The 122,609-nt window shown below is 48.6% G+C and overlaps 2 protein-coding genes and 2 long non-coding RNA genes across 7 annotated transcripts; 2 read left to right on the top strand and 2 right to left on the bottom strand.

Moving 5' to 3' along the window:
* Window positions 1-44,176: 44,176 nt before the first annotated feature.
* On the bottom strand, window positions 44,177-46,036 carry LOC121142922. Its single transcript, XR_005880085.1, has 2 exons — window positions 45,839-46,036; window positions 44,177-45,723 (listed from the first exon to the last, which is right to left on the bottom strand). It is a non-coding gene; the product is annotated as an uncharacterized LOC121142922 (long non-coding RNA).
* Window positions 46,037-46,253: 217 nt separating this feature from the next.
* Window positions 46,254-67,569, top strand: Nup50 (nucleoporin 50). 2 transcript variants are annotated; one of them, XM_040754038.1, is made up of 8 exons: window positions 46,254-46,510; window positions 49,704-49,782; window positions 51,776-51,859; window positions 56,873-57,068; window positions 58,198-58,851; window positions 61,416-61,500; window positions 63,142-63,260; window positions 64,324-67,569. In XM_040754038.1, exons 2-8 carry the CDS (start codon window positions 49,714-49,716, stop codon window positions 64,524-64,526), a joined length of 1,410 nt encoding a protein of 469 aa, XP_040609972.1. In that variant the 5' UTR covers window positions 46,254-46,510; window positions 49,704-49,713; the 3' UTR covers window positions 64,527-67,569. The 2 variants fall into 2 exon arrangements, with proteins under 2 accessions (XP_040609972.1, XP_040609973.1); XM_040754039.1 differs by lacking the exon at window positions 46,254-46,510 and adding an exon at window positions 46,695-46,785.
* Window positions 67,570-68,441: 872 nt separating this feature from the next.
* On the bottom strand, window positions 68,442-111,974 carry Kiaa0930 (KIAA0930 ortholog). 3 transcript variants are annotated; one of them, XM_040754040.1, is made up of 11 exons: window positions 111,699-111,974; window positions 108,479-108,517; window positions 84,732-84,883; window positions 79,975-80,097; window positions 79,817-79,894; window positions 79,500-79,601; window positions 77,813-77,953; window positions 77,189-77,383; window positions 74,571-74,733; window positions 73,434-73,592; window positions 68,442-73,101 (listed from the first exon to the last, which is right to left on the bottom strand). In XM_040754040.1, the coding sequence occupies exons 1-11, from the start codon at window positions 111,901-111,903 to the stop codon at window positions 73,061-73,063; spliced, it is 1,398 nt and encodes a 465-aa protein (XP_040609974.1). In that variant the 5' UTR covers window positions 111,904-111,974; the 3' UTR covers window positions 68,442-73,060. The 3 variants fall into 3 exon arrangements, with proteins under 3 accessions (XP_040609974.1, XP_040609975.1, XP_040609976.1); XM_040754041.1 differs by lacking the exon at window positions 108,479-108,517; XM_040754042.1 differs by lacking the exons at window positions 108,479-108,517; window positions 111,699-111,974 and adding an exon at window positions 108,347-108,456.
* Window positions 111,975-112,110: 136 nt separating this feature from the next.
* Window positions 112,111-116,152, top strand: LOC121142923. The gene is made up of 2 exons (XR_005880086.1): window positions 112,111-112,728; window positions 113,742-116,152. It is a non-coding gene; the product is annotated as an uncharacterized LOC121142923 (long non-coding RNA).
* Window positions 116,153-122,609: the final 6,457 nt, after the last annotated feature.

Raw genomic sequence — 122,609 nt, 5'->3', positions numbered from 1 at the left:
AGTCATAAGTCCTACTATACGCTCTCTGGACTCCTTTCATTGTGCTCAACGTCCCTCCTCTGTGTAGTGTCCTCTCCTGCCCATATATCTTTAATGTGTGACCTTTTTTTACTTAGTTCAGGCTAGCTGGATGTGATTGTCACACACCTTTAATTCCAGTACTTGGGAGACAGAGGCAACTGAATCTCTTGAGTTCCAGGTAAGCCGGTCTAAATAGGGAGTTTCAGGTCAGCAGGACTCCATACTGAAACCCTGTGTCAACAAAACCAAACTAAACAACAACATCAAAACACCACGGTAGCTGGTTCTTTCCAGCCTGGTCTCACAGCTGCTTCAGCCCTAAATAAACACATGGATGCTATATTAAGTATAAGCTGTTGGCCGGTAGCTAGGGTTTCTTACTGGCTAGCTCTGTCTTAATTGTTAACCCATAACTACTAATCTATGTATTTCTACATGGCCTTATCTTACCAGAGAACACCTGGTGCATCCTCTCTTCCTTTTCTCTACATGGAGTTCCTTCCTCTCTCCTCTCTCCCCAGCATTCTCCTCTTCTCCTAGCCCCACCTATCTTCCTGCTTCTACTGGCCAATCAGTGTTTTATTCATCAACCTATAAGAGAAACGTATATACAAAAGGACATCTCCCATCACACCACCACCAACAAAAACAAACAAACAAAAAAAACCCATTTGATCACAGCTGACCACAGCACCCAACAGCAGCTTAATTTGTTCCTACTCACGTGAGTGAGTCTCAGCCATCCTCACGCACCCTTCCATCAAGGACAGAGCCAGTACACTGCCGGAGGAACTGCTGGGCTGTCTGATGTAGGCATAGCCAGAGGCAAGAGGAACCTAGCCCCAGGACCCCCTTTCCACATTCTCTGTGGCGTCCACGCCATGAACAAGTCCGAGGTATTGAGAAATGAAAGACAAGACGTCCAACCGTGTGTACTAAGAGAATGTGTCTGCCACCTTTATTACCAGGATAATGCGTATGTGTATTGCTGTGTCTGTATGTCTGCCCGTACGTCTGCCCATGTGTGTGCCATAAGGAGTGAGCAGCCTTATATACAGACTTACAGCACGGTGGAGAAACCCCAAGTGTAAGAGTTCATGTTTTCCTCCTGCTAGCTATTGATGACAGGTGGGCAGGGCCAGGACTGTAAACCAGATCTAGAGAACAGGATGCACCTGTGGCTATCTGCTGACAAGCAATGCACAGAAATCCATGGGGGCTGGGATCCAACAATTCTCCACTCCCTTCTCTGACTTGGTCATCCCTAGAGTTCTTTTGTGGTCCTCTGGAACATGACTCAAGTCCATTCAAACCACAAGCAGAGAATGAGTTCAGTCTGAGGCAGAATCCCATCCTTAACCTCAAGGATCCCACTTCTGCAAGGCACAGATGGTGGGGTCCAAGGGAGAAGTCACAGGAGGCACCTAGAACTCAAGATCTGGCATTTCTCTGAAATCTACAGGGTTTCCATCCAGTAAGGGTTCTGGGTGCCCATCAGGGTAGAGATGTTGATTTGATAATGCACCCTTTGAGGTCCTACAGCAGTGGAAGCCTCTGGCCTGGCTCTGCCAGGCACCGGCACTCCAGTTTGCTCAGCTGTGCAATGTTGCCACAGTTGGACAGCATTTGCCAAGGCCAGCAGAGTCCCCAGTAAGAACAAGGGCAAGGTGCATACAAACAGAACTCGTCTGGAGTTAGCTTTTGTCTGTGCCTTGTGTTGTTTGAACCTATGCCACCTCTGCTGCTTTTAGGGTGGGCCTCACTCTGAACCTACATTGTGTCAATGCTGCTACTTTAGCTTTAAAATCATATGAAGTGGGAGTTTTGCGGCCAGCCACATGTCTTGGTAAATAAGCCATTTGTTTTCAAGTCTGAGGACCTGAGTTTAATTAATGGGACCCACATGGTGAAAGAGAAATGACTCCCACAGGTTATTTTCTGACCTCCATGAGACCCTCCACAAACAAAAAACAGAATGATGTTTTTAGATTGATTTATGTATTTCAGCTGCATTTATGTCTGTGTACAGTATGTGTGCCTGTTTCCTGCAGAGGTCTGAAGAGGTTTCCTGCAGAAGTCAGAAGAGGGCACTGGATCCCCTGGAATTGGGGTGACATGTGGCTGTGAACCACTATATGGGTGCTAGGAACAGAATCCAGGTGCTCTGAAAGAGCAGCCAGTGGTCATAATTGCTGAGCTGTCTCTCTGGAGTTATTTTTTATATAAGAGGCCACCAGTAGGCAGAGGCTTCACAGCTTTTTATGACAATGTAGCTGTCCATAGTCATCTCCATCCTGTGGGTCACCCTTAAGAAACTTTTCCAGATGAACTTGGGTGAGTCAACCTTTGGACTATTGGTTCTGTCCCAGTTTGGGCACAGGTAGTCTTTGCAGGAGACTGCTCTCAGTAACAGTTGCAAGAAAGGATGAAGGTAGAAGAACTCAGCTTAGGACTCAGTTCCAAAGCAGACTTTCCACAACAGTACCGGGTGACTCTGGCCGAATCTTAGTGCCTTTCTGAACCTGGGAGGGGATGATGAGGTTCCATGAGATAGGTGAAATGATGCTTATGGAATACATGGCCCTGCCTGGTACATAGCCCTGCTGAGGCAGAGCTGAGGGAATTAGTGACAGAGTAAAGCTTTTTTAAAGACTTCAAGTGACACAGTACTCTTTATTTTCTACAGCTGTCGCACAGAAAATGTAGAAGTCATTAGTCACAATGGTGCCAAACACCCTTTCCAACCGTGGCACACCAGAAGCAGGTAGCACAGAGGAGCTGTGAGCAGCTTGAGGCTGAAACAGAGCTACAAGCTGGGTTGGGGACTGTGAGACATACACACACACACACACACACACACACACACACACACACACATATACTTATATACACACACAGACAAAGACACAAACATATTTACCCACATGCATATATACACAGAGACAAAGACACACATACATATTTACACATATACACACATATATACCCATACATATGCATATACACACACAGACACACACTGTAACTCAGTGACTCAGCTGGGCATAGTAATGCTGAGAACGTCCCAGAAGGGTGATGACGCTCAGTTCTGAGAATCAACCTACATGCCCCCTTGGATCTCCCTTTGGAGTTCTTCTTTTGGATTTCTGCTCATTGATGTATTCAAAATTTACTTTAAAAAAACTTTATGTGCTTGAGTATCTTGTCAGCATGTATATATGTTCCCCACATATATGACTGGTGTCTGGAGAGGTCAGAAGAGGGTGATGGGTCCCTTGGCACTATTGTCATTGATGGCTGGGTGCATCCTTATGAGTGCTGGGACTGAACCTGGGTCCTCTGCAACAGCAACAAGTGCTTTCAACTGCTGAGCCATCACTTTTGCCCTCAGTCTGATTTTTCGAGACAGGTTCTTGCTGTGTAGCCCAGTTTGGCCTGTGACTCAATTATAGAACCCACACTGGCCTTGATTTTAGACAAGAGCCACCATGCCCTACTCTTGCCCATGTAATTCTTTTGAGATGTGTGTGTGTGTGTGTGTATGCTGCATGCTTATGTATACACAGATACACATATGTGTGCACATGTGCACACATCTGGATGGAGGCCAGATGTTATTCTTTATTTGTTTGTTTGTTTGTTTGTTTTTGAAACAGGGTCTGCCACTGTTCTGGAACTCACCAAATAGGCCATACTGACTGTGCAATGAACCCCAGAGATCTGCCTGTCTCTCCCTTTCTGGTGCTGAGACTACAACACTTGGGCCTTGTTAATGCAGGTTCTAGGAATTGAACTTGAGTCTCAGCGCTTGCAAAGCACAGAACCTTACTAGCTGGGCCACCTCCCTGAGTGGCTGCTGCCCATTGTTAGGATGAGTCTTCCCACTTTAACTAACCCAGTCCAGAAACTCCATCATAGGCATGCCTAGAGGTATGTCTTCTAGGTGCTTCCAAGTCCTGTCAAGTTGACAGTCAAGACTAACCATCATTGACCCAGTGTGGTGGCACAGACCTTTAATCCCAGCACTTGGCAGGTAGAGACAGGTGGATCTCTGAGAATCTGGTCTATATAGTGAGCTCTGGGCCAGCCAGGGCTACATAGCAAACTTGTGTCAATAAACACACACACACACACACACACACACACACACACACAGAGAGAGAGAGACAGACAGAGACAGAGACAGAGACAGACAGAGAGAAAGATCAACTGCCAGTGTCCTTTTGCCATAAAAAGACTTGCAAATATGAGAGTTCTAGGAGACAATAGCAGAAGGGAGGCTAGAGATATAGCTTGATGCTAGAGCGCATGCGCAGTGTGCAGAAGGCCCCCGGATCCAACCCCAGTACCAAAAACAAAACCAACAACGAAAACAGTGGAACGGAAGTGAGGCGCAGAGAGCAGCCAGACTCCCCACTTGCCAGACCTCACTGTTTGAGCAAGATTACACTTGGGATGATAGGTCTTGCAGAGGAGGATGGGAACTTTCCCAAGACTGACAACCACTTTTGAGAATGAGATGTGGCTGAGAGGCTTTGAATTCACAATAAAGCCAGAGGGGAGCAGGAGGTTCAGTGCGTGGCGCTTCCAGTCATGCGTTCCTTAACAAAGGGGACTCGTTCTGAGAGACTCACAGTCAGGCAACTGGTATCACAGACGGTACGTACACAAACTAAGGCGTCTCCTGTGTCACTGGTGACGCACGCAGTCCACGAGCCCTCCATCACTCGTGATCCCTGGGCATGACGGCGAGTGAGTGAACAGGACAAGAACTCTGGGATGTTCTCCCATCTGGATGAGTCACCAATCCCCACAAGACTCCTTACACTCAGTCCACAGGGGCGGAGGAGCCACGGTCTGAGCTGGGCCAAACTGAGAACCCATGAATGTGCAAAGTTACTGTTCCAAAAGGCCTTCAATGTTCTGCACTATTCCGCACTATTTTTTCTACCTACTGACAGCTGTCTAGACATCTTTGTTATCTGTGACTGCAGTGTGTCTAAGAACATGTATAAAAAACATAGTTAATATCTCCTTGGCCTTGGGGTTGGACAGATGGCTTAGCAATTAAGAGCACTGACTGTTTTTCCAGAGGACCCAGGTTCAATTCCCAGCACCCACATGGTAGCTCACAAATGTCTGTAACTCAAGTTCCAAGGGACCTAATACCTTCACGTCAATGCATATAAAGTAAATTTAAATAAATCTCCCTGGCCTGGGGTGTGGCTCAGAGGCAGAACCCTGACCTAACATGCGTGAAACTTTACAACACTCTGGATTTGATCCCCCAGTGTTGAATGTGAATTTTGTTAATAATTTCTTTGTGTACATGTGGATACAAAGGCTAGGGGTCAACCTTGGGGATTGTTCCTCAAACCATTCACCTTGGTTTTGTTTGTTTGTTTGAGACAAGGCCTCTTGCTGAACCTGGAGCTCACCAATGAGCTATATTAACTGTCCAGTGGCCAAGATCTGCCTGTCTCTACTTCCCCAGCACCAGGATTAAAAGTTCACACCACCAAGCCTGTCAACTTGACACAACATAGAATTGCTGGGGAAGAGAGTCTCTATAAAGAACTATCTAGATCAGGTTGGCCCGTGGTCATGTCTGTGAGGGGTTGCCTTGGTTACTTTAATTAATATGAAGAGACCCAAAGCATTGTAGGTGGGCTGTGCAATGATGGATTATAACCTGAAACTGTAAGCCAAGCAAATCCATTCTCCTTAGGCAACAGAAATGAAGCCAAAGCACCCGGGCTCAGTCCAAGCCCCTAGCCTATGCAGTGAGCACCACTGAGCTATCTCTGCAAACCTCACTGTTTCCTGTCTAGACTGCATTTGACAGATAGTATTTGGTATGTAAAGAATTAAATAAGCCTAAACTTAAAATTACTTTCCTTTGTTAATGCTGCTACCACACAATTTAAAATTACCTGCATGGCCATCTCGTCCTTCACCTACTCCTTTGTTGATATTTACATTATGCATGGAGTATGAGTGGACTATCTTCATTCTCTTTATACTATTGATTTCTATTTTATTTGTACAAGAGTCAAAGAATATATTCAATATAGAGCTTTGTTTTAGAAATAAATTAGAAACTCATTGAGATTCGTTTTGTGGACCAGTATATTATATACTTAAAAAATACTCCTATACTTTTTTTAAAGAATTGCTTTATTTGATGTGCATGAGTGCCTGCCTATATGTAAGTCTGTGCACCCTGTGCTTGCAGTACCTGTGTGAGCCAGGTGAGGGCGTCAGTTCTTCTGGACCTGGTGTCAAAGATGGTTGTGAGCTGCTATGTGGGTGCTGAGAGTTGAACCTAGGCTTTCTAGAAGAATAGCCTCTGCTGTTAATCACTGAGCCATCATCTCTCCAGTTCCCTGTATTCTTTCTTTCTCAGTCTCTGTCTCTGTCTCTCTCATTGTTGTTGTTTGTTTGTTTTGAGACAGGGTTTCTCTGTGTATCCATGATTGTCCTTGGAACTCAATGCGGCTTTGGACTCAGAGATCTGCTTGCCTCTGCCTCCTGAGTGCTGGGATTAATGACATGTGGGAGAAAGGCCACTGCAGAGAAATCTTCCAGGGTTCATGTCATAAGAGCTTCCTGGGACTGAAAGTTTCTGAGATGCTGGACTGTTCCCACCCCTCAGAGGAGCAGCAGACAGGCAGCTTGGGGCTGACAATGGCTGCTGTGGGCTCTTCATCTAACGACACTGGCTACACTCCTAACCCTCGTGTGGTGTGGTCCTCCTAGAGAGAGACTACCATTCACAGAGCTGAATCAAGAGTTTGCCACAGAGTCAGATGGTGCCTCTCACAGACATGTGCTGTCCTTTGTTCTCCACCAGGAAGCTGTCCACAGTGTCCTCCTGTCTTCCAGAGAGGGAATGGCCTGACACTCCAGGCCTGCCTCTAGGGAGGCAGCAGGGATGACTGGAGAGAGAGAGCATTGGGTGGGTGCGGAGTTACAGGTTAGACAGAGATGAGGCAAATGCTGGAGAGACCTCAAGACAGTGGGTTTCACTCCCTGGGCCCCAGTGCCCACATCTGTGAAACGGAAGCTAAGTGCATTGAGGGTATAAAGCCACAGCACTCATGCATGGGATCACAGGCAAAATACAGAATGGTCAGTAAGTTCTAATCACAGGGAAACAATAAATGAATTGGTCTGTGTGTGTCTCCAGTATCCCAAGGGATACACATATACAAAAATCATATTTACTGGGTGTAAGATATTCAAGTTTAACTAAACATCCTGTCTCTCTCTCTCTCTCTCTCTCTCTCTCTGTGTGTGTGTGTGTGTGTGTGTGTGTGTGTGTGTCTGTGTGTATGCAAGTACATGCCCATCTGTGTATATGTGTTTAGATGTCAGAGGACAATCTCTGGTGTCCATTCCTCATGACGGCATCCATCTTGGCCTTTGAAACTGGGCTTCTCACTAGCCTGGAGCTCACTGATGTAGCTAGGCTAGGTGGCCAATAAGCCCCAGAGCTTCTCCGGTCTCTGCCTCCTTGGTGCTGAGATTACAAGCAGGAGCCACCACACCTGGCTTTTTCACATAGGTTGTGAAGACTGAACTCAAACCCTCATGCTTGTAAGGCAAGCACTTTACTGACTGGGCCCTCTCCCCGTCCTTCCTGGATCTTTTCTAATGAGCACACCAGCCATACTGAATGGGACTTGACATGGCCTCCTAAAAGGTCTCATCTCTAGATACAGTCACACTGGAGGTAAGAGTGTCAGTGTGCCTGTTAAAAAGGTTTATTCTAATTTTTATGTGCATATATCTTTGTGTGTACATTCATGTGTGTGCAGGTACCCAAGATGGCCAGAACAGGGCATCAAATTCAGATTCCCCTGGAGGTGGAGTTACAGGAGTTTGTGAGCCATCTGGTGTGGGTGCTGGGAACTGACCTTGGTTCCTTCCGCTGCAAGAATAGCAAGTTCTTCTAACTGCTGAGCCATCTCTCCAGCCCCTTCAACACGCATTTTGGAGAGACACAATTCCATCAAAAACATATAAAAATGGTAATGTTTTGTGTAACATATATGTTGCTATAATTTTTTTATTGAAAGGCACTAGCTGGACTTGGTGGCCCATACCCATAATTCCAGTACTTGGGAGATGGGACTGGAAGACTGCCTTGAGTTCAAGGCCAATTTGGGCTATATATTGAGTTCCAGCCTAGCCAGGACTACAAAGCAAAATCCTATCTCACAAACAGACAATGGGGCTGGAGTGATGGCTTGGCAGTTAAGAGTGCTTGTTTTTCTTCCAAAGGACCGAGGCTTGATTCCCAGAACCTACATTGTGGCTCACAACCATCTCCATCTTAAGTTCCTGGGGGCCAGACACCTTATTCTTGCCTCCACAGGCACCAGGCATGCATGTGGTGTATATATATATATATATATATATATATATATATATATATATATATATGCAGGCAAAACACCCATTCATATAAAATAAAAACAAATGTAAACAAAACCCACAGAAAGCACATTAATCTGCTTTATAAAGTCCTCGTCTGAGAAGTCCCATTGAAAAACGGGTTTGACTGAGAAGGCGCCATCAACCCGCTGTGGCAAACGCAGCGTGTTTGGCAGCTGCTGGATGACGGCCAACATTATCTCCTCTCCCCGTAACTGGATTAGCTCCATTAAAAGTGTTTTTAAAAATTAATCATAGAAATCTATTTGTACCCAGGGCACTGCAGTCTCATGGGCACAGGATTCTCATATGTTAATATAATCAGTGCCTATTAGATTCTGTGACACTAAGAGGAACAAATAGCTTTAGATTTTCCCTTTGTATCTCCACTGCACTTTCTTCCAGGTACTTTACTATCCTGCGAAGCCCTCCTAACGCTAACGTGCAGGCCTCCGTGGAAAGACAGATTTCTAAGTTTTCTGTTTGTCGTGTAGAGTGGTGGACGTGTTTCTCCCAGACATGCCAGTAAGGCAGCCCCACTGTGCCAAGGAAACACCTGCAGAGCTGAAGCAACTCCCTCCACTGTACCCTCGCCAGCCCACGCTGGGCAGACATGGAGAGAAAGGAATATGTCCCTGCGTCTTAGACATCCCAAGTCTGGGGATGGAAGCAGCTCAGGGGTAAACACTTCAACTTGGAAGGACACCTTGTTTGCCCATCATGGAGATTGCAAGAAGGGAAATGCACTGGGTGGTGGTGGCTCACACCTCTAATCCCAGCACTTGGGAGGCAGAGGCAAGTAGATCTCTGTGAGTTCGAGGCCAGCCTGGTCTACAGAGCGAGTTCCAGGACAGTCAGGGCTACACAGAGAAACCCTGTCTTGAAAAATAAAAAGGGGGGGGAGATGTGCCCAACTATGAGGAAGACACATGTCCACAAGAGAACACATACACACAATAAATAAATGTTGTTCTAAGAAACTTATAGTTTAAATTTAAATTTTAAAAGTTAATTCCATGAATTGTTATTATTGAAGGTGAAGCTGGTGACAGGATTCTCCACTTCAGACACTGCCTGTTAATCTTGATTCTCAATTTGACTGGACTGAAAGGCATCTAGATTAGTAGAGCTGAGCTCTGGCTGTGTCTGGGAGGGCATTTCTGACTGAATCCCTGGTTTAATCCATCAATGGGTACAAAACCCTGAATGGACCGTGGGAGGCGATGGAACTGTGGAAGGAGGAGGAGGTCTCTGGACAGGGGGAGGGGTACCTGAGAAGGACAGCTCAGCTCCGTTCTCTTGCTGCTGCTTCTCTTCGCTCCCTGGCTGCAGTAGGTGAGCAGCCCTGCTTGTCCACACATTCCCACCTCCACAGAGTCTGCCTCACCTCACAGACAAAGCAACAGAGGCAAAGGGCCAGTCACTGAAAGCTCTGAAGGGGGGAAGGGGGGGAGGATGGGACGGAACGACACAATGAGCCCTCCCTCCTTTTAAATTGCTTTTCTCCGTATTTGTCATGTACCACTCTCCCTAACGCAGGGGACTGGTTCACATCTAGATACCTGGGAATGAGAAAAGGACGCCTCCCCAAATACCGGCACACACTGGAAGTAACCCAAGAGTCCATGTTGGGGTCTCTGCGGGCCCCCTGGATCGAGGTCAGACAGGGTAGAGTGCACTGTTCGCCCGCCCTGCAGCCTCCCTGAAACCCAGAGACAATCGGAAGCCACAGGGAGTCTGAGTAAAGCAAGGTCTCATTTATTGTTTAACAGTAAAGCCCTCTTAAAGTAAAAAACCCCCGCAGGGCGGGAAAAGTATTACCCAGTAATTTTAAAGGTGTTCCTATTACGTATCTAGTGCCCTATCCCCTCTTGGGCACGGTCTGCTAGTGAGATGACCTAATCTGGTGTGAGTTTGGACAGCCAGTTGTTTTTCTTAGAAAACACTTGAAGCCTCGCCTCCGTAGCTTCCTCCCAGTGCCATCTTGTAATGGCTCGGGTCCTCAGCTTGGGCCACTCCCTCTTCTGGTGGGATGGGATCTGTGCTCCTCCACAAGTCCATCCACGGGTAGATGAGTAAGGAAAGGATGGTGTCTGTACGCTGGAATGATGGATGAATGGATGGAATGACTGACACACGAGGTCACGATGCAAAGGGAAATAAGCCACACCCGGAGTGATTTAGTCCATCTGCAACTCTAGAAAGCACCAGCACACAGGGCTGGCAGAAAGCAGCCTGGAGCTGAGGGGCTGAGGGGAGTGGGAGGGAGGGGCCAAAAGAGGGCTTCAGAAGCCAGGGAGCTCGGGCGTTTGTTGCAGTATGGGGTAGGTTCACAAAGCTGAGGTGCCTGCCAAAGCTCATCAGGTTGAATAACTGTGAATGGGTGCCAGGTGCTACACATGTCACACCTCAGTGATCTTAATATCACACGAGCCAGATGCAGTGGCACACACCTCTAATTCCAGCATGGAGTTAAGGCAGGGAGGCCTAGAGTTTGAGGACAGCCTTTGCTACACAGCAAGAGGCTGTCTTGGGCAAACAAATAGAAATTTTAGGTGGCAGGGCAAAAGGAAGGAAAGTAAAAAACAGAATTTTTTTCCAGGTGGGGTGTGTGTGGGGGGGGGTGGGCATTCGCGCACACACATATTCTTGCATGCTTAAATATGCACATGGTCCTTACGTAAAGGCTAGTGTTACATGCTGGGTGTCTTGCCCAATCGCTCTGCATCCCATGTGCTGATTGGGGCTCTGCATCCCACGTGCTAAGTTGAACTCTGCATCCCATGTGCTGAGCTGGGGCTCTGCATCCCATGTGCTGAGCTGGGACTGCATCCCATGTGCTGAGTTGGGGCATCCCATGTGCTGATTGGGACTCTGCATCCCATGTGCTGAGCTGGGTCTCTGCATTCCATGTGCTGAGCTGGGACTGCATCCCATGTGCTGAGTTGGGGCATCCCATGTGCTGATTGGGACTCTGCATCCCATGTGCTGATTGGGGCTCTGCATCCCATGTGCTGAGCTGGGGCTCTGCATCCCATGTGCTGAGTTGGGGCGTCTCATGTGAAACCAGAGCTTGCTGATTTGGCTCGTCTAGCCAGGCATCCTGTCTCCACCTCCCAAGTGCTGGGATTCCAGGTGGCTCACCACACCTGCCCAGCATTTGTGTGGGTTCTGGGGACCTGAACTCTCATTCTCACGCTTGCCTGGCAACTACTTTACCCACTGAGCCATCTGCTCAATCTAAAGCAATAGTTTAAAAAAACAACTTAATTGAGGTGCAAATAATATATTTTAAAACTGCATATTTAGTATCTCTAATTGGATGTTTTTATGAAGAAAGAATTCCCTGAGGATGGGCCTGACAGATGGCAGGCGAGGGGTCTTTTCAGAAGTGGGGAGCAGGAGAGTCTGTAGGAGATGCAGTGTTCTTTATGAGGGGTGCTCGCTCTGTAAGAATGGGGGTGGAGGCTGTCCCTGGGAAGATCAGTGAATCTAGGATAGAGTATCTTGCACCCCCTGTACTGTGACAAGTTAGGGACTGAATATTTGTGTCACCCCTAATAGTCTTGTTGCGACCGTAATGCCCAATGTAACCTCACTTGGAGGTAGGGTCTTTTCAGGAATATTTGCGATTAAGTGAGATCATAAGGGTGGAGCCCTTGCAAAACAGGGACAGTGTCCTCGAAAGAAGTCTGGAGTACCTGAGAGGACAGAAGATTGCAGTCTGCAAGCCAAGAAGAGAGACCTCCGAGGAGCCCGACCCTGTGACATCCGACCTTTGATTTTACATGTTGAAGGACCTGGAATTTAGATGCTGGGGTTTTGCGGCAATCTCCTTGGTGTTGATATGCCCAGAACCATTTCTGCTGTTACCAGACTACAGAAGTTTGCCTAATAAAGGCATTTGAAATTAAAGAGCATTGTCACGTGACCCAAAGCAAGGACACCAAAAAGCCACCCCACCCCACCTGGCCTGAGCATCCTTCCTTAGCCCAGAAGAGAAGGGAGCTTCCTCTAGGAGGCCAAATCCAAACTGCTCTCCAGCGCCATCTAGTGAGCTGGAGGCATGCAGTTCAGGGCTTTGGGCTTGGCAATGGTCCTCAAGTAAGTCTCCGCAGAGAAAGGCTATAGGGCTGGAGTTTACATGAATATTGAGCGTTTCACTGAGAAAGAAAAAGGTAAGCCTGTGTGCATAGCAACACTAATGATAAGAGCTAAAAGGTAGAGCCTGTGTTAGACAAACTTCTGCTAGATGATGGATGAACATCTGTGGTTGTCCGAACATGGGGATAGTACTTGGCTTTAAACTGGAAGGTGATTCTGACACATCCCATATGGATCTTGAGTCCAGTCACACAGGGACAAACATTGTGTAATTTCACCTGTATAAAATATGCAGTTCTGGGGATATGGCGTAGTGGTAGAACATTTGCCTAGCATGGTGAGCCCCTGGTTTCACTCCCTAGCACCATTAGAAAAAAAAGTGGGTTTTTTTCCCTGATAATCACATAAAGTAGCATTGAGGCTTGCCAGGGAGAAAGAAATTAGGAAGTGGTGATTCCAGCAAGAGGGAGGAGAAGCTGGACCAGGGGAGAGGGCTGGGACCCTGGGCATCAGGGGTGAGGCTGCTGGGAACCCCCAAGCCAACCCTGCATCTGGAGCACAGCCCTGCCACTGCACCACACCAAGAGATGATGTAGTCTGAGGCAGCCTCACCGAGCCCACGCCACAGTTTTCCACCTGCAGTTTCCATAACTGTAGGACAAACAAACCCCTCTTCTTCGTAAGTTAGCCTGCCCCGGGTGCTTTATTACAGTCATGGAAACTGACTGACCAAGAACCATCACGAAGCCCCGAGTTTCCTGTGGATGGAAACACGGAGTCCAGCTCGTCTGTTAAGGTTATGAACCGTGACAAGCTGACCCAGACAGCACCGAACATCTAGAGTGTCTGGGCTGAAGTCTTGAAGTTCATTTTCCACTTAAGAGAAGAGGTATGCTTGGGGAAATAGCTGGTGAAGGAAAAACATCGTGTGCAAGAGAAGTGTGAAACGTTTCGTCATAGAAGGCAGTTAGGAAACTACTGAGTGGCTACTAAGATCGTGCCAAAAGGACTCGGAAGATGACACAATTTTCTCATTGTGTAGGAGTAACTGATTTGAACTACAACAAAAGGGAATTGTGGCAGTGAATTGAGACCTACAGAATGTATTTAAGCCGTGAGCTCTCTGTGACAATTAAAGGAGAGTGTGTGTTCACCTCTGGGACATATGAGAGGGGACTCATCTGTGCCTTGAGAAAAGGTAGGTGAGGGAAGGAATGGACATTTCCTATGCGGACTTTACCACCAGTTAGCAAAACAGGATGAAGGGAGGAAACTCTTTGTTAAATATTTTAATTTCTATGTCTAATCATGTTACATGCACATGAGTGCAGGTGCCAGAAAAGGGTATTAGATCTCCTGGAGCTGGAATTACAGGTGACTGTAAATCATGCAGTGTGCACACTAGGAACTGAACTCTATCCCTTTGCAAGAGCTGTGCGTGCTCTTAGCTGATGGGAAATGTCATTCTGTAAATATGTCTGTCATATCGGTTGATGAATAAAGCACTGTTGACCAATAGGGAAGCAAGATAGGTGGGACTAGGAGTCGAGGAGGATTCTGGGAAATGTAGTCAAGAGGAGGGGAGTCACCATGCGCTCTCAGGAAGAGAAGATGCATGAGACTGCATCCTTATAAAAATATATATTAGTAATTATGTGTTAATATTTAAGTCAGAACTAGCCAATGAGAAACCACAGCAAACAACCAACAGCTTCATAATTAATATAGTGTCTCATGTGTTATTTGGGGTCTGAGACAGTGGTGGGACGCAGGTGGCTGGCGGGAAGAGTACATGTTACCCTTAGCCACTGAACCAACTTTCCAGTCCCAAGGACTCCACCTCATGATAGGAGGAGGGTGCTTACCAAAAGAATGATCAAATATCACCATATGTAACAATGACTCACAGATCTTGGCACCAATTACTACCTGCCACTATCATCAAAAGGTACCCAGACATTATGAACCCTCCAGTGGAACCCTCCAGCAATAATAAGTTTGGCAGCCAACACTTGTAATCCCAGAACAGGGAAATTGAGGCAAGGGAATCATGCGTCTTAGGGAAACCTGGGCTACACAGAAAGATTTTATCTCATAAGCAGTGAAATGACTTGGCAAGTGAAGGCACGTGCCACCAACCATGGTGACCTGAGTTCAACCCTGAGGACGCACATCATGGAAGGAGAGAACCAACTCCCACAGGTTTCTCTCTGACCTCCATACATGTACTGTGTGACACGCTTCCCCCCACGTACACACAAATTAGTAAAATAAAATGTAACATTTTTTGAGGATTCTAACTTTCAAAAAATGCAAAATGGTTTTGTGCCAAGAGCCCTGTCAGAGGTGCTGGAAGGAACTCAGAGCCATGGCGAGGACTCAGGGAACAGCAGATAGGTATGCAGAAGAGACCTTGAGAGATGCATCTAGAAGCCCCATCTAGGCTAGCGGCCCCAGCCCCCTGCAAAGGGGAAAGAATAAAATATAACATAAACTTGTAGATTAAATGTTATATCTATCTAGGCAAGTGTTAACTGTACGTCCTTGCTTGCTCTGGTGATAAAATGATTGAAAAATTCAATTCTACTTTCCATTCGTTTCCTAAAATAAATGGGACTCACTGGTTACATCTATGCAACTGTGACCCCAGCACCAGAGGGGATATTGAGAAGGAGGGGGGCCCTCTCTTGTCGCCCATATTCAAAGGTCCCTGGTCTCTTGGTCCCATGCACTTGGGCAGAACATGATGGTAGGAATATGTGGAGGAGGCTGTCTGCCTCATGGCAGACAGGAAGTAAAGCAGGGCAGCAACAGGAAGGGGCCTGGGAAAGATACAGTACCCACACACACAGCCCCATGACCCATCTTCTCTAACCAGTTCCACGACTTTCCAATAGTCTACTCAAGAATGTTTATTCATCTATATATCTATCCTTTTTTCAAGACAGGATAGCTCTGGAGGCTGTCCTGGAACTCACTCAGTAGATCAGGCTGGCCTCGAACTCACAGAGATCTGCCTGCCCCTGCCTCCCGAGTGCTGGGATTAAAGGTGTGCACCACCACTGCCAGGCTTATTGATTTATCATTTATTGAGACAGGATCTCACAATGACCACACGCACACAGGGTAACCTGAAACCCCAGGAGACTGGCCCTGAACCCACAAGCAACAATCCTGCCCCAGCCTCCTAGGGGGTCACTAGGATTACAGGTATGCATCACCACACCTAGCCTTATTTTTAATTGTGTGTCTGTGTGGGTGCTTGTGAGTATGTGCGTGTGAGTGCAGATGCCTACAGAAGCCAGAAGAGGGCGCTGAATTCCCACAGAGCTGGAATTTCTGGCAGTTCTAAACTTCCTGCCTGCCATGGGTGCTAGGAACTGAACTCGGGTGCTTGCAAGATCGGTATGCACTATTAACTGCTGAGCCATCTCTCCAGTCTATTCAACTTTTGACTCCATCAGTACATTAAGCTATGCAGTAGGCCAGAGCCCCCATGATCCAACTGTCTCTTCAACCCCCACCCAAACACACCAGGGTGTGTCTAATATCCTGAACATCTTTCAAGCTAATCAAGTTGACTGAAGCATAAATATTAAACTACACAAATTTAGGGATGTCCTATGATATTTTTGAAAGAGAAATCACTTATGTGAGAAGCCAAGAAAGCTGAGAACCAAAGGTCCGCACACTGCTCTCCAGGTCGAAACCAAAACCCAAAGAGAGAGTGTCTCTTCCTCCTAGCTCTATGTATTCCCATACTTTCTACGTACCCGTGAACATACCCACATGGAAGTGGTCAGCGCTTACGGATACATAAAATTACTCCCTACAATTGACCATCAAGAGTAACCAAGAAGTATGTTCAGGGTTCATACTGGCCTTGGAGAGTTCAGGTGCTGGAGGCTCATGGGCCCATCTAGAATCCCTGGTCTGCTGGAGGCAATTGACTAGTGTGCTGAGGTTAAAAGATCTGTTACTCAGGAAACTCCTGCCTGTCCCTGTGCTAGGATAGAGGATGCCATAGCGGTGCCAGCCTCTTACCAAGAACCCACTGTGTGCCAGGCTCTGTACGTGAACTGCCTCCTGCGGCCCAACAAAAGCAGGGGTCGAGGCCTCACCTCTCCCTTCCTGCTTCCTGGGACATGCAGAATTAGTGGCCTGGGTTCTGCTTCCACTAAGACACTTCAGAGCACTCTGTGTCCTCCTGGATGTCATATGTTCTGTATCAGTTAGTGTTCTATCACTGTCATCAAATGCCATGACCAAGGCAACCTACCAGAGTTTATTTGGCTTCTGAGTCCAGAGGATTCCAGTCCATCATGGCAAGGGAAGCAATGGCAGCAACAGCAAACATTGTGGCTGGAGCAGAAGGTGAGGGCTTGTATCCTAAACTGCAAGCAGGAAGGAGAGAGAGAGAGAGAGAGAGAGAGAGACAGAGACAGACAGAGACAGAGAGAGACACAGAGAGAGACAGAGAGAGACAGAGAGAGACAGAGATAGAGACAGAGACAGAGAGAATTGGAAATGGCATGTAGCCTTTGAAACCTCAAAGCCCACCCTCAGTGACAGACATCCTTCCTCTGTCTAGACCACACCTATTAAACTTATCCAAACAGCACCACTAACTGGGGGAGCCTGGGCCCTGGTCCATAACAGTCTACCTGAACCAAGTTTCTAATGCCCTTCAAGAGATCTGGACGATAGCCCCAGCCAGCTGACCCAGGACCAGGCTCTGTTTTAGTCCTGCTGGCCCCTCAGCTCTCACTCCAGGCTCTGGGAGGACCAGCTCTTGCAACTTCCCGTCCAAAGCTTCCAGTCTGACCCTCGACACACCCTCCAGATATCCTCCAGCCTTAGAAATATGCCTCTATCTTCTTCCTCTTGACCAGGTAGGTCTATATTTCTGTCACTCCACCAGAGTCTTGGATTAGGCCACAATGTTCCCAGTAAGCAGACGAGAATCAAAGAAGGGCGTGTCACTGTGAACTAAAACCAGTTTGCAATCTGCTTGGTGGGGGTCAGTGGCAGGTGTCGAATGTGAATGGAGCACTTACTCTAAGCATGTGGGGGACAAAAGATGACTCTTAGCTTCGAGAGACAGTAAGGTTATCAGTAGAATTGGGAACTGAGATTCCCAGCTGGGATACAAGCCCAAAGCCATTTGTTTTGATCCCTGTTCTCTCAAGGCCTGTGATATGGGTCTGGACCCTTGTTCTACTCCTAGCTAGGCTCATAGACAGGACGGGTCACTTAAAATCTCCTGCCTCAGTTTCCTCATTTATAGAATGAGGCTGACATTAGCAGGCTTCCCTTGGCACTCTGTTGAACTTCATGTTGGATTTAACATGAAGGATTTAGAAAGGGTTTCATAGCAGATGGTTCATGGCCCACAGCCCGTGCCCAGGACATGTTGACTGTCATCACTATCAACAACAAAGTTGTCGGTGACAGCATTGCCACTCTCACCGGTAACCGAGAGGGACAGGGAGAAGTATCGTTCACCAAGCAGCACTGTCGAGCTAACCTCTGATTGTGTGCTGGATGGCATTCACAGCACAGAGCACACTGACCCGGCCTGCTGGTCCTTGGGGCATTACAAAGAGCTTGCCAACAGTGGGGTCTGGATGCCAGCCACACAGAAGGCTGCCGGCAGAGATGTGGAAGAGGACTCGGTGATATTTACAAGCCCATTATGTGCAGAAGTGGTTATGGGCTGGTGTTCCAGTAAACTGCCTGCCAACTTGCATCCTGCTGGGTTTTGTGCAAGGCTGAACCCTCCCCTTCTCACCTCCACTCTCTCCCTTCCCAAGTCCTGGACAGACTGCCAAGGCCTTAATGACTCTGGAGAGCTATTATGGGCTACCAGGTGAAAAAGATGATTTTCTTTACAAAGTGGTGTGTGTGGTTTTCACCGACAGTGATAGCAGCAAGAGTCATTTAACACTAAGTGTGTTAAACTTCTCTAAGCATGGATTTACATGATTGTTAGGCGGACCACTCTGCCCCCATGGAGTAAATACTGCGCACTTGTAAACACAGGCTAAGAACAGAGTTGAGCCATTGCCCAGGGCCCACTAATTTCTGTCTGGGAGATGTGGGATTCAGACACCGTCTTCCCTCATTCTGTGACAACTCAGAAAAGGAGACACCGGAGGGCAGCCAGCCCAGGATCCACGTACCGTGTCTTTCCTGTTGCATCATGTGAGCAGACAGGGTCAATAAAGCTGGGTATTAATAGAGCCAGTCCTGGCCCTCAGTGCTATTGGTGTAGCCACGGGTTGATGGCCCTCTAGAAAACTGATTAGGGTTACAGTGGGTGGACTGTTGACAGTATTTCAGATCTACCTGGCTCCTTGCCCAGTTATCTTTCTATTCCCAGTATGGGAGTCCCCAGGGCCGACAGCACAGAACTGAACCCAGCTCCAGAGGCTAGCTTGGCCTGTCTTGAGGCAGACACTTCAGTGGGGGCCCCTCACGAGTTTCCCAATCATTATCACTGGGACATCGACTCAGGCAGTTAGTTATAAAGCTATGCAGGCGTTGCGAGCCAAGCCAGGTATGAAGGATGGAAAACGCCAGCTGCTGGTGTGGCTGGTGAGAGGCAGGGTGCACATCTGCTGGAGAGCATCAGTGGAGATGCTCCTCACTTCTTTTTCATTTCTCAGGTTTTCTGCAGTGAGCATACAAAAACAAAACAAAACACACACACACAAATAAATAAACAAACAACAAAAAAATCCACCAGATCTTAAGAAGCAAATTCTGAGGCTGCACCAACCTCCTCAAGATGGAGACATGAGATGAGCATGGCGGCGAACACCTTTAATCCCAGCACTCGGGAGGCAGAGGCGGGGCAATCTCTTGAGTTTGAGACCAGTCTGGTCTATAGAGTGAATTCCAGGCCCCGAGCTACATGGGGACACAACAGGGTTTTATCTTTTTAAAAAATGCATTTATTGTCGGGTGGTGGTGGCGCACGCCTTTAATCCCAGCACTCGGGAGGCAGAGGCAGGCGGATCTCTGTGAGTTCGAGGCTGGGCTGGACCGATAGCCTCCAAAACAATACAGAGAAACCCTGTCTTGAAAAAACCAAAAAAAATGCATTTATTTAGGGATAATTTTCAGGAGTTGTTCCTCTCCACCATGTGGGTCCCAGGAATCAATTTCAGGTCATCATCAGTCTTGGCTGCAAGCATCAAACCCCAGACAATTAATTTAAAAGTGCAGGGGGAGGGTCTCAGGGAGAGTGAGGAGGAGAAGAGTCCAGTCAGTAAAGTGTTTGCCTTACAAACACAAGTTCTATCATAGGAATTTATGTTTTAAAAAAAACATCAAGTATCGTGGCTTTTTGTCCCAGTGCTGGGAGGTGTAGTCAGGCACATCCCTGGGGCTCTGTGGCCAGCCAACCTCACCTACTTGGTGAGTTCCATGTCAGCAATGCCTTGTTCATTGTGAGCAAAAGAATGATTGACAGTGTTCTCTGACCTCCACATAGACTCACACACATGCACACGGACCCTCACACGTATTTGCATAAACATGCATACACACAAATGTATGGGAGAAAGGACGCAGTTGTTCTCGGGTTCCTGTCCCATGAGTAGGGGCAAAAGCCACTTGCTGACCCTGAATCCCATAAATCCTTACCTTCAAGCAAAAGCTGGCCCAGTCTCCAGCAATCCACACCTTCCGTTTCCTCCGTGTCCAGGTCCCCTCTCTTTCCATTGGCCACTGGCACTTGTCCATTCCCCGCTCTGTGCGATTCAGCTTGGGTGTCCCTATTTGTCCCAGGGCTCAGAAGCAGCTAAGCTAGAGCACGGACAAAAAGCCTGAAGTGGGCGGGGCTAAAGATTATGGGATACAGGGTGGCTGCTTTTGTGGGTACCTAGGGAGAGCTTGCCCGAGGAAGAAGCCAGTAGTTGAAAACTGAGCAGAGAGATGGAGAGGAAGCCATCCTGGGGCTGTCACCAGAGCCTGAGCCCTGAGTTCATCCTGGCTGACCCTGAGCAAGCCTTTCAGACCTCCCTTTCTGCCTGATGGGAATGTGGGAAATCCAGGGAGCCATAAGCAGAGGCCTCAAACAAGTGACTTGCAATCCCAGGGTCCACATGGGACTGAATATCTGAGTCAGCGCTTTAAAATCTGGATCTCATCTAAAACAGTTCCCATGGGGGACAACAGAGACAAACCAGTGACAGAAAGTCTATGCCCTTCACAGCTCAGTCAGGGACCTGCAAGGAAACAGTCTCCCCAACTTCCCATTTCTGTCCCCGCTAAGGCTAGACACGTTGACACCTATTCCAGGCATTCAGCTTGATGTCTCAGGCCATCTTCTGTAGCGCTCGCCTCACTGTGAGCCTGTGCTGAGATGAGGACTTGGGAGCGGCTTCTGCTCTGCACACAGATCACATCCTTGCATTCACAAGGGCTATGCTCTCCTGACCACCCCGCTTCACTGAGCTACTCCTCCCAACACCATTGCATTGGGACTCGGGCTTCCAGTACGTGAATTTGGGGGCACACCCACACCATAGCAACAATCACACAATAGCAACATACACTATAATACTCTCCCACATACACACACATGTCTATACACATACACATACAAACACAAACATACACAGATACACACACACATGTTCATGTATACAGACACACTCATACACATGCCTACACAGAAACACAAACACGCAGACACACACACATATATATACATATATACATGCCTACACAGACACATGCACACACGCACAAACATACACACATGCACATGCATACATGTGCATATAAGACACATATATACACACATATACCCACCCTTCTTAGTTTTACCTGAAGGCCTCATCTTATGAAACTGAACTATGGATTTTAACAAAAATTATTTTGGTTTTGTTTTTCGAGACAAGGTTTCTCTGTGCAGCCCTGGCTGTGCTGGAATTCTCTCTGTAGACCAGGCTGGCCTTGAACTCAGAAATCTGTCTTCCTCTGCCTCCTGAGTTCTGGGATAAAAGGTGTGCATCACCACCACTTGGCATGGATTTTAACACATTTTTAAATCTTTTTTTCCCCATGAGGATCTCTAAACTTTGATGACTGCACCATTTAACAACTGAGTTTTCCTGCCACTCTGATCTACAATTCTACATGTCCTGTTACAGGGTTGACTGTCCCGGGAAGGGCACAGCTTTGTTGAGAGTCTCTGAAGACACAAACTGAGGAGGCTGCCACCAGCCATCCTCCCTACAGCCCTCTTTCAGTCTCTTGTGGATACTGTCACTTAGGTTTCCTGCACTATGAACTGTGTTAAAATGTAGCCTTTGGCATGGCACCAAGTCCACAGATCCCAGAACAATGGCAGCTGGCCAACCACAAACCAAAGATAGTGCCTCCAGACTTTGATGGCATGGCCTGCTTCTGCCCCAGCACCCTCAGGCAGCTGCTGGGACCGTGCCTCAAGGAGGGAAGAGAACAGTGAGGCCTTCGTTCCTTTCCCTTCAAAGGCCATCAGGTACCCACTGACAAACCCCTTCCTTGTGGTTTTTACTCCTACCAGCCCCAGGGAATTGAACTGGCAACACACCTTGCTTTCCTCAGAAGTGATTAGAGCGGACCTACTCTCTGGGGGAAGGTGATGAGGAGGGGAAAAGACAGACTAAGTACCTCAGGCTTGTCCCAGGAGATGTAATTAGTCTATCTCAGCAATCGCTCATTTTTAACTCTATCATAATTTTCGTCAGCAGGTTAAGCTGCTGAGAGAAGTAACAGCTATTAATTAGTATGCAGATTCATCAAGCAATAAGAAACAGGAAGAAATTGGTTTGGGAGTAAAAGGTAGAGATTCCTCTAAACTGCCTCCCACCCCCAGGGTGATGGGTCTGATGTCCTCTCAGGCCTGGTGACAGCAAGACACACTGGTCACAGGGAGGTGAAGGGTCAGCCTCCTGAGTTACAGAGTTGCCAGCTTGACCACAAGTCATGAGACTTATTATTCAGGGGGACACCTGTCCTGTTCAGGTCCAACCTTCTATCATTGTTAAATGCATACTGGTATTTAACTTGTCATTTAAATTTTTCTTTAAAAATTTAATATATATACATACACACACATATATATACATATATATATATATATATATATATATAGAGAGAGAGAGAGAGAGAGAGAGAGAGAGAGAGAAGATCAGGCTTGGCTACAAGCACCTTTATCCACCTCTCCAGACCTAAACAATATCCTTGATGAGAATATAAACTTCAGGGTGAAAGCCACAGCCACCCCAGCCAATCCCAAAACTGATTTTTTTCTTTCAGTTTTTTTGAGAGGGGGTTTCTCTGTCCTGGAACTCACTCTGCAGAGATCCACCTGCCTCTGTCATGGAGTTCGCTCCTGTGTGGCGGGGGCAGGGATAGGGGTAGGGGTAGGGGAGGACTGAAAGGTGGAAAGGAGGATAGACAGGCAAAAGAATAAAGGTCAAACCCTGCTGACTGAAGCTTGGAATGGGGATGGCGACAGCTTTAGCAAATTACAGAAGAACAGAGAACAATTGGGAGGGAGTGCAGAGACAGGTGGATTCCAGACACTGGCTGGCTAGTCAGTCTAGCCAAAAGGGCAAGCTTCGGGTCATTTGGGATGTTTTGTTTTAAAATAAGGTGAAGGATGATGAAATAAGACACTTTATTTTTTATTTTATTTATTTATTTTGGTTTTTTGAGATGGGGTTTCTCTGTATTGTTTTGGAGGCTGTCCTGGAACTCCCTCTGTAGACCAGGCTGGCCTCGAACTCACAGAGATCCACCTGCCTCTGCCTCCCGAGTGCTGGGATTAAAGGCGTGCACCACCAACACCTGTCTGAATTAAGACACTTTAACGCTGACCTCTGATCACATGTGTACACATGCATATCACACACACACACACACATGAATATAGCACACACATACACACACATGCACACCTGCATGCAAAAACTGTGGCTACACATAGAAAGGCAGTGGGAAAATTCATAAAAGCCAAAAAAAAAAAAAAACCGATACTGGATGCTTCCAAGGCCCAGAAAAAGAGGGATAGTGGCTATTGTCTTATGGGTAATGATTTCTGCTGGAAATCAACAGACAGTTCTGAAAATGGACAGTGGTGAGGGTAGCATGGCACCATGAATGTACTCAATGCTCCTGAGTTGTATGCTTAGCCTTGAGCACTCAAACATAGCATCAGGACAGGGCCGCCATCTCATTCCACAAGGTCAGAGTCACTCTGAAACCAAAACCAGGCAAGGTAACACAAGAAAACTACCCTTCCACATCTCTTCTGAATGCTGTGCAGAAATCCTCAGCAAAATGCTATCAGACTGTCCAGAAACCCAGAGGGAGGCATTCACACCGTGACCAAATGGATTTGTCCTGGAATTCACAAGGATTCTTATCCCTGGAATGGAAATTTGGCTTAGCATCCAAAAATCAATTATGATGTGCCACAGTAATAGGATAAAGGACAAACCCCCACAAGATCATCACAGCAAGAAAAGGCACTTGGCAACTCTAAACGCCTTTCACAAAAATACTTGGCAAAACCAGAGATGGGAGGGAACGTCCTCAACTGGAGAGAGATGATCCGTGAAAGCTGGTTAAACCGCACTTCGTAACAGGAGACGGAACTCCTCCCTCTCAGGTCAGGAACAGAGAAGAGCGTCTGCCCGTACCACTTACACTCAGCATGTCACTGGAGGATCCAGCCACAGTGATGAGACAATGGTAAGAGATACGTGGCACCTGGATGACACAGAGAACCCGAGTCTGTGTGGAGAAAACCCTAAGAGGCTGACAACGATGGAGGAGCAGTGAGTAGACTCAGCAGAGTTCCAGGCGCTGAGGTCAGGATCAACTGCATTTCTCCAGTGAGGCCGTGAAACTGGGATAAAGGAGAGAATTTTGGTGATGGCAGCTTCAGTAAAGATATAATATTCATAAGAATTAATGATCAAAGTTGTGTTTGGTGATGAATTCCTTTATTCCCAGCATTTGGGAGGCAGAGGGAAGTGGATCTCCGAGTCTGAGGCCAGCCTGGTCTACATAGCAAATTCCAGACCAGACAGATGCTACATAATAAAACTATCTCAAAACAAAATAAAGAAGCAAAGGAGCAAAGAAAGAAACAAAGAAGCAAAGGAAAAAAGAAAAAACAAAGAAAGACAAAAAAATCCAAACAGATGAAAAGTTGCCCATTTAGAAAATTTATTGTTTGGTGCTGTGGAATGATCCTTCTGTATACTGTGTGAATATATGTCGCTAGGATTGGTTTAATAAACAAGCTGGCTGGTCAGTAGCTGAACAGGATAAAGTTAGGTGGGAAAGCCAAACTGAGAATGATGGGATGAGGAAGGGCAGAGTTAAAGGAGTCGTCAGACAGACAAGAGAATGAGTAAGATACACAAAATGGGATAGATGTAAAAGCCACGAGCCTCAGGTAACACATAGATTAATAGAAATCAGTTAAGTTGTAAGAGCTAGTTAGTAACAAGCCTGAGCCATTGGCCAAACATTTATAATCTATATTAGGTCTCTGTGTTGTGTTTGTTATTTGGAAGCCGGCAATAGGGATAGGAAATGGCACCCACCGTCTGGTATAGATCTATATAAGACCTGAAAAAGCTTTAAAAAGGTTCAAAACACATAAAAATGGAGTTAAACTTAGCTTCCTAGTCTTGTGCAGCTCATGCCAGCCACAGCACAGAGACACATCTCCTGACAGCTGCCAGTATGCCTTGCATTAAGCTGTATGGAGTGTTCCCACAGTCTCTCACATGGGTGGTGGTACAGAGAGGTGTATTGGCTCTGTTGCTGGGCCACGGAAGACAAGACAGCAATACGGGTTGTTCTTTGGTCTCTGTGGGAAACTAAACTTCTTGGATGGTCCCTTTAGTTGGTCTTCTGTATTATTAGCCTTCATGTTGTGGACTGTTTTTTTAACTATGTAAAGATGTGTTACAATTGTTTATGCTGTGGAATATTTAACTGTGTAAAGGTGTGTTACATTTGTTTATGCTGCATTTGTTTAACGATGTAAGGATGTGTGTTTAATTGTGTAAAGATTTATTTCTTTACATTAATTGCATTTATTTCACCTTGCCTGCCTAAGGCACCTGAGTGGTCTAATAAAGAGCTGAATGGTCAATAGCTAGGCAGAGAAAGGATAGGTGGGCCTGGCTGACAGAGAGAATAAATAGGAGGAGAAATATAGGCTTGGGGAAGAACCAGAAGAACAGAGGAGAGAACAAGGGAGACACCTGGGCAAGAAGCTAGGCAGTGTCCATCCTGCAGTCAGGAGAAGCAGTGAAAGTAAGATATACAGAAGGTAAGAAAAGTAATAAGCCCAGAGGCAAAAGGTAGATAAAAAGAAACAGGTTAATGTCAGTTAAAAGAGCTGGCCAGAAATGAGCCTAAGTTAGACTGGGCATTCATAACTAATAAGAAGTCTCCCTGTCATATTTGGGAGCCTAAAAGAAAAAGTCTGGCAAATCTTCATATCCAGAGTCCACCCATCATGGATAGAAAATATGCTTTGGATTCAGAGAATTGACTGTACTTCACCTATAAAGGATCTTTGGGAAAGTTAGAATACAACACAGGTAGATGTCACCTGAAGACAAGTGCCTGAAATTCTACCCCTGCCCTTCTTCACGAAAGCCAAATCCCCTGGGAAATCTGGACTTCTAGGAGGATGCTCATTTGGGCACCTCTGTATTGCTTTAGACACACAAACAAGCACTCATCAAATGAATCACGGAGGTTCTGTGCTCCAGGATGCTTATTTCTTCAAACTCCCTCCCCTGTAGCCAGTCTCCCTGGAGCAAGCATTTAGCTTCATCTGGGACTGGCTTTCAGCTGGGAATCAGTGGGACTCATCTCTAGCAGGAGATAGTCTTTGATAAACCACAGCCCACTGGGGGTAACTTCAGGAATGTTCAGTTTTGATAGAACTTCTCTACCTTTGGTTCACAGGACAAACGCTCCCTTGTTTAGAACACCAGGTTAAAATCTCTGGATATGTACGTAGTAGAATTTAAAAAAAAGATCTGTTACATGTATGTCTGCATATATGCATGTGCACCACACACATGCAATGCCTGTGGAGGCCAGAAAAGGACATTGGATCCCCCTGGAACTTGGGTCATCCCTGGATGTGAGCCCTCATGTGGGTGCTGAGAACTGAAGCCAGGTCCTCAGGAAGAGCAGTCAGCACTCTCTCAGCCCCACATAGTGGGATTGCAACATACACTAATGAGAATAGTTGTGAGATGCTTGCATACACATGGGTTTAAGGAAACCACAAATTGCCACCAACAGTTGACATCCCATGACCACAGACTTCCTGCCTTCATAACAATGGACACAATTTAGTTTTGGTGTGAATTCTGAACAGACCCACCTCCTGGAAGAACCCTGGAAATGTCGATGAACTGAAAGATCCACCAGGGGTCCTGTCCTGATGTGTAGTGACATTCAAGGACAGGACACTTCTCTGCAGAAATGTTTCCTTGGGGGAGAGCGGAGCACTGCTCTCAGGAGAGGTGATGATGCAGATGGCAGATGAACGTGCCAGATTTGGCATGTGTCACTTTTTAGGTAGATAACAAAATGGCCTCCAAGCTCCTCTCTCCTCACCACTGCTCTCAGGCTTCTTGAGACATTGCACGGCCTGCCCTGTGCCTGGTCCACCTGACAAAGCTAAGCTGCCCCCGACTTTCAGGATAAGTTACTCAAGATTTATTCCAGAATTCTAAAATAATGATACATTTATGGCTTGCAGGGACAAAATAAAAGAATTTCTATATATAAATGTGAGATCCAAAAATTTTATGTCACTCCTTATATTAGGCCTTTTTTATTGCTGTGATAAAACACGAGGACCAATGCAACTTATAGAAGGAAGGGATTATTTGGACCTGCAGTTACAGAGTGATAAGAGTCCATCACCATCAAGGTAGGGAGGTGTGGCAGCTGAAGTCATGGCACCTGGGGTGGCAAGCTAAGAGCTCACATCTTCAACTGCAAGCAGAAAGCAGAACAAACTGGGATTGGCCTGTCGCTGTTAAAACCCCAAAGCTAGAGACATACTTCCTCTAGCAAGGCCACATCTCCTAAGTGTGTCCAAACAGTACTAACAGGAGACTAAATGTTCAAATGCCTCCATGTTTGGGGGAAATTTCATTCAAACCAACACACTGTAAAATTCAATCAAGATGTCCAGGCAGTGCCGGGCTGGTAAATATTTAACAAGTGGCTCTCACAATAAAGTCTTAGTTTGCAATGTTTGCCAATTACTGTGGTATAAACACTCCGATGATTACCAGTTCAAACCAGGAGCTTGATGTGATTTAGTGAAGAGTGGGAGAGAGAGGTGCATAGCCAGTTTCATCATGAGCACACACTCCAGTCTTAGGGGGATGTGGGACTAGGACGTGACTTGTGACCATATAAGCTTAAATACAATTAATCCCATTCTGTCCTATTTGAAGGCATGCTGAACAGACTACAGGAATAGCGACCACAGAAAGCAGAAGAGCAAAGAATGAAGAGAGGAACTGGCGGTGCCTGTCTGGACAACTGTCCAGGAAGAGGGTGTCCCACCTGGGGACACAAGCTGCACCTTTCAGAGACAGAGCCCACACACTATAGTGGCTACATAAGAAATGGAACTCTACTGGTACAGTTGAAGTCCCTGCTCACCGGGCAACCTTCTGATTAGAACTGCTACCTCTTGAAGAGTCATTGAGGTCCAGGGGAGAAGCCAGGCTCCATGAACCAACAGTTCACTGGACAGTTTGTTTCTTGTTCACCCTTAACTAATAACTGGCATTCCCAAACATATTCTCACTCACTCTTCCATCGCCTTGTGATTGCTTTTGTGGCAGTGCACTCTGTGGTTCTCCAGCATCTTGAGTCTGTGTAGGCTCTAGGCAGCTCCTCCCCCTGCCTCCAGGCTGGGTGCAGATCAGCTGATACCTGAAGGGGGAGCAAAGGCAGCAACCGTGGCTGTCTGCTCAGCCTGCAGTGCCTCCAAACAGGTGTTTTTCCTGTCACATCACCTTTTGTGACTGTTCTAAGGAGGTGGGTCTGATACAAGGAGCCTCTGCAAATACCCTTCCCCACACCTAAGGGTTTTGTGTATGTCACAGTCTCACTAAAAGACACTCCTATAACGTTTTCTAAACACAAAAAGAACTGCTCCTGCAAAGCCAAACACAACTTTCATTCCTCCCTCTGCAAAAATGTAATGGTGTGCAGAGGCTGCTTCAAGCCACGGGATGTTTTCTATTAATAGGCACAAAGAGCAGGAGAGGTCGAGGAAGCCTAGCAATGGGACCTACCTTCAAAGTTAAAGTTCCAGACATGGGGTGACCTCTGCCCTCCTAACATTTAACTGCTTAAAATTGGATGGCACCTGCCATAGGCCATGGCACTTGCTGGGAGCCAGAGGGCGCATTAATTAGCTGTAATGCTATGCATCTGGGTGACTTCAACGTGCAGGCACCAGAGTGGGCAGACGGACTGGCAGCTGGGGATTGGAAGCACAGCCAAGAAACAGCTATAGAGAAGACTGGATCAGCAGCAGAGAACAGCCTTACCAGTGCCCTCATCACCCGCTCTGCTGATGTGGAAACCACTCTGTATATGAAGGTCTACATGGTCCTGGGCTGGAACACAAAGATAGGACGGTATCCTACTTCTGGGGACCCTTAAGAGACAAGTGTATAAGAGCCTGTTTCTAAACTTCCCGGCACACTTGGCAATCAAGCTTGAAATCCTGGATCCTGACAAAGGCGATATATGCAGCAGCAGATGACCCCCCCCCAAAATGAAAGGACTATGGAATCACATTCATCCATCTTGCTTAGGGTAATATTTTACACTTTGGCTTTAAAGTTTTCCTTTCTTTTTGAGAAAAGATTTTATGTGTTCCAGGCTGGCCTCAAACTCACTATGTAGCTCAACGATGACCTCGACTTTCTCATCCTCCTGCTCCTACTTCCCAAGCGGTGGTGTTATTACAGGCATGTACCACCTGTCTGCTTATGTGATGCTATGGGGTCAAACTCAACAAGCACTCTACCGACTGAGCTTCATCCCCGGCCCGGCTTTTATACTTTAATGAACCTGAGGCTTGTTTGGCTAGACAGGGCTGGTCAGTAAGTTGCAGGGACCTGCCTGCCTTTCACTAGCTCTAGGGCTACAGACATGCCCAGCTTCTCCATGAGTGTTGGGGATTAGAACTCAGGTTCTCAAACTTGTGGGGCAAGCACCCTACTGACTGAGCCATCTCCTAGGACCTCTTAGGTACTTCAAGAGCTCTTTTACTGAATTTGATCTTTAACCATGTCATGTGTGTATAAAGTGCATCCCGATTATTCATCCTTTCCCATCATAATCCCACTCCTCCAATCCACTCCGCTCTTCAAGGCCTTCCCATAGGCATGTCTTTTATAATCTAGTTAACCAGGATCACTATGGGCTTAGAACAGCTGGGTGGGTGTCTCAGTGAGTACAGCTGAAGACAATAACTACCCTACCCCCAGAATCCATCAGCAGCCAGTAGTTCAGCAGGAAGGCTCGTGAGTCCCACCCCAATCCATAATTGACTGTTGAGAGGCCCAGTCTCATGCAAGCACACAGTAGGCAGCCACAGCTCCTGTGAAGTCATGCTCAGCAAACAGCATTTCACTGTCTTCTCCTTGCTCTCCAGCTCTTACATTCTTTCTGACCCCTCTTCCAAAACAAGCCTCGAGTCTTAGAAGGTGTGGTGTAAATGTCCTGGTTAGGGCTGAGCACTTAACCATCACGCCTCCTCAGCAGCCTGAGCAGCCATGCGACTCTGCAATCACCATCATTCGTTGCAAAAAGAGGCTTTTCTTAGACTGAGAATAGCATTTGTCTGTGATATAAACATAAGCATCTAGAAGACAGCCTGACACCATGGCAATTTAGCTAGACAACAGTTAAATGCTCAACCCTAAGGCCAATGACCTCCTCAGCTATGGGTTTTGGCCTGGGTTTACAACATGAGGCATGAATTCCTTCTTGATGAGTGTGCCTCAAATTAAGAATGGAGCTACTGACAGGCGGTGGTGGCGCACGCCTTTAATCCTAGCACTCGGGAGGCAGAGGCAGGAGGATCTCTGTGAGTTCGAGGCCAGGCTGGACCGACAGCCTCCAAAACAATACAGAGAATCCCTGTCTCGTAAAAACAAAAAAACAAAAAAAAAGAAAAAAGAAAAAAAAAAGAATGGAGCTACTGACAGGCAGTGGTGGCACACACCTTTAATCCTAGCACTCGGGAGTCAGAGGCAGGCGGATCTCTGTGAGATCAAGATCAGCCTGGTCTAGAGGGAGTTCCAGGACAGCCAGGGCTATTACACAGAGAAACACTGTCTCAAACACTGCACTCCCAGCCCCGTGTAAGAGTGGAGTTACCGCCATATTGCACCAGTGGGACATCTTGCCTGGAAACCTGGTACTATGATTTGTAGGGCTCACCTCTGGGTAAAGTGATTGATGCTTTTTCTACCCCCATCCCACCCACCAAAGCTGTGTAGCTCCTTTTGGTCCTATGAAAGCTAGGTAGCAGAAATCCAGACAGAGATTTCTGAACTAGTTTTTAAAAAAAGCATACAAGAACATTTACATTATACCTCAACCTGCTCTTTATTGCCCCCTCCCCACATCCAGAAAGCTGGCCTATGGTGATGCCTACAGCCTGCCCTGTTAGCACTCTCTGCATTGAGTTTTGTTATTTCCTTACCCTAAAATGCCATGCTGCCCCATGATTCCACCAAACTCATGAATGTGTCAAAGTCCGTCCTACACATTCACTCACTGATTTATTCATAGCTTAGGCAGGCTCAGCAATGATTTAGACAGAGAATAGTGGCATGGGGGAACGTGACAGCAGAGATGATGAGAAAGTGATGGTATTTTATTAGTCAGGGTTGGGAGAGACAGAACCAACACGGGTGACAGCAGCCATGTGTGAACTACTGGGTAGGGTTCCAGCAAGGGAGGAAATGAGAGTGGCACTACTATCTATTAACACTAGTGACTAGCAAAATTTTGCTTCCTGTTTCCTGCTGGCCTAGAGGTTTTTGTGTCCCAAAGGTAAGATGCTTGGGTGCTTCTAGGAAACACAAGGATTCCTTTGAACCAGCAGCTAAGAGAACTCAGCCATTTTAGGCCCCACATGCCTCTGAATGAAGAGGCAAAGAAGGGAACTGATGTGCTTCTGGGTGACAGCTGCTCTTTACCAAAGGGAAACTGGAGGTGAGGAATGGTGTCTGATACAGGCAACCACTCAGCATACTCCTCAGGATCACCATGTCGTGTGACTAGCTTCAGTGGTGAGCCAAAAACAATCCACCCAAGGTAGAACAATGAGGTCCAGACCCTTTGAAAGCGGAGGCCCAGGTCACCCCATCAGGCAAAGACCCACAACCAGCCAGAAGAAGCAGTGGGAGAAGGCAGCTGCAGCAAATAGTGACGAATGCATGGCATTCTAAAGTCAGGGACTGGGGCTAAACCAAGTCCAAGAACACATCAGAAAAATCATCCACCACGACCAAGCAGGATTCATCCCAGAGATGCAGGGATGGTTCAACATACGAAAATCCATCAGTGTAATCCACCATATAAACAAACTGAAAGGAAAAAACCACACGATCATCTCATTAGATGCTGAAAAGGCCTTTGACAAAATTAAACATCCCTTCATGATAATGGTCTTGGAGAGAATAGGGATACAAGGAACATACTAAACATAATAAAGAAGACATCAGAAAATGGAAAGATCTTCCGTGGTCTTAGATAGGTAGGATCAACATAATAAAAACGATAATCCTACCAAAAGTAATCTACAGATTTACAGATTCATTGCAATCCTCATCAAAATCCCAGCACAATTCTTCACAGACCTTGAGAGAACAATACTCAACTTCATATGGAAAACCAAAACACCCAGGATAGCCAAAACAACCCTGTTCAAGGATCATCTAGGGGCATCACCATCCCTGATGTCAAGCTCTACTATAAAGCTAAAGTAATGAAAACAGCTTGGTATTGGTATAAAAACAGACAGGTGAACCAATGGAATCTAATGGAAGGCACTGATATCAATCCACACACCTATAAACATCTAATTTTTGACAAGGTTAAAAATATAAAATGGAAAAAAGAAAACATACTCAACAAATGGTGCTGGTATAATTGGCTGTCAACATGTGGAAGATTGCAAATAGATCCTTATCTATCACCATGCACAAAACTCAAGTCCAAATGGATCAAAGACCTCAATATAAATCCATCCACACTGAACCTCATAGAAGAGAAAGTGGGAAATACACTTGAACGCATAGGCACAGGAGACCACTTCCTAAATAGAACACCAGTAGCACAGACACTGAGAGCAACAATGAATAAATGGGACCTCCTGAAACTGAGTAGCTTCTGTAAAACAAAGAGCACGATCAACAAGACAAAATGGCTCTCTACAGAATGGGAAAAGACCAACTCCACATCTGACAGAGGGCTGATCTCCAAAATATGCAAAGAATTCAAGAAGCTAGTCACTAAAACACCAAATAATCCAATTAAAAAGTGGGCTATAACAAAGACAGCTGACTGCACAAGGGGGAGATGGCTGAGAGGCCAGCAGGGGACTGATCCAGACCCCCTGAATGTAGTGTCAGTGAGGAGGCCTCGGCAATCTCTGGGGCCTTGGGTAGTAGACTAGTGTTCACCATGGCATATGAATGAAGTTTAGGAGCCCATTCCACATGGAGGGATGCTCTCTCAGCCTGGACACATGAGGGAGGGCCTAGGTCCTGCCCTAGATGAAATGACAGATTCTGGAGATTCCCCCATGGATCCTCACCCTCTCTGGGGAATGCTGTGGGGATTGGGTGGGGGGCTGAAGGGGCTGGTGAAGGGGCAAGGGAGGAGGGGTGGGAGAGGGAGCTGGGACTGGCATGTGAAGCAAGCATGTTTCTAATTTAAATTTAAAAATATATTTAAAAACTCCATTTTTAACCTCAAAAAAAGTGGGGTACAAAACTAAATAGAGAATTCTCAATAGAGGAGTCTAAAATGCCTGAAAGGCACTTAAGAAATTTCTCAAAATCCTTAGCCATCAGGGAAATGCAAATCAAAACTACTCTGAGATACCATCTTACTCCTGTCAGAATGGTGAAAATCAAAAACACCAACAATATGCTTGAGAGGATGTGGAGAAAGGGAAACACTCATCCTTTGCTGGTGGGAGTGCAAACTTGTTCAGCCTCTTTGGAAATAAATATGGCGGTTCCTCAGGAAAATGGAAACCAGTCTACTTCAAGATCCAGCAATTCCACTCTTAGGTAGGTATATACCCAAAAGATGCACATTCATACCACAAGGACATCTGTTCAACTATGTTTATAGAAGCATTATTTGTGATAGCCTGAATCTGGAAGCAACCTAGATGCCCCTCAACTGTAGAATAGATAAAGAAAATGTGGTACCTACCAAGAGTAAAATGACAGACTCTAGATATCCCCTATGTGGAAGGATTTGGCAATAGGGTGGGAGGGAGGGGGAAGGGGAGTGCGGGAGGAGGGGAGGGAGAGGGAACTGGGGTTGACATGTAAAACAAGCTATTTAAAATTAAAATAAAAAATGATAAAAAAAGAAAAGAAAATGTGGTACATTTTGCACAATGGTGTACTGCTCAGTGGTTAAAAAACAAAAAACCAAAAACCAATGGCACCTTGAAATTAGAAGAAACCGTCCTGAGTGTGATAACCTAGACACAGGAGGAAAAACATGGTATGTACTCATAAGTGGATATTAGACATAGAGCAAAGAATAACCGGCCTATATTCCACAACCCCAGAGAATCTAGACAGCAAGGAGGACCTTAAGAGAAACATACATGGACCAGGGACAAGATCTCCTGAGTAAATTGGGAGCACTGGGAGGAGGGGGTGTAGGAGAAAGGAGGGGAGAAGGGGAGGGGGGAAAAGAACATGAGGGATCAGGAAGGTCGAGTTGGGGGAAGAACAGAGGAGAGCAAGGAAAGAGATATCTTAATAGAGGGAACCATTATGGGCTTAACGAGAAACCTGGCACCAAGGAAATCTCCAGGAATCCACAAGGATGACCCCCAACTAAGAATCTAAGCAATAGTGGAGAGGCTACCTTAAATGCCCTTCCCCTATAATGAGATTGATGACTGCCTTAAATGCCATCCTGGAGCCTTTATCCAGTAGATGATGGAAGCAGAAGCAGACACCCACAGCTAAACACTGAGCCAAACCCCTGGAACTCAGTTGCAGAGAGGGAGGAGAGATGAGCAAAGGGGTCAAGACTATATTGGGGAAACCCACAGAAACAACTGACCTGAGCAAGTGGGAGTTCATGGGCCCCAGGCTGACAGCTGGGGAGCCAGCATAAGACTGAACCAGGTCCCCTGAATGGGGGTGTCAGTGAGGGCAGTCTATGGGGCCTCTGGCAGTGGAACCAGTATTTATCCCTAGTGCACAAATGGACTTTGGGAGTCCATTCTCCACGGAGTGATACTCTCTCAGCCTAGATATATGGGGAAGGGCCTTGATGATCCCCCATGGGAGGCCTCACCCTCTCTGAGGTGTCACTGGGGAGTAGGATAGGGGGATGATGAAGGGAATGGGAGGGTGGGAAATGGGACGACAAGAGGGAGAGGGAACTAATGTTAGTATGTAAAATAAGACTGTTTTTAATTTAAAAAATAAAATGCTCATATGCATATTTATAAATGTTCAACAAAAGAACTCAAGAAACTAGACATCAAACTACCAAATAATCCAATTAAATATGGGGAACAGATCTAAACAGGGAGTTCTCAACAGAACAATCTCAAATGGCCAAAAGACATTTAAGGAAATGATCAACATCCTTAGTCATCTGGGAAATGCAGATCAAAACTCTGGGATTCCATCTCATACCTGCAGAATGGCTAAGATCAAAAACACCAATGACAGCTTATGCTGAAAAGGATGTGGAGAAAAGGGAACACTCCTCCATTGTTGGTGGGAGTGCAAACTTGTACAGTATGGCCATCTAGAAAATTAGGGATCAACCTACCTCAAAACCCTGCATTACCACTGTTGGGCATATACCCAAAGGAGGCACTTCACACCACAAGGACATTTGCTCAGCCATGTTCATAGCAGCATTATTTGTAATAGACAGATCTTGGAAACAGCCTAGATGCCCCTCAAATGAAGAATGGATAAAGAAAATGTTGTACATTTACACAATGGAGTACTACTCAGTGGGAAAAAAATGACATCCTAAAATTTGCAGGCAAATGAACAGAACTAAAAAAAAATCCCGAGTGAGGTAACTCCGGCACAGAAAGACAAATATAGTATGATACCAGACATAAAGAAAAACATACCCAGACTATAATCCACAGCCCCAGAGAAGCTAGAACGCTCTTCCAGAAACAGATGGAAGCAGATGCAGAAATCCACAACTAACCAATGGGCCAAGCTCCTGGAGTACAATGGAAGTGAGGGAGGAGCGATAATATGAACAACGGAGTCAAGACCATGATGGGGAAACCCACAGATCACTGACTCAGGTCTGACAAATGGGGAATCTGCATAAGACCAAAATAGACTCCCTTAATATAGGTGACAATGGTGTGAGGCCACTGGCAGTGGGTCAAAGACCTAACACTAATATACAAACTGACTTAGTGGAGCCCATTCTATAAGGAGAGATATTTTGCTCAGCCTAGACACAGGGTGTGGTGGGTGGGGAGGTGCCTTGGTCCTGCCTTAATGAGATAATGGGACAGACCTAAGGAAGGTCTTACTCTCTCCGAGGAGCAGATGCAGGGGGAGAGGGAAGTAGGAGGAGAGGAGGGAGGGTGAACTGGGATTGGAAAGTAAAAATAAATTAATTAAAATGTTTAAATTAAAAAAGAAATACCTTCACAGAAATATCTAGGCCAATATTTAAGCAAAAATACCTGGGTATCATTAGCCAAACTAATGCATGACATTAAGTGGCACGTGGCTGGACTGTGGACATGTGTACCTTGGAGGAAGAGTGAATGGATACATTTACTGGTTATATGCAGGGATCTGTTTTGTCCCCAAGCATCAGGAAGTATGGAGGTGTCTTGACTCAAGATGAGAAGCCTGTGGCAGTTTTCACAGGTGGAGATGAGGACAGAAGTTTTCAATTTTGAGCCTCTTAAAATTCCAACCATAAGACCCCATATAGGAATCTGGGATGGGGTGAGGAGTATGGGAGGGGTTACTAAGGGGCAGGCTCAAGACCTTCTTAGGTCTTTCATAAGAGTCTCACTCAATTCCTAAGTTAGGGTGAATTCTTCTTTTTTATTTTATTTTTATTTTTAAATTTAAATTTAAATTAGAAACAAGGTTGCTTCACATGTCAATTCCAGGTCCCTTTCCCTCCCTTCCTCCTGTGCCCTCCCACCAACCCCCCCCATATCCCCCCATTTCCCCAGGGAGGGTGAGGCCCTCCATGGGGGTGTCCATAGTCTGTCATTTCATCCAGGGCAAGGCCTAGACCCTCCCCCAAGAGTCCAGGGTGAGAGTGCATCTCTCATTGTGGGATAGGAGCCCACAGTCCATTTGTATACCCGGGATAAATTCTTCTTTGGGATGTACCAAAACAGTCATCAGTCACAGAGGTAGACTAACATGGAGGGACATAAGCTCTGCACCTGAGGCAGTAGGTGTGCACAGTCTGGGTGATGAAGGGGAAACCCAGGCTGTGACCAAGGAGCTGCTCAGGAAAGCTGAGTGGTTTTGAAGGACAAGATGAAAACGGCACCGAGTCAGAGCTGTGTGGAGCACTGGCGGAACCCACACCTGTGCGGCTTTAGCCAGCCATTTATGAACAGAAACAAGCTTATAATGCCACCAGGGACAGCACAGCCTCCAGGGTCCTTTTTCTGGGTTCTCAGTCCAGACCCAATGTCTCCCCCCGCCCCCAACAGGATTTCTCTGTGTTAACAGTCTTGGCTCTCATGGAACCCGCTTTGTATACCAGCCTGGCCTTAAACTCACAGAGATCTGCCCGCCTGGGCCTCCTGAGTGCTGGGATTAAAGGCAAGTGCCCCCACCGCCTAGGCCCACTGTCTCTTTTAAAGGGAGAGGAGTAATTCTACTCCTCTGCATCTGTTCCCTCATCTGTGAAAACAGAATCACATTGCCCCCTGCTTCGTGGAGCTGTGAGAACTGAATGCTATGGTTTAGCCCAGAGTCCACACTCCAAATACCATCTCTGGTCACAACTGGTTCTGTCATTCCCCTCCAACTTTACAAGAGTCTCAAAACCAAGTCTCAAAAGCCCATAGCAGTGTCTGACAGGAGGAAGAACTATCGAGTGCATGAAATGAGCAGAGTAGAGGAACAAGTGGTATTAAGGAATGCGTTGGCAGCCTGACAGTGGTGGCGCACGCCTTTGATCCCAGCACTCTGTGAGTTTAAGGCCAGGCTGGTATACAAAGCTACACAGAGGAACCCTGCCTCAAATATAAGAGAAGGGAAGGGTAGGGAAGGGAAGGGGGAAGGGGAAGGGGAAGGAGAAGGGAAAGGAAAAGGAAAGAAAAGGGAAAAGGAAGGGAAGGGGAAGGGAAGGGGAAGGGAAGGGGAAGGGAAGGGAAAGGGAAGGGGAAGGGAAAAGGAAGGGAAGGGAAGGGGAAGAGAAAGGGAAGGAAGGGAAGGGAAGGGAAGGGAAGGGAAGGGGAAGGGAAAGGGAAGGGAAGGGAAGGGGAAGGGAAGGGAAGGGAAGGGAAGGGAAGGGAAGGGAAGGGAAGGGAAGGGAAGGGAAGGGAAGGGAAGGGAAGGGAAGGGAAGGGAAGAGAAGAGAAGAGAAGAGAAGAGAAGAGAAGAGAAGAGAAGAGAAGAGAAGAGAAGAGAAGAGAAGAGATGTGGCAGCTCTCATGCTCTTGGAGCCACGCTCTCTCCTAGGAGAGTGCCTCTGCCTCAGCATGGACTCTGGTTTTCAATCCCTTCTACCTTCTCAAGAACTGACCTTCAGTGTCTTACTTTTATCTTCAATATCTCCTTTCTGACATTGTGACACATTGTCTTCTACGAAGTTCACACCCCAAACTCATAAGACAAAAGACATGACTCAGAATTTATACTTCCAGGGGCTGAGGAAGTTAGTTCTCTCTTTTAAAGAGTTTGTATAAATAGGAGACTCCTTTGTCAAGTTTGCCCACTCATTAGGAGCTGAGTGTGTGCCCCAGAGCTAGGCACTACACAAAGAAAAGTGGAGAGGAGCTGACCCTTGGACAGTTGTGCACAATCTTAGGGCTCTGTAGACCAGAGGTTCTCAACCTGTGGGTCATGACCCCTCTGGGTTGACCGACCCTTTCACAGAGGTCACCTAAGACCATTGGAAAACACAGATTTTTACATTAAGATTCATAGTAGCAAAATTACAGCTATGAAGTAGCAAAAAGATAATTTTATGGTTGGGGCGTCACCACAGACAAAGAGAGCCGAGACTCAGGAGGTTGCCTTACACAATGTGGTCTGAGTAGCCAAAGGACAGCTGTTTCATACTGCAAAAGCCCAGAACCTGGTAGGTACTCACTCTGAAAGGCTGGGTGTCTACCTCAGAAGTCCCACTTTATTGCTGAAGACCTGGAGGGTTCTTGGAGAGCTGTTGGCCTTCCTTCCACACTGGAAGCCTGAAGAAGTTGGCCGTAAGAATCAATGAAAGAACCACCAGCAGCAACAGGGTAGATGAATTCAACAGCAAGAGTGAAGACCAAGCAGGCAAAGGAGCAAAACTTTTGTTCTTTCATGCCTTGTTACCTTCCACATTTAGAGTAGATTCTCCCACATCAATTAAGACAGTCAAGGCAACCCCCAGATGTGATCACAGATGAACATGATGGCAGATAGGCCTTCACTGAAGCTTTCTCCCCAGGGGATCCTGAGTTGCGCCATGTTCTCAAACACATCACTTGAGAACCATAACATTCACCTCTCGTCCCCGAAGTCTCACGATTATTTCATATTGTAGTCCAGATCTTTTAAAGTCCCCAAAGTAGAGCTAGAGTGATGCTCAATGATTGAAAGCACTTTTTGTTCTTCCAGGGGATCTGAGTTCGATGCCTAGCACCCACAAGGCAGCTCACAACCATCTGTAACTCCAGTTTCAGAGGATCTGACACCTCCTTCTGGCTTCCAAGAGTATCAGGCATATATGTGGTAGAGGTATACAGACTATATGCAGACAAAAAATACATAAATGAACAATAAAGTATTTTTAAAATAATAATGAGAGATAAGATAGTGGTTAAGATCACTGGCTGATCTTCTAAAGGATCAGGGTTTAATTCCTAGCACCTACATGGTGACTTACAACAGTCTAGAATACGAGTTTTCAAGGGTTCTGACACACTTGTCTGGCTTCTGAGGGTGCTTCACACATGTGGTGCACAGACACACACATAAAATAAGTATTTCTTAAAGCCCCCAAAGTCTTTACAAATCCCAATATTTTAAACGTCCCCAATCTCTTTAAAGGTGAGCTCTGACTGGGCAGTGCTGGTGAAGCCTTTAATCCCAGCACTCGAGAGGCAGAAGCAATGGATCTCTGTGAGTTCAAGGCCAGCCTGGTCTACAGTGCGAGTTCCAGGATGGCCAAGGCTACACACAGAAACCCTGTCTCCAAAAAAAAAAAGGTGAGTTACTATAAAATCAAAACCAAGTGATATACTCAGGGCCATAGCAGATACACAATCACACTAAAGCAAAACATTGAAATCCAGCTGAGAAAACACAAAATATTGTATGTTCATTGACCTGCACCTGCACCTGCAGCCTGGGATGTAAGGTTCTAGTCTCCAAAGGACAGAGGTAGCAAAGTCTCTAGAGGAATGATTAGTCACTTTATGTCCTATAACTTAAATATGATAATATAGATTATGAAACATAACCACTGATATTATCTCAATAGATATTAAATCTGCTTAATGTATGCACAGACAAGCTCCTAACAAAATGGGACAAAAATGTTCATTTCAGTTACAAACCTTTTTTCTGTAGTTCCTGAGGTCATGTGGCCTCAGTTGATATTTATAACTACCTTCCTCTACTACCCATTGTGTATTTCCTCCACCCTCAGCAAGCACGTTAGTGGATCTTTGTTCTTTACCTGGGATCCTGAAAGATCTGGGCCAGTTTTCATCCTGCCCGGGTTGGGTTGTGGTTTCCCATTGACTTTAATCACAGGACATGGAACACAAAGAGATACCCTGAAGGACCTGATGCACTCCAGATATACTCTACCTTATTTCCACTCTGAAGCAGCTAGGAGCATAGAAGCAAAGTCGCCAAAAACATTAGAGGATCCCAAGTCCCCTTTCTTCCATGTAGTATACACAGCATCTACACCCACAGGACACTGCAAACATACTTAAGCTGCCACCACAGACCCAGGGAGCATGTGAGACATTCCAGTGTGTCTCCAGTGTCTGATTTTTATTAGTGGTGACTTCATGTAAAGATACTAAACAATCATTAAACCATGTTTATAAGGAATAGAAAGTTTTGATTAATAGATCACCAGGGACATCAAAGACAAGGAAGTATTGTTTTAAAAAAGCTGAGATCAGAACAAGCCAATTTGCCTTAAGACACAGACATTCCCATCCCAGTTTCCTTCAACTGGGAAAAGTGTATCACACTCTGTTCTTAGTATGCCAAAGGTGCTCTTAGACCCAGAATGTTCTTTTCCGGATGAGGTTGGTGGCAAAAACAGACTAGATTTGGGCAAGAAAAATTTACCTATAAGAGAGTAAAAGAAACATTCTTGCCATGGTGGCGCATGCCTTTAATCCCAGCACTCGGGAGGCAGAGGCAGGCAGATCTCTGTAAGTTTGAATCACACCTAGTCTACAGAGGGAGCTCCAGCATAGGATCTAAGGCTACACAGAGAAACCCCATCTCAAAAAACAAACAAACAAACAAACAAACAAACAAACAAAAACACAAGTTGCTTTTGCCAGGTATTTGATAACAGAACCAAGAAGAAAGCCTAATACCTGACTGAGACTGAGTATCAAGAAAGGCCAATATTAAAAGCAGAGTTCACCAAACAGATGTTGACAAGAGAAAGCTCCTAGTCCTATTCCATTCTTAGAGAAAATGAAAAAAAAAAGCAATATTGGAGTAAGAGGCTTTCAAGGAACATGTTCTCATAAAAGTACAGATTTCTAGACACATGTTAAGCCTAGATAACATAATCTCCAAGCACAAACCAATATTAACCAAATTAGAAAGAGGAATTTGCAAATCTGCGATGTGAAAGAATGTAGTTTTTTTCCCCAAGGACATAATGAGCATTTACTCAACACAGTCAAAGCCTTTATATAATAAACATATATTTCTTGAACTCAGCTTAATAAAAATTAAAATCAATAGCAAAAATAAGGTTAAAATTATCAATCATATTAAAATTAAAAAACAATAGAACTCATGAGTCAAATAAGTGAAAAACTGATTTTGGACAATATTTTGTGACATTGAAGATTGAATTGAAGAATAATATTCTTGGATATCTTTCTAAACCACCATCTGCTTATCCAATGACCTCTTTCCCCCTCAGAGTTCCTTTTGTGATTTCATAACATGTGCCTCCCCAAACACACATATAAAAATTAAAATCTGGGATCCACATGAGAAAAATGTGGTGTTTGTCTTAGTCTGTGTTACTTTATTTAATATAATAACCAGTTCTACTCACTTCCTGCAAATGCCATAATCTTATTTATCTTAAGGCCTGAAAAAATTACACTGTAAATATGTACCAATTTTGTTATCCATTCATCTATTCATGGGGATGTAGACTGATTCCATATCCTAGCTATTGTGAACAGTGCATCAGTAACATTACTGTATGGGCATCTCTGTAGTAGGATTTTGTCCTTTGGGTGTGTACTACTTTGGGAAGTGGTACAGCTGAGTTATATGGTAGGTCCATTTTTAGTTGTTTTGTGTGTGTGTGTGTGGGTGTGTGTGTGTGTGTTTTCAAAAAAGGGACTCTCTATGTAGCCCTGGTTTTCCCAGAACTTGCTATGTAGGCCACGATGGTTTGAATTCATAGAGATCCACCTGTCTCTGCCTTCCAAGTCAAGTGCTGGGATTAAAGGTTCATGCCACCATATGCAAGCAATTTTTAAAAATGAAGCCTCCATGCTGATTTCCATAGTGATTACCCCAATTTATTCCCCCCACTTCAGGAGGTTTTCTTCTTTCCCCACATTCTTGCATCTGTTGCCATTTGTGTTTTTGATGTTATTCTGGCCTGTGTCAGATGGACTAAGTAGCTGTAGTAGACATTTTATTGATACCTAAAGATGTTGAACACCATTAAAAATGCTGATGTCGACCATTTGTGTTTCTTTTCAAAACTGTGTGAGTAGTTCATTGGCTTATTTGTTGTTGAATGGAAGAGTTGGGGTTTTGGTGTTTAATTTTTGCAGTTCTTATATAATCTAGCTAAACCCCATCTCAAAACAAAAGCTTTTTGAGATGTATCATTTGTGGTGTTTTGGACGTAGTTTGTCCCTCCAAATGTTCATGTTCTAGAAGATGGTCCTCAATGTGGTACTGCAGTGATAGATGTTTTTGTTAAACACTTTTATCATTTCTGTGTATATGGGTGTGCTGGTTTCTGGGTGTGTGCACATTTACCTGAGGAAGCCAGAGGCATTGACTCCCCTGGAATTGAAATTACAGGGTGCTGGGAACAGAATTCAGATACTCTCCAAGAGCAGTATGCTATCTTAACCATTGAGCTGACTCTCCAAGCCCAGTGGAAGATCAAGAGGCAGGAGCCAGTTTAATTTATTTTGAGGTACAAATTTTTCCCATCCTGAAAAAAATTTGGGTTTGTTTGTTTGTAGACAGAATTTCTCTGTGGAAAAGCCATGACTGTCCTGGAAGTCTCTCTATAGACCTTACAGAAATCTGCCTGCCTCTGCCTCCCAAGTGCTGGGGTTAAAGGCATGTACCACCATGCCCAGTTTAAGAGGTTTGTTTTTGAGGCAGGGTCTCACTATGTAACCTACACTAGGCTAGTACTCAGGGTCATCCTGCTTCAGTCTCCTGCTTCATACTCCTGGGAGTATGATACATGTACAGGAGAATTTAGGCCTTTAGTGGAATGCTCTTCAGTAGTTTTGTTTTGTTCAATAAAAACAGATCACTGGAGGCTGCCTTTTTTCTCATGACACCTGTGAATTAGTTCTCAGATAGACCCGCTCTGGCTTCCTGTCTGGCCATGTGATCTCTCCCTTACACACATTCCCACCATTGTGATGCCATTCTTCATGCCTTTACCAGCATCAAGCAGATGGCTGCACTATGTTCTTGAATCTCCTTAACTGTTACCTAACAGTTACTCTGTGCCCACACCTGCAGATGTACAATCTTAAGATGGTTATCTCTTTTAATTTTAGATTTATTTTATTATGGGGTATGAAGCTTTTGAATTTCCAGTGCTGTAGGCTATCCACCAGAGAAGACTACTCAGACATGGGTTTAAGCCAATAGAAAGTGTTTATTAGCTAACCCTTGACTACACCACATGTTCAGAATCCCAGGTAGCTCCAAGCCTTGCTCAGGGTGAGCTTTTAAGCACAGAAACCATATCCGGGGTTGATGAGCTTCAGTTAAGCAATAACTGAACCCAGGTCCCCTGAAAGAACAAGCATTTCAAACACTGAACTATCTCTCTAGCCTGCTTAAGGCTCTTCTATGAAGTGGTACAGTATTCACACAGGATTTTGCTTACAGGTTTATCTGTTGAAGAAAAGGATCTCACTTGATAGTTCAACATAGGCTTAAACTTGCAATCCTGTCCCAGTTTCCAGATTATCAACAGCTGGGTTTCAGTGTTTGCTAAAACTACTTAAGAACGCCTGTAACCCAGAATTCAGGCAGGGTTCACACTGACATCTGACTCGCATGAATTTGGCTTTTAGATAGCCCTTTGTTCATCAATACTGAGTAGTAGAATCACAGGTGTGGGCTACCACCTCCAAGTTATTTATGGCTTTGTTTGATAGTACTGGGGCTTGAACCTAGGGCCTCACAGGTGCTAGGCAAGTGCTTTACTTCTGAGCTACCCCCAGTCCTTTTTAATAATTTTGTTGCTGTTTTTGAGACAGAGTCTTACTGTCTAGCTCTGGCTGACCTGTAACTATGTAGATCAAGCTAGCCTGGAATGCAGGACCTGCCTACCTCTTAGTCCTCAAGTGCTGGGATTGTAAGTGTGTACCACCACCATGCCCACCTCTGGTTATGTATTACTGAGAGAGGGTTTTTGTGTTTCTCAGACTGGCTCGGGTTCATCCTCTTGCCTAAGCCTTCCTGTAATTGTGACTTTAGTTGGAAGTCACCATGACCTGACTGGTTTCAGACACTTAAATTATCTCTGGAGGAGTATTTGTATTATCGAATATGTTAATGACATAGTTGAAACATGTAGGGAAAGACAAGTAAAATAGTGCACATGTTCAACAGTCTTTCAGAATATACTTAATTTGCAGTCAGTTGAATCCAGAACCCATGTATGAAGTGCAATCACTCCCCCTCCCCCCCCCCTGGTAGCTTTGGGATTGGATCTAGGGCTTCCCATATTCGAGGCTAGCACTCTATCACTGTGCAGTTAGTCTCCTTAGGCAGTTCTTGCCAAAGGGCTGACGGATGAAATAGTCTGAAAATAAGAGACTTGATTTCTCCTTGGAACCCTTTTTAGTTAGGAACTATTGCTCTAGAAATGCTTATTTTTTAAAAAATAGTTTCTAGGTGTTAATGATGGGTCTAATGACCATAGTGTCTCCGGTCATTCTCTTTAAACTTTAATCAGAAGAATTCGACCACCCGTCACTCCTCCACTGCTTGGGAGTGCTATAATCAGCTAAGAAGCACAGAAACCCGAGTCCTAATCCAGGACGCAGGTGTTCGTCGCGCAGCTGAAGAATCCCTTCCGGGGACCTCATCTCCCGTGGGCCCCTACTGGTCCTGCAGCTTTGGGGAAGTCGACTTCACCTCAGCGGCTCCCCACGAGGAAATCGGAGGGTGTCTATCATGTAACAACAATGGGGGGGACACAGGACCTTTGAGAGTCTGTCCCTCGGGGTTCTCCAGCCCCAAGCCACAACTTTCAGCTTCCAAGCCCGCAGGCTGAGACCACCCACGAGAGAAGCACGCTGCACACGCCTCGCGTTCCCGCAGCTCCACCGCCTGCCTCCTCAGCCGCCCAGCACAGCATCAGAGGCCTCCACCAGAGTCACCGGCTGGCCAGACAACTCGTCCCGCCCGCGCCTCCGCAGCGATGGGCGCGCGAACCGTCTGAAGCCCGGGGTGGCGGCTAACACGTGACCAACGTGCTTAACCCGCGCCGCCAGTGGCGCCGGCTCAACCTCCGCGGCCCCTACGCCCATGCGCGAAGCTCAGGCTCCTCCCAGCGGCCGTTTCCAAGAGGGCGTGTCCATGAGCCACGTGACCCCCGGCGGCCCTTAGGACGCGGTGCTGGCGGCTGGCGCTCCAACGCGCTTGCGTAGTAGTTGGACGCGGGCGTTTTTTTCTCCTTTTTTCCCCTTCCTTGAATTGGTTCTGAGAGGGTATTTCGAGTTGCAAGATGGCGGCTCCGAGCGCCCTGTTCAGCGTTTAGTAGCGGCTTCAGGCTGAGCGGATGCGTCTTGCCCTTGGTGTCGGACTCAGAGTCGCACAGCTCCCGAGGCCTGCTAACCACGAAGTCCTTGGAGGCGCTCAGCGCACCGGAAGCTCCCAACGGCCGTGACCGCCGCCTCGGACCTGTTCGCTGCGGCGCCCGGGACCTAGCGCGATCTGCGGCGGCCGCCCCGGAGGTGAGGGCCCGGCGCGCCGGGCGGGCCGGGAGGGCGGGGCGGCAGCGGCCTTTGGCGACGCGGCCGTCTGTTTGTGAAGCCGGGCCGGGCCTGCCCTGCGAACCGCGGCTCACCCGAGGAGAGCTCGGCGGGGCTCGGGCCTCCTCCCGGGCGGAGGTAGGCGGCGGTGGCGGCAGGACTGCCCTGGCCTACCCCAGGCCTTCATTTCCTCCTACATCGCTCCCGTGGCTGGCCCCGGTTGCACTCACAGCGTTCCCAGGCCGTTGGTCTCCCGGGTTCGTAAAGAGCGGGTTTTGAGATTTGGGTTTTCCGGGGCGTTTCGGTGACTTCAGTGCTCCTCGCTGTCGAGGCTCGCCCAAGCGGTTTTTCGTGTGAAGTTCATCTATAAAGAGCAGACCGGTACTCGGGTGCCCGCACTCACTGCAGGAAGCGATCAATCACGAATGATTGCGTTTCTCCTAACAACTACAGCACTTAATATCTAGAAAGCATTTCATAACTTGGTGCCATTTTACCCGCAAACGCAGACGTTTGGCAAACTCTTTCGGGCTGCTGGTGTAATTTCATTTGTTACGGGGATTAGATTCCTCCGGTAATATGTTGGAAGAGGACTCGCGTAGCGCGTACAGCTCTATCCCCAGCACTATGCAAGGGGTGGGGGGGGGAGCCTTAATAGCAACAGTAATAGCTGGCAAATAAGTCTTTAGCTCCAGGCCTTGTTCGAAGTACTTCAAAGAGATGTCTTTCCAAAAGAGGAAATGTGGTTAAGTATGTGTTCGGTACTTTTGTTTTTAAAGGTGAGGTTTTGGTAAGATAGATACATATCTTATTATTCTGCCTCAGTCTCTCCGTTGCTATCATCCCGGTTGGTGAAACGTGTCTTAAAATTTGAGCTTATCGTTCGCGTTACTTTGTTTTCCAGCACTACAACTTTTGAGTTTGGGAGTAAAAAATGTATTTTGTTTTTAACCAGGCTCGTTTATTTAATATTTACAAAGCACTTCCTCTGTTCTAGGGACCATTCTAAGCTTCGCACTCTTTCCATCCCACAGATGAGGAAGCATTCGCCAAACTCACTTCCTGGCATCTCTCAGCTTGTCCTGGATGCTAGTACTAGCATCTTGTAGTATTTTCTCAAATATGTAATGCCTCAGATCACTGATTTAGCAACAGTTATCTATGAGTCAAGCAGGTTTGGGACATTTGGAGTCATCAGTAAACCAAACTAAAATTCTTCCCTTGTGGTTTATCTGACTGAATAAATATGAAATGACATCAGCTTCATTAGTTTGTTTTATTGTGGCAGTTACTCTTTGTTTCAAGTATGAGTTAGATGTTAAAGTTTTACTCAGTATTTTATTTGCATGTCCTACTATTCCTTTTGTCCACATTAAGTGACTGTAATCGGTCCACTGCTTGTCTCTTCTGCCCTCTGGTGTTGATGTTAGGTAACGATTAGAAAAATTTTCGATGGATCCAGAGACCTTACCCGTGAGTTCTATGAAGAATGCTATTTCTAATAAGGTCAACTTTGCAATGTTTGTGAGGAGGAGTTAAAAGAGAGGGCTCCCAGTTACTGGTGTTATTAGAGTTCATACTGTATATTTTAAAATCTTCAATTTTAAAAATCATTCTGTAATCAGGGAAAAGTACCTGGAAGAGAAATGCAAAAGATTGGGATATAGTAGAAGCTGGAGCCCCTCCTTCACATGAGCCTTTGGAATTCTGTGATTTGGGATGTATTCTTAATCTTCTGCTGTAGCGCATGAGATGATGGGTAAGATGGTATCTAGTCCTGTCGTAGGGTTCCTGTGCTGGGTTCCTGTGATGAGGGCAAGTGAATGGAGAACGTATCAGAAAGGAGTCCTGAGAGATACTGCCATCCCAGGCAGTGCCTTGCTGCTGCTGCTGCGGGTCTGAAGAATCCAAACTGCTGGACATGGGTGCCAGGAACAGAACTCGGGTCTCCTGTGAGATTAGTATGGGCTCTTAACTACTGAGCTGTCTCTTCAGCTCCTGTTGTTGCTATTTCTAAAGAAGCAAAGCTTTCATCTTTAAATATTTATTTATTTGAGACAGGGTTTCTCTGTGTAGCCCTGGCTGTCCTGGAACTAGCTTTTAGACCAGCCTGACTTTGAACTCACAGAGATCCACTTATCTACCTGTAACCCTGGAGTTAAAGATATGTGCCACCATCCCTGGCAATTACTATTATTAGCATCATTATTAAGGATTTATTGTTTGGGTAGGTATGTGCTTGCTCAACTGTGGAAACCAGAAAACTTAGATACTCCCTGGAATTGGAGTTACAGGTACTTGTAGGTACTGGGATTCAAAACTTGTTCTCTGCAATAGCAGTGCACTCTCTTATCTGTGAAGCCATCTCCAGCCCTGGGGGGGGGGTACTTTTGAAGCATCCATTAGCAATAAAATTTTGAATTTGTAAGTAATGTCTTTTTGAAACATGTAATTCAGGGCAATTAAATGTTAATTGGGAGACATTTCTATCAACTGTAGCCTTAAGGAAAGGACTCATGTTGCAAAAGTATTTCCAATACATTATTAAAATCCTTACCCAAGAATAAACTAATGAGTCATCTTTAAATTTTAAATATTGAAAATGTTTTATTTACAGCAAGAATGTTTGTATTGACTTAAGGACTTTGCTGTATGTACAATATACTATGTAAATATTGTAGATTTTGAAAGATCAATAGATGTTTCATTTAATCCTTCTGAATGGCTTCCTATTTAGAAAGAGTGTCAGTATTCCTCAGGTATCTGTGTCTACTTCTTCAAATAGTAATTGAATATGTGCCACTGGAGGAGTCCTCCAGCCCATTGTAAAGCTCTCACTGAAGTAGTTTTCACTGGCTTCAGGAACATGCTTATCAGATCCTATGCTGGACTAGATTTTTAAAAATTATTTGTAATAAAAATTTTTAGTTAAAAAAGTAATATTAACTTTTATAAATTCCATATTTTCCTTAATGTCCTACTGTATTTCCTTCCCTTTGAGCAAAGCCCTCTAAGTATATCTCATTTGTTTAATCCTGTTAACTGCTTTTTCTTAAATTTCTGTATTTTGTGATTTTATTGCAAAATAAATGAAGACTGCAACAAAAAAATTTATTTGTAAGAGCTATCTTGGTGCAGAAAAGCAAACATTTTATTTCTGTTTTCTGTAATCTAGGTTCACAAAAATGGCCAAAAGAATTGCCGAGAAGGAACTAACAGATAGGAATTGGGATCAAGAAGACGAAGCTGAAGAGGTACAGAACAGTTCTCTTCGTGGTTTATTGCCTGTATTAAAGCTCATGCTGCGTTCTTCGTGAAGAATACGGTAGACTTTGACCCTTTGAGAATACGCAGAGCAGGAGAGCAGATGCTTCCTTGTGAGCTGTGTACACAAGCTATAGACACTTTTCTTCATATATGAATGGCTTTTCTGCTAGTGAGTGCTCCTGAAGAGTGTGTAGACATACCTTCCTGCAGACTTCACATATTTGCAGCATCCTCTGCTGTGGTTTGAGTGTTTTAGTCATCATTAGAAGGCAAGTTGAGGGAGCTAGTCATGGAATTAGCAGTTCTCTCCACAGTCCCCTCACTGTTTGCTGTTGTGATGCTAGGCCTGCACCTCAGCAATTGTACTGATTAGAATAGAATTTACATTAGTGCTGTAGTTTCTTTGCCAGCAAAATTAAGTTGTCGTCTATGGGGAAATATTTGCATTTCTAGGTCTCTTGAGCAAGTTGATACTCCTAGTCCATTTCACTAAGAAAATCTGTAGTAAAGATAACTCCAGCTCTATAGCAGACAGCTAGGAGCTAAGGGAAGAAGGAATTAGGGAATAAAAAGTGTCTTGTAGTTTTATTCGTAGACTGCTTTCCTCCTTTTTGGTACTGATATGTATGCTGATTATGTTTAGGGAAACCAAACCACTGGTGTGTTAATGGTTTTTACAGGGCATTTAACTGACTTGATCTTTGAGTCGTTGGTTGTGGATTTTTTTTCCCCCTGCCTTGATCTTAAGCATAGTCCTGGGGTGGGAGAAGGTCTAGACTGCCATATAATTGTTTGCTTTGACACTAAAGTGTCCAAGAGTGAAAGAATTCGGACAGGTTCTCCTGAAACGAGTATGAAAGTCAGTTACATTGAATTGGACAAGTGTAGCCAAATGGTCCTTGTTCTGAGTATGAGGGTCTTTGTTCTGGATTAACATGATCTGTAGATGAGAGTAGTTTCATCTTCGAGATGGAATCAATTTGTAATTCAGACTGGCCTTGAACTGTCAGTCTTGCTGCTTCAGCCTCCTGTGTGTAGCTGCTATCAGTTGGAGCTGGCATACCTGGCTGGATGAGAATTTTGCACAGGAAATATTTAGTTCTAGCCTTAAAGGTAAGAGGATAGATGAGATACAACCAAAGCCCTGCAGCACATTCATCACACTGGAAGATTACTTGATGACTGGGGTCGTTTGTGACTAGGTATCTGGCCTTTTAGACAGTGGACAAGGTGGGCAGGATCAGGACTGTTGTCCAGAACAGTGATGAAGACTGTAGCTCAGGGGTAGAGCTCAAGCTTCACCTGTGCAGGATCCTATTCTACCCAAAAAAAAAAAAAAGTGTGTATGTTTTGTTTTTCCAGACAGAGTTTCTCTGTGTAACAGCTCTGTCCTAGAATCCTCTTTATAGACCAGGCTGACCTTGAACTCACAGAGATAAACCTGCCTCTGCCTCCTGAGTGCTGGGATTAAAGGGGTGCACTGCTACTGCCCAGCTTTCAACTTAATGTTTTTGAAAATTGTGGTAGTAAGATTTAAGCTCCTGGTTCAGAATGGGCTTTTACTATCTAGCAGTCATGAGCTTTTGGAAGTTAGCTCTTGTGTCTTGTTGACAGTAAACCTTACTGTATCTTTATTAGTGCTTTTGTCTTAGACCATATGTCTAAGATATTTGACAAAGCCAGCCATGATGATTAGTGCACCAAAGATTCAGTGCTGTTCATCTTTGCATTTCTGGGTTGGAACTTGAAGTCTGGATTTGTAGATTCTGGAAGATTCATGATGCCTGACTGGAATTGGAATCTACAGAAATCTGTATATAATAGATGTGAGCTATTTCTTCATGTGTTAACAGTCAGCTCCTTTAAGCTCATCAAATACCAGATAAATAATTTGTGTCTTTTCTGGCATGTGTGTTTAGCTTTAATCTTTAATCTTTTGGCCTTCTTTAATCTTTTGTCTGATTTGCCCATTTCTTGCAGGTGGGAACATTTTCAGTGGCCAGTGAGGAAGTCTTGAAGAATAGAGCCATAAAGAAGGCAAAGCGTAGGAATGTTGGATTTGACGTGAGTGCTGCTTCCTTCAGCTTTGGTGTCTTACTGACTGCAATCCTACAGCAAATGCTCTCCCAGTGTATGGCTGGTGGGGTGGTGCCTACTATGACACACACAGAGGTCAAGACAATTGTATGAGTCAGTTCTCTCCAGCATCTGGTCCCTGGGAATCAAGTTCAAGTCATCAGGTTTGGTGACAACACAGGCACCTTTACTTGCTGAACCGTTTCACCAGCCCACAAGTGTGTGTGTGTGTGTGTGTGTGTGTGTGTGTGTGTGTGTGTGTGTGTGTGTATTTATACATATTCAATTTATATGGATGTGTGTGTCAACTTGGGTCATCCGAAAGAGCAGCAAGTGCTCTTAACTGTTAAGCCATCTCTTCAGTCCCCACAGATGCCTTTTAAAGTGTTTATTGGTGTAGATCTTAGAAGCTAGAAAACATAATAAAGAGATCTGTGCTGTTCCTAGTGATTATCCTAAGATAGATAATCACAAAGTTGAATGACAGCATGAAGAGGAAAAATTAGTATCCGTACAAAAGGCTGTGTAAGGTAGAATCTGAGGGTTGGAAAGGAGAGTCCTCTTACCACACTAGAAGCATTTCATGTGCCAATATGTTTCATAATATTATAGTATGTGTGTTCCATGGTTTATTCCTGTGCTCAGAAAAGTAACTGAGTTCTAACTCTGGAACTAAAATCATGTGTCTAGTGTTCAGTGATCACTACAGCACTCTTCACCCTTGTAAATCCTCACCCTTCAAATAGATTCTAGACCTGAGAACATGACTTTAGTGGCTTAGAACCTATGATCACAAGGAAGAAGCTGTTTTGAGATCAACCTTTGTGGCTCCTTCAGAATAAATTACATGTGTGTGTATATGGAGGCCAAAAGTCAACATCATGTGTCCTCATATTACCTACCACCTTTCATCATCGTCACCATTATTACTCCATGGCAGCAGGTCGTGGTGATGCAGATTTGTGTGCAGTACACATGTAGACACCAGAAGTAGCCATTGGGTGTTTGACTCCATGATTCTCCCCATTCCATAATGAGACAGTCTGACTTGAACCCACATTTGCCTAGTCTAGCTAGCTAGTTTGCTGTGTGTATTCCCTGGGTCTGCCTCCCACTTACTGGGTTATGGCCAGGCCACCTCGTCAGCATTTAATGGGTGTGGGACTTAACTCCAGTCCCCAGTGTTTGTGTGGCTGCTGAGCCATCTCCCAGCCTCTGTCTTACTGGATTGAGACAGTTACTTACTGAACCTATAGCTCACCATTAGCTAGGCTGGCTGACCAGTGAACTCACTGCAGTTCTTCTGGCCCTGCCTGTTGGAGGGAATGTAGGCACTCATTGTCATAGCCAACTTTTTTTTTTTTTACATTCCAATTCCAGTTCCTCCTCCCTCCTCTCCTCCCACTACCCCTGCTCTCCCCCCACACACACATACACACACATCTGCTCGAGGAAAAGACCTCCCCTAGGAAGTCTTAAGTCTATTCCATCATCTTGTTGAGGCAGGACCAAGGCACCTCTCCACCCACCACACCCTGTGTCTAGACTGAGCAAGTTATCTCTCCATATAGAATGGACTCCACTAAGTCAGTTTGTGTATTAGTGTTATGTCTTAGACCCACTGCCAGTGGTCTCACATACTGTCCCAGCCACACCATTGTCACCTATATTAAGGGAGTCTTAGTTTGGTCTTAGACAGGTTCCCCATTTGTCAGACCAGAGTCAGTCATCTCTCACTAGCTTGGGTCAGCTGATTCTGCCCCTTTTCCCATCATGGTTTGGACTCCTCTGTTCATATTATCACTTCTCCTCTCTTTGATTGTATTCTAGGAGCTTGACCCAATGATTAGTTGTGGATTTCTGCATTTGCTTCCATCTGTTTGTGGAAGAGGGTTCTAGCTTCTCTGGTGTTGTGGATTGTAGGCTGGGTATCTTTTGCTTTATGTCTGGTATCCACTTATGAGTGAGTACATAGTATATTTGTCTTTCTGGGTCTGAGTTACCTCAGGATGTTTTTTTCTACTTCTGTCCATTTGCAAATTTTAGGATGTCATTGTTTCTTACTGCTGAGTAGTAATCCATTGTGTAAATGTACCACATTTTCTTTATCCACTCTTCACTTGAGGGGCATCTAGATTGTTTCTAAGATCTGGCTATTATGAATAATGCTATTATGAACACAGATGTGAATGTACCTCCTTTGGGTATATGCTCAACAGTGGTAATGCAGGGTCTTGAGTAGGTTGGTCCCTATTTTTCTGAGAAATCGCCATATTAAATATCACAGCGGCTGTACAAGTTTGCACTCCCACCAGCAATGGAGGAGTGTTCCCCTTTCTCCACATTCTCTCCAGCATAAGCTGTCATTGGTGTTTTTGATCTTAGCCATTCTGACAGGTGTAAGATGGGATTTCAGAGTGGTTTTGATTTGCATTTCCCAGGATGTTGAGCATTTTCCTTAAATGTCTTTTGGCCCTTTGAGATTGTTCTGTTGAGAATTCTCTGTTTAGATCTGTACCCCATTTTTGGATTATTTGGTAGTTTGATGTCTAGTTTCTTGAGTTCTTCGTCTATTTTGGAGATCAGCCTTTTGTCAGATGTGGGGTTGGTGAAGATCTTTTCCTATTCTGTAGGGAGCTGTTTTGCCATGCCCAACTTTTTACTTGGATCTGAATTTATATTGTTTTTGTACAGCAAACATGGTACACACTAAGCCATCTCCCCAGTTCCACTGTCAAAAGTCTTTTTGTTTGTTTGTTTGTTTCAAGACAGGGTTTTTCTGTATCCTTGCATTGTATTTAGCTGATTGGCCTCAAACTCAAGAGGTCTGCATGCCTCTGCCTCCCGAGTGCTGGGATCAAAGGAGAGTGCCACCACTGCCTGGCTTAGGTCAAAAGTAATAGAATAATATACATAATAATAAAATAATTCACATTACAGAAGTTTGTTTGCTCAGGTCATATGCACTTTGTAAGTCAAAGCAGAGACACAATTGTAAGGCAACAGGTTTCACATGATAACCTATATGTATTTAGAGTGCACTGATAGTGTAAAGGTCACATCCAAGTCTGTCTTAGAGGAATGCTTCCTCTGTAGCCTTGAGTTACCAGGAACCATGCTGCCAAGAACAATGGGCAGGAGTGAGTCTTCAGTAAAAGGATGGCCTCACTTCTTTATTGGCTGACTGATGGGTATGAAGCTGCTGTGGGGAGTAGATGAAAAGAGATTTGTGGTATGCACTCATGGTGAGGACTGAGAAACAGCTCAGAACATAGAGAACCCAAGACAGGCTGCAACAGGAGTAGTCTAGCTGTTCAGTGAATGAAGGCCAGAGACAAAGTAGCATTTCTGGTCTGTAGGCTACATGTGGCTCAGGGTAGCAATACCCAACACAGAATTGTAAATACATTTAAAACATGAGATTTCATGTGTGGTGGGGTAGGCTAACTTAATTATGAGGTGTTCAGGTGAAGTTTGTGGATGGCAGCACTCATCTTGCCGATGTCAAAAAGTCTGGTGGGTCTAGGTGTACATCTTGGGTGAGAAGAAACAGAGAAGCAGGAGCCCTGGAGCTGGGACAGGAATAATATGTAGAACCGTTGAAATTCACATTGAATCTTAACATTGAGTTTTGGTCAGAACTTAATATTGGAATAACTAAATGTCATAGCATTTACCTAGATGAAGAAATAGGCTTTTCCAAAATACTGAATGCAAACAGATCTAGGCAATAGAAATAATGTGGGTATGTCAGGCCTGGCATAGTAGTGCACACTTTTAATCCCAGCACTGGGAGGCAGAGACGGGTAGGTCTGAGCTCTACATAGTAAGACCATGTCTTGAAAAAAAAAATGGATGTATCAAATCGCTCTAAAATTTAGCTAGAAATAATTTACTGTCAGCAGTTTGTAAAGTATCAATAAAATAAAATAAAACTGGACTTTTAAATCCAGTTCAGAATCAAAAGGCCCTGTATAGTTTCACAGCTTGTCTGTAAATCATATGGTATATGTTAGGGTTTTTGTTTTGTTTGTTTGTTTTGAGACATGGTTTCTCTGCATAGTCCTGGCTGTCCTGGAGCTTTCTCTATAGACCAGGCTGGCCTCGAACTCAGAGGTCCACCTGCCTGGGCCTCCCCAGTGCTGGGATTAAAGGTGTTGTGTCACCACTGCCTGGAAATGTTTGATTGTGCATAACATCATCTTTGGCGGGGAGGTTGGTTTTTCAAGAGGGTTTCTCTGTGTAGTCCTGGCTGTCCTGGAACTTACTGTGTAGATCAGGCTGGCTTTGAACACAGATCCACCTGCCTATGTTAGATTCTTTTTATGAGATTGTGTGTGTGTGTGTGTGTGTGTGTGTGTGTGTGCTTAGAGTTTTATAAGGAATGTAAGTTTCAAAGTATCTCTGCTGACTGAATAGGCTGACCAAGGGAAGAGCTTGCTAGAGACAGGAATCAGGAAACAGCAAGGAAAAACAAGGTATTGCACTGGATTGCCTAACCAATAGAAAGACTAGAATCTGCCATGTGGTTTACTCAGATTTCTGTAGGCCGAGAACAGCTTTGAAACCCCAAAGTTCTTGAGAAATTAGACGAACAGTGAAATATTTTTAATTAATCTAATCTTATGTTTCTAAAGCTTTAGGCAGATGTTCTTTGAAAAGGTACATTGCATGAAGTTTATGGGAAGTATTGGGAATATTTTCAGTTATTCTGGAGCTCAGTGGCAGGTACATGAATTTGTAACCTTTGACTATATACAGTGCCTTTAAATACAGATCTAGCAATTGCTACCTTCTCTCCTGGCTGTTTCAGGAAGACAGCTGTGACATGGCTGTCCTTAGAGGCACCATCTTTCTCTTTCTCCTGTCTGGGCTATGCCAGTAGCTTCTCTTAGGTGCAATGCCACCACATGTGAACCCTGTGTTGTTTCTAAGATCTGTTGTCACTTACTTGGTGATGGGAGATCTACCTGCCTAATGCATGCTCTCTTTATATTTCAGTCTGATAGTGGAGGAGCCTTTAAAGGTTTTAAAGGTTTGGTTGCACCTTCTGGAGGAGGAGGAGGAGGATTTTCTGGATTTGGCAGTGGCTCTGGAGGGAAGCCATTAGAAGGACTGACAAATGGAAACAGCACAGCTAGTACCACATCCTTCTCCAGCACAAAGCTGACAGCAGTGGAGCCCAAGGCAACCTTTGGTGAGTAGCCCTCCCTCTACGGCCCCCTCTGAAATAGATGCTGAAAGAGAACTCTTTGCAGGTTGTTTTTGTTTTATTTTTTCTTTTTGACAGGGTCTTGCTGTGTAGTCCAGGCTGACTTGAACTCCATCCTTCTCTTCCAACCTTCCAAATACTGGGATTCTGTACTGGGATAGGGGATACTGTGGTGTGTGCTACCAGACTCAGTTGGTGACGTGTTTTGAGTGCTGTGTCCTCCTTGGCTGTGGCGGAGAAAGGATGGGACTTGGGAGGCTGCATGGCGCAAGTGGGCCAGCAGAACACACCTCTGCACCAGCACACCTCGATTCTGTTCTCAGCTCTGCCCGTTATCTGCTAGGTGACTTGAGGGTCAAGTTCCTAACCTCTGAGTCCCAGAATTGACTGGCAAGAAGGGAGCACTTTTGTAGACAGGATTTACCTCCCTGGTTCATGTACACCAAGGCTCTTCTATGTACCTCCCACCATGATGGCCATTGGAAACTGGGGTGACACTTTCTTTGGTCACAGTTTCCCAATCTAGGTTTGAACAGGAAATATTGAATATCCTGTTTTGAATGAATTAGTCAGAAACTTCTAGGATTCACATAGAGAACAGGATCATGGGCTGAACCCTAAAAATGATCCTGACTGGCTCAGAAAGTATATACTGTATAGTGTTTGTTGGTTTGAGATGGGTCTTAACATAGCTTAGCCGTAGGAGCTCAGGCTGGCCTTTAGCTGTGTCGTGAGGCTGACTTTGAAATCCAGATCCTAATTTCACATGGCAGACTGTAGCTATGCACCACTCACTTGCCTCTTTAGTCCTTACTACCAGAACGGACTAAATGCTAGATACCCAGTTCCTCAGCATTGGTTTGTGAACACAAGCTTGGCAGTGAACTGTAACAGGGAAAGCTGAGCATGAGGGTAGCGGTATAAAAACCTAGTTATAGCTGGGCCTGGTGGCACACATACCTGCTGTCCCAGCTCAAGAAGCTGAAGCAGAGTGGTGAGTTCCAGCTTGCCTGGGACTATGTAGCAAGACTGTTGAAACACAGTCAAAACAAGCTAACCCCTAGATGGTTTAATCAAACCACTTCTAAAGTGTTTGGACTTTAACTTCTTACAGGTTCCTTTGCTGTGAATGGCCCTACTACGTTGGTGGATAATAAGATTTCAAGTCCCAAATGTAATAGCAGCAATCAGCTGTCTTCCTCTGGCCCTGTGTCCAGTACAGCCTGCGCTGGGAGTGCCTATCACAAGCAGTTGGCTGGCTTGAACTGCTCTGTCCGGGATTGGATAGTGAAGCATGTGAATACAAACCCACTTTGTGACCTGACGCCCATTTTTAAAGACTATGAGAGATACTTGGCGACGATTGAGAAGCAGCTTGAGAACGGGGGCAGCAGCAGTTCTGAGAGCCAGACTGACAGGGCATCAATTGGAATGCAGCCTCCCTCCCTTTTTAGTTCAACAAAACTACAGCAAGAGTCACCGTTTTCGTTTCGTGGCAATAAAGAGGACACATCTGAAAAGGAGTTTACAGCAGAAAAGAAATCAGACACAGCTCAAGGAGCAACAAGTGCCTCGTTTAATTTCGGCAAGAAAATTGATAGCTCAGTTTTGGGCTCATTAAGCTCTGGCTCCCTGACTGGGTTTTCCTTCTCCCCTGGAAACTCTAGTTTATTTGGTAAAGATGCTGCCCAAAGTAAAGCGGCCTCTTCACTGTTTTCTGCTAAAACACCAGAGAGTCAAGCAGGAGGCAGCAGCAGTGAATGCAGAGGTAAATACAAAGCTGCTGTTTGACATCTGTGCAGGTCTAATGCATGCATCGCAGGAGCTCCGCTTCTGTGTGTCACAGTTGTGCAGTCCTTATCCTTAATAGAGCAAGGTCTGTTTTACAGGATGTTGAGGGCTCACGTGCCGAATGGGGTAGAGGTGTGGTTCTGTGGGAGGGATGACATGGTGTGCACCAACAGCACAGCTTCTGTCTGCATGAGATGGGTCTCCAGGCGTGCAGTGAAGGTGTTAAAGATGGCTGCCGTGGAGGCTGAAGTTCTAATATGCTAACTGAAAAAGCACTGGACACATGGTGTTGAGCATAAAACCATTTTATAATTTTACTGAAAAAGCTCAATATGTGTGTCTATTGTTTGATTGTATTTAGGGATTTGTCTGTAAATGAGATGCTCCAGCACTAATGTTAGGGCCAGACCTGCTACAAAAGAGGGTCTCTTCATCCCTTCAGGGAGGCCCTGCTGTTGTGACTCACACTCAGTGTCCTTTGCCTGTTGTATCCAATGTGTCAGTCTTGGCAGAGGGCACAGTTGCAGGATTTCTTCTGAGATACTGATACCCACAGTGCTCATGTGTGTTCTGTAAAACACTTCAGGACCAGTTCCAACTAGTAAAACTTTCCAAAATGATGGGTGTACTTAGTATGTGCACTGTGCAGTGTGGCAGTCACTACCCATGCCTAGGCAGTTGCATGCTTACATTGTGGTAGATAGTGATGCTGAGGGATTGGATGTCTAATTTTCAGGGACAGGGGCTTTGGTTTTGTTGTTTTTCTCTATGTAGCCCTGACTGTCCTAGACCCTGTAGATACAGGGGACATCTGGAAGTTGAGCAACTGATGGCTCTCATGTCCAGGATATAAAAATGTGGGGCTGTTAAGAGTTCTCCTTACTCTTCCATAGAACCCAAGTTTGGTTTCTAGCTCCAGAGCTCTTCTGACCTCTACAGGCTCATGCACATGCATGTGCATATACACTCACATGTAAATAATAAACACAAAGATACAGGAAAATGATGAAGATAGGGTAGGCTATAATTAAGACTTTCCCTGGCAAGAGAACAAAGCCAGCATTCAGGTATGTATGTGGCCCTCCTTCCAGAAGGCTGCATTGTCTGGGTGACAGTTCTGCTGTAGTACCTGAGCTTTGGGTAAAGTCAAATCTAGGGCTTCCATTCCAGCCTTTGCCTTCCTCTCTAATTGGAGTAGTCCCTAACAGAGTCCTCAAGGATGCATGTTAATGTGTTGTTTTTAGGGTATGTTTGTCTGTTTGCCACTGCAACACTGTGCTGTCCTTCCTGAGCCAAGCATCACTGTTCCTTGTCTGAACTCAGGGTAGATGGTCCAATAAGCACATCCCCTGCCCCTTAAAGAGACCTATTATGCATACAGTGTGTATGCCAACATGCCAGGAAGAGAGCACCAGATCTCATTGTATATAGTTGTGAGTCACCACCCTGTGGTTGCTGGGAATTGAACTCAGGACCTCTGGAAGAACAGCCAGTGCTCTTAACCTCTGAGCCCATTTGTTTCTCCTATGCCTCTGAATAAGAGGAGAGTGTCTCCTAACATAGTCAGGTGTATCGTGCCCTTGTCCTTCGTGCTGTACCATTCGACACTGTTGCCATCTCGTGGTTACCACATCTTACCATCAGAAAGACTTGGAATTTTTGCAACAGCAGTGTCTGGCTTTCCTGGAGCACCTTCCTCAGTCCTGGGAGCCTCAGCTAAAATTTTGAAGCTTGTCAGGAGAGCCTAGTGGACCTAGTTCTTATGCTGAACCTTAGTTGAGTCTTTTGGTCCGAGTCCTTAGTGTCACGTTAGTGTGGCAGGTTTACACAGCGGCCTTGCTCTTTGAGAGGTTCCTTCCTGTTTGTGTGTGTTAGCAGTGACTGAGCCTCTATTGAGGGAATGTGCCCTTCCTGCCCCTCCCAGTGAGCCAGGTCAAAACTTTGCAGCAATATCTCTGATAAACCTGACCTGTAAAACAACCATTTTTGCTCTTTTGGCCATTGCTGATGGTGGTTATCCTTGGGCACAGTGTGGCTCTGAACATAAGAACTTCGGCAGGGTCCTTTTTAGGTTTTGATTCTTCCCTGGGCAACCTGAGTATGTATAATTTTGTATTTATGTGTGTTTTGATGAATGTCCTAAGCAAGAATGTTTTTCATTCTAGGGCTTTCTACAAATTGTTACTTTATAATAGAGAAATATGTTGCTATTAAGTATTACTTAAGTCAGCCAAGATGACTCAGCAAGTAAAGGTGCTTCTCTCTAGGCCTAATGACCTAAGTTTGATTCCAGGAAGCCACATGGTAGAAAGAACCAAATCCCACAAGTTGTCCTCTGACCTCCACACAGTGCACATATGTATGCACACACACGTACATACACACTAAATAAATTTAAAATTTCACAAAATAAAATCCAGCTGGCCCTCTTCCCCTAAAAAGTAAGGGGTCCACAGTCATATTTACCAGCTTCTGTGGGGTGTTCCAGGGTGATGTTGAGGTGAGGAGCAGGCATCTGCTGACTCGCTGTTTCTGTGACAGGTGGCGATGAAGAAGAGGAGAATGATGAGCCACCCAAGGTGGTAGTGACTGAAGTGAAGGAGGAAGATGCTTTCTATTCCAAAAAGTGAGTGGGGCTGTGGGCGTTGCAGGGAAAGGATGGGCCTGGCTCCAGCTACTTGAACTGCAACCGGGAAGGATGATTGGTCTATTTGGTTTTTTGTTTGTTTGTTTTTTTCACAAGAGTTTCTCTGTGTAGCCCTGGCTGTCGTGAAACTTATTTTGTAGACCAGGCTGGCCTCTGCCTCCCCAGTGTTGGCATTAAAGGCATGTGCCGCCGCCACCACCCAGCTTGACCTGTTTATTTTTAAAACAAGCCAATTCTAAAGATGTGCTGGACACATCCTAGCTCCTCTGTAATGAGTGCTTCTCTCCTATAAAGTGCCTTAGAAACATACTTCATGACCTTCTTGCCTTATCTCTTCTCTCTCTTCCTTTTTTCCTTTCTCCCACATACAAAAAACAAACACCTTCTGTAAGCATGGAGGCGTCTGTAGTCCCTAGGATGGGGTGGGCCTTTCTGTGGCTGGGCAACCACAGCCAAAAAGTTAGGCACAGTTGTTTCTTCCTGTTAAGGGTGTATGAACCTGTCTCTCCTCTGCTGGTGGGAGCTGCCTCTTTGTGAACAAGAAATTTGAATTCTGTTAAGAATTAATTGTACTGAGATATTTACTGGGAGATATTTGTCCTGTTTTAGAAGCTTCCAGTAATGTTTTTATAACAGACACTAGAGTCTTTCCTATGTTGCAAATGTCATGGGCCATGGAGTTGTTTTACTTCAGGAACTTTTTAGGCAGTAACAATTTTAATTTTAATAATACAAGTGACACATAGTGATGATCCTGACTTTCCAGTTTTGTTTGTTGTGGGAAGCTTCTTCATCAGAGCAAGTCAAATGAGCAAGCTTTTGTTTTTCAAGACAGGGTTTCTTTGTGTAGCCCTGGCTGTCTTAGAACTCTGTAGACTAAGCTGGTCTTGAACTCATAGAGATTCACCTGCCTTTTCCTACTGAGTACTGGGATTAAAGGTGTGCACCACTACAGCCCAGCTTAATTTTATCTTTTTTTGTTGTTTGTGTTTGTTTTGAGTTGGTGTAGCCCTGGCTGACCTTGAACTCAAGACCCACCTGCCTCCACCCCTAGAGTGCTAGCTGTATTTTCTTAGTGACCTAAGGAGCTTCGTTTAACACACAGGCTTGGAAAACAGGGCCTTACTTTATCCATAGTCACACCGTATTCCAGATTTATCTCAATATCTTAGGGGATCAAAAGTGTAAAGCCTAAAGATAATTTGAAAAAGGGGGGGAGCCGGGTGAGGGAGATACAGGACTGCTGTGTCTGTGCCCATCCTTAAAGGGCCAGTCTGCTCTGCTACTCAGGATCAGGGCACCCGAGAGGGCAGTGAGAAGTGGGCCAGTTGAGAGGAAAGATGGTCTCAGGTGTTAAAGGGTTTGTAGCGGACGTGCTCACAATCCTGGATTCCATGTCCAGCACTACAAAGAAAGGTACTGGGGGGGGGAGGCAATAGATTCTAGAATATCTAACTAGATTATCTTACTCTGGCTTTTTAACCCAGATAGATACTGTCAATGTGGTAAAGGTTTATTCTCCTCTTACCCACCCACTGCAGTTGACTCTCAGAAGGTAAACAGTGGATATCAGCAACTGACTTGTTGAGTGTCTGATCATGTCTGTTGTTTTTCCCACAGATGTAAACTATTTTACAAGAAAGACAATGAATTTAAAGAGAAGGGCGTGGGGACCCTGCATTTAAAACCTACAGCCAATCAGAAGACTCAGCTCTTGGTGCGGGCAGATACCAACCTAGGTGGGTGCCAAAGCTTTGTCTTGACCCTGTGGTTCTTTGGATTTTGAAACTCATTAATAGGGGTTTGTTTTGTCTTATAGTGATCATGAGATCAAATTTACATTCTGGTTACTAATATGGATGTGATTTGAATATCAAGAACACTGTGCACACAGTGTAGGTGTATTGTAAAAGCTATAGTGGAAAAGTACCGCGAAGGTCTCTTTCTTTATGTTGGAATGTGGCCGAAGAGCGGCGTGCCTGTGGGATGGTCTGGTGAACACAAAGGAGAGATACACGAGTTTCAGTTTCAGGGGGTCTTTGAGGGAGGAGAGTTGGTGCGTGGAGGCCCAGCGTTTATTAGGTCTCCTTCTTCAGCTGATCTCTGCCTTTATTTTTGGAACAGGATCTCACTAAACCTGAAGCTGTTGATTGGCTTGGCTGGCTAGCCAGCGAGTCAGGGGTCCACGTGTTTCTGCCCCAGCTCTCACTCCTACATCCCATCCCAACTCGTCTTTAAACTGGGCTACAAGAATGTGCTGCCCTCCCAAGTTTCAGGTCCTTGTATTACATGCTTAGCAGTGGAGCCAGCTCCAGCCCTAGAGAATGCTTGCTTATAGAACAAGAATCCCACTCTGCTGTCCCCTCTGCAACAGTCAGTTAAAAGAATAGCTCTGACAGCAGTGGGCCTGTGATGTGTGGTCAGTAGTGGGAGCCTGCCAGGCATCACTGAATGACTCCTAGGGTTCTCTCTACTACAACTTGACTTTTGACAGTGTCACTCTTGCCTAGGGGGCAGTGCTGGTGAAAAGAACTGTCCTTTGCCCACCCCTCATCCTTAAGTTCCACAAAGTGGTAAAGGCCAGGATAAGCCAGGGACGCTCTGAACAAGTCTCCTGCCTTGGAATCTTGGGGTGTGTATGTGTATTGCCAACCCCCAACTCCCCTCCAGCCTGTCACTACACATGGAGAGTTGCTTCAGTGTCAAATCTTTAGCCTCTTAAAGAATTCTACAGTTTTGGTATTTATTTTATATATTTATTTTTATGTGTTTTGATAATTATTTTCCTCTGTTTACTCAAAGGCAACATACTGCTGAATGTTCTGATTCCACCCAATATGCCCTGCACCCGAACAGGGAAGAACAATGTCCTCATCGTCTGTGTCCCCAACCCCCCACTGGATGAGAAGCAGCCCACAGTCCCAGTCACCATGCTGATTCGGGTGAAGACGGGTGAGGATGCAGATGAGTTACACAAGATTTTACTGCAGAAAAAGGATGCTTGAGTACTGAGGCCGACCAAGGAATGTTGCCACATTGCTGCTTCCCCTCTGCCCCCAAACTTAGTCACATTCTTTCCTCTTCTTGCTGTGACATTCTGAGAACTTCTAGGTAATGGGAACTTCTATGAGGAAGATTAAGGCCAATAAAACCTCTGGGTGTGTCAGCTCTTCTCCTTCCTGAGGACTAAACAAATACATTGAAGTGAAAATTTGGGAAGATTTTTTTTAATATTGATTCATTGAGGAAACTAACCTAAGTGATTCTTAATGGACTGCAATCAGGGTACCAGTTAGCTCTCCAAGGCTCCTTCAGGCAGTGTGGGCTCCGCCTTCCTGCCTGCTTCAGGAGACCCCATGACAGTGTCCCACAGCATCCCAGAAGACACCCATTGGCTCCCCTGCTGTGGGCTTGTGTGACCCGTGACTAGCACTCCTGCCAAACACCGTGCCGCCACACTGTGACTGCGCTGAACTGTACGTGTTGGGTGTCTCTGACATCAGCCTGTTGGCAGGTGCTGGCCTTTGACCTGGGGCTGCTTGACTGATCCCAGCAACTGCCTTTTCATGAAAAGGACATGAGAGGTTCGTGGGGGAGCTGGCGGTGTAGACTGGGTTTGTCATTTTTATCCAGGAGGTGCTCTTACTTTACCCCCTCAGTTAATGTGGAAGGGGCTGTCAGGAAGAATGGACTTTAGAAGCACAAATTTGGTAGCTTTTTTATATCATTTCTATACCACAAACAAGCCTTTATTTTCAGAAAAAAAGTGAAGCCGTGCTGAAAAGGGGTGTGTGCTCATGGCCATTGCTGCCCTGGTGGGCCCATGGGCACACCCAAATGGAGTCCTCAGGAACCATGCATTCATGAGAAGGAGCAAGCGTGTGGGAGTGCAAGACTGCCAGTTTGGTCTGCACCTTCAGACAGCAGCATGCCACCTGGCATTTGAAAAACTCTTTTGTTTTTATCTTTTTAAGGATGAGGTATTGAGTGTGTCCATTTGGAAGAGAGCCATGGTTCTGCCTGGGCCATTCGTGTCACTTCAGAGTGGTGAGGTTACTAACACTAGCATTTTCTGAAGACCAGACATCAAGTAAATGCAAGATCCGATGCCTGGCTGGTCATGGTTCACACCTGTAATGCCAGTGCTGGAAAAGCTGAGGCAGGAAGACTCAGTTATAGTAAACCCCCCCAAAAAAAAGATTGAATGACTAAAGTTCTACCCTCAGTCCTCCCTAAACCATTCAACACTAGGACTAGGACCAGCTCTTGTCTGAAGGCCAGTGCCCAGAGGGTGCACACGTGTGTGCTCAGTCAATACACATCATAAAACCTAATGGCACAGTTCTTCCTCAAAACTGCAATGCTGGGGGTGGGAGTGCAACCTAGTTCACTTTACTTACATAGCCAAGACTATGGTAACTCAGATCACCGGCCCCGCCTCCTGAGCCCTGAGCTGGTTAGCTTTTGTTGAAGTAGGATGGTAATGTTATCACTGTGTTACAGGGCTCTGCTCAGCACTTTGGCATGTCTCCACGGGTGACGCGCTTGTGCTTTGTGGGGTGTGGACCTGGCGAGGTGCTGTGCATTTATTTGCCATTTAGCATTGAGAATTGGTTTCTAGCAAGTGAGTTGCTTGCTGCTTGTTACCGTTGGCCCTGCCTGTTCACTCTGGGTTTGCCCAGCTTTCCAAAGATGACGTGAGGGGATCCCATTTCAGAACAGTACCGTGTAGCCACATGCCTATGGGGCTGACTAGTGTCAGGTTCTTGGGTACTTTCAGGAACGTGTCTATTCATAGTGGTGGGGCTCTGTGAGCATCTGCCCATGCCTTGAACATTTACCAAAAGTAAAAGCAAAAAAGGTTGTGACTGTATTGCCTTCTAAATTTCCCAGCCCATTTTAATTGTAAAGTAGTGGGTGTAGCTTTCCTTTTCCTAACATTCCCAGCAGAGTTTGCTGCTAAGACTATCACAGCGAGAATTACAGGGAGGGGAGAGAGGTTGTGACCGGAACTCAGTGTGTCTTGTCTTTATGCTTTAGGATCTAGCTCAGCACTCTGCACTTAACCTGAATGTGAGCCACTGGAAAGTCTGTCACGGGGAGGCCCCTGGAGGGCTCTGTTCTCCCTTATCTATGAGGAGCTGGTTCCAACCCATGGCTTAAACTTCATTTACATTTTAACATGTTAGAAATTTGCCTATTGTGTGTTTAATGTGAAATGAGGTTTTTATCTCCTGTTTCAAATTTTTAAGTCTTTCTTTTATTTGACTGAGGAAGTGTGTATTCTCTGTTGTCACGTGCGTCTAAGTAGACGCTGAGCCTGGGCCTTCTCACACTGTATCTCACTATTTCGCACATTCCCAGGCAGCAGTTTCTGCCCTGCGCTGTCTTCCTTCGAGAGCCACACCATAGGGACATGGCTGTTAGCAACAGGTTCAACTGCTAATGGGCTTATTTTTCTTTTACAGTTTCAGTTCTAAATCCTAGTTTTTACATGCTGCGTGCCAAAAAAATACCTGCTGCGGCATAGGGGGGAAATTCCACCTTGTTGTCAGGGTTTTCCCTGACAGCCTCCTCTACCTTTTCTTGAAGGTTTAGGAGGAGTCTGTTCTTGCCAGTTTGTTCATTATGTTGTTATTATTTCTAAAGATGAGAAACAGTCCCCTTGAGGCTGCAGACTACCCACTAACAACAAGTCGCATTCTAGAAGTGGGATTGTAAGGAAATGACCTGTTCTGTTACCCGTAGGTGAAGTTGGGAGCTCTTCAGGGCATCTTCTAGCCCCACGCTCTGCACAAGGCCACCACGTGCTCTCCAAAAGCGATTGCAAGACTGAGGACTGTCCTTTAATGCAGACAGAGCTGTAAAGGGGATGTAAGACTTAACACATGAAATAATCTGCTCTTTACATTAACAGGAAATTGTTTTCTAAAACTAAAATACTTGAATTGTCAGACAGTATAATCTCAGTGTGTGTGAGCTTTTGAATGAGCCTGTGAGGAAGTGTAACAATCCATGAAATGTGAATAAATGGAAAGTTAAAATCCAGGGTTTGACACTGTTTTGTTTCTGGGATATTCTTGGCAGGTCAGTGGAAAAGCAGCGTATGGCAGTAGTGTGCAGAAGCATCCCTGAAGTGGGGGCTGACCAGGGGCTGCATAGAATTACAGTGGGGTGCAGAGCCTTGTGCTGGGCAGTCTCCAGCCTCCGACTAGAGCTGGTGGGGAGGCTGGCTTTCTTCTGCAGGAGTAACACTGACTTTAATCCATTCAGTGATGTGTTGGAGCTGTGTGCAGATTGTTTCCTAAGGAAAAAAAAAGTAACAGAAGGCTGTCCCCAGAGTTCTGAACTGAGATTCATAAGTGATAGGTGCTTCCCGAAGAGCAGGATTGTTCCTGAACCATTGGGGAGACTGGCTGAATCAGAACATCAGGTTAAGGCCCAGTCTTTATTTGATTTGGTTAGTGGGTTTTGTACAATCACACAACTACTACCAGCCATTGGATGTGAACAGATGACCTGGTGCACACTTGTGCTTGACCACCCCTGACTGGCAAGCTTCCTCCATGGAATTCCAGGTACAGCCATGAAAGAAATAACTTCTCACATCCTAGGAGGAAATAGCAGTGACCACCAGCATTCCCAGGAATTGTGCTAACCTCTATACATGACCTTGTCTTAACTTCATTGTCAGGGAACCTGAGGGATGTATTGGGTTTACCTTCCCTTTGAAAAGCCCCAGGCCCTGGGTTTTGTGAGAAGCTGGGGTGACACGGCTTGCCGAGGGGCCACATTTATATGGTCCTATCCAGTGTGCCCACTGAATCATTCATCTTAAAGGGTTTCTGGACTTGGCTTAAGTCTTTTGAGTAAAATTGTGGTTCACGATATAAGTAATCAAAGTTCACCAGAAACAATGGTTATTTCAAACTGAGCAACCTAATTGCTTTATTAAAGTCAGATTCCAAAATGAAAGAGCCATCCACATAGAGAAAAGTGATAGCCCGTTGGCTTACATGAGGCTGTAGGAGGCAAGTGAGTGACACTAAGAGCAGGACCTTTCTCTTATGGCCCAGCCCCCAAGAAGCAAGCTTTCCCTTCCTCAAGATTCCCACTTCCTGTCACTTTTAACAAACACAGAGTTCGATGTCTCCAGGTGACATGGGTATATACAGTGAGCTACAAGGACTGTTATTTTACCTAATGCTCGCTTCCTCATTTGTTCTGGAAGGTTTTCCTTTTCAGGGAACATTTTCTTCCAAGCTAGAGCTGACAGCTGCTCCTAAAAGGTATGGGTCAGGATAAAAGACCTGAGACAGCAGAACGGCTTTCCCACTGCATTTGGGACAGCGTCCAGGACAGACTGCAGACTACCCCGGGTCAATGTGGATAGCAAGGAGACAGGACTTACCTGCTAACTGCTAAGCCAACGCCTCCTTCCAACCACCTTGCAGTTAGAAGTACCAGTTCAGAAAACTCTCCTCATCTGGTGTTTCTAGGGTAGTAGCTGACTCGTCCTCTCAGACCCCCTCTGATCCTCCGCTGCATAGTCTATTAGGCCTATTCCTTGTGACATAAAATCCCTTTGCATGAAAGGTAGCTGTGGTATTTTCAACCTGTGATAATTTCAGGTGCCTGCTCAGCAGCCCACAGTCACAGAGGTGACTAGGCGACGGATAGTAAGATGTCTGCTGGAATCTTTTGTAAACTCCCACTTAGGTTCCCAAGTTCTATTCCAACTATTTTCCTACTACTGTAAGGGCTTTTATGGGATTGTCTTAGAAAAGCTTGGGAAATTTTGGTCCAAACATTGCCAGGGTGGATTTTCATGGGAGCACAGAACAGCCCAAAGGCATCATGTGATCCGCTTTGGAAATGCCTACACCTCTGGCCAGGATGGTCACTGTCCCCCTCACAGCAGCCAGTGGGACAGCCAGTGAATGATCAACCCTAGTGGGACCATTTCAGAACAGTATCTTGTGGCAAAGCTTGCAGCAAGATCAGGGCCATTCTATTGATCTGCTGTAGTGTCTGTATTAACCTGAAATGTGTATTATTAAAAGAAACAGGTACAGGTCAGGGGCAACTCTAAGAAAACTCATGTCTCAAATGTAAAGCAGCATCTCAACCATGAAATCATAAAGCAAAATCAACAGCTGCCACAAAAGACTTTCTATTGAATGAGGGTGTTCCATGGGAAAGCCACTCACAATCTACACACTAACATGTTCAAAACATGTTCAATGTACTCATGTCTTTGTTGAAATGTTTTTGTAGAAATCACAAGTTTTGAAGTAACAAAATTTTTTCTGTAGCAGTAATTACTCATACAATAATTTTGCAAGGGGTAAGATTGCTATTTGCATCTGTGTTTCCTGACCTACTGAGTTAGGGGCTGAAGTCAAAAGAAGGTAAGAAAGGGCCAAGAGGTGCAGTCCAGCTGATGAGAGTGCTTGCCAGTGGCACAAAGCCCTGGGTTCCACCCCCAAGACATCATAAAACCAGGCACAGTGGTATATGCCTGTCATCACAGCTCATGGAGGTGGAGGCAAAAGGTTCATTAGCTCAGGGTCATCCTCTGCTATACAAAGTTTGGAGCCAGCCTGGGCTACATAGACCCTGTCACAAAAACAAAGCCAAACAACAACAACAACAACAACAAAAACACTGACAGCTCATGTTCTGAAATCTTGGAAATAGAAACCTGTAAACACAAATTGTCAGCAGGCCAAGGCTTCCTCCACTTAGGGGATCTACCGAGTATAGAACTCAGATCCCATCCCAGCCACAAGCTGCCAAGTCATTTAGCTTGGTGTGATAGGGTCTCTCTATATAGCTCCAGCTGTCCCGAACTCACTCTGTAGACCAGGTTTGTCTCAGACTCACAGAGATCTGCCTGCCACTGCCTCCCGAGTGCTGGGACTAAAGGCGTGCGCCACCACACCCAGCTTATTTCTTTTTGCCTGTTATAAACAAATTTCTGGAGTGGGAGTGGGCCTGGGTTGCCTTGTAGGCAGCCCCGGGAAGTAAAGCAGACATTGCCTGAAGAAACAGGGATGCCTCCTTGAAAAAGCACAAAGCAAACAGTGCCTTCTTCCTGACACCCTAAAGACCGATACCAAGGTTTCCTCAAACAGCTGCACTCCACTTCCAGTTGCTATGTGTCACTGTTATACGAGGACAGGCATGTTCCCAGAAAAATTGAAGATAGCCTCAGGAGCCCATTCTGGGTGCTGCTCTGTCACTTTGAGACAGGGTCTTGCTATGTAGCCTAGGCTGGCCAGGAACTCTGTCCTGCCTCAGCCTCAGTACTGAAATTGCAGACATGTGCCACCATGCCTGGCCCTCCGATGTCAGCTATTTGAAAAAGTAAACATCAGAATTCTATCCTAGTTCTCAAGAGCTTCTGAACATATCTGAACTCAAAAGTGCCCTTTGGAAAAAGCAGGTTCAATGTCTGGCTCTACTCCGGGACAGCGTGTGGTTAACCATAGACTGGGGCTCAGAACAAGCTTGCCTCCTTCCGGTGTTCCTCTTGGTTCATGTCTGAGTTCACTCAGCCTCTCTGGGGTGCTCTCCTTCTCTACAAAGGGGATGATGGTACCTAAGCATTAGAAATGGACCTGCGCATATCAGTTATTTCCATGTGCCATATAGAGTCAAGTTGCATGACATAAACTCTGTACCTTCTACAGCCTAGGAAACACTTGTATCTGGTTACCCCAGCCTAAAAGAGCCAGCCTTGCCCAGGAGAGCACGGCTGAACTCTGGGGGACGGAACCCCCAGAAAAGAGAAGCCATGGAATTGCTATGGGTCTAGGACTGCCTCAGTTCTGCGGGAAGCTGCCTGTATTCCCCTCAAGATACCAAGTCCAGAATGTTCAGAACCCAGAATGGCTAGGGTCCTGAAGTGGCAGGATGCTGTGACCTCCCTAGAAACAAACATGGGTGCAGCATTCACACCCCTGCAGGAGGAATGGCCATCCTGGACTGCAGGGCCATACCATAGGCCTGAGGTACTCTGGCATTCTAGGGCAGGATGTGAGTCTGCTTCAATGGTTAGATTAGAACATAGACCCAGGCTCCAGCAGAACTTCAGTGTCTAAACTGACTCACTGTTTGTCCCTTTGAAAGGAGTTATTTCAGAGCAGGCAGGAGAGGTGAGTTTCCTGGCCGCCCAACACCCACTCCTAAGACCCAACCTGAGCTATGCAGAATGACAGGTGGTCAAGCCCTGACCCAGCCATGCATGTTAACCCTGGAGACTTCAGTGAGGTAGGTGGTATCAGCCCCATTTTACAGGTGGGCAAACTGAGGCAGAATGAAATGCAATAGCTCGCTTTTAATAACAACATACAAAATCTAGAGAAAGCCCCAAAGTAGTCCACACTCCCAGAGACCAAGGAATGGGGAGCCATGCTCCTGTGCCTGCTCTACAGTCCAGAGGAGTCAAGCTCTGCACACACAGAATCTGGGACACTAAACCCAGCAGCAACAGGAGGCCCAGCTTCCAGTTTGTTCCAGTTAGGTAGAGGCTGCCTCAGCTAGAGCACACTGCCCTCCAGGGTGAGTCTTGGGCTGGTGGCCCATGCTCACTTGCACTCACCAAGGACAATGTGGGCTCACGAGCAGCCCAGTCTGCTCTCTTCCTAGGAAGCCAGGCTGAGGACAAGGCCAGCATGCTGACCAAAGCATCGGGGCAGTGGGGACAGCACCAGCCTCACTCTAAGCTCTGGCCTCAGGGTGGTTCTGCCCAAAACCTTCCTGGGATTTCAACCCTGGCCCCCATCAGACATCCCTCAACAAAAGCTCCCTCCCAGTTCCTTCAGAACTGAATTCTTCGTCCCTCCAGCCGAGACCGACACAGGACGTCTCGGGTCGGAGATGTGTGTGTTGGCGGTGTTCTTTGGATGGAAGCAAAGGTCATCCTGGGGGATCGGGGCCTGTCTGCCCAGCCGGAGGTTGACACCCATTCTGAGCTGGGCATGGGGTGAGGTATTCCCAGCCGACAAACAGCTCATGTCCCTGACTCCCAGCTGGAACTCACTGCGACACGTAATAACCATGGGAGAACATGGGGCTGACTCGAGAGCTGAACTTCATCAGTACTGCATTACAAAATCTTCCACTGACTTTGTGTGGGATGTGTGGACAGTAGCCTGCACAGAGCCCCAGCAGGGGGACAGAGTGGAGGTCGGGAGGTCTAAGAACATTCTGGAAGCTGGCAGCCCCTCACACTCTCTACGGCCTCTTGGTGTCTCTGGCCCTCTTTGGGAGCAGAAGGCTCTCCAGAGATGGGCTGAGGGGGCCGAGTGCGGGACAGGGTGGGAGCAGAGCCAGCGAGGGAAGAGGACGAGGCACTTCAGTTTGGGCTGGTGTTCATGGAGTCGGCCCTGGCCCCAGGAGTCGAGTGGCCCTGCCTGGCTGTAGCTCCGGCGCTGGCTTGTCACAGAAGACCCCCGTGGCGGTGACAGGTAGGCACTTGGCAGCATTCCAGGGCCAGGCAGGGCCGGGGCTCCGTGCAGGCTCCACACACATACTAGGTCATCAAGATGGGTTTCTGTCGTACTTCCAGGATGTCTAGGGTGAAGGAGGGAGCAGGAGGGGTAAGGACACTCTGGGGAGGGAGCCACAGCTGCCATGCACACCCACCACTTCTGATCAGGCCTCACAGGCTACAGACACCAGGATCACTCTGCCCTCCCATGCCCGCAATGGATAAGTGTAGATGCAGAGGCCAAGAGGAGTAAGCCTCCCACAGACACCTCCGAGGCAACACCCACCTGCAACCACTCAAAGAGGGGCCGGTGAGGACATCAGGGACATATGTGTTGGGAAGCCGCTGGCTTATGTAAACTACAGCCCACTGAAGCCTTCACAGAGAGGCCCTGAAGGGCTCCGCCTTCGTGTACCTGTTAAGATCCGATGCAGCGGCAAGGTGACGTAGGTCAAGTGTGCATAGAGAAGGAAGTTTCCATCAGCTCTGTTCAGCTTCAGCCAGGACCCAACCAGGGACCGTCCCGTGCCGGACAGGGAGCGAGACCGCAGGTTGGTGGCATTGTGCAGGTCGGCTGCAGAGAAGGGCAGGTCAGCATCCCAGTGTGGGCCAGGGAGTTGGGGGGGCAACAAGGCATCTGCCCCTCTAGATGGATGCCACACTCACCAATGCTCCCCACCAAGTCCACACCCCATAGCCCTGCTTCCAGGCCCTACTGCCCTGTCTGCCAGCGTCCATTTCCCCTGGGCCTGGCCTTGAAAGCACGCAGGGTTCAACACAGTAAAGCCTGCCTTCTTGCAGCCACCTGATATATCATGGAACTGGGAGGGTACCAGCTTGTGAGAGATGCTGAGTTATGTTGGACGTTCCCTCAGAAACTCCCAACCAGGTCTGAGGGTCACTCCTGTTCCCTGAATCCCACTTTCCGCAGGACTGACTGATGGAGCACTGTTAACCCACCAAGCCCCAGGGTTCCTGATCCAAGACTGAGGAGTCCTGTTCCACGGCTGCACAATTCCCTGGCAGTGACTGACCACTGGGGAGAGGGTCATGTACACAGAGCAGATGAGTGGGTGGGACCACGGGTTCTGGGGACCTCTGGGCAGACACCAGAAGGTCACTGCTAGGGCCACAGGAAAGGATCTATGAGTCAAGGTGACTCACAGGAGATCAGGGGACAGAGGTAACAGAGAAACCCTGCGGTTCACCCAGGACAGAAGGTTCTAGAATGAGGAAAGCTGGCCTAGGAGTCAGAAGAGGAAGAGAGCCCTTGAGAAGTACCCAGGTCAGCAGAAAGCTCCGGAGTCTCTGAATGGGTGGGTGGATACTGAAATCAGGGCTCATGGAGGCAGACACCGCCCCCATCTACACACAAGCTCACCCCAGCCCGGGGTCACCCCACCTGACAGCTCTCTAAGTGACACTGTGAGGGAGTGACAGCATGCATGACTGCAGAGACGGGCGAGTGACCACATGGGGAAATGGCCGCAAAGGGGCGAATGCAAGCCAGAGCAGGGCCACTGGTCTCTAGGACGAAGGGCGAGGCTGTCACCTGCACTGTCGTCCTCTCGGAAGAACTCCTCACTGTCGTTGGCCGAGTGTGACTTCTTCATCTCTGCAATGCGGTTCCGAGGCACCTTCCTCTTGAGGGATGGGGAAAAGAAGGCAGGCCGGTTGTTTCGCTCTGGGGTGGGCGGGGTGCTGAAGGAGGTCACCTGGGAACAAGGAGTCCAAGTCACAAGTGTAGCAGGAGCAGACCCTGCTAAGAGGCCCCAAAACCACTCAGAGCAAAGCCAGCCCCAGCAGGGGCTGTAGCTATAGCTGCTGACCCGACCCTGGCCCGAGGGCCATCCATCCTAGATGAGGGGACACTGGGCACTGGGAGATTGCCACACACAGCAGCAGCAAGTCCTGCCTAAGGAGGGAGCGGGCTGCCACCAAAACTGCCAGAGGGACTTCTCTTCCACATGTCAACACAAAGGAGGGGCCGTCCAGACGCCAGGTGACGGCTGCTGGACGTGGTTTAAGCACTGCCGTGTCATAGCAACCACGTCCCAACACAGCAGCTCATGATGCCCTTTTCATATAAGAGCAGATACGGCCCACAAATGGCCACTGTGACCTGCCTAACGCCACTAGGACTGTACCCCAGGTCACCCCTGGGGCCCTTCCCGCTTGCATCCAGCCCCTTTCACGAGAACTCGGGCTGAGCAGCTCTGTGCCTGAAGCCTCCTCTCCTCCCTTCCAAGCACATTCAGCCCCAGCCACCAACATTCTCCACACTCACTTGGGGGTGAGGTTGGCACGCACAGGCATAAGACATAGGTCCCCTGCCCTCAAGGAGCTCACAGTCTGCTGGGGGCGACAGACTCAAGTGACAACCACAGACCGCATGCTGGTTGCTGAGACAGAGAAAGGGAAGCACGGGACACGGAAGGGACAGTGGAAGAAGGGATAGACAGCCTGTGAAATCAGAGTAGGCTTCCTGGAGGAGGTGCCGCGTGAGCTGGGTCTTGAAGGACGAGTAGGAGTTCGCCAGGTGAAGAAGGGGGGGAAGGGCGTTCCAGGCACAGGGAACTTGGCCCATCCCCTCCCTCCTCCCCATGCAAACAAGAATCGGAGCAGCAAGATGAGCTGGGACCGAGACTTCGGGGCCCCATCGGCCTCCTGGTCACAGCTCCGACATCCACCAAAGTCCCGGCGGCTGCTGGGCTCCAGACGATCCTCCCTCAAGTCAGGGAAGGTTTTAAAAGATAAAAAACAAATACCAGAAACCACAATACACACAGTCTGCATTTCTTGTACACTGGTTACAAGTGACCCCTCAGGACAAGAAGACAAGCAACAGTGTGTACATGGGCAGTGGCACTGAACCCTATGTGACCTCTTGACTCCTCCCCAGGGCTCCATACCTCCCTGCCATGAAGAGCATGGCTGAAGGCCATCTCATCCCTCATGGGCACGCCCGTTTGGTGGGTGGGACAACCGAGGCTTGGGTGGTTCTACGGACTGTCTGTGGGCACTCAGCCAACAGCACCCAGTGTTACTCAGCTAGGGACCACATCTGCACACCTACACGTGTGTACCCCTTTCAGCGTCCAAGTGCAACACAGAACTGGGCAGAACCAGCCTGTCGCCTGGGAGCTCAGAATCCAAGCCATCTCCATTCAAAAACTGAGAGGGCCCAAGCCTGAGGTGCTCAGCACTTTACAGAATCCCAGCATCTCTTGGTTTTGTTTGGTTTACAAAAACATACCAATTATAGGAGATTACAAAAGAAAGAAAGAGAGGCTCCCAGGAACTAATACGAGCAGCAGCCAGTCAGGCGCTGCCCATTCTTGAGAGTCACCTCTCTCGTCAGCTGCAGACAATGATCACTGTGGCTGCCACTTGGGACACTTCCCAGGGCCAAGCCCCATGCAAGCCGTGAGCCGTGAACCAAGCACTTGGGGAAGCAGGCTCGCACCTCACTTCTCCGAGAGAAACAGCTTAGGGAAGGAAGGGACTCTTCCAAGGTCGCATGAGCTGTGGAGCCCAGAGTGCAGCCCGAGGTGCTCTTGACATGGAAACACTGACTCCACAGGCAGAGCTTTCTGGAACCTGAGCCGGGGGTCTAGTCTCTACACGGCCACTGACATCAGATCCTCACTAAGGGCTGAGAGCTCAAAGGAAGCCAGGCTTGAGGCCCCGTGCTGAGTCCTCAGAGCTGTGGCAGGGGCAGCAGCCCACAAAATACTCCCCCCTGCCCAGGGATACTGCTAATAGACAGAATCAACAAATGACCAGGCTCAGAGGAGCCTTGTGCTCGCTGGCTGTCCTTGTGAGACAACCCAGGACTCAGCTCTTCCTCATCCCTATTGGTTCATTGCAGAAGGCTGATGTGGTCACAGCTGCTGAGCACGTCCAGGCGGCAGGCACCAGGCCCAGCTCCTAGTCCATTTCTTCTGTTCCGGGTCCCAGGGACTCAGCCTTGGGGCAGAGCAGCTCAGGGAATCAGAGTTAGCCTGGGAGTGAGCCCGCTGGGTGACCTCAAGCAAGGAACCTTGCCTCTCAGAGCCTCAGCTTCCTCATCAGCCACGGAGGTCAGCTGGTGACAGCTGGGGGCTGTGGGGGCCAGAAATGAACACAAGGGACAACAGGAAGTCCCTCCCCCAGCCATGCAGCCCTTACCCGCTCATGCATGGGCGAAGCTGGGCTGGAGTCTTCTTCCGTCCCATAGGGGGACGTGTCACCAGTAGACACACGGCTGACCGCCATCTCAGCATGGCCCTTGCCTTGAGGCCCCTTCATGCGCACAAACTCCATGTTGTTGTACTTGTAGAAGCCAAACGACATCTTCTGGGCCATTCGAGCTGCCACACTCACCTGTGGTAGGTGGGACATGTCTCTGTCAGCAGCCTGGGACCGGCTTTATGGCCCCCCTCCTCCTAACACAGCAGCCAGCATTACCATCTCTAAGGCCATCTTGAGGGCATCTGAGCCACAAGGAAGCCAGTCTAGTACGGTGTGTGTTCCAGACCCCTGGCCAAGGCTGTTCTCACTGCCCTGAACAGCCATAATACTGGCCAGGGTCTTAACCCCAGGTTTAATTCTACCTCAGGCCAGACAGCACCAGCTGCAGGAAACTGGCCTGCTCATCTGAACTCTCCCTGCTGTATCAGTCAGGGAGTGTCCCCAGTACTAGGGATGTAAGGGAGACTGTGGGGCCCCAGGAGTGGCTGCAAGAGCAGCAGATGCCCTGATGTGCCCGAGAGGCTGGGGGGAGGGGACGACAAAGGGCCAGGATGCACTCACTCGGTTGTCATACACCTTCTTGAGAGCCTCGTAGCGGATGGAGCCCTGGAAGATGACACCCTGGAACGTGTTGGTTTTGTCACTGGCCACCAGCTCAACACAGACCATCTCTCCTTCTCCTACAGTCATGTCACTGAACACCTAAGGGTGGGGAGGAAGAGATGGAGATGTCAAATCTCGGTGCCACCACCACACCATACCCTGACCTGGCTACCGGGAGGGCTGCCGAAATCACCGAGTACGGGGCAACCTGTAATCCCAGAACTAGTGAGGCTGAGGCAGGAGGATCAAGATTTTAAACTCAGCCTGGAGTAGACAGGAGCAATGTGTCTCAAGACAGAGAAATGGGGGGAAGAAAAGAGGAGGGAGGGTGTTGGGGAGGAGGAAAGAAGGAAGGGAAAGGACAGACAGAAAGGAAATCCCATTTTATAGATGAGGATGTCGAGGCCAAACTACTTGTCCTCAGCCACCTACTGTCCACCACACCACCTCTAACCCTTGCCACAGTAGGAACTCACCTCATCCCAAGCTGAGCCACTAGCAAGACCCTCATCCTACTTTTTTTTTTTTTTTTTTTTGGTTTCTCTGTATTGTTTTGGAGGCTGTCCTGGAACTCACTCTGTAGACCAGGCTGGCCTCGAACTCACAGAGATCCGCCTGCCTCTGCCTCCCGAGTGCTGGGACTAAAGGCGTGCGCCAACAACGCCCAGCCTCATCCTAGTTTCTAATGCTGAGTTACAATGACAAGAACTACAGGGACACTTGGGGACCTCCTTCATCACAGCCCGGTCCAGTCCACTGTACCCTGAGCTTGGCTGTCTGAGCTAGTGTGACTAATTGTGACTGCCTTCCGGGGATAACACCACCTGGACATGGGCAGTGTGATCACACCCGGCCACATTTCCAAGCTGCTGTTCCTAATATCTGACATCCAGATGTGAGCTTTCCAGGAGAGACTCAGGGCAAACACATGTGCAGTGTGAGCCCAGGGAGGCCACATCACCTTCTTGAGGCTCAGATATTTCGGATACCATCAGAGCCCACAGGGCCTGAAAGCCATGCCAACTTCATGGGACTTCAAGAACCATGGCTGTCTCTGGGCAAGGACAAGCACATACACACACATGCACAGACGTGTGTACTCTCCTCTCTCTCTCTCCTCTCCCCCCCCCCTCTCTCCAACAGCAGCCTTGGCAGACGAGCAGAACAGGAAGAGGAATGGCAGCCTCCCTCTTCTACCCCTCCTGGTATTGGTGAGTTAACGTATCTGGAGCACATTTTGTCAATCTTGAAACAAGGGCTTGGCCACAGCACCCTGGGCAGAGTGGAGGCAACCATTCACAGAGCAGCAAATGATGACTACTCTGGTCAGGCAGCACTTACTCTAAGCATCTATGATGCACACTCCCACTCAGAAGTCCTCTGGTCCTCAACCCTGACACTTTAGTGGGTCACAAGGTCATGACACTTACTTTATAGATGAACGAGCCAAGGCCTAGAGCAGGGAGTACACACTTGTCTGGTCAATCACTGTCAAGAGGGGAGCCCCACTGGCTGTCATCAGGACCCTTCCCTGCTCCTGCTGCCCATGTCTCCTGGGAGGCTTTGCAGGTCCTCAGCCTGACATGACACTCCCCAGCTCACCAAGAGGAAAGGAAGGGGACTGTGGCCAGCAGTGAGCACTCACCTCCTCGAAGCTGTCAATCATGAAGAAGATGTTGGGGTAGCTCATCTTGGACTCTTCTCCTTTGCTGTCCATGGGGTGTTTGCTGGGGGATGCAAACACTTGCTAAAAGGGAAACATAAGGGCTGAGACACTGGCCTGGACGGGAAAGAGACCTCAATAACGGCCAAGGGCCCACGCTGCTCAGAGCCAGGGATGTTCTCTTCAGGAGCCATGGGTCAACCCCTCACCTTGGGGGAAGGAAAGTGGGGGGGTGTCTCTCTAGAACAGGCAGCAGGTAGCTAGAAGGCCTGGACAGCTAGTGGGAGGTAGGGGCTCACCTGGGATTTCTTCCTATGAATGTGAATGTCGCCTCCATCGGCACGTGTGCACACGGCACAGGTCACCATATAGTCCAGCTAGGAGAGAATGCAGTGTGCATGTGGTGGGGGTCACCGTCCCCCAGACCCACAAGCAGCCATCACCACCCACCCCATACCTTCTGTAGGATGAGGTTCAGGCAGACACTCTCTTCCCAGTCAATGTCAGGGTCTCCCAGGCCTGGAAGCTTCTTGGAGTCCCTCCGGTACACTTCCACCTCCACTTCAGGCTCCGCCTCAGCCTGCGGCACAGGTCAGAGTGAGACTCCGCTGCCTGACCGCTGTACCAGGCAGGCGGTAACACACAAAAACCCCACCCCTAGTGCAGCCCCAGTTTTCTGATCTGTATAACAGGAAAAGCATCTCCCTCTCCAAGTTGTGATAATTAAGACATCATATTTCCCAGGTTCCCAATGACAGCAACATCTACTGGACACGCAGTGGGTAGCAGAGGCTAGTCTCCATGTTTTACATATTATTACCCTTTTATCTGCAAGAAAGGAACCATTAATCCCACTGTAGCTAATGAGGATCAAACAGGCTACAGATCACACACCACACACTCATCAAAGAGAGAACAGAGCCCCATCTACCCCTAGTCCAGGCAGGAGAGGCATAAGAAATCAAAAGCAGATTTGAAAGCAACCTGTCCTTGAAGGGGTCCTGAGCCCAGGGTCCTAACTAGGCCCAGGAGGGCTTCTCCATGGTCAACTCAAGAAAGCAATAGTCACCTTCTGCTGGACAGCTCTGGGGCCACCCACCCTGGGGCAGATCTGGGATCCACACAGAGGTGCCTCAATGCAGTAGGATATGCCACAGGGGTAGGATTACTACCTCCCATGGTCTGTGTGGCTGTGAGGTCCCCCAGACTCTGAGCTGGGAGTCACACACCGCCTGCCTTGGTCTCGCTCCATTGAATGCTTAGCGTTCATCGTGTCTACTCTCCTGCAGGTGAACCCACAGGGCAGGTGCTCAGCTGCTGTTGGCTCAACAGAGGCTGGGGAACCAGTGTAGGGAACACCTATAGCACCACAGCACTCCTGCGGCGGTCAGCAGGCTAGTGGGACGGGTAGCGCCGTGTGTCACTAAAACGCACAGGGAACAGCTCAGACATCCACCCACAGAAGGGCAGGTGGGTGGCAGGGACACCCAGCAACCAGACGGACAAATCACAGCTACCTGTGTCAACAGTCATGCTCCCAAGTAAATGACCGAGAGGCAGCCAGAGGACACACTGCAGCGCCACATGTTAACTCGGGGTGGGGATGGGCCACCTAAGTGGCAGAAGTACAGCTGAGCCAGGACGGGAGGGAGCTGCTGGTGGCCAAGGCCCCTTGCACTTACTAGTCATGCTGGGTCTCTGGATCTTGAAGGCGGGTGACCCCAGTACACACACACACACACACACACACACACACACACACACACACACACACACACACAAGACCATCAACCTTGCATGTACATTACAATCAAGAAAAACTACCATCTGGATGTGGTGGCACCGGCACCCGCCTTTAATCCTAGGACTCAGGAGGCAGGCAAACTCTGTGAGTTTGAGAGCTGCCTTGTCCACATAGAGTTTCAGGCCAGACAAAGCTAATAGTGAGATTCTCTCTCTCTCTCTCTCTCTCTCTCTCTCTCTCTCTCTCTCTCTCTCTCTCTCTCTCTCTCTCTCTCTCTCTCTCTCTCTCTCTCTCTCTCTCTCTCACACACACACACACACACACACACACACACACACACACACACACACACGAAAAGCTACCAAAAGAAAAAATTGTAAGATCAGATGCTGTGGGACCCTCGATGCTCCTGAGCTGCGGTTCTCAAGGAGGTCTGGGGTAATCTCTACCCCAGGACTGCCGAGGGTGTCAACAGGAAGCCACTGGCATAGACGAGGACACAAACAGATGCCAGTGCTCATCAGTGCCAAAGACAAAATGGGCTGCTGAGAACCGGGAGTGTCTTGTTCAGGGGTGGCATAGCAAGACTGTGCACACCATCTAGGACACACTGGGGATACCAGGCTCTGGTCCCCAAGGCGATCCTGCAGCAAGGTGTGAGAACTCCAGCACCCACCCACACTGCAGCTCTGGCTCTGCCCACCCACCCTCCTCAGTTAGGCAGAGAGCCTAGCTGGTTGCCATGACAACCAGTACTAGCAGGATGGGAAAGGGTGGGAGGGTGTTGCAGTGCTTGCTGCAGAACACTCCTAGTGCGCATGCACTGGAGTCCACATGTCCGCAGCCCTGGCTTCTGTTTCTTGGTAGGCTGGGATCCCCAGTGCACCCACACCCTGCCCCTTACAGGGCATACTGCAGACTGTCAGGCTGGAAAAGACGTCTAATCTGGGTGAACTTGAGCCTTGCCTGACCCTAACCTGGTCCTCCAAACCCCGTAGCAGACACCACCAGTCAGCCCTCTGCGGTTCCGCCATGCAGAGGTGCAGGAGGCCAACCTTGCACAAAGAGAATGTATGGGGGGGCTACTTCCCAACGCCCATCTGAGCAGCAAGACTACAGTTTCTCTTGGTCTCACTCCACCGACATGTGGTGACTTTCCTTTCTCCCTGCACATATCACTCTGAGGGCAGGGTGTTCTGCTGGCACTCCGTCACGCTCTGTCGCACACTGAGTGATACCGCACCCCGGTCAACTGTGCTCGGCACCCCTCGCCTACCATGAAGGTACTATACCCGCCCTAAGATGTGTCCTCAGCCAGCAGCTTCCCTGCAAGCCTGCACACAGATGTCAGCTCTTTCTTGGCTCCCACTACACGATGCCGTGTGTCTGCCCACCAAGGACTTCCCAAAGAGTGGCAGCCTGAGCCGTTTCTGTGTTATCTGGGCCGTTTCCGTGGGGCTCACTCCTGTTAAGAGTCAGGCTACCTCCACTGACCTCGATACTTTTAAGTCTTCACGAGTGTCTCAACACAACCTAGGGACCCTCCTGCTGTAGACTTCTCGATCTTTGGCCCAGGGCTGCTTCTCCCAAGAACTCTTGCCTTGGCCCTCCTCCACCCGAATGCCATCACTAGCCATCCCACTTTCCGCTCAATCTGGCCCTCAACGGAGCACACTGTTGAGTGCACTGGCCCCGCATGCCATGACCTTTCCAAGAGCCACCAGGTAGGATGCCCCCGGAAGACAGTGCCACACATGTGCCTGTCCTCAGAGAGAACAGGCTGGAGTGGCGGGAGCCAGAGGTGAGGTCCACAGTCCTGCTGCTCCAAGGGCCTTCATCCCAAGGTAACCCTTGGGTGAAAGCAGTGCCTACACCCAGGCTGCGCTGATGCTGGGTAACCAGCAACAGGGGCTCTCTTGCACCTGTCCCTTCCTGCCAAGGGCATTTATGTGGCCATGCCAACCTCAAGCATCCCAGCCTCACAGTGTCCAATGGGAGGCTCAGCCCTTACTAATTATCTGTTCCCAGCCCCAGAGATGTCTGGGTCCGGGCCACGGCTGTAACCCTGATCAAGGGGAGAAGCTGGAACTCCAATGGCAGTATCGGGCAGGACTAAGGAGCCCAAGGCTGCCCCCTACTGAGAAAGTTCCTGCCTCACTGGCACCACCACGATGCCAGATGGACCCACAAAGTGGATCTCAGCTTTAACTCTTCCACAGAGCATCCCCTGCTCCACCTACCTGTCGCTCCTGGGTCCTAGCCCTGTCTGCAGCATCACCATGTCTCCAGACTCTACACTTCCCTGGCTTGTCTAACTCTTTGGCCAGTGGTTCACCGGCTTCTGCAGGCCCCTCCCACACCACTGGCAAGCAAGCCACCAAGGGACTCCTTTGCAGCAAGCTCCCAGGGGTGTCCACTAGCAGCAAACGCATCCTGTAGATGTGCAGGCATGTGACAGGTAAGAGCTCCCCACACTCAAGTGTGTGAGCTGTAACTAAGAAACCACAGGGAGCATGGAAGCAGACAGGCTGTTAGTCCCAGACCAGGGTCAAAGCCTGACCACTATCGATCCTTAAAGGCAAACAGATCATTCCCATGCCTAACATGTGGGCGGCTTAAACATTCTATAAACCACTTAGAATTCTGAAAAGAGAAGGAAGCATGCAAAATGTGTCTCAAGAACTCCTGCACACTGCCACACTTAGAAGATGAAATGCCCTGGGTGAGTCACTTCTCTCTAAGCTGTTTCCTCATCTATTTGCCCAGTTGCTGGGAGATCTGGAGACCTAGGAAAGCCCTGAGTGATCCCCCTAGTTTACAGCAAGGGCCGAATCAGAGAAGGATGACATCATCACTATCACTACCATCCAGCTACTGCCCTACCCACTCTGGGAAGTGCCCCAGACTTGAGGCTCAAAACTCTGTACCTCCATCCACTCACTCACTGTAAGAGGCTGGCCAGCTGGACCCTGAGCCTCAGTTTCCTCAAGGATAAAATTACTGCCTTTTGGAGTTATGGCAAAAACAATTCAACAAACCCATAAGTTAGCCACTAGTAAGCATCTCCCGGGTCCATCAAACGTGTTGGGTACTCAGTATGGTTTTCCCTTCCGCTGCACATGAATGCTCGGGAAGAGGAGACCCTACAGGACGCTCAGGTCACAGTCGGGGGTGGGCTTGGGGGTCACCCACCTTCCTCCTGTCTACACTGCTGCACAGTCGGGGGTGGGGCTTGGGGGTCACCCACCTTCCTCCTGTCTACACTGCTGCACAGTCGGGGTGGGGCTTGGGGGTCACCCACCTTCCTCCTGTCTACACTGCTGCACAGTCGGGGGTGGGGCTTGGGGGTCACCCACCTTCCTCCTGTCTACACTGCTGCACAGTCGGGGGTGGGGCTTGGGGGTCACCCACCTTCCTCCTGTCTACACTGCTGCACAGTCGGGGGTGGGGCTTGGGGGGGAGTCACCCACCTTCCTCCCGTCGACACTGCTGTCACTGCCCGGGTAGGCTCGCTTCCTGCGCACGTAGAAAAGCATGTCATCCTGCCTGGGGGCCAGTTTCTCCATGAAGTAGGTAGAAAACATCCAGGTCCAGAAGACAATCCGGTCATCCTTGAAGCATCCTACAGGAGGAGGCCAGAGGAGTGAGAAGGGGCCCTCCTGGCCCTGGCTCTGACCATGGCCAAGCCTGGTCTTCCCCACCTGCATTTCTGGTCAGAGATCTAACAAGGCTGGGATGCTCTGCCCCTTCTCCCTTGGTGCCCCCCCACCCCCACCCACGGGTGTCAGAGAGGCTGGGGTTGCCCCCCAGTAGGTCTAGGACTCCACCCAGCGGCAGCCTGACAGCCTGGGCTGCCAGGGCCCCACTGCCGAGCTGAGCTGACTCCAGCCTGTAAATGAATCAGCGGCTTTGAGAAAAGGAAAATCTAGAAGCTGTGAGGACGTCACTGGCAGGCTGGCTAGGCTGCAAGGAGAAAGGCTTTGCTGGGGAAATCTTCAGACATCCTTAGCCCTCCCCCGCAGGCTGTGGCAGTCCCAAGGAGAACCCGACTTAAAGGGACAGCCAGTGCATCTCAGCTGCAGGCAGGAAGGCCCTGACAGTCCCATTGGATTCCTTCAGATTTTTTTTGCATAATAAATGTGTTTCTGCATGATAAATGAAACGTGAAATCATTTCCTGAATGATAGAAGCTTTGCCATTTGATTATGTGACAGAGGACAGGTGTTAAGCTGCGGAGCCACAGGCTCCTTTCGACTACATGAGGATGGACAGCTCCTGGCTGGAACGGCCAGTGCCTGGCACAGAGCAGGTAAGTAAATGTGGGCTTCCTCTCTCTATTGGATCAACAAATTGTCACCCAGCGCTACTCAACCCGTTAAACTCCTGCATTTCTTTCTTTCCCCATTCTCCTGAACTGTGAAGACGTAGCCCTAGTGCCTGGCTTCTGGGAAGGACTACATGGTACAACACCCTCCACCATCCTCAGAGGCAATCACTGGCCAGACCAAGGACGGACAGCAAGTAGAAGATGCTAGCCACATCACAGAACCAGTCTTTACCCCCCTCCCTCCGACAGCAGTGTGTGCCCAACACTGGGGAGTGGGAGGGGTCAGAGGCAGCACATCTCACCAGCCTCAGTGAAGCAGGGACAGGCTCACAGGCACGGGGTGGGACATCCACCAGCACTGGAAATTCCTGCCTCCCTTTTGCACTGGGCAATGTCCAACTATGCGCACACCATGAGATGAGGCAGAGGCGTCTCTGGCCTGACAAGCAGGGGCCTGTGACTCAATCCAATTGATGTCACACTCAGGCAGCTCACAAGTGTCAGCCACAGAGGAAAGTACTGCCCTTCCTTGAAAGGGCTCCTTTACTCTTTCATACAGTCAGCTGTGAGGCCAGGGTGCAGCTCTATGCCTAAGCTCATCAAGTCAAGGGTTCCATACCCAGGACCACAAAGGTTTATCTGGTAGTGGCTTCTAGGGCATCTAGGCAATTAACAATATTTACAAAACAATGATAATGACCTTAGCTACACATTAGTTAGGCAAAAAGCTCTGTGGACTGTTAACAGTAAACCTTCACTGTCACTCAGATTGTCCCCAACTCCTTTCACAGAAGAAGCTAAAGGATGTGCCCGAGGTCCCAGAGCTGGAGACTGATCTGCCTGATGGCCACACGCAGGCCTTGAAAAAACCTGTGCTCAACGATTTCCTGCAAAGGAGCCAATCACAGGTGCTGGCAGTTCTGTGGCACAAGGAGCAGAAGGTAGGAAAGCCCAATTCAGGGAGAGCCAGGCAGGGGCCCGGGGGTCCACACAGTCCACATACTCCAACACTGGAGCTGGAGTGATGACTCTTTCAAAGGACAGGGGTTTGGTTCCCAGAACCCAGGAGTCAGCAAACAATCACCTGTAACTTCAACTCCAGGAGACACAATGCCCTCTTCTGGCCTCTGTGGGTACCTGCACTCAAGTGCACAAACACAAACACACAATTGAAAATAATAAAACAAATCTTTAAACCTAACCCTCACAATTCAGGGATCTCTGGGCCTCTTTTTCTGTTTCTCTTCCCAATGAGGTCACATTGAATAACTGTCCCTTTTCTACTTTTCATTATTACTCGTCTTTTTCTTAGCATTTATTTATTTGTGTCATGTATGTGGGCACATGTACAACATGCTGTGTTGTATGTGTGGAAATTGGAGGATAACTTGTGGAAGTCTGTTCTTTTCTCTCATCATGTGGGCTGTGGGGCAGGGGTGGGGTGGGGTCAAACCCAGGCCATCAGGCCTCCATAAGCCATCTCACCGCCCTGCTTGTCTGTTTAATCGGGAATCCTCCTATCTCAGCTTCTCGAGAGCTGGGATTAGACATGTCAGCCAGCATGCCCGGCCTAAGTGGCATTTTTATTTTATTCTATGTGTATGGACGTTTACCTGAATGTATGTCTGGGCACCACATGTGTGCCTAGTGTCTGTCTAGAGAAGCCAGAGAGAACATCAGACGCCCTGGGACTAGAGCTATGGGCAGCTGTGAGCCACCACGTTGGGTTCCGAGAGTCTGGGACTTCTGCAAGAGCAGTCAGTGCTCTCAACCACTGAACCCTCCCTCCAGTTCCCTGAGTGGTATTTTGAAAGGAACAAATCTGCCTTCTTAAAAACATCAGATTCTTATAAAGCTGCCATAACTCAGTCCTCCTACGTGCAACCAGAGAATGAGGCATGCATCCACAGAGAGGGCAGCACACACAATGTTCACAGGGTTTCCTGAGAGCCCCAGTGGAAACCAGGAAAGGAGACACAAGAAACACGGCTGGCCTGGCCAATGGCTTACAGCTCCCCATAGCACCACAGAGGAATCAGAGTTATCACATACACAAGTCAGGCTCATCAGACTGAATCCTGTGTGCTTACACTCATGTGGTGTTCCAGAAAAAAAAGAAAAAAATTAAAGGCCTAAAAAGCAGATGAAGCTGGCTGTGAGGGTGCACACCTGTAACACAGAACTGGAGTTCAAGGTCATCTGGCCTGTAAGAGACCTCACTCAAACACAAACAAACAAACAAACAGCAAAGGGGTGGTTGTCTTAAAATAACAATGAGAATGGAGACATGACTCAGCGGTTAAGAACACTGGCTGCTCTTTGCAGAGGACCTGGATTCAGTTCCCAGCACCCACACGGCAGCTAACAGCCACCTGTGTAACTCCGTTCTGGGGACCCAGCACCCTTTATGGGGATCTGGTCTCCATGGACACTACACACATATGAGCACACTTACATACTTGCAGGCAGAACACTCATGCATGTAAAATATAACAAAGCAAAACAAGAGAAACAAAAATAAACACTGTGTTACTAATAAGAGCAAACAATTTAACAACTTTCAGAAGGTGGGGAGGAGTCTGCAGTTATTAGCATCTGCCAATAATTAGGCAAATCACAGTATGTGTGTTCGGCTGGGACCTCCAGCTCACTCCTGTTTGATCCGGAAAGCCCCATTCCTCTCTCCAAACCCCACCCTCTCACTGAGTCTCCAACAACGAAAAGGCACCAAAAAGCCCAGTTCTGCATCCTCAGTGGCTATGGCAGCTCCTCCCCTGAAGTTGCCAGCAGCTCAAGACCCCGCCTAAAGCTGTCAGTTTTGACCACACCTGGCACAAACCCATCTTGTGGTGGACATGTCATCGTCCTCTTGCCTACAGGGTATATAAGCTCCCTACTTTAGTTTGGGCTTGTGACTTCTCCTGACTTGTGACACTCCTTGTGATCTTAGGGCTGGAGAACTCATCCATGAGTTGCTTTGCTCAAATAAACCTGTTCTTTTGCTGTTTCAATTCGGCTTAATCTGGCTTACTGCATCAGCAGAGAAACCTATTATCACGTTACAGAAGACCTATTAATGTTTACTAAACCAAATGTCTGTTGACTGATTAATTTACTTGAAGTTCTGGGAACCAAACCAAGGGCCTCCCTTGTGCTAAGCAAGTGTTCTATTCCTAAGCCACACCCTCAGACATGTGGCCTTGTAAAGTCTGCGAAGACCCCATACAGACACAGGGATAAGGGTCTTAAAGTCCTGGGTGAAAAGGCAAAACTTAGTTGTAGTCACACGGACTGTGCCACAAACCAAAGGAAAACAGGAGGAACAGAGACAGAACAGTGGGAGCAGCTGCCTTTCACAGGCAGCTGGCCAGTCTCCCCGTCTATCTTCCTTCTCCACAAACTACCTTTTGTCCTAAATCTACGGCTTGGTGTCACAGGCCTAAACTTCATGCAGGGGGAGGGAGAGAGCCCTCTTCACAGGAAAGGAAAGAGACTGAGATGTGTTCTGGGCAGACCTGGCATAGAATTTCTAACTCCTGGGGACCCAGAACAATCTAGGCTTTGAAATCCTACAGCATGGATCCTGGTCCCAATTGGTCCCCACCTGGACTGCTCTGGTAACCTCCCACCTTCCCAGAACAATGGTGAGGTCTGGGGAAGAGGAGCCATAGCAAAGTTCCCGATAGGCTGTGATAGTCCAAGTGAGGAACTTAGATGCAACTGCTCAGCGTGCCTCTTTGGCCAGCCAGGATGAAGCCAATGGATCACAGACTCCCAGCATCCTTTGGTCCTGTGGTACTGTGTGAGTGACCACACAAGAGGCAGATGTACTCTTGTTGGCCCGCTGTTTCTCCCATTGGTAAGACCTTCTTCCTTCTTTCCCTAGGCCTGCCCAGCAAGAAATCCCCTGGGTCATAAGCCTGTGAGCCACCAATATAGCACAGAGCTTTCTAGTCTCCCGAGCCCTATCTGCTCCTGTCCTCCATCCAGCCACTGGGCTGCCAAGGACTGCTCATTTACCACGTGTGAGTTCAGTGAGCCCAAGCCCTAGGCAGCAGACACAGCCTCACTCGGGCAGCACCACGGACAGCTCTCAGCTGCCAGGTTCCTCCCTCCCCTGCGGGAGCCTGAGGGGCAGCAACAGGGAGTCAGAGTCCTGAGGGGCAGCAACAGGGAGTCAGTTGTCCTTGTTGGGTGGAAATCAATGAAAACTGACTCACTGCTCCAGGGGAACTAGAGGGGGAGGATACGAGTGAGCAACTCTGGCTACACTGTCATCAAGCAATCGATTCACAACCTTGCCTTATGATGACTTCTGTCTAAGCCATTTTATTTAATGTGTAGCTGACTAACTAATATCAGGTGTATTCATGCCCAAACATACAGCAGAGCCCCAGGAGTCTCCTCTTCAACCTTCATCTGTCTGTGATGCTGTGAGACCAGTATTCCGTCAGACAGCTCTGCTGTTTACTCTCTGAGGACTAAAAAAAACAAAAGCAGAGTGTCTTGCCTTGTTCAGTCCCAGCTGGAGACTTGTCAGGTAACGGTTTTCACCACTCCGCAATGCCTACCATTCACCATGAGCAGTGAGTGGGGACAGTAAGGTAAAAACTGATTCTAGTTGGAGGAGGAAATGGAGGCTCTCAAGGATGGAAAGTAAACTTGCTTAGGAAATATTAAGTCATACAAAAGTAAAATTTAGCTAAGGAGTGTGCCTCTGCAACCTGGCTGACAATGCTAATTAGCCCTGTGCCTCTTACAGGGAAGAGCATAATTCTGCCAGTCGAGCAGGATGACCCTGGGACCTGGGCCCAGCCTTGGTCCATCTTGGGTTAACTATGGCATACTGCTGCCCGCTGCCTGCTGCCTGTTTGGGTAAGTGACCCAACCTCTCAGTTTCCCCATCAGCAAGATTAATAATGGCTGCTCCTGCAATTGTCATGGAGAAGACAGCACGAGAAGATCAAGGTATTGAACAGGCACCTAGTAAACCTACTAGGTCAAGGACTGCTACACTGCTGTGTTAGCGACTTGGCACACCCCCGGGAGGGCAATGCTGTCAGTTCATAGGTAACTTCAGCTTCTCATACAGTACTAGAGCCCACGACACTTGCACATTCTTTTTATGAAGTAGACAACTGACTCCAAAACAACATATCCAGGCACACACATTCAATAAAACCACATAGGGATCAACATGAAAATCGTACATGCAGACCAAGTGTGGCAGCTAGTAACTATAATCCCAGAATGTGGACAGAAGGATTGGGAGTTCAAGGTCATCCTTGGCTACATGATGAATTTAGGACCAGCCAACACTACATAAAACCCTGACTCAAAACAGCAACAACAAATCTTAACTGCAGTACTAGACAGGATCCAGAAATCCACTAAGAACATGTTACTGACTAAGCAAGATTTAATTAGCAGTGCAAGAATAATCTAATATTAGGCTTACCAATGTATTCACATCTATTTATAGTTCAAGAGACATGATCATGGCTGCTGGGAGACCAATCAAGTTCAAATCTGGGAGACCAACCAAGTTCAACTCCCATTCCCGATTTTAAAAGTAGGGTCACGGGCTGGAGAGATGGCTCAGTGGTTAAGAGCACTGACTGCTCTTCCAGAGAACCCAGGTTCAACTCCCAGCACCCACATGGCAGCTAAAAACTCCAAGATCTGACACCCTCACACAGACATGCATGCCAGCAAAACATCAATGTACATAAAATAATTACTTTTTATTTTTTTAAAAAAAGTGGGTTTCTTGTGTCTGGAGGGAAGGCTCAATGGTTAAGAGTACTTGCTGCCCTTGGATGACCCAGGTTCAGTTCCCAGCACCCATATGACAGCTTAAAACTGCCAGCTGGAGGCAGGAGACCCAGTGTTTTCTTCTGGCCTCTAGCATCTTCGCTCACACGCACACATGCACACAAGGCACAAGCATACACATAATTTAAAATATAAAAACAAATATATTAAAGTGAGTAGGGTGAAGAAGAACTGAGGAAAATCCTTAATATCAATCTCTGGTTCCCCACATGAATATGCACCCAAGTACAACACATACACACTTCCACAGGAACATGTATACACACACACACACACACACACACACTCATGAACACCTGGGCACACAATATGCACATGCATGAACACATGCACACACACATACACAAATATGCATGTATGTACACACACACACATTCACATTTTCAAAAAGTCAACGCAGCTAGAAATATTCAGAAGAGTCACATGAGATTCCAACTAGACCCCATAACAAACTATAAAACTAAATTCCAGACAGGCATGGTGTTATATATCAGCAATCCCAGCACTTGAGAGGCTGAAGGAAGAGAATGACTATAAGTTTGAGGCCAGCCTGGACAAGATGGTAAGTTCAAGAGCTGTAGAGTGAAACCCTGTCTTAAAATAAAAAATAGGGTCATTTAAGTGGCTCAGTGAGGGAAGGTGCTTGCCACTAAGCCTGAGGACTTGAGCCCATTCTGAAAACCCACATAGTAGAAAGGGAGAACTGACTCCCACAAGTTGTCCTCTGATCTCCACACATGTGACATGACACATATACACACAACACATAAATGTAAAACACTTTTTATATATATATTTTTCAGTTTTGAGTCTAGCCTTTAATGGCTGAGTCATCTCTCCAGCCAGTAAAGTACCTTTTAAAAAACTCAACCCTCCCATCACAGCAGCCCAAACCATCCACTGCCCGGCCGTGCTGCAGACGAAAACTGCAGCTTCTGGAGGCCCCATCACACAAAAGAAAACGCCAGCAACAGTACAAAGGGAAGCTTCAGAGAGGCTGCTGCCCTCCCACAGACAGTCAGCCAGTATATGACCCTTGTCTGAGCTTCTTTTGGTGTGTATCCTAGTTAGCCTTAACTCAACACGTGGACAGTCTAGAGTCACTGAGAAAGGAGTCTCAGGGGTTTCTCAGATCACACATCCCGTGGGTGTGCGTGTCTGTGGGGATTGTCTTGAAAGCTAATTACGAAGGAGGGCCCAGCCCACTGTGAGCAGCACCATTCCCTGGGCACCTGGTTCTTGGGAGTGAGCCAGCAAAGCAGTGTTCCACCATGGTTCCTGCCCCAACTCTCCCAGTAATGGACCATTAAAGGCCCTGTAAGCTAAAATACACCCCTTTCTTCTCTAGGTTTCTTTTGGTGAGCAGCAAAGCATAAGTAGGACACCGTGCGTTTTTGTTACTCAGATGTAGAGTCCTAACACATTCAAGACTCTCACTTTCAACACAAACCCCAAACCCATCATTCTCTAGGCCCCATGTGACCACAGACAGTCTCCAGTAGAAACTCCTGGTTGTCACTTCCCTGCACAACTCCCAGTCTGTGGACATTTGTTTCTGCTGACAAGTTTCCTCCCCTACAGAAAAGTCAGACCTCTATCCACTCCTAGCTCTAGGTCCCCATTAAGATTGCAAGCCCAGGGCTGGAGAGTTGGCTCAGCATTTAAGAATACTGGCTACTCTTGCAAAAGATTTGGGTTTGGTTCCCAGCACCCACATGGGGTTCCCAGACCATCTGTAACTCCAGCTTCAGGGGACCCAACGCCCTCTTCTGACCTCCACAAGCACCAGACATGCATGTGGTGCTCAGGCATTCATGCAGGAAAAAGCAACCAGACACATAAAGCAAATATTTTTAAAAATCAATTTAGCCCGGTGGTGGAGAGGCACGCCTTTAATCCCAGCACTTGGGAGGCAGAGACAGGTGGATCTCTGAGTTAGAGGCCAGCCTGGTCAATCTGAAATTGCAAGCCCCAAGATGTGGAGACAGATCAGTCAGTAAAGTGCATGAGGACTTGAGTCCCATTCCTGGAACCATGTAAAAATGCTGGGTGTGGTGGTTCAACCCCAGTGCTGGAGAGGCAGCATCAGGAGTACCCCTGGGGTTCACTGGTGGCCAGTCTAACGGCAGAGTAGAGGGACCCTGTGTCAAAGGAGGTGAACAGTGTTGTTGAAGATGGCAACTGAAGTTGTCTTCTGCCCTACACACACACACACACACACACACACACTCACACACTCACACACTCACACACACACACACAGACACTCACACACTGAGAAACACACATACACACACACAAACTCACACACACAAACCATACATACACACACACACCATACCACACAGACACACACATACATACATATACACATAACACACACAACACACAGACATACACGTACCACACACACACACCATACACACACACACATACCACACACACACACACCCCTGCAAGCCCCACCTTGCCAGCATTCTCTACCCCTATGCATTATCACTATCAAATAGAATGGATATTTTTTAATTATTTATTTATTATGTACACCATGTTCTGCCTGCATGTCTGCTTATGCCAGAAGAGGGCACCAGATCTCATTGTAGATGGTTGTGAGCCACCATGTGGTTGCTGGGAATTGAACTTGGGACCTCTGGAAGAGCAACCAGTGCTCTTAACCTCTGAGCCATCTCTCCAGCCCCTAGAATGGATATTTTATCTTTTTATTTATTTACTTATTTACAAAACCTGGCTGTTGCTGGGTGATGGTGGTTCATGCCTTTAATCCCAGCACTCGGTGAGGCAGAGGCAGGGAGATCTCTGTGAATCCAAGGCAAACCTGGTCTACAGAATGAGTTCTAGGACAGGCTCTAAAGCTACACAGAGAAAACCTGCCTTGAAAAACCAAAAACCAAACAAACAAACGAAAAACAGCTGTTGTCTCAAAAAGAATACTGTATTCTGAGCCTGAAACACGCTAAACAAAGTCGTCCCGCCAGAACTTCAGTTTCCTGAAGCCCTCAGTCTTGCCTGTCTGTAGTCATTCTGTTCACTATTATACAGTCAGCTCCCACGACAGTGTCTGGTTACAGAAACAATGAATGCTTATAAACTGAGCAAATGAATGAAATGGATAAGGTGATCGATGAAATCAAGGCGGTATTCAGTGGGGACCTGGGAGATGACTCCGTAGCTGGAGAGTTTCTGTACTAGCGTGAAGGCCTGAATTCATCCCTGTGAACAATATCCTAGGCAAGGCTGGCCTGTACTTCAGAGGCAGAGGTAGGAGGAGACCTGGAGCAAGTAGATTAGGGCTGGCCTGAATAAAAGTGGGGAACGCGGAAAGCCAGCTGAGAGTCAGAACTCTGACTCCCAGCTACTCGCATCCCCCCACAGGTCTCTCTGCCATGATGAATTATAACCCTACTAAACTATAAGCTCAAACCCTTAAGCTGCTTTTGTTTTTCTGATATTTTGTCACAGCAACAAGAAAAGCAGTTAATACAAAAGGCTTGGTTTGTCTTTTTTAAAATTTGAGGGGAGTGTGCCACAGCACATGTGTGATGGTCAGGGGACAATTTTGACAGCCAGTTCTCTCCTACAACCATGTGTGTTCTGGGGATGGAACTCAGGTTGTGAGGCTTGGTGGCAAACACTTTTATCACTAAGCCATCTCGATGGCCCTTAAAAACTTTGACTTTTGGGAAGCCGGGCGGTGGTGGCACACACCTTTAATCTCAGCACTCGGGAGGCAGAGGCAGGTGAATCTCTGTGAGTTCGAGGCCAGGCTAGACCGACAGCCTCCAAAACAATACAGAGAAACCCTGTCTCGTAAAACCAAAATAAATAAATAAATAAATAGATAACTATGACTTTTGACAGAGAGGGGTGTTGGGGCTTTGTGAAAACTAAGCCAAGTACTCTGCTACAAAGCTATGTCCCCAACTGGGTTTTTCATGAAGAATTGTTTTATTGCTGGGTGGTGGTGGCACATGCTTTTAATCCCAGCACGCGGGAAGCAGAGGCAGGTGGATCTCTGTGAGTTTGGGGCCACTCTGGTCTACAGAATGAGTTCCAGGACAGCCAAGGCTACACAGAGAAACCCTGACTCAAGAAAACAAAACAAAAAATTCTTATATATTTTGAATTTTATATTTTAAGTTGATCTACTGAAAAAATAACCAAAAACAGCTGGACATGATACCCCACATATGATTCCAACACTCAGGAGACTGAGACAAGAGGACAGAGAATTGTGGGCCAGCCTTGACTACACAGTAAGATCCCCTAACTCAAATAGCAAACAAAGGGAACCAAAACAGGATTCTGCAGATGGCTCAAAGAAGTGCTTGCCACAAAAGCTTATGACTCACTCCCCAGGACCCACATAAAAAGTCAGGGTGGCAGGTGCATACTGGGTTCCAGCACAGGGATGTGAGACGGGCTTACATGTGGGGCTTGCTAGCCAGCTAATCTGGCCAGATCAACAAGCCGGAGACTCAGTGAAGAGACCCCTTCTCAAAAAAAGAAGTGGAGGGTAACTGTAGATGATACCCAGTGTCAACCATAGGCTTCCACCACACACACACACACACACACATACACACACACACACACACACACACACACACACACACACACACACACACAAAGGAATCAAGACATTTTCAGCAACTATGGTTAGCAAATGCCAGAATTTAATACAACTTAACTACTAGAAAATTTCTTACATCAAGAGAGGGAGTCAGAACACAGAAAATGAACGTAAGTATAGAAATACTTAAGAGAATATAGTTTGGTTTTGTTCTGCTTTTAATGCCCAGAAAGACTGAAAGAAAGTATCCAAATGTCCGGAGTGTCTCTAGAGTGGTAGAGCTGTGGTTCCTTCCTGTTTCCTAGTTTTCCAGGCTGGTGAGATGGCTCAGTGGTTAAGAATGCTGACTGCTCTTTCAGAGGTCCTGAGTTCAATTCCCAGCAACCACATGGTGGTGGCTCACAACCACCTGTAATGCGATCTGTGGCCCATTTTCAAGGCTCCCTGAACAACACGCTCCGCATCTCACAATTCCATCAGCAGGTTTCTTGTTGTTGCCCAGGAGCACAGTTGGCCCCAGCTGGCCTGTGAACCCAGCGGCACCCACTCGTGCTGGGTGTGGGGCATCCCAAGTGCACACTACCCGGGCTGTTGGCACACGGCGCTCAGAGCCTGGCAAGGAGCAAGGGCTGGGAGGCAGAGCACGCACCCTGGCCCAGCTGCCAGCTGCCCTCCAGTGAGGGGAGTTCAGCTCTTTGGAAACTATAAGCTAAGAAGGCAAAGAAGGTGGAGAAGTGAAAAGAAGGTGGAGAGGTGATTGGGGAGCAGCATTCAAGGCCATCGCAGGTAAGCCTGGGCTGAGGGAGGACAGGAAAAGGCCTAGCGAGGAACAGGAGCTGGAGGGGCCGACCTCAGGGGCACTCTGGTAGGCGGTCGGTGCTTACCCTCCAAGGAACAGTCTGGCAAAGGGTAGGGGCACTGGGATAGCGTCTCTCCGCTGTGGCACCTGCATGCTGGCTATTGGTCTGGACCCAACCACACCACGGCTGCATGGACAAGGTCTTCCCGAGAGCACACCTGGTCAGCGTGGATTCTGCTGGCTTCTGGATACCTCCCACAGCAGAAGCCAGGAGGTCAACTTTCTTTGACAAGAGTCCAAGGGTGGCCCTTGGTCCTCTGGGCAGGATGAATAGGCTTCTGTGGCCTCAATAGGCCTTTTGTCATCTTGTGCCTGGGTGCTGAGGGCCCTCATTCCCTGGGACACAAAGCACAAAGAGGCTGTCCTAGGAAGCCAGGCTGCCCTCATGGGGCCCTGGATGAAGAACTGGTCATTCAGGTCCCATGTGAGCAATCCCAAGGGAAGTGGGGGTGTGTGGGGTGTGGACAGTCAAATCAGGCTCAGCTGGTCTGGTATCTTCTTCAGGAAGTTCAGGCTCCCTCACCACACGGCTACATTCTCCAGACAGTACCTACGAATCTGCCCTGCATTCCCCCAAATGCAGTAGCCAACCTTGACCCAGGTCCCTGACCAAATGCCTCCGCAGAGACTACACCTCCCTTAGCAGTAGGCAGCTTCTCTGTGCTCAGCTTCTGGGGTCTGCACACTCAGCCCCACCCCAGACTGCCACTGATGGGCTGCACCTTCCTAGACACACTAAGTGCTCCCTGTACCCTGGGGCTGGTTCCCTTTTCAGTGCCCACTCTGACGTGGTCTTCACTCACATGGTAGGAGGAAACTGAGGCACAAAGCCTGAGTCACCAGTCAGGCATGCCACTGCCACCTTGTGGCCGGGTCAAACCACTGCCCACATGCATCTGCTTATCTGTGAGGATCCTTACACCTTGCTAGACAGAGGTCACTGTAGGCAGCCAGCAAATTCGAAGTCAAACACATGAACATATGGCATATACTCAGAAACACGAAGGCAAATTTACACACACACACACACACACACACACACACACACACACACACACCATCCTCAGAACCCACTTCATAGTCGGGAAACCAGGTGCTGACATCCAGGCTGCCTAGCAAGGTCACGGTAGATGCTGGCACTCTGCAGCCTCCCCGCTTGCCAGGGAGTGTGTGAGCTTCCTCTGGGGTGGCCTGCAGGATTCCAGTTCCCACAGAGCTGTCCCTTATGCTTCCTCTGCAGCAGCAATGCCACAGAATCACCCACGTGACCGGCACGGCACGGCACGGCACCTGCCACATCATCACCCACAGCCTGTCTCCAGACCGCTGTGCTGTTCCTTGGCACATCTCATCAACCGAGAGGTCTCCAGATGCAAACCCCCACCCCTAGGCTCACCACTATGGTGGCCTTCATCTCCACATGGAAAACTAGTTCTGCAACACTTAACAGGGTGCCCTCACCCCCTGGGAGCTGTGAACCTCCTGAGACAAACTCCAGTCAACACCTCCGTCTCCCGAGGCTGGAGGCTATTTTTCCACTGACCAGTCACTATTCCCCTCCTCTGGCTTCCACTCATGTGCTACAGGGCAGGAGGTGAGTCACAGAACCTCAGACACCCAAGAGCCCACCCTCTCCAGCCACTCCCTGACCAGTGCAGAGGTCAGCACCTAGGCTAGAACTTGGGCCTCACTATTCATTTATTTCTTCACCCCGCTCTTTGTGCCAGGCTCTGGGTAGGATCCGGGCACCCTATCCCCATTCATGTAGCTGCATCTTGTCTACACTGGGGCTGGCACCAGCTGGCGGCAGGCTCTGCAGGCCCAAGTGCACTAAGCTTTCCCATGTACTCAGATAATGAACCATCACTCAAAATAGGTCTTGGTGCACCCCCAGACCTGGGCAGACCCCTAGTGCTAACCAGCCCTCGGTATCTCCCTAACACCACAGTCATATAGATACTTCCTTTGGGAGCAAAACAAACCCAAACACACACGTTTCCCACCGCCAGGTGGTCCTTCTTGCGGGGGGTCCTCATCCCTCACTGCACATGGAGCAACTTCCTCCTTCTGGAACGGCCCCCTCCAGCACCAATTCTCTTCCAGCTCCCGCCTCCGCTCTCACTTCCGCAACCGCCCACCCGCCTTCTGAAAACCAGGGGCTGGGTGCTTCCTCGCCTGCCAGTCCAGGACAGGGCCACCCAGAAAAGGACAGGGCGCCAAAGGGCAGCCTCTGATACGGATGCGAGAATGGACAGGCCACAGCCCAAATCCTGGAAATTTAGGCCCTACCTACTGCCACTGGGAGAGCATGAGCAACTGCCTCAGTCTCCCTAAGTCTCCCTGTGCCATGTACCAACAGGGGTGACACTACAGAAAGGGAGTGACAGGTGGGCTAGAGCTCTGTAGGGCTCAGGGAACCCTCCCGGGTGAGCCCAGGGACGAGGGTGGCCTCAGCTGAGAACAACTGCTGTACCAGCTGAGGCTGATTCATCCCACCAGGTTCCCTGCTGGGAGAGGACTCCCAGGAGAACTGGGAGGGAGGAGGGGTGTGGGAGTACTCTGGAATCCCCGCCCCACCTCCCTGGCTGGCAGGATCTGGATCTCCTGAGTCAGCAACCCCAGCAGCCCAACCACGGCTCTGTCTGAGGCTCCAAACATGGAGTTCCAGCTCTCACAGGGCGGTGAGACATCAGGGACTTAAGTCCATGACATACAGTGGAGAAATGTGCCACTAAGCTGTCTTTCTTCCTTCATGTCTGTTGTCCCCAAACCCAAGCACACACATGGTCCTACTGATGGCCTCAAGCAATGGCACTGCTGGCCAATAGTACTTTCCACAGCTAGTGACGTTTGTTTTTTTGTTTTTGTTTTTTTAAAACAATCCTTAAGAGCATAACACGTGAGCCCAGCAGTGGTGGCACATGCCTTTAATTCCAGCACGGAGGAAGCAGAGGCAGGGGTAGGGGTGTCTCTGAGCTCCAGGCCAGCCTGGTCTACATAGTGTTTCAGGACAGCCAGGGCAACACAGAGAAACCCTGTCAAGGGGAGGAGGGAGGGAGGGAGGGAGGGAGGGAGGGAGGGAGGGAGGGAGGGAGGGAGGGAGGGAGGGAGGGAGGCTTCAAACAGATGTCCCAGAACGTCAGTGGACAGTTGTTCCTCATTCACTTACAGGAAACCAAGAGTTGAGGGTAGGAACTATGCCCTGTTCCCACAGACCATCTCTGAGATGCCCTGAGGCTGATGTAGCTGCCCCCTCATTTCCTAAAGGCAGCCAGCCATAGCCCATCCCAGCTTGAATCAAGGAAATCTCTTTTCCCACTGTGGGAAGGGCTCAGGAGAAAGCCCCCTGTCAAAGGCTGGTTCCCCAAACCCGGACACCCTCTCCACTCTAAAGGCCTCTTCCACCAACTCAACACCCGATACAGTCCCACGTCCCTCACTCTGAGTTCCTGTGGGGGTGACATGGCACTGTCCACTGAGCGGGCACTGGAAGGGGCACAGGGAGGTGTGGGGAGGAGCCTGGTGGCAGAGTGCCCTCGGAAGGGAGTGGAGGTCAGTTCCTACAGAACCAGGAAAAGGCTCCAGAGGACCTTGAGCTGACCCCCGAGGCTGTCCAACAGACAGGAGGGCAATTCCAGGCAGAGGAGAGCAGAGTGGGGAGTCCTGGGGACCTCCTGCATCACTAAGAGGAGCAAAGAGCACTAAGAGCCTTACGCCTTCTGCCCTATAGGCATCAAGAAGCCATCAAAGACATGACCAGCAGTGACAGGTGTCTGCTGTGGGCCAGGCAGATGGAGACAGGCCATGGCTCAGGTGGTGATGCTGAGTGAAACTGAGGCAAGGCAGGCCATCTCTGGGCTTGTGACCTGGGACATACAGAGGGTGTCGTGAAAACTCTGTCAGGAGAAAGAAAAGAAACTTCTACCCCTTCCTTATAGATCCCAAGACAAACCGAAAGACAATCCCACCAAGGTACAGCTTGAGGAACCCACGAGCTTACTGGGCTTACTTACAAAGTGTGGGTGACCCCAAAGTAACCGCACCGTTGGAAAGTCTCACCCAGCATGAATATGACACAATTCTCCGTGGCTGTACAGATGGAATCTCCCCTCCGTTGGCCTCCCACACCTTATACTCCAGGACTTCCCAAGACCAAGAGGTCACTTTACTGACATCAACCCATAATTTTGTTCAGCTGCCTTTCTCTCAGACTACCACATGCTCTGCTCGCTTGTTTGAGACTGTGTTTCATTCTGCAGCCCATTATACTTGCAGCAATCCTTCTGCCTCAGCCCCTAAGTTCAGCTGGTGAGAGTATAGGTGTGGGCCTCCACATGCACAACTATCCACTTCATCAGACCTAGCATGAAACACAGACAGCTTTAGCCCTTCACCTCGAGGGGGACTCCGAGTCACATGACACGCATACTCCACAAGCCCGTATGCTTTTCTTGTGTTAATCTCCTTTGATGCTGGAATCTCGAGCAACATTCCTAAGAAGACTGTTCACTGCCTACATCAGTAGTGAGGCCTGGATGTCCCGGTGTGTCGGGGCAGGCCCCACAAGGGCATGAACAGGACACAGGGCAGTGGAAAGAGGCCACAGGTGTGAAAGATGATGCTCTGCCCTCCTGTTCGGGTCTCTCCCTCTCCAGCAAGCTCCATGTTCTTGGGTGCAGGACGAATCACAGTTCAGCTCTGCGTGCTGGGTTCGGAAAACTGAGCGGCACAGCCCATACAACAGCCACAGCCGCACATACAGACATGCACTGGAGGGCGGGGGTACGGCTCCATAGGTAGAATGTTTGCTTAGCATTCGCAAAACCTTGGGTTCCATCCTGGCAATACACAGGACTCAGTGTGGAAGGTCACAAGTTCAAAGTCATCCTCAGCTACATAGTGAGTTTGAGATGAGCCTGGGCTACATTAAGAGCCTGTCTAAAAAACAAATGAACAGAAAGATGTGGTCCAGATGGGCAGGACTCACAAGCAGGCAAGACTCTCATAGGCACAAAGGTCTCTTATGGCTGTTGTTGCAAAGGTACCTATGAAGCAATGCTTTAGAAAGATCTAGACGGCCGGGCATTGGTGGCGCACGCCTTTAATCCCAGCACTTGGGAGGCAGAGGCAGGCGGATGTCTGTGAGTTCGAGGCCAGCCTGGTCTACAAGAGCTAGTGCCAGGACAGCCTCCAAAGCCACAGAGAAACCCTGTCTCGAAAAACCAAAAAAAAAAGGAAAGATCTAGATGACACAAGGCCAGCCCAAAGCTACCTCAATCACAGCCTGCCCATCACTCAATTTCTGTGCTGAGGACTGCAGGAACAGCATGCCTGCGGTGAGTGTGGAGGTGAGAGCCCTTCATACAGGTTTTCTCTGAGTCCATGGGTAATCACAGCTTTGGGTCTCCTTTCACCCCAAGTGTGGAAAGCATTGTCTGCATTCAAATCCCACCCAAACACTAGGGTTTCCAGTAGACAGGGACAGTGCCGCCACCCAGCAAAGACCACACTCTCCCTTCATCTCCCGACACCCTTCAGGCAGACATGAGTCATTTGGCAGCAGCATTAAATAGTATTTGAGAGCCTCAAGGCCATGTGCGATGACTCTCACCTGTAATCCCAGTCCTGGGCAGGATGAGGTAGGGGGATTGCCATGAGATCAAGGGCAACCCATTCTACATATATACCACAGATAAATACATAAGCCGGCTGGGGGTTTGTCTCACCCTTGCCAGGAAGAGGCTTTGGAGCTGGGGAAGTGGCTCAGTCAGGAAAGTGCTTGCTGGCCAAACGTAAAGACCTGAGTTTCACTCCGAGCACACATATAAAAGCTGTGATCCCGGCACCAGGGCAGCAGAGACAGGAAGATCCCTGGAGCTTGCTGGCTAGCCAACCCAGCCAAATAGGTGAGCTCCAGGTTCGGGAAGAAAACCTCAAAATATTAAAGTGGAAAGTAGCTGAGGAAGACATCTCCAGCTGACCTCTGGCCTTCACAGGCCTCCATGCACACACATCACATATGCACAATCACATACACATGTCCACACCAAAAGGAGGATCAAAGGGGAAGAGGAGCCCCAGAGTGAGCTGATAGGGCTCCGTTCTAAGCCTGGACTGTATAAAGGGTCCTTCACTGGTTAGACGACTCTAAACCTGTGAGTTTAAACAAACCTCGGAACCCCAATGCCTGCATAGCCCAGGGACAGCTGAGGACACCATCCAGCTGATAGATCACTACTTCACTCTGCAGCCCAGTGGGTCTCATAAAGTCTGGGGCTCCTCCCATGTGTATGTTCTGGGGGCCTTGTTTGCCCGCATGAAAAGTAAGGAAACACCATCTGCCACCAATGGGCCTCAGTCTCCTCACACCAACAGGGCCCCAGGATGGAGTGATTAGGGCCTGGCATTCCTGCTCCTCCTAGCTCTCATGGTCATGTCCTGTGTGAGCCACTCGGGGTCTCCTTAGGGCCTCCTGAACCTGCCCTAACTCCCCTGCTGGTGACAAGGCTAGGCTGGCAGCATCCTGAGAGCTTCTTGTTACATCCTGGATCTCCAGAGCATTTTGCTACCTGGTCCAAACTACCTGGAGCATGTCCTGGGGGATCATCCCTCATGAACCCCACTGGGATACTCCCTAACCCAACCAACCCAGGTGGGACAGAAGACCCAAGGCGGAGGCTATCGACTGACTGTCCCTCAGAATGGTGATGGCCACGAAGAGGAGTGAGCAAAGACCACTCAGGAAGGGGGAGGACAACTCTGACAAGGGAGGCATCACGGGCACTCTTTGGCTTCTGAGCCTCAGTGGCAAGCGACCCCATCTATGAAATGGGAAGGACAGGTAGCTGGACAGATCAGGGACCCCCAACCATGAGTGCTGCCCTGGTCACACGGGAAACGTGCTAACAGTGGAGATGCCAGGGCCCACGGAGTGAATTCCTGTCTTGGGGGTGGGGAGAGTGGGCACATGGGGTTGAAAGTTTCTAGGCAGGCTGGAATACAGCTCAGGATGGGACAGTAACTAACACACATTAGTGCCTCGGGTTCCCCCAGCAGAGTTGGATGCACCCACGGTTCCCAGCAGTGGCCCTGTCCAAAGGTGAGCTGACACAGTGGGCAGTGTGGTGACAAGTGGGTAGACTGAGGCAGGGAGGCTGCAGGGAAGTGGAAGCTGAGGTTCAAATGGAGCCAGTGAGGACAACACTGGATTAAGAGCAACAGCTGCCCAGTGCCCCAGCCCAGGACAAGTACTTCCTAGCCCACGAGCCCACACCACGTGCAGCACAGAGGGAGGAAGGGAGCTCCAGGGAAGACGCCAAAGGGATGGATCCAGAGGTGGGGACATCTGGAGGTTCAGGAAGATATATCTGGTCAGAACATGGCTGAAACCACAGCCCAGCAGCCTACCCTTGCGATCCAAGCTCCATGTGTCCTCACCAGGGGACCTGGAAGATGCTCTGCTCTGCAGGAAGCTTCCAGGGTTATATATAGCCCATTTGCCAGGGCATGACAAGCTCCAGCCCTCTGACAGGGCTTGGGTGCAGGGTTAAGAACTCTGCCCTCTAGAAAGCTGAGTGCACCCAAACCCAAGATGATAAGAACACCATTCAATGCTCTGCCCCACCGCTTTTAAATAGCCTTGGCTGTCCTGGAACTCACTCTATAGACCAGGCTGGCCTCAAGCCCACAGAGCTCCGCCTGCCTCCGCCTCCCAAGTGCTGGGATTAAAGGTGTGCGCCACCACTGCCCAGCTTCTGGGCCCCATTTTTTGTGGTAGTTTTTCTATAAAATGTGGAATCCGTTCCTATTTCTCAGGGAGCTATGAGGATGGAATGAGACAGGGCTTACGAGGCTGCCCACTGAGCAGCCCTGGGTGATGGATGTGTAAGAGGTGTCACCAAGACGTGGAAGGGAGGGACACATGCTGCTGGGCATTGGTGGGCATGCAGTGTGGGAGGAGGCCAGGTGGACAGGCAGGTGTCATGGGAGCCCGCCTGGGCTGTGATCACTGTTCCTAGTGGGGACAACGGGCTCTGAGCCTCCAGAAGCAGGAAATCAGAGATCCCAGGCAAAGATCTCTCAGGTGAGCAGACAGACTGAGGACTAACAGACCAACAGGGTGCTGGCTCCTTCCTCAGCCCCCTTGCACACGTGATTTCTAAGTGCACTCTCTCCTCAGCCCCTTGCACACACACACACACTCTCAGTGCACTCTCCTCAGCCCTTGCACACACACTCTCAGTGCACTCTCCTCAGCCCCTTGCACACACATTCTCAGTGCACTCTCTCCTCAGCCCCTTGCACACACACACTCTCAGTGCACACTCTCCTCAGCCCCTTGCACACACACACTCTCAGTGCACACTCTCCTCAGCCCCTTGCACAACACTCTCAGTGCACTCTCCTCAGCCCCTTGCACACACACTCTCAGTGCACACTCTCCTCAGCCCCTTGCACACACACTCTCAGTGCACACTCTCCTCAGCCCCTTGCACACACACACTCTCAGTGCACTCTCTCCTCAGCCCCTTGCACACACATTCTCAGTGCACTCTCCTCAGCCCTTTGCACACACACACTCTCAGTGCACTCTCTCCTCAGCCCCTTGCACACACATTCTCAGTGCATTCTCCTCAGCCCCTTGCACACACACTCTCAGTGCACACTCTCCTCAGCCCCTTGCACACACACACTCTCAGTGCACTCTCCTCAGCCCCTTGCACCCACACTCTCAGTGCACTCTCTCCTCAGGCCCTTGCACACGCACATTCTCAGTGCACTCTCCTCAGCCCCTTGCACACGCACACTCTCAGTGCAGGCTTCTTCCCAGATTCTTTGCACACACCACTACTCCCTACTAAAGCTCGCCTTCCCTCCTGCTCTGTGCCAGTGTTAAAATGTCTTCCTGTGAGTCTGGTGAGCATCTTCCTCTAGTGACGGCCCTAGCCTGGCCCTTGGAGGTCAGACTCTAAGAATGGTCTCCCCTTGGGAGGCAGAGGCAGGCGGATCTCTGTAAGTTCGAGGCCAGCCTGATCTACAGAGCGAGTTCCAGGACAGCCTCCAAAACTACACAGAGAAACCCTGTCTTAGAAAGAAAAAAAGAGGCCTCCCAGGTTGCCAGATCAATACAGAGACCTATTTGTGAAGCCAAGTTACTAACAAAATAAAACCAGTTAGATAAATTATGTCACAGCCACTCAACTATTGTTGAGTTTTCATATTTAAAATGTTTGGTATTTAAACATTTTGAGACTGGGTCTCATAAGTAGCCCAGGCTAGCCCAAAACTTGCTGTGTAGCCTGAACTAGCCTTAAAGTCAAAGTGATCCTCCTGCCTCCAGGGTTCTGGGATTAGAGTTGCATACCATTGCATCCAGCAAATTTGCTTTACTTTTTTAAAAACTATTTTATTTATTCATTCATTCATTCGTTAGACAGGCTATCACTGTGTAGTTCTGACTGGCCTGGAACTCACAGAGACCTGCCTCTGCCTCCTGAGTGCTAGGATTAAAGGCGTGTAACACCACACCCAGCAAATGAGCTCTTTTTAACTGGCTAGACTGTTTGGTGCTTTTTAAACAAGTGATCCATGTGGAGCTGGCTTCTCTTTAGTGAACTCCAGGCTAAGCTGACACTCAGGAGCCTTCCCAGCTTGGTGAAGGAGGCAGGGAGCGTCCACGTCAGAAGACTGAAAGCCAGCGGGTGGGAAATGACTCAGCCATGCCACAGAGCAGGACAGCACAGCACTGTCGCCCGGACCCGGTGATGCCGAGGAGGCTGGCTGCAGATGGCCTTGCAGCTGTGACCACGGTCTCTTCACCCAAGGCCCAGAGCCCTCAGGCACCCCCAAGGACATGGGTTTCCACTTCACCAGTGCCTCAAAGTTGCTCCAGTCCTAGGGCTAGCAGAAACCAGAATCACTGGCCTTAAAATAGGCCCAGGAACCGAAAACAGCGTTGCTACCACTCCGCACAGACACACTTCCTCCCTCCATGCTGGCCCACAACAGCTAACAACCATCAGCTTGAAGGGTTGCTGCCATCCTGAGAGATTTGCCCAAGGACTGCCAACGGGCCTGAACCTCAGAACAAGAAGCCATCTCTTTGGAGGTTTTTCCCTCAGCCAGCTGTAGCCCACTCCCTTTCTTAACAACTCTAATTCCTGATCCTAAAAAGAATCCTATGGGCAGACATTCCAACAGACATCCTCACCCGGGACATCAGCTCAGCCTGAGCTGGCTCCCTCAGAGCTTATGCTGAGCCCATGCACGCCATGCTGCTTTTCTGTAATTCACATGTCCCCACAGAGCCTGCCTCCTTTTTTACAGTCAGGACATAGAGGTGGTGCTTGGCCACAGTCCTCCTCCCTTCCAGCCATACCTCCCAGGGGATCCCCAGCCACCACTTAAACCCAGCAATATCTATCTGCCTGGAAAAGTGCCAGGTCAGCTGGGGGTGCACGGGGCCCATCCCACTTCAAAAGGTGACCCCAGCGGCCCAGCGCACGTGAGAACATGGTTCATAGGAGGCAGCAGTTCCTCCTTCATCTTTCTTGAACCTTCTCCAGGCTGTCTCTCACTGGCCTCGGCTGGGGTTGGCCAGGCCTCCTAGCTCTGTGACCTCAGGAGGTCCCTCTGTAGAGCAGCTTCCTCACCTTGTGAAACGGGGTAGTGGCAGAGCCTCTCTCCACAGGAGCCAAGCTATAGCAAATGCTACAGGTGCAGGAGCATCTGGCCTGACACCTGCCCAGGCCAAAGCCACACCTACAAAGCTCGCAGAGGCCAGTCCTGAGAAGCACCACATTCTCAGACACTCCACCCAAGTCACTGCTCCAGCCTCAACTCTCACAGCCCCCTCCCCAGACTGCCCAGCGTCTCCTCCTCCATCCAGCCCCTCCCAGACTCAGGTCTGCCCAGAGGCCAACAGCATTCACAAACCCCTCCCGTGAGTAGTCTCTTGTGCACGTGACCCTTTCCTTGGTCCATCTCAGCCAAGCAAGCGTACGTGCCGACCTGGGGGACACAAGGCCACACTGGCACACTGAAGACAGGTCTGGGCAGGCCTCTGCTCTGTGCAGAGCCTGAACTCAGCTACACCCTGCCACTTGTGGTCGAAGGCACAACACCACCCCTCCAAACCTGTGTTCCAGGCAGTGCCAGGAGACCTATGGCTTAGACACACACTTCAGGGATAAACAGAAAGAATGAACACAAAGCACTCAGCACCCAGACAGGCGAAGACCCCTACACCATCTATCAGGCAAGGCCGCCCAACACCCAGGCCCGAGGCCTTCAAAATTACTCAGCCAAGACAGAGACAAAGCAGCAAGATGTGGGCCCCGGCCCCCCAGAACTCACACTGGTTGGTGAAACTGCCTATTTATAAAAGACCCTGCCTGTGTTGCTATTCGGGACCGGGGAGGAGTCCCAGCCCTATGAGAAGCAGTGGGCCTTTATCACATGGGTGAGTACCAACCAGTCAGGTAGGCCAGAGATCTCTGGGAGCTACAGAGCCGTAAGTAGTTTCCTGTGGGAACACCAAAATCTTGCATGGGCAGCCACAATCTTGGCTGCTTCCAGTAGACTTTTTACTTAACCTGGCAATCACCTACGCAGCTGTATTCTGTCTTCCCTGAGAGATGGTGCCCTGCAATAAAACAAGAACCAGCTTCAATCCCTGGCGCACAGCAGGTGCTCAAAAAATGTTTTGACTGAGGCCAACACAGAAGAGAGTAAAAAAAATCAGAATTGTAGCTACAAGGCGCCTTTCATCCTGAGAGCCAAGTGACCATCCTTACGCAGATAGGGCCAGCAACTTCGTCCTATCTTATAAACAGACACCGACTCAGACAGGATAATAGCTGTCCCAGAGGCTCCCTGGACACCTCACAAACAAACAAACAAAAAAACAGCCTGAGAGGACACAGCATAGCTCTGAGTAACAAGCTTTGCTTAAACACCTAAACTCATTCATAATGGGCTGGGTGTGTCACTGGGTCATAAAGCACGTGTTTAGCATGAGGCTCTCAGTCCACTTCCCAACACCAATAAATTTATTAATAGACCCAACAGGTTGTCACAGCTGTAAAGTGAGGATGGCAGATGGAATCCAAAGGACAAAACTGAAACAAAAATGCAAAGCTGTCCGACAGGCCGAGGGGGTAACTGACTGCTTGCCAGGTGTCCAGACCCCTGACAGGGCTCTGAGTTCCTACATTCTAAGTGTGCGGGCCAACCGTCAGGCCTACGATGGGCAGCATCCACCATCAACTTGACAGGATCTAAAATCACTTAAAAAACAAGCCTGTGGGCAAGGCTTTGAGGGATCATCTGGACTGGGTTAATCCATGTGGGGAAAGCCACCATGAACATAGACAGACACATCTCACGGGGGCGGAGTCCTGGACAGCACAAAAAGGAGAACATGAACTTGGTGCCAGCATTTACCTATCTCTCTCTCTGCTTCCTGGTGCAGATGCCATATTACCAGCCGCCTCAAACACCTGCTGCCATGATGAACTCTACCCTTGAATTTTGAGCCAAAACAAACCAGTCCTGACCGAAGTTGCTATTGTTAGGTATTTTGTGGCAGCAACTCACAAAGTATCCAATGCAAGGCTCTAACCCAACTGGGATGTAAATCCCTGCCAGGCTTGCCCCTTCCTCTCTGAACACCAGGTTTCTCGTGTGAAAAGAACAGTCTCTTCTAAGAGGCAAAGGCTCAATCCTCCTTGGCCATCCACACAGCAGGGAAATGCTTCATTTGTTCCTGACATGTTTACTGAGGTCAGGCTGTGTACATGATCCCATGTCAGGCACCAACAGGAGGACTGGGCAGTGCCCTCGTGGCTCCTGATTGCTGGAGGGACAGCCACACAGCTCATGACAAAGCCACAGTCGTGGCAATCATCTAGGACAGGGGGGACAGGGCTATGTGACTGGGTGTGGAGGATGGGTTCCAGGTGACAGGAGAGAACTGAGATTCCAAGGAGACCTCGAAGTGCGTGAGGGGCAAATGAGCAGGAGCAGCTTCCCATGCAGACAAAGCAGCAGCAGCACACACAGACTCCCACAGCCTCAAAGCGCTAGTGTCTAAGAATGAGAGGGTGAGGGGGCCTGGCGTATGAACGAGGACTGGAGGCTGGGAGACGTGGCAGACCTGACAGGCAGAGCAGGCCTGGCTGGGTCCGCAGGGAGGATCTGGGGTCATACTAGCCAGCGGTCAGCCAGCTGTGCCACTTCCTCACCGGGTTGCCCCTGAGCAAGACTCCTCACGGGTGGCAGACTATATTCATGCTTGGCAAACGTGATACGGTGTCAGGGTTGAACTAACCGGGCATGCGCAGGGCACCTGGCATGCAGTGAGTTCCCAGGTAAGGCTCGGTTATGGGCGTACGGCTCTCAGGGAATGACCGTACAGGCCGTCTAGGAGGGGAGACTGTAACAGGAGTGATGATACTCTCAGGTCAAGAACAACAGAGGTGGGTGTGTGTAGAGGAGACAGTGAAGGGGCTACCTGGAGCTGCTGACATCACAGGGCTGAGGAGTTTGCAACAGATGGTCCCCCAGACCCTCCCCAATTCAGACATTCTGTGCCAAGTGACAGCTGGTCATGACAGGCGGGCACACAGTAGGTGCTCATATACTGAGCCCATTAATAAGGGTTTTCTAATTGGCTACAAGCCATTCTCTGGACACCTTATTGAAGAAACCACTAAAATCTACAGTGTTCATTCATTCCCACCTCAGAAGACACCCCCAGGTGGCCATACCTGCCTAACAAGAGAACTCCACTAAAGGTGAGCTGTGCTAGACCCTGAGGCCTGAGAGGGTCAGGTGCTAACAGGCCTCCTTCAAAAAAGAATTGAAATCTACTTCCTGTCCTCACCAAGACTCCAGGGCGTGGCCTACCAAGGGACCTCGAGTGCCAGGCTTTACCCTGTCCCTGCTACTCTGTGGCCTTACCACTTTGGGGCAATGATCGAATCTAGAAGGCTGTCACCTCCCCAAAGGGGAGAAAAGGAAAAAAGCCTAAGCCAGGAGGGAGGTTGGGGTGAGGGGACACTAACATCATGGAATGAAGTCATTCCTTGCATGAAGAAGGGAGGGGTCTTCTTGCAGAGAAAATGACAAGCCAGAGACTATAGTGGCAGGGGCTCCTCTACATGGCTAAGGGCAAATGCATCAATAATGCATGACCTCTCATCCAAGAAGACCCCACCCACACCTACAGTCCCAGGTCCTTTCAAACAATGAGACACCCCCCACCTCATCCAGCTGACGAATGGCGCCTTAGACTAGAATCACACCCAGAGAGGCTGCAGCAAGCCCTGATCCCTGTGCCAAGTAGGTGGGGTCAAGGGGCAGAGGCCCAACAGGTCCCTGATAGAGCTAATGGACAAGAAGGCCTTTGGGTGAAGAAAGACAAAGGCTACAACAAGCAGGAGACACATCCTTCCATGTGGGCTGGGGATGCGATCAGGACACTGCCTTGCGCGCTGGACTAAAGCTCTCCCGAAATCTCACGCCCACACTCCCCGCCGCAGCAGTGGGGCCCCCGGGTCTTCCTGGAGAAGACAGGAGACTTGCAGAACCGCGAAGAGGAAGGAGGAGCTGGGGCAGACATCCTGACAGTCAGAGGGAGACGGAGACTCAAAGACACACAAAGCTCGGGGTTCTGTGGCACCGAAATGACAGAGACTTGGGGTCCCGAGAGACAGGGCGCAGGACCGTGGCGACGCACGGAGGACAGGGGGCCCAGGGGGACGCGCGGAGGTGGACACGCGCGGACAGTCGCGCGCGCTCCCGGCACCGGCACCGGCACTCACCCAGGCCGCAGACCTCGCGGCGCAGGTTGAGGCGACCGCGCTCCTCCGCTATGGCGCGCAGCATGTGGTGCAACGAGCGCTCCTCCTCTTCGGCGCCGTCCGCGGGCTCCCGGGAAGCGGCCGGTTGCGTGGACGGTCCAGCCCGGAGCCCCGCGGGCGCGGACGCCGAGGCACAGGCCCGGCCCGGCGGCCGCGCGGAGGCCATGCCGGGCCCCGGCTCATCGCCCGCGCCGCGCCCGCGGGGGCCCCCGGCACGCCCCGCCGCCCGTGCCCCGCCGCCGGCCGCCGCGAGCACCAGTGAAGCCACAATCCGCTTTTGTGCGCGTCGCCGCCGCCGCCGCCGCCGCTGACCTCGGAGCACAGGCCAGTACTGCGAGCCTCCGCTCCGCCGCCGCCCGCGCGCGTCCGACACCGCCCAGGCCACGCCCCTGACACAGTCACGCCCATAAACCCGCCCTTTCTCCGCCTCCCGCACGCAAGATCCCCACCCCTTATTCTCAAAACCCCGCCCTACTTTCCGGCTAAGGCGGTGAGTTGTCCCTGGTCCTGCCCCCTCTCCTGGCCCCTCCTACTTCCTTGCGGCCAGCTTCGGCCAACTTCGAACGCCCACCGCGGCCTCGCTGCAACCTGTCGCGTGATGCCCTTCCCACATCTTCCTTGGCCTCCTGACCTTCCCTGCTGCACTTGTTCCCCCACCGGGAGCCCCCCCTTCTCCAGCCCCACCCCGCCCACGACCTCCCTCCAGTAGAGTCACGCCTCTGAGCCTCCCCCTCTACGCCGCACTGATTTTGCGCTTTGTCACCGCCCTGTGCATCCCCTCCTGTTTCCCTTCTGTCTCCACCACACCAGCTTATTTCTTCCTGAACCTTCCACCTAGGTTCTGCTGAGAACTTGCTTCCCAGAACTCTGCAAAAAGTGGTTACTTCTGGGGGCCGCTGTGCAGGATGGGACGCCTCAGTTCCCTTGGCTGTACACCGGGGGAGGGGCCTGGGAAGTTGTTCCCTGACTTCTTAGCGCCTGTGCTGAGGAGGTACGTAGAGGGCAGAGGTGAATGAGGTCAGCTGACATGGGATTCTGATGAAGGCCAAAGTCCAGCTAGACAACAACCCCTGAGCTAAGAGAGGAGGATCCAGGGAAGTAGCCGCCAGAGGCCGCCTTCTGACCTCACCCCGTGGTCCTTTCCCAGGATGGCAGTAAGTGGCCATGAACCGCTGCTGTCAGCCAGCTGCGTCTCCAGTGTCAGCTCCTGTCCCGATGTTTCACCCCATCTAGAGCGCCTTCTCCCCATTTCTCCTCTCCTTTGGGTCCCAGTGTCCTCAAAAACCCACCTTGCCTGGCTCTCCTGTTCCTATTTCTCTACACAGTACCCTCTACACACACACACACACACACACACACACACACACACACACACACACACACACTGACATCACATTGCATAGCTGCAGAAGGCGTCAAGGCCTCACCAGGAACCAAAGCACCCAGCACCATTATTATGTTGGACTTGGCAGACATCAGAATGGTGAGAAAGCAAACACCTGTTGTTTAAGCCATGGTATTTCGCCACGGTGATGCTGTGTGTTCTGCAAGCCTGTCTTCTGCCAGCTGTATTCCCGGTGCCCAGAAAATTCAGGGACGTGATGGAGAGTGGAGGAGAGAGGTCGGCCAAGGAAGATTGCGTTGGGGAGGTATGGCATCAAGAGGTGTGGAAATCACTCCAGAGCAAGAAATGGGCAGCATCGATCCGCTAATCTAGAGATTGGTGCCGCTGTCCCCTGACACCCTCAGGGCAGGGCCTGACTCTGACTCCTTCCATGGTCCCAGAGTCACACACAGAAGGGACTCTGTAAAAAAGATGTGCATCGAGAAAATTAATGGCCTTTGACCCCCATCTGCTAAAGAGGACACAGCATGAAGGTTGAGGTGACCAAGTCTGAGTCTGGAGCTGAGGTTTGGCTGTTGAGCCTGAGGGGAAGGGTATGGCCATCAGACAGTGTGTGTGAGCTCTCAAAAGCTGGCAGCAGACTGCTTCTTTTCTTCCAGGGAAGCCACACCACTGCCTACACATCCCCACTGGCAGGCCAGGCTCTTGCCTGAAATCCTTGCTGCTCCAACAAAGTAGTCACCATCAGGGCTCCCCTACCCTGGGAAGCCTTCTGAGGAGTTTGGCCAAAGACTGTGTCTTTAGCGACTTCCCAATCCCTTGTCCTGGACCCTGCACAGCTGCCTCCAAAGGATCAATGTCAAATCAACTCATCCCAATTTCCCTGACCTCCATCCCAGGACAGGTGCCAGAATGTATTTGCTGAATAAACAGGCGGATGTTAATTGGATTTTCTCATTAGTAATACTCATTGTCCGCATGGGGACTCCTCCCAGCGGCAGGTAGAGGATGTCTTACACTGGACGAGCATGCCACAGCTTCCCCGCTTTTCTTAATATGGACTAAGTGATCAGCACCCAGACCAAGACACAGTTGAGAAGCAGGTTGAGTACGTGTGTGGTCAGGTCATGTCTTTCAAGTGGAGAGCAAGCTGGCTGGATGGTGCACACCTATTGATCCAAGCTGTCAGGCTGGGAGGGCCGTGGACCAGTGAGATAGCTCGTCGGATTAATGAGCCTGCCACCGAGCCTGACCGTCTGAGTTCAATACTCCAGATCTACTTGATGGAGGGAGAGAACCAGCTCTGACTAGTTTTCCTCTGACCTCCACATGTGTGTTGTGGTATACATGCCCACACACATGAACATATGCAAACAAAAGGATTGGCTGGACTGTCAGCATGGGCCTGTAAGACTAAAAAAAGCTGCCAGAAAGACTTGATAATGATAAATGCCTTGTTAGTCCTGTGGGGCTCGGCTGGATCCTAACCCCCTATAGAGCCATAGATAATAAGTGTGTCTTCTTAGTTGTGTTTAATATTAATTCGTTGTGGCAGAAAAAAAAACTTAAGCTATAAATAACCCGGATTCGCCTTTGTCTGGCCAGTCTGCTGGTTTTCTATAGTTCTGCTCTTCCAGAACACACGGAAGGGAACCCAGTGGCTCCCAACTGCAGCACTTCATTCCATGAAGTTCCTCAGGCCCTGGAACAGTGAAGCCAAGTTTAGCACAACTGGAAACCAACTACGAGTCATTCTCTTTAATGGGTCAGTTGCTTGATTTTTCATGTTACGGCCTGCCTAGTACGAGCAGGTGGTGTCTGTGGGTCCATTTTTAGCTTTACCTATTTGGGGATAACCTTACTCTAAGAGCTAGTCAGGACGAATGCCCGTGGACTCCTTACCTCGTGCTTTAAGTGACCGGAAGCCTAGAGACCTGCTAGAGAAGATGCTAGTTCATTAGAGTCCCATGCCACCAGCTGTCTCCATCAGCTGTGTCTACTGCCTATCCAGTGCAGTGAGAGACTGGATAGTCCCCACTGCCCCTAACCTTACTGTCCTGTCGGTCTATGATTGGATCTCCAATGGGAAACAGACGGCAATCAGTCAATGCTCAGGGTAGGCAGATTACAACCATCCCACCAAGGAACAAGTTCAAGGGTTCTTCTGTCCTCCCCTGAAAACCTGCTAAAGGCAACAGCTTGCTGGGCGGTGGCAGTGCACACTTGCAGCTTCCTGGCCTGATGTTCTTATGGCCCAGGGTTCTCCCACTTGCTCAGAACCTGTTCCTTGCTTTTGAACCTGATCCTCATGCCTTCATCTCCTGGTGCTGAGATCACAGGTGTACACTACCACACAGGGCTCCCCAGCCTCTGTTTCACCTGGGAAGTTAAATGCAGCCATCCCCAGGACTAGACTGCAAGGGCGCTTGTTATGGAATATTATTTTAACTAGGCAAAGATGTATTACATTAGTTTATGCTGCAGAATATTGCTTTAACTGTGTAAAGGCGTGTTACTTTTTTATGCTTCATTTGTGTAATGATGTAAAGATGTGTGTTCAGTTATGTAAAGAAAAGTTGCACCTGTTTCATCTTGCATGCCTAAGACACCTGATTGGTCTGATAAAAAGCTGAATGGCCAATAGCTAAGCTGAGAAAGGATAGGTGGAGCTAGCAGGCAGAGAGAATGAATAGGAGAATAAATCTAGGCTCAGAAAGGAAGGAAGGAACTAGAGAGGAGGAGGAGAGATGCCGCCATAGAGAAGCCGTGAAAGAAAGATCTACAGAAGAAAGGTAATAAGCCCCCGTGGGGCAAACGGTAGATAAACATAAACAGGACAATATAAAGTTAAAAGAGCTAACCAGAAGCATGCCTAGGCCAGGCCAAGCACTCAAAACTGGTAACAAGTCTCTGTGTCATGACTGATTGGTGACCCAAATGAAAAAGCCTGGTACAGGCCCCTCCTTTTGTCATCCTGCTGCAAGTGAAACGGCCCACTGTTAAGTTCCTCTTAACTCCCTTCTCTCTTCTGCCCTTTTTCTAATGTCATGAAATAAAGGCATTTTGTGTATGTGGTGTTTGTATATATGTGTGTACATGCTCATGTGTGTGCTCATATGTGTAAGTATGACTATGTAGTGTGCAAAGTGCTTGTATGTATGTGTGTGCATGCTCTGTGTGTGTGTGTGTGTGCATGCTCATGTGTATGCATGAACTATATAGTGGGCAGAGTGTTTGTATGAATGTGTGCACATGCTCATGTGTGTATGTATGACTATGTAGTGGGGCAGAGGTTGGTTTCAGGTATTACTCTGCCTCCATCTTGTTTTTAAAAAATAGGTGAGCCTAGAGCTCACCAATTATGCTAAACCAGCTGGTCAGCAAGTCCTGGTGACAACTGCTCAGTGCCAGAGTTGACAACATGTGCCACTGAGTCCAGCTTTAAAAAATATGGATTATTACTCTATGTGTATGTTTTGCCTGCATGTATGTCTGTGCACCAGACGTGCCAGAAGAAGGTGTTGGAGTTCCTGGAACTGACGTTAACAGTTATGAGCTGCCATGTGGGGCTGGGAATTGGACCTGGGGTCTCTGGAAGAGCAACCAGTGCTCTTGACCACTGAGCCATCTCTCCAGCCCCCAAGTTCAGCTTTTTATGTGTGTGCTGGGGATCTGAACTCAGGTCCTCATGCTTGTATGGCAAGCATTTTACTGAACCATCTCCCCAGCCTCCAAAGAGTTATCTAGAATTCTCTCATTAGCACTCTATTTTTCTTTTAATAGCTCCCACTGAAACTGCGCTGAAAGGGACAACCTTACAACTATAATTAGATGCTGATGCCTTGGTGAGAAGGAAGGAGTCACAGATTTTGAAAGCAACACCTTATAGAATTGACATCGGAGAGACTTGGGATAACATTATTTTTGCACTAAGAATTTGAACCCAGGGTCTCAAACATGCTGGCAAGTGCTCTCCTACTGGGCTATATATCCTCAGCCATTTGGGATGTTTTGATTTTGAAACAGGGTCTTGCTAAGTATCCTAAATAGACTGAATCCCTAGCTGTCCTGGAACTCACTCTGTGGACCAGGCTGGCCTCAAACTCACAGAGATCTGCCTGCCTCTGCCTCCCCAGTGCTGGGGTTAAAGATGTACCCCACCACCACCCCTGGATAGAGAAACTTTTCCGAAGCCCAAACTTGAATCCTTTCCTATTCTGCAGCTGGGACTGAGTGCCCTGGAGCCCCCGCCTCTCCCTCCTGTTACTTGCTGCCATCCTTCCACTCTTACTGTAAATTCCTTTGTCTAGAAAGTTCCTTCCCATCAAGTTCAGGCATCATTTTTCCAAGGAAGTGCTGAGAATCTGTGACCCAGTTTCCAGGTCTGGTTTTTCCTGATCCCTAAGAGCCTGTTCCTACCCAGAACCCCTGTGTCCTTCCAAGCTACTACATCACGATTTGGAGGAAGAAGTGAACTAGAGGAAGAGAGACTGGATTGGGGGATGGGGATGGGGGCAAGGGAATGTAGTTCTTGGGTGTGATTCTAGACCCTTGGGGAGGAGCACAGCTGTTTTCCCTCAGGAGCTGACACACAGAAAGCCTTCCATAAATGCTTTGTGTTGAATCAGTGAAAGGGAAGTGAACATGGGTAGGATTGTAGAGGGCTTGGAGGTCCTTGTGCTCACAGATAGACACTAGGGAAACCAGGCACATTAAATATGCAGACTTGTCTCTTCAATGGAAGGGATATACACATGTTTTCCACCCAGAAGGCTGGGAATGGATGTTGATAACCTGGTGATCTGTGCTATCTGTAAGGTCTGCCACACCCGAATCCCCCAGACTATTGGCTTATCCTGGACCCTTCCCCCCAGACCTTTATCGTGAGCATTGTTCTCAGTCAATAGAACCCATCCCTGGGGGAGATGTCACTGTGGTGGTTAGAAAGAGGTCCCCAAAGGGATTGGCACTGATGAAGTGGGTGTGGTCTTGTTGGAGTGGGTGTGGCCTTGTTGGAGGAAGTGTGTCACTGTGGGTGTGGGCTTTGAGGTCTCATGTATGCTACACCTAGTGATGCAGTACACTTCCTGTTGCTTCCACATCAGCGTATAGCAGCTACCTCTTCAGCACCACACCTGCCTGCATGCCGCGTGATGATAATGGACTGAACCTCTGAAATGTAAGTGAGCCGCCGCAATGAAATGGTTTTCTCTCCACAGCAATAGAAACCCTGAGACAGAGACCTCTTAATGGCCCAGACCACACCAGATCCTCCCCTAGGCCCTTAAACTATAGAACTCATCTTAGGGAAGAGGTCACGCATACTTTGCAAAGGACTTGATGTAGCTACACCTTAAGCTTTATTGAGATAATTGTTACTGGGAAACATGCTTACAATAAATAGTCAGGGTCAAACTTTAGAAGTTTAAAATATCCGCAGCTGACTACATTGTATTGAGCTGGACTTCCTTCTTGCCTCATACAAATTGCTACTCTGCTGGCTGTGGTGTGTACAGAGGACCCTCCCCCACACACACACTCTGGATGAGGCCAGGGTTGCTGCTAGCGGTCAGTGACAGTCAAGGTGGTCGCTGGAGGGACAGGCCAGCAGTAACACGTTGTTCTAACGGGTATGAGAGGCATATGCATGTCCAGAGCACCTCTCCAGGACACCTGGCTCCCTGGCTGCTGCGGACCACAGCTGTACCTGGCACAACAGAACTTTTAAAAGGCTCTTTCTGTTTAAGAAGCTAAAGTAGGCTTCAGCTAAAGGAGCTCTTAGCCTTCTCAAAGTTTTCTTAGGAGCCAGCAGGTCACAGGTAGAGGGGCCAGGACCGCGAGGCCGTGGTCAGGGGCGGAGGAGAAAGGTAAACGTAAGATCAAAAACAGCAGCAACAAAGGAGACTTGGATTCGAGTCTTACCCAAGCCCATCGTGTGCAGTGACTGGCTGCCCCTTCCCGGCCACAGACCTCAGTTTCCCCGTGAGTCGAGAAGGAAGTGCACATCGGCAGAATGCCTCTTCCTTCTAGATGCTGCCTGCTGGGAGGAACAGGGAAGTGTCATCCCTACTTCTGCTGACAGACACCGTGCCCTCCCACGCAGTTCACAGGGCCCTGTGCGGGCTCCATGGGAAGATGTCCGACAGCCCCTGCATGCCTAGACTCTGTGTGGTCTCTATTCAGAGAAACAGTGGTTCCATTGTGTCCTCTTTCACCGCTGCCTGTCTCCCCTTGGCAGGTCCTTGAGGGCTGGGTGCTGGTGACACTGAGGGGAGTCACCCCCATCCCACCTCTGCAACTGCAGACCAGGGGACTTCACAAGCTCCTAACTATGCTAAGAAAAAGAACAAGTGCACATGGAGGCCACAGGGCCAGGTGCTGAGCCAGGCAGGCAAGCGGACAGAGCTGTGTGATTGGAGAAGGTGTCTCTCCACAGCCCCCGGCTGTCCTGGTGGTCTCGGTGTGCCTCGAGAACAGCAGGACACCACGCCCTGGCCGGCACTAGGCCTTTCCAAGGCCTGGCCAGCCTGGATCCATCTGCCAAGCTCACCCCAGGCTTGGGCAGCAGAGATGAGACCTGCTTTCACAAGTTGGATTCTGCCCATGTCAATGACTCACCCACTGTTGCAAGGAGGAACCAGAAGCTAATTAAACTCAGGGTTTGAGCCCAGCCCTCTTCCTCTTCCCCACAAATGCAACCAAACCTGAAGAGTCCTGAGTCCATGCGGAAGGCTGACAGCCTCGTGGGGAAGGGAGCCCTGCCTTTCCTGGGGCCCCATAAGGAGGCCAGCCAATGTGAACCTCCCTTCCCACCTCTGCCTTCAACACCAAGAACGTGTGCAGGGCTGTCCTCTGACTGCTGTCCATCTTCGGTCTGCTATACCTAGTCACAAGAAAGTCATCACAACGGGGCTTGTCGAGGGTCATGGGACTCTCACCTGAGGATCCAGCCCCCTCCAACCATCTGTATGCCCTAATTCTTCCCCAATGCACAGGACTTTGGGGTCCTGGGGGGAGCTGGGGGAGAGGCTAGAGGGTATAGGTGGGGAAGGGCCTCCATTAATTCAACTGTGGGAAAGTCATCGTTCCTGCTGCATGAAGACTGTCATGTGCAGCCTTTTGCCAGGAAGTCAACGATCCCTCACTATACTCTGTGAGTAAACCCAATAAACTCATTGGTGTCTCCTAGTGAACTTTGGTGGGATTGTTGGGACCTGAGGAGGAGGAGTAGATGTTGGTCACATGTCCCCCTGGGAAGGAATTTTAACAAGACTGCTTTGATGACCAAGAGGGTCCCAGGCAAGGGAGTGGCCATCCAGAACCCCATGTCTTGCCAAGCTTCCCTCTCCAGCCCTGCCTCCATGCCGCCCCCTTGTGGCAGCAGCCTGCACCACAGTCAGAAAATCCAGGTTAGATCCACTAGAGTGTAAGGAAGGTCTTGAGGCCACCCCTCTGTGGCGAGAGCCTGAGGACACATCTCACTTTCAGCCTGATCAACATGGCTATCCTCTGGGCACTGGTCTTACTCTCAGAGAAGGAGGTGGCAGCCTCAGGGCAGGACAGAGCAGGTGCTGAGGCTGAGTGGGCACAGTCCACCAAGCAGCCAGTGAAGAAGTCTGCGTGGGAAGACAGGCGAGGCCTGTACCACAAAGGCCAGGGTTCAAGCCCCAGCACTAGATAAACCAGGCGTGGCGGTGCATGCCAGTCATCCAAGCACCAGAAGGCGGAGGCAGGAGAGAGGGTTCTTGCTCTCCCATCATAAAGACCAGAGTTTGAGCCCACAACCGCATGCTGAGCTACCTCACAGGAGTAGGCAGAGATGTTTATGTGGAAGACATCAGACACCCTCTTCTGGCCTTCGTGTGAACACATGCACCTGTGTACATGCCAATGCACATGCACACACACGCACACATGCACACACATGCACACACATATACATGCATGCACGAGACAGAAACCACAGCATCTGGACTATAGAAAGAGCTCTCGCTTGCAGAAACTGGGAAGACAGGCAGCCAGTACTGAACTGGAGAGAGCAGCTCAGCAGAAAAGCACTGTGTGTGTGAGCCTCTCTGTTCTATCCTCAGCACCACGGGGGGAAAAAAGTCTTAGCAGCAGATTAGGATAAACTGGGTCCCAAGAAGATAAATTGTAAGCATAGGAGGCGAGATCCAGCATCCTCAGTAGGGCGTGAGCCGTGTCCGCGATGTATCGCTACACCCACTTTACAGTGTTCACAAGTCAGACTGAGCGTGACAAGCGTGGGTGGGTGTGTCGTGAGACTTTGGGGACTGTGACAAAATACCCGAGGAAACAGCTTCAAAGGAGTAAAGGTTTGTTTGGACTCCTGGTTCCCGGGGTCACAGCCCGCCACTCACTGCTCTGTTGCTTTGGGGCTAAGGCAGAATGTCAGGTGGTGGGCGTGTGGGGCAGAGGCTGTCCACCTCTTAGCAACCGGGACTCAGAGCAAACGGAAGGGGCAGAATGTCCCTAAGGGAGCACCCACAAGGACCTGCCCCCTCAACAAGGTCCTACCTCCTAAGGTCACATTACCTCACAGCAGCGTCAGACATTGACCCCATCGATGGATCCACCTGCAGGAGTGGTGAGAGCCCTTCCGATCCAGCCACCTCCCCGTCTGTGAACACTGGAGCCAAGCTTTCAAAGCCCAGATCCCAGCACAACTGGGGAGCACAGGACAGAACTGCGGCTCTCACCTTGCAGCTGCCATGCAAGTGCCCAGGCACTTGGACAACAACTCAGGGTCTTTGTTTTCATTATTTTGGTTTTTGAGGTAGGGTCTCTATGTAGCCCTGGATGTCCTGGAACTCGCTGTGTAGACTAACCTGGCCTCCCCAGTGCTAGAATTAAAGGTGTGCACCACCAAGCCTGGCTTATGCCTCAGTTTCTTAAAAAGCTAAACACATGCCTGGCCCATGACCCAACTACTCTACTTGTAGGTTCACCAAAACAATTGAAATGTGCACAGCAGTGTGGCTAGTAACAGCTAAAGGAGAAAAGTGTCCATCTGCTGATAGGAAATGGGCCAACTAACTGCAACCATGTCACCTTACAATGCTACTACTCAGGCATAAGAAGGGACAAACTGTGAATATCATGCAACAAAATGAATGAATCGGCAAACCATTTCAACGTGTGAAAGATGCCAGGCTCAGGCCAAAGGAGAGCTTGCCGTGTGGTTCTGTTTACATATAGTTGTGGAAAGTGCACCCTAAACCCAACACAGCAACAGGAGCAGACCTGGAGCTGGCAGAGTGCAGATGAGCTGGGGCAAAGGAGGGCGAGATGAAGAGTGACAGACGTCCAGCACTGTGGTGAATGCCTGTAATCCCAGCACTCAGCGTCCGAGGCAGGAGGATCGAATGAGTTTGGGGCTAGCCCGAGCTACATAGTGAGCCCAAAACATAACACACAGATACACTCAGACACACACACACACACACACACACACACACACACACACACACGAATATGGGCCTAGATTACAAAGGGGCAGGAGAAAG

The sequence above is a fragment of the Mesocricetus auratus genome, unplaced genomic scaffold, assembly GCF_017639785.1.
Source record: "Mesocricetus auratus isolate SY011 unplaced genomic scaffold, BCM_Maur_2.0 Super-Scaffold_100010, whole genome shotgun sequence".
NCBI lineage: Eukaryota > Metazoa > Chordata > Mammalia > Rodentia > Cricetidae > Mesocricetus > Mesocricetus auratus.
This window is presented reverse-complemented; position numbering and strand designations above follow the sequence as displayed.

Excerpts from the sequence above, each read along its gene's own strand:
- Nup50 (XM_040754038.1), top strand. The coding sequence starts at position 49,714 with ATGGCCAAAAGAATTGCCGAGAAGGAACTAACAGATAGGAATTGGGAT. Across the intron at positions 49,783-51,775 it reads AAGAAGACGAAGCTGAAGAG|GTGGGAACATTTTCAGTGGC; the intron begins GTACAGAACAGT and ends CATTTCTTGCAG. Across the intron at positions 58,852-61,415 it reads CAGCAGCAGTGAATGCAGAG|GTGGCGATGAAGAAGAGGAG; the intron begins GTAAATACAAAG and ends TTTCTGTGACAG.
- Kiaa0930 (XM_040754040.1), bottom strand. The coding sequence starts at position 111,903 with ATGGCCTCCGCGCGGCCGCCGGGCCGGGCCTGTGCCTCGGCGTCCGCG. Across the intron at positions 80,098-84,731 it reads GCAGTGTCGACGGGAGGAAG|GCTGAGGCGGAGCCTGAAGT; the intron begins GTGGGTGACTCC and ends CCTGTGCCGCAG. Across the intron at positions 77,384-77,812 it reads AGAAGGTGTATGACAACCGA|GTGAGTGTGGCAGCTCGAAT; the intron begins GTGAGTGCATCC and ends CACCTACCACAG.